The sequence below is a fragment of the Scyliorhinus torazame genome, chromosome 2 (assembly GCF_047496885.1).
Source record: "Scyliorhinus torazame isolate Kashiwa2021f chromosome 2, sScyTor2.1, whole genome shotgun sequence".
NCBI lineage: Eukaryota > Metazoa > Chordata > Chondrichthyes > Carcharhiniformes > Scyliorhinidae > Scyliorhinus > Scyliorhinus torazame.
Window position 1 is genome coordinate 365,769,822 of NC_092708.1, and position 144,179 is coordinate 365,914,000.

Genomic DNA, 144,179 nt, shown 5'->3' on the forward strand with positions numbered 1-144,179 from the left:
CCAGGTATTATTTTGATTAATTCATGTTGAACTCCCTCCTTCCTGAAATGTTGGGCCCGGTACTGCGCACAGTAACTCTGGATGTGGTCTCATGCAAGATAACATAACTGTGTAAAACACCCCTTAGGCCATGGCTAGAGTACTGTGTGAAGATCTGAAGGTCATTATAGGAAGGAAGTGATTGCACGAGAAAGGGTGCAGAGGAGATTCATCGGGATGTTGCCTGGGCTGGAGTATTTCTGAAGAGAGTCTGGCTAGGCTGGAGTTGTTCTCCTTGGAGCAGAGAAGGCTGAAGGGGGGACTTCATCGAGGTGGACATAGGTGGACATAGGTAGGAAGAAACGTTTCCCCTTACTGGAGGGGTCAATAACCAGGGGGCATAAGTTTGATGTAAGTGGCAGGAGATTTTAGAGGGGATTTGAGGAAAACCTTCTTCAACCAGAACGTGGTGGGGATCTGGAACTCACTGCCTGAAAGATGACAGAGGCAGGAACCCTCACAACATTTAAGCAGCATTTTAATTAGCACTTGAAACACAAGAGCATACAAAGCTTTGGACCAAGCGTTGGAAAATAGGATTAGAATTAGATGTTTGATGACTGGTGAAGACACGATGGGTCAATGGCCTTTTTCTGTGCTGTAAAACTCTCTAACTCTACGACTTTAACTTCTGTCCGTTGTATTCTAGTCCTCTGGGTATAGCGTCTAGCATTCCATTCACATGTCTGATCATTTTCTGTACCTCTTCATGCCAGTTTGATGATCAATGAACCTGGTACTCACAAATCTCTTACCTGTCAGATGTTCAGCCCTCTTAAATCCCGCGAACCTCTCTCCTTGATTTCCTTGGAGAGTTCCACACAGCATGAGAAATCTGTGCACACACACGGTGAATGTTCAAATCTTGAGTAATAACTATTCTTAGTGAACATTTTGCTTGCAATAATCGGCAACCTGACAAATGCACATGCAGTAGATTGTGCTGAGGTTAAAGGCGGAAGTTGGTGGGTTGCTGCCAAACCCCCGACATGCAAGCATTTTCAACCCTGTTACGATCCTTGGCCGGACGCCCAAGTTGTTGGACACCTCGTTTGGGACCAGTAAAGTTTTGTTTAAAGTAGATAAGTACATTAAAGCCACAAGATTTCATGGGTTTTAAACAAACAAAAATAAATTTTACTACACAAGGTGAGAAAGATAAAACAACTTACAGTATCTACCTAACAGTCTAACATTTAGAGTTAATATGAGGTACATGTGAAATAAAAGACAAACTGTGGTCGAACACACCACACTGCACAATAAATGTCAAATAAGACCAAAACAGATTCCATGGATTTCTGAACAACCCACCCGGACGTCAGTGACATTGTGAGTCTACCAATCTCACTGAATCTCTGTCTCTCTCAGAAGGGATTTCAATCTGCACCTTTGATGATCTTGCCTTGGAATTCCCTCCTATGGTCCTGCCAACTGGTACGGCTTCAACAATAACTCATCTCTCAATGCTTCAAACTTGCCTCGTGAGAGTTGTCCCACTGGATTCCCGAGTACTCACTCAAGCACAATTCACAAGAACAATTTCAGATCTTCGCCCATGCTGAGCAGAACGTTACTGCGCTAAAAGTACCTTTGCCCCAATGGTCTGCAGAACCGACCTTCAGTGGCCTTATTGATTTGGAGTCTGCCCTTTTCCTGTTTAGAGCCTGTTTCCTCTGCTCCTCTTTCTCCTTAACTAGTACTCTCTCCTACCTGGGGTTTCATTTTGGGATTTCTCCCTGTCCCCTTCCTGGAGCAGTAATCTTCCATGATCCTGTGCCCCCTATCCCCTCACTCTGGCTTTCATCTTTAATGCTGGTCCAGCCCTGGGCCCAAAGGCCTTACAGATGTAGAACTAGTGAATTACACACAGTAAGTTCGAGGTTTGTTGGGACTTGGAGTAAATTCCCAACCTATGCACTCAGCATTAAGGTAATGTTGGGTTTCATTAAAGCCCATTTAACCAACCACCTGCTCATAAACTCATCCACTTTGTCCAGTCAACATTCTTATCATGTTACTTTGATCTAATTGACCACAAATAGTCATGGAAGTGCAACTACTGAACTCATTTGCATCAGTTATGAGTATCACCCTCAATATATCTTCCAGTATCGATCCAGGCAACTTTTCTGAAACGTATATTAAACTGCATTATAGGTGGTGGAACAGAGTAGAAGGTCATTGATTAGTGAGAACAGTACCTCACCTTCCAATTGGACATGTTGGAGCCCTCAGGACTCAGCATTGAGTTCAACAGTTTTAGACTGTGGTCCTTCTCCTCCATCTTAACAATGTTAAAACATATCCCGAACATTTTTTGTCCCAATGCAAAAACTCTCCCTCCCCTCCCCCACCCATCTATCATTTGTTCTTACGTTTTGCCACATCTTTGTTGCAATTTTTCCTAACTCCCACTAATCACTGACCTACTCGGTTCCAGCTGTTCCAGCCCCTCTTATACATTATATAATCCAACACATTTCCACATTTCTCCCTCCCTTTAACTCTGAAGAAGAGTCACACGCATTGCTCCAATCACAGCATTGACTGCGGTCACTCTACTAATGTTTGCCTTGGTCAATGCAAATTCTGCTACAGAGGACCCTACCCTCTGGCAGTCTGAATCTTAATGCAGGTTCTCTAAAGTCTGTCTTTCTAGGGTCAGTAGCATAAGCAGCCTCAAACTGGCTCTCCTGTTGTATGTAGCAGGATATTGAAACGTGGTGACGGATGAGGTGTATGACGCAGTAAGTGTGTGACTGAATAAGGATATAAAGGCTGAAAAACAAAGCATCCAGTCCCACCCTCGGGGATGCCTACAGTTTCAGCTCCCTCCTGTTCCTCTAATGCCTTCGAGCCCATAATATTAATGGCCTTAAATCTTTAAAGGTTGCAGAACTGGTAACATGATTGCATATTCACAATTGCTTACTATTGGTCAAAGTCAAAATAATCAAGCTACCAAACTTGCAAGTTATATTTAACACGACTACAAATGTAATCGACACCAAATTCTGCTAATTTGTGGTGAAATTTAAATGGGGAAGGAAATTGGTGGTTCCAGATTCCACCCCAAATTGTTCCCATCCCATTGACAGACTTTACATTCCCCTCAGCCTCCAATAGTTTGGGATATATGTGGGCACGTTTATGGATCTAAGCCAAGAAAAGGCCGAGAGACACAAACGTGCTCACAGTCATCCAGAGATTTTAGCCCGATGCACCAACAATCATCAAGAAAATTAACCTCGATAAAAATACTGCTGCGCGATTTAATGTTTTTTTTCTGAGGGTGGACACTGTTTTGCAAATACAAAACCTTTGTGTTGGTGAAAAAAAAGATTTTGTATGCATGGTCTTTGTTATAACCTGCCTGCTTACCATTGGCTGGGGACTAATGACAATCCCACAATCCTGTGGGAGTATGAGATTCCCCAATATGGGGGGTGGAGAAATCATTAGCAGACTCCCTGTATAAATAAAGCTGGCCAGTTTGGAACCAGCAGGAAGGAGTGAGCAGCAAGCGAAGTTGCTGCTGCTGTTGTATGTATATATTATTGTAAATAAATGTTATTTCTTTGTATCCTTAAAACTCGTGCTGGATTCTTCATGGCCCTCACAAAACTGGCGACGAGGGTTAAAGTGAATAGCTGTCTACACTGCTGAAGCCACCTCCCTGGATTTTGTTGGATACAGGTTGGAAGTTGTTTTCTATTATACCATGCCTCTGTATGGACGTTTGGATGTTTTTGATGCTGCGCTGGAAAGCTGGAACCAGTACGCACAACGGAAGCGTTACTATTTCCGGGCAAACAATATCACCGAAAACGAGCGCCAGGTGGTCATATTGCTCACCGCCTGCGGCCCGCATACGTTTGGGGTGATTAGGAGCCTTACGTACCCAGCTGCGCCGGACACCAAAACGTTTGATGAACTTGTGAATTTAGTGGGGCAACATTTTAACCCAACCCCATCCACGATAGTCCAACGTTACCAGTTTAATATCGCTGAGAGGACCCTAGGAGAATCCCTTGCCGACTTTCTATCCAGGCTACGCAGGATTGCGGAGTACTGTGACTATGGTGAGACCTTGTCAGAAATGTGACGCGACCGTTTGGTTTGCGGTATTAACAATGTGGCCACCCAGAGAAAGTTGTTAGCTGAGCCAACATTGACTTTTCAACAGGCCATTCAAATAGTATTGTCCCGTGAGAGCGCGGAACAAGGCGTGCAGGAGCTACAGGGAATGGAGGTGCCTGCCTTGGGGCGCAACCCCTTCCATCCGAAAACGTCCCCCCGCACTCCTGCGTTACCTTGGGCGAGGCGAGGCGACATCCGGATCGACGCCAGTGGTCGTCGGACATTCCTCCCCGAAGGGAGCCTTCACCAGAACCAATGGATGAGGAGCCATGTCCGTGTCAGACTTGTAGGCGCCGACCCCGTCGCGGACACCGGTCCTGGGGGCACCAGATGTGCCGTCGTTCCGACCAAAAGTGGGACGAGCCCAGGGGCTGTAACTGGGACCAGCCCAGGGGCTGTATCTTCCATGTGGATGAACCTGCGACGACTACTCCTGAGGACGTGGAGACGGAGGATGACTGCCTGCAGCTGCATTGTGTGGCAGCTCCCCGTGTGGCCCCATTAAAGTGACAGTACGGGTCAATGGTCACCCGCTTGAGATGGAGTTGGACACTGGCGCAGCGGTCTCCGTGATCGCCCAGAGGACATTCGACCGCATCAAGCAGGGTATACAGACCCTTACATTAACCGACACACAGGCCAGGTTGGCCACCTACATGGGGGAACCATTGGACATTGCAGGAACTACAATGACCCCTGTTGTTTATGGACGCCAGGAGGGGCGTTTCCCACTTATCGTGGTGCGCGGCCATGGGCCCAGCCTGTTGGGTCGGGACTGGTTGCACCATTTGCGATTGCAGTGGCAGCACATCCTCCAAACAGTTTCTGGAGGGTTGACTGAGGTGCTAGGATGATACCCAGATGTATTCCAGCCCGGTTTGGGGAAAATAAAAGGAGCCATAGCCCATATCCAAGTCGAACCAGGAGCCATGCCACGCTATTTCCATGCGCGCTCGGTGCCTTACGCCTTGCTCGAGAAGGTAGAAGGGGAGCTCATGCATTTGGAGACTTTGGGTATTATCAGGCCCGTCCATTTCGCTGACTGGGCAGCACCAATTGTACCTGTAACAAAGCCAGATGCCACAGTTCGCTTGTGCAGTGACTATAAACTTACAGTCGAGTCGGCTTCCCGACTCGACCGATATCCAATGCCTCGCATCGAGGATCTCTACGCGAAGCTTGCAGGTGGACTCTCATTCACAAAATTAGATATGAGTCACGCCTACATACAGTTGGAGCTGGACCCTGCCTCCCGACCATATGTAACGATTAATACACACCGGGGCCTGTATGAATATGCACGTTTGCCTGCGCTATTATTCAACGCGTTATGGAGGGCGTTTTGAAAGTTGTACCGCGTGTCGCTGTCTACTTAGATGACGTTTTGATCACAGGGACGTCGGAGCAGGAACATTTTGAAAACCTGGAAGCTGTCCTTAGACGCTTTTCGGAGGCTGTAGTCCGTTTATGTCGCACAAAGTGCGTCTTTCAGGCAAAGGAATTAGTCTACCTGGGTTATCGGGTGGACCGCGAAGGTTTGCACCCCGTCGCAGAGAAGGTGCGTGCGATTCAACAGGCCCCCGCCCCGACTGACACTTCGCATCTTCGTTCTTTTCTCGGCCTCGTAAACTATTACGGGAAGTTCCTCCCCAATCTGGCAACTACGTTGGCCCCGTTGCACCTTCTGCTAAAAAAAAATCACACCTGGGTTTGGGGTCAGCCGCAAGAAACCACTTTCCAGCGGGTAAAACAACAATTGTAGTCGTCTGGGTTACTAACCCACTATGATCCTCGAAAGCCTTTGCTCGTCACATGTGATGCATCCCTGTATGGTATTGGGGCCGTCCTGTCCCACAAGATAGAGAACGGGGCCGAGCGGCCGATAGCTTTCGCCTCCCGCACATTGACAGCAGCGGAAAAAAAGTACGCGCAGATCGAGAAGGAGGGCCTAGCAGTGGTTTTTGCGGTAAAACGTTTCCACCAGTACGTGTATGGCCGCCACTTCACTATCGTGACTGATCATAAGCCTCTGTTGGGAGGATAAGCCAATACCGCCCATTGCTTCCTCACGGATCCAGCACTGGGCTTTGTTGCTCGCTGCATACGAGTATTCTCTGGAGCACAAACCAGGAACGCAGATAGCGAATGCCGACATACTGAGCCGATTGCCTTTATCGACCGGCCCCATGTTGACCCCCACGACGGTGAGGTGGTTGCAACCCTAAATTTTATGGACACCTTGCCTGTCACGGCACCACAGATCCGTGAGTGGATCCAGACGGAGCCAGTCCTGTCAAAGGTTCGACACATAGTCCTGTATGGTGGGCAGCATAGACAGCTCCCAGGCGAGTTGCGGGCATTTTCCTCCAAGTTGTCAGAATTCAGCGTGGAAGATGGCATCCTCTTGTGGGGGACGCGTGTGATTGTCCCGGAAAAAGGACAGGAGCTGATACTAAGAGACTTGCACAATGGGCATCCAAGTGTGACCAAAATGAAAATGTTAGCCCGGGGTTATATCTGGTGGCCAGGCCTCGACACCGACATTGAGAAGGTGGCCCAAAACTGCTCCATTTGCCAGGAGCATCAGAAGCTTCCCTACAACACTGGGAATGGCCAGGGCGGCCTTGGGCATGCTTGCATGCGGATTTCGTCAGCCCTTTTCAAGGATCCATGTTCCTTTTATCAATCGACGCCCAGTCTAAATGGCTAGAGGTGCATAAGATTCTAGGCACAACGTCCTGCGCAACAATTGAGAACATGCGTTTGTCTTTTCGTACGCATGGCCTCCCCGAGGTGCTGGTCACGGATAACAGCACTCCATTCACAAGTGAGGAGTTTGCGAGGTTGATGAAGATGAACGGCATACGCCATATCCGCACTGCCCCTTACCACCCGGCTTCAAATGGGTTGGCGGAGCGCGCAGTGCAGACATTCAAACGAGGCCTAAAGAAGCAGTCTTCCGGGTCAATGGACTCGAGACTGGCTCGCTTTTTGTTTTCGTATAGGACCACCCCCCATGTGGTGACTGGGGTAGCTCCCGCAGAACCCCTAATGGGCCAGAGACTTTGCACCCGCCTTAGCATGGTTTTCCCGGACATTGGTGCAAAAGTACGCCGCACACAAGAACGGCAGGGACATGTTTTTTCTCAGCATCGGCCGATTCGGCAGTTTGCGCCCGGTGACCCAGTGTTCGTTCGGAATTTTGCTGGTGATGCCCAGTGGGTCCCTGGCGTAATCTTTCACCAAACGAGCCCTTTATCTTATCAAGTGGAAGCCCAGGGTCGTCTCTAGCGCAAACATGTAGACCACGTTCGGTCCAGAAGACTATCCCTTCCAAAGATTCCCCACCCCCGGAGCTCATTTCTACAGCCACAGAGACCAGAGACAATGGAAAGTAGTCCTCACAATCTTCCTCTGGTGCCTCACTCAAAGCCTGCGCAGGTCGTTACAGAACCGCGTGGAGATATAGACACCGAGATGACAGAGGCAGCAGACTCTGACTCCGAGATGGAGACATAAGACGCATCAGAGGAGGAATCCTCGGGCCCATGGGCCGTGGATGTACAACCGTTACGCCGTTCATCACGGAAGCGCCGGTCTCCGTCTCGTTACACACCGCCCGATCCAGCGCCTCGTGCAAATGGTGTCCGACCTGTGGCAAAACGAGTCCGATGCCCTCCTTCGCCATGGTCTTCGGTGGATTCCTTGGACTTTGGGGGGGGGAGGGATGTTATAACCTGCCTGCTTACCATTGGCTGGGGACTAATGACAATCCCACAATCCTGTGGGAGTATGAGCTTCCCCAATGAGGGGGGCAGAGAAATAATTAGCAGACTCCCTGTCTCAATAAAGCTGGCTGGTTTGGAACCAGCAGGAAGGAGTGAGCAGCAAGCGAAATTGCTGCTGCTGTTGTGTATATATATGTTATTGTAAATAAATGTTATTTCTTTGTATCCTTAACTCATGCTGGATTCTTCGTGGCCCTCACAAAAGTCTTCCCTCAGCATTTTCAAAAATTCAAACCCTGCTTTCTGCTCATGTTAGGTTTGTCACTTAGGGCACTGGTTATACAGCACATTAACCACGGAAGCTGCTTTTTTCCCATACAAGACTAAGAGACACACAACTCCCCTGTGGCAGTACATGGAAAGTCCATCAATGCTTTGTCGTCATTGAAGCTTTAAGTCCTGTTACTTTTACAGTAAAGGCAGGGCACACCTGCATAAATGGGAGTTTGTCTTCCTGATGAGTCACATATCATGTATCACTAAAGCAATAACCTGGGAAATTTCTTCATACCGACAGGCTTCGAAACAAGGGTGGCTTGTCATGTAGCCTGAGATATTTTGCAAACCTTTGCTTTTATGTCAACGTAAACATCTGCATTTTGTTAGCAGGTTATTCATGGGATTCAGCAATCAGTAAGAATAATGCTAGCGAGTCGCTCATTGGGGAAGCCGAAGGTTCAACCGTCTATATGCAATGCCGGGCAATAGAAAGGCATAAATCATGTCTAGGTCTGACATTCTTGGCAGACACAAAGATATTACAGGATATTATGGGACATTGTTCAGGAAAAATACATCAACAGGTTCTCATGTACAAATGGTTTTGAGTTCCATCGCTGGTGCTGCATTGCCTTGAAGAGGAAACACAGTTGATTGTTAAATATGCATTTTCAAATCCCAGAATTTTATTGGAATGCATTCCTAAAATCCCTGAATGCGCCTGTCCTATTGTGTGGATGCATTCTTATTTTCTTAAGAGAAGAGTATTATTGAACATGTAGCTATTTGCCACGATAAAAATATTTTCCAAAGCACAATCGTTTTGTGCTGTAGGAACCTATTTCAGCATATCTCATCTCCCATTCTACCGGTTTATGGCACGGGTTGGCGCATGCGCAGAACCGTCGGCATGGTTCCACGCATGCGCAGAACCGCCTGCGTGTTCCTGCGCATGCGCAGGGAGTTCTTCTCCGCGCCGGCCATGACGGAGCCTTACAGAGGCCTGTGCGGAGGGAAAGAGTGTCCCCACGGCACAGGCCCGCCTGCTGACCGGTGGGCCCTGATCACGGGTCAGGCTACCGTGGGGGCCTCCCACAGGGCCGTATCCCCCTGCTTCCCCCCCCCCCCCTCCCAGGACTCCGCTAGCCGCCCTCCAAGCCAGGTCCAGGCGGGATGGACCATGTCCAATCCACGCCGGCGGGACTGGCCAGGAACGCGCGGCCGCTCAGCCCATCGGGGCCCAGAGAATTGCGGGGGAGCCACTGCCAACGGTCCCCAACCGGTGCGGCGTGATCCCCACCCCCGCCCGAAAGCCGGCGCCGGGGAATACGGCAGCCGGCGTCGGAGCGGCAGGGCAGGATTCACGCCGCCCCTGGGGATTCTCTGACCCGGCGGGAGAATCCCACCACCTGTCTCTCAGAATCCTTTCCAGTGCTTTGCTCACCACAGACGTAAGACTGACTGGTCTGTAATTCACAGGGATTTCCCTATTTCCTTTCTTGAACATGTTTATAAACTTTTAAACCATTGTCCACCATATGAACCTTGCTTTCAATTTTTAATCTGTACTTCATTAGAGAATCACAATTTTAATCTCATGATTCTGTATTTCTCGCTGGATACCTTTACACTTTGATGTGGTTTTTGATCTCACCAGGAATATTACGGTAAACTCAGGAATACAATTTGAATATTCATGTTTTCCTTGTCTCTAAAATAAACATTAGAAGGTGGGATTTAAATGTGACCAAACCCTTTGATGAAGACAACTGGAATGTCATGTCTCAACTTCACAAGGTCGGTAACTGTTGACTGCTCCCATCTTGGTTGACCGAGCTCCCAGTCATTCTGTTGACCCTCTCCTGGTCCATCCGTCCTTCACCCAATCACCTCCTCTCCTAAACGTTTCCACTATCCCCGTTAAGCTTTCTTCAAGACCCACCTATGGTCCACAGCCATGGTCCAGTAAGTTGCCTGGAGATGTCAACAGATGCCTGTACTTTGCTGGTGTGAAGTTTCTGAGACCTCTGACCCAACATCAGACATGCCTTAGGCCTATTTGTTTCAGCGTGAGGATCGTTTCCTATGTCATGGAGAGTCCAGTATATCTGAACACATTTCTGAACCAGTATGAATTTTCCTCTTTACTTCATTTTACATCAACATCAACCTGTTTGCTTCCAATTTGCACACATGAAAGGTTTGTGATACATTGTGGACTCAGACTGGAATTTTGTAACCCCGCCCACCAGCGTGATCTTCCAATCCGACCAAACTGAATAGGTTTGAATAGTTTGCCATTTCGCCCAATAGCTGAGATTTACCGTCCCCATTTTTCAAAGGGCGGGAATAACAGAGGGATCGGAGAGTCGAGTGGCAGACCCACTTTTATGTTCAGAGTCCGCCCCGCCAGCATGACGTAGAGTTCTCGGCTGGAATTCTCCGATTGTTGGGATTCTCTGTTCCCGCTGGCAGCGCACCCCTGTCCGCGGGTTTCCTGGCAGCGTGGAGAGGCTTCAGTGAAAAATCCAATTGGCAAGCGGTGGGAAGAAAGGATCCCACCGCCAGCAAATGGTCCGCCACCGAGAAACTCATGGCTGGGGATTCGGTGAATCCCACCTCCCCCCAGAGTGCCTGCTCTCCAGTCAACGCAGGAGGGTGACGATGACTCCTAGTGAGTAAAATTCTGTGATTCTCTTCAGAGATACTGGTAATGCCTAACTCCTGTCTGTCTGATGCCAACACGCTGTCTCCCCAGCTCATGTCTTTGTCCTTGTGCTCTAGAGGGGATTAGAGACCAGGTTTAGGGTCCCTGCATCATGCCTGAATCATGTGACTGCGAATAAAACATTGTTTGTAGGGCATGAACGCCCAGTCAGAACAACTGTGTCCCAAATGTTACACACGCCATGCCATTAGGAAGAGGCTTGAAAATGGTGAGCAGCAATAATATTTAATACAGTGACATCTCAAAATTGCATGATTGACAGTGTCCCCGAGTTACTCGAGTCTAATGTCTCTCACACCCATGCTGTGCACTTATGGTTCATTCCCCTTTCTAGATATGTCCCCAGGATGTACATCTGAGGTGGAAGTGGCCTGCTGCCTTCCACGCCCTGTTGCCTGAATGCCCTTGGTGGGGGTCCTCTGGAGGGCCAAGACGTAGAGGGCACTGCCTTACTTTTGGGTGGCACTGGTGTTTTAATTCCACCCTGTTCTGTCTGACTGAGGTGCGCATTTTTTCCCTGCGCTGCACCCCCGTCCTCTTGTGGACAGTGCTGGCACTCATCAGTGAGACCATCGTTTCCCAGGCGGGATCTGTGACATTATTGGAGGGTCCCCTGCCAGCCTGAGGATGGTTGCCCTTCTCTCCTCCACAGCATCGAGCATTCATGTGAGTGCCCCCTTGGTGAATGGTGGAGCTGGCTTCTTGGCTGCCATCTTCCTGACTTGATTGTGAGCAAGTGATGTGGAGCCAGTTAAAATGCATGACTCATGGAGCGGCCGAGTCAGTGTGCTGTTTTTCCCTTGGGGAATTTTTTTTTAAAAATTGTGAAGTCCGAATCAGGCCACCGGTGCCAGCGGGATTCACATCTGTTTTCGTGTCGAAACTGACGCCTTGCAAAATTTTGGGAAAATTCTCCCCAATATTGCTTCACAACCCTTTGCGTATCTAAATTTTTTTTCCAATTAAGTGGCAATCTAGCATGGCCACTCGCCTCCCAAGAGGATGGGCGTGCAGTGCAGGAAAAAAATGCTCATCTCAGTCACAGCAGACAGAACAGGGTCGAATTAAAATGCCACCTGAAAGTAGGCCAGGGCCCTCTATGTCTTGGCCCTCCAGAGGACGCCCACCAAGGGCATTCAGGCAACGGCATGGAAAGCAGCAGGCCACTCCTACCTCAGATGTTCATCCTGGGGATATATCTAGAAAGGGTAAGGGGTTGTAAGTGCTCATCATGGGTACGAGAGACATTAAGCTCTCGTAATCGGAGCCACTATCAATCATGCACATCTTTGGGGTGTGTGGGTGAGACCCAAACAGACTCGGGGAGAATGTGCAAACTCCACACGGAGAGTGACCCTGGGCCAGATCGAACCCGTGTCCTCGACGGCGTGAGCCAGCAGTGCTAACCACTGTGCCACCCCACCCTTTGCGTTTATGTGCCACCTAGCCCTTGTTGATATTCATCTTTTTTAAGGAATCATACTAATCTCTAAACAGAGAATTATTTTGTTGGTCACATGTGATGGAAAACAAAAAAATAAAGTGGCATGAAACTCGCCGCACTTTGAAATGGAAGTGGCAGCGAAATAGTAACCAAGAGACTGATTTTACAATTCAAAGGCTCCTTAGATAGATACAGATGTGGATCGTAACTGATCAAACGTGCTGCTCTACACATCCATTTGTTGAATAACTTCATGGTTTTAAATCATGTAGTTATGAAGTCAGTAAGTTGGCATTAAATTTTCATCTTTAAATCCCATTTTCAAGTCAAATAGGATCACATAGATAAAAATTGTTCTGTTTTAAATAGGTTTTTGCATCTCTGTGTAGATCCTACTCAAAAATTAATTTTGTTTCCAAAGGAAAATTGAAACTTGAGGAAAATGACACAACAATGTCCTTTTTATTCCATTCTTTCAGCATCATTTTATAACATTTCAATCAATATTCCACCCTGGAAACCTCAGCATAAAATCTAGGCTGGCATCCTGTACAGTGCTGAGGGAGTGCTCCACTGCTGGAGATATTCTTTTGGATGAGATGTCAAGCCAAAACACTGTCTACTCTCTCGGGTGTATATAAAAGATCCCATGGCACTATCTCTAAGGTGAACAGGGGAGCTTTCCCAGGTTACAATTTATCACACAACCATTATTTAAAAACAGATTATTTGGTCATTGTTGGTCAATTGCTGTGTTCAAGTTCAGTGCAATGTTTCCTTCATAACACCAGGGTCTACAATTCAAGAGCACTTAGAATCATAGAATCCCTGCAGCGCAGTCGGTGCAGACTTAATTCGGCCCATTGAGTCTGCACCGACCCTCCGAAAGAGCACCCGACCCAGACCCATGTAATTCTACCTGCACATCGAGGGGCAATTTAGCAAGTCCAATCAGCCTAACCTGCCTATCTTTGAGCACCTGGAGGAAACCCACGCAGACACGGAGAGAATGGGCAAACTCCGCACAGACAGTCACCCTAGGCAGGAATCGAACCCCGGTCCCTGATGCTGGAGGCAGCAGGGTTAACCATTGTGTCGCTGTACCGCCCTTGATTGACTTTGGAGCATTTTGGAAGTCCCAAAGTCATGAAAGGTGCTTCCTAAATGCAAAATCTTTATTCATGTGATATTGGAATTAACAATTCAACCAAATCATTGTTCTGTGAGTATGTCTACAGAATACTGTTCTCCATCATGTAGGATTGTACAAGCAACATTGCAGGACTTCAACCCTTTGTATCTCAGACATTATCAGCGATGTTACAGCAGTGATAAAATCTCAGCCACAAAAGCTCTATTGTTGCTGCCTGCTGGAACAGCAATCAAGTTGTTCGTAGGAGTTTGGTGAAGAGACATATAATCATCACCGAGATCTCTGAAGGGAACAGAGAAGGAACAGTTAGTTACTTGAGAGAAGGGAATAACATTTTAGGAATGCAACAGCTTTAGAAGAAAGTTGGAACAGACATCAATCAAAACTGAAAATAATAATTCAAGATCTTTACATCATTGACATTAATATCCATTTTGCTCAAGATATTGTGCAGAGAAAGAAGTATATTCAGACTTTTACTGGAGTGATTTGATTTTACACATTAGGGTAAACTTTAATTTTGTGTTAATGTTGGGTGTGAAGCCTTCTATTGTCAAAAAGCCCATTGCCATATGAGAAATAGATATATCACACCGCTATTTGAGATCCACATGGAAAATAGGCTCAAGTGCTGCATATCATAATAGAAGATGGGAAAAAGCACAAGAGTTAATTTTCAGATAAAACAAGGGCTTTCACTGGAGCATGGTTTAGTTTGATTATATTGTAAACAGTTATAAATTCATAACCTGCTGCTGGGATGTCCGTGACATGGCTTGTTGTGACGTTAGCAGAGGGTTTCCTTGGGTTTTCAGTTCTCCATCTTGTACAGTAAGAGAAGCATCTCCTAATTAACCCTGCACCGTATTGTCAAGGAACCTCGAGCATGGTTAGGGCAGCACGGTAGCACACGTGGCTAGCACTGTGGCGTCACAGCACCAGGGTCCCAGGTTTGATTCCCCGCTGGGTCACTGTCTGTGCAGAGTCTGCACGTTCTCCCCGTGTCTGCGTGGGTTTCCTCCGGGCGCTCTGGTTTCCTCCCACAGTCCAAAGACGTGCAGGTTAGGTGGAGTGGCCATGCTAAATTGCCCTTAGTGTCCAAAAAGGTTAGCATAGATTATCATTGAATTTACAGTGCAGTAGGAGGCCATTCAGCCCATCGAATCTGCACCAGCTCTTGGAAAGAGCACCCGACCCAAGGTCAACACCTCCACCCTATCCCCATAACCCAGTAACCCCACCCAACATTAAGGGCAATTTTGGACACTAAGGGCAATTTATCATGGCCAATCCACCTAACTTGCACATCTTTGGACTGTGGGAGGAAACCAGAGCACGCGGAGGAAACCCACGCACACACCGGGAGGATGTGCAGACTCCGCACAGACAGTGACCCAAGCCGGAATCGAACCTGGAACCCTGGAGCTGTGAAGCAATTGTGCTATCCACAATGCTACCGTGCTGCGGTTACTGGGTTGTGGGGATGGGGTGGAAGTGGGGCTTAAGTGGGTCGATGCAGACTCGATGGGCCGAATGGCCTTCTTCTGCACTGTATGTTCTATGTATCTATGGTTCCTTTATTCTTTTCTCTATGCAGCAACGAGAGAAATCTAACATAAACTAATTGTTGGACTTGAGCTGCTGTCGCTATTTGTCAATCAAGAGAGGAACGCAATATTTAGCTCACCACCTGTAAACCTAGGTTCCTGTTCATTGTTTGGCTTCAGTACAACCCCTTTGTCTGCATGAGTTAATCTGTAGATAACATCTCTTCCATAACCTGTTTTTATTTCTGCAGAGTTCGTGCCGATCAGAAGAAAATCCAAAACATTTCATTGAAATGTTCCTTATGCTTTTGAATCTTGTTTTAGATTTCAACATACCCAAGTGCTTTTGCTAATTTTCGATTCTCATCCTGTTTCTTTTCTGATGCTTTAATGAAAAACACAACAATGTGACTGATAATTAAGATCTGTCAGATCCAAGCCTTTATTCTCATTCCCGTGAAGCCTGTGGTTTTTCGCAGTGTATTTGTCTCCATGTTAAAAAGCTGATTTTCACTTAGATATTTGTAAAATTAACAAAAAATTAATAAGAGCTATAATAGGAACAGACATGATCTAAAAGGCTTTTATTTTTGATTGAAGAATCTATTTTCACTTTGGGTCCCATGAAAAAAAGGGTGTGCATTGTCTTAATATGAGAGATCACTTTTTCAGAGAACTCCTGGGTTAAATCCATTTCCTGCACTTTCAATGCTGATTATATCATGCATCATGTAGTAACTCTTCCAGCGCTGTGCTGCTTTGCTTTCCCAGTGCAAGTACTTCCCAATAGATTCCCTCCAGAACTACTTTGCTGGTGCTCTTGTCGCTGGTGTCAATTGAGCAATTTCCTGATCTGAAGGGGATACAGATAGCTCGACCCCACCTTGACCCATTTGTTTTCATCCCATTTCATTTTAACTGTCTTTTGCCATTTCTTTATTTCTTGTCTTTCTTAATATATATTTAACTCCCCCCTCCCCCATCTTATCCACCTGTCCTTTACTTTCTCCCCTTTGCTTCCCCCTTCCCCTCCCTCCACATCTACATCTGTCACAGTTTACCCTCTGGTGTTAGTTTCTCTGCTGTTTGGCCTTTCACACCTTTTGTTCTCTCTGGGGACTGCCAGTAGCACTCTTTCCCCTTGGTTTCTGTGGTTATTAGCACCCTGTTTCTCTGGGTTTCTGTGGCTATGACTCATCTTTCATTCTTACTCCACAGTATAAATATTTCCCACTTACTCTGTCTGTTAGATTGGACTCGAAACCAGACCTGCTGAGATTTTCCAGCATTTCTTCTTTCGCAACTTGGCTGGTTATGTCTACACCAGCTTTTTGAAACTAATCCCCTGCTCTTTCCCACATAGGCTTCTAAAATGTTCCTCTTCATGTACACACCAAATTCTGAATATGAAGGGCGGCCCTGTGGCACAATGGTTAGCACTGCTGCCTCATGGCACTGAATACCTGGGTATCATCCCAGCCCTGGGCCGCTAATGTGTGGAGTTTGCACATTCTCCCCGTGTCTGCGTGGGTCTCACACCCACAACCCAAAGATGTGCATGGTAGGTGAATTGGCCATGCTAAATTGCCACTTAATTGGATTTTTAAAAAATTCTGAATATGATACATTTGTTTTAATAAAGGAGAGACAATTAGGCTTTGGAAACATTTAAATAAGTACGCCATTGAGCATACAAAAATTCATCACAGAATATATTATAAAATTTCTTTAGGTATCTAATAAAACACCCATATACATCTAAACCAAGTTGAACCAAGATGATGAAGAACTACAGAGTAGTGATATAGTTATAATTTAGACTGAGATGGTGACGATGGAAAAGGGAAAGTGATGGAGGAATTCCTGAAATTTGTAAAACAAAAGACCTACTCTGACCAGTATGTTTCGAGCCTAAAGAGAAAGAAAGCAGTCAAGGATCAAATTCTGGGGAATGACATGCGGCAAGTGGAGCTTGTGTCAATGGGAGAGCATTTGGACAACAGTGATCATAATATCAGCAGGTTTAGAATAATTATGGAAACGGACAAGGAACAATTCAACATGAAAACATTTAACCAGAAGAGGGCTAACTATGGTAAATTGAGATGGGATCTGGCCCAGATGGATTAGGTCGGCAAACAGCAGGTAAACAATGGGAGGTTTTCATTCGTTCCAACACTTTGTGCTGAAAGATGTTTCACTGGATAGAAAGAGAGTAAAGAACAAAGCTGCGGGTCTTTGCAGAAAGAGCAAAACTAACTGTTAGTTCTTTCCAAGAACTAGCAGAGACAAGGGCCAAATGGCCTTCTTCTGTGCTGAAAGACCGTGTGATTCACAGGGTGAACACAGAACGCTCAATTTTGGCAAGGGCATAAACACTGGTGGTATTGCATCGACTCAAAGGAAATCAGATGAGATATATAACTGCTGGTGATACATCCCTGTTGAGGTTGCCCTCAGGGTGCAGTCTATGCCATTATAGTAGATCTACCAGTTTTTAGCAACATAAAGCTGATAGATCTGCTAGCTTTTGATCAGAACGTGGGCCTAACCATTTCAGATGGCATTAAGAGTCAATTAAGTAGTGTGGAGCAAAGTTACTTACAGGTCAGTCCATGTAGGGTGGGAAAAAGCTTTCGTTGAAAAGAAATGGAGAACTTTATATAACATTCTGACAGCTTTCATTGCTTGGGATGAGATACTGAACTGTGCCTGTCTCCATTTTCCCCAATAGATGGACGGACCTATTTGAAGAAGACTAGAAATTAATAGATTAATGAATTCAATTTCACAACTTGCCTTGATGGGTTGTTGGTTCCGTACAAGAACCGATAGACTATTCTTCAATAACTCTCTTGGCAACTGAATGCCGCCATCTAAATTTTGGTTACATTTTAATATCAACGAAAAGTTCAAAAAGATCTCAAAGCGTTTGTCTTGACCCTATAGGAACTTATTTTAAATGTTGCTATCATCAATGATGCAGAGCTGAAGTGATGTGAGTTGACTTTCTTCAGTTGGTTTCACACTGTTCTCTTCAATTATTTCAGGCACTTTTGAACTTAACTTGCATTGCACATTTCATCATTGTGAAGCCAAGGATGCTTTGGCTTGATATAAACTATGTGGCATATCTAGACTGTAATACACACTTGTACTTTTGGGTCATACATTGTGAAATCTCCCTACACATGAATATGAGTGCAGGATCAGGCATGCCATGCTTTACTCTATCTCTTCTGCTTCCATTTCTTACACAACCTTAGGATGTCTGAGGGCCACTGACAATGAAATTTCATCACTGTTCTAATAATAATAATCGCTTATTGTCACAAGTAGACTTCAATGAAGTTACTGTGGAAAGCCCCTGGTCGCCACATTCCAGCGCCTGTTCGGGGAGGCCGGTACGGGAAAGAAATAGAGAGGCCAATATGCACACAGCAAGTTCTCAAAATTGGCAATGCGACAATGACTTGGTAATCTCTTTTAGTTGTTGATCGTGGGATAACAATTGGGCAGAATGCTGAGAGAACTCTCCTGCTCTTCTTCAAATAGTACCATGCAAACTTTTAAGTCCATCTAGTGGGGAAAATGGAGCCAGCCACAGTTCAATATTTCATCCAAATGACAGTGTCTCCAACAATATAGCACTCTCAGTCCCACACTGAAATGTCAGCCTTGATTCTGCGCTCAAATGTTTGGAGTGGAACTTGAACAAACAACCTTCTGACTCAAAGGCTAGAGTCCTGCCAATTAAACCATGGGAAGGGTTGCACTCTTTGCAGCCCTGAAATTTCTGTCCTATATTGCTTTTAGATGCAAGTGATTGATGGACCAGTGCAGGGAGTTGACAGAGTGATTTTTGCCTCTGATTTCCCATTCATTGAACTGCCAATGCTGTCTTGGACATCAATGAGAGCTGCTGAATAGTACCTGAGAGGAGTCACTCCCAGAAGATCTGAGGATAAGAATGGGTAGCACTACAGGGATTGCAGTTGGACATCATCTAGTGTGCGATAGAGCTGGCATTCACCTACGCATTTGAAGAATGGCACATAATGACCTGAAGGAAAAAGATAATCAGTAACCCATTGTGAACCAACAGTCTTTTTACCATCACTGGATTATTAAACTGATTAATATTTTGAAAAATTTTTTTTTAGAGTACCCAATTCGTTTTTTGCAATTAAGGGGCAATTTAGCGTGTTCAATCCACCTACCCTGCATATCTTTGGGTTGTGGGGGCGAAACCCACGCAGGCACGGGGAGAATATGCAAACTCCACACAGACAGTGATCCAGAGCCGGGATCGAACCTGGGACCTCGGCGTCGTGAGGCAGCAGGGCTAACCACTGTGCCACCGTGCTACCCGTAAACTGATTAATATTAGCCACTGCCCTTATCTATTGTCCTGAGACTTGTGTCCTTATCCTCCAACACAACATATCATTGCTGCCACCCTTGATTACAAGGTCAACACTGTATATAAACCTCAGGGTGTCTGCTTAAGAATTAAAAGATTTTAATCCATCTAAACTGAAAACAGTAGACAGGTTTGTTTTAATTTATATTCTATTTAGTGATTTGTTAGTATAACTGGGAATCAGTGAGAGATGAATTGACAAGGAATGGATTGATATCACCAATCAGAGCATTAGCTTTTCACAGGTCATGTTCAGCATGGATTAGATGTGTTAGATAGCCAAATTGATAGCAGTTTGTAGAGGGTTATGAGATGCACAAATGCTTACAGAAAAATGGATTTACATTAGAAGAGTGTTTGTTTTCTTTTTGTATTTCCTTCTACCTTTTCATTTGCCACATTCTTTTCACGATTTCACAGATGAAGCAAAGAGCAGAAGGTTTTGACATTGCCTCCGTCAGTATCACAGAGTGAAAATACTGGCGGTGGCATGTCGTCTCATTTTCCCCTTTTCCCGTTATTGAGATCACTTTATTTCTGTTTGTCACTTCACCAAATGGAATGGTCGAAGGTGGCCAAATGGTTAAGTGAAGCACCCAAGAGAGTACAGAATGATTGCCTCACTACTGATCGCTGTCTATTGATAGCCGATGGAAAGTGAGGTGTAGATATTGGGCAAAATCCATCCACCCCATGCCACTGGTAGCGGTGTTCCTGGTGAGGCGGAGAATCCTCGTGAGGGGAGAAAGCGGGATTGCATCAGGCATCGATGCGTTTCCGATGCTCCAGCCCCCCAGTGACAACGCCCGCGTGCCAGCAGCCCAGGCACCATATTCTCCGTGCCTGCATGATTCACTGGTCGTCTGGGCCAGGAATTATGTGGCCGAGGATTACTACAGGTATGGACAATCGTAGCCCTGATGTTGTGGACCTTGCGGTGGGCCAAGGGGTAACCCCTTAAAGGGGTTGCCCCCAAGTCCATCCGAGCGCCACCCTCCCCCTGCCCACAATGCAAGACCTATCCAATCCACCCCACCAGGCCGCCCATCGTTTCTCCCCCCCCCCGCCCAGAGTCCCTAAATAAAGAGTTCCCCCACAGACCCACTAAATAAAGAGATCCCCTGGAGTCCTCCTAAATAAAGAAAACCCTCAAAGATCCCATAAAAAAAGCCCCACTCTGAGACCCCCTAAATAAAGAGATGCCTTGGAGACTCCCTAAATAAGGAGACTCTCCCCTGAGATCCATAAATAAAGAGACCCCCCCAAAGAGCCCCCCCCCCCCCTGCCAGAATAGAGACCCTTGTCAGGAAGCCCCACAGAAAAGAGGTCCCTGTCAGGAAGCTCGAGAGCAGTCCAGACAGAGACAGTGAAAAAATTACGGTTGTAATACTCACCTGGGCAATACACCTGCTGTCTCAGTCACAGGAAGCAGCACCTGTCGATTCCTGGAAAGAGAAAACTGGTTAGTTGTGTTTAGAACCCCTCAGATCCTTGAGCTGCAAGACAATTCATTTCCCTTATTAGGCTGTGATTGACAGCTTCCACACACATACAGCTGTCAGCTTCGCTCCATTCATCTTACTTCACCATTGAGTGATTTTGAAGTGGTCAGCCTGAAATTGACAGCACTTAATTCTGTTTGATATGAGCCAGGACCTGTCAAACAAAGGTTGATTGTAAACATTGCAGGTAGAGCATTGTGGGGGGAGGGGTGTGGCCCTCGGATGGACTTTGGGGGTTACTCGCTTAAGGAGCTACCTCCTTGGCCAATCGTGGGTCCAGCGAATATGGTGTCCAGCCCGCTAATTCGATGCAAATGGGTCTTAATGACCCACTCGCATTCTCCCGCTGGCGCGCGGGTGTGGCCTCGATCCCGACGCCAGCGGGGACTGGAGCTTCAGGGGCGCCAATCCCGTTTTCTCCCCGCGTTGGATTTTCTGCTTCACTGGGGACTCTAGTACCAGCAATGCGAGGTGGAGAATTTCACCCATTGTGTGTATACATCGATAGATATACACATTGGATAGCGTTTGACAATCTTCACGCACTCAATGTTTGGGCTCACACATGAATGTTATCCATTTCAATGCAAACACAGAGGGCTACCTTCAACTTCAACCATATCCCAGCGAGAAAGAAGGATGTTTGAGGGAGCTTGCTACGTAGAAGCTAATTGTTATGCTTCCTCCATTACAACAGTGACTAACCTTCAAAAGGGGATTTAAACAGTGCAACTCACATCATGAGGTCATGAATGACACCAGGTGCATACACAAGCCTTTTTTAAATGTTCCTGGCAAACATTTTAAAAGGAGAAACTGCAAATCCCCAAGGTAATTTCTTTTTATCTTCATCACCTGATTTCAATGGAATGAATTTCCTGTGGGTCCTCCACCAATTGCGTCCCTCTGTGTGTGAAGTCAGGGAGGTGCAAGGCTTTATGCCGTGTACGACCACAATACGATAAAGTATATTCTTTTTGATTCAAATTTCATTGTATTGGCTTTCAAAAGGTAAAGTTCAATTTATTCTACCAATAGAAATTCAAAAATAACAATTGAACAAGGGTTATCCATATTCAGCTATCTTTCCAATGGTAAAGGCTGATAAAAAGGAACATTTGTTTCGGCATTCAGAAGGTTCAGTGGAGCTGGCAGCCTAGCTGTAGTCATAATGCTTTGGTTGAGTGCTTTTGGAGGTAATATTTTCTTTTTTTAAAGATTTGTTTATATTAAAAATTTTTAAATAATTTTTACAAACCACGATAAAAAGAAAAACAACGAATAGAAAACATAGCAATAAAACAGAAAACAACTTAGCCATTTAACAATTGAACAATTGAACAAAACAAGGTGGGGTATCTGCCCTTTACAAATGAAATCCATCCACTGCCCAAACCACCCCCACCCCCCCCGGTTTGCTGCTGCTGCTGACCTCCACCTAACGTTCCGCGAGAAAGTCAAGGAACGGTTGCCACCGCCTGGAGAACCCCTGCAAGGACTCTCGCAAGCCAAACTTTATCCTCTCTAACCTGAGAAATCCCACCATGCTACTGACCCATCGAAGAGCCTTCTTCGGGCTACCAAGGAGGCAAAGGCCAGAACCCCGGAGTCTTTCAACTCCTGCACTCCCAAATCGTCTGATGCCCCAAATATCGCTATCCCCAGCTCGGTTTTACCCGAGTATCCAAGACCTTGGACATAGCCTTTGCGAAGCCTTTCCAAAATCCTGTAAGTGCCGGGCATGCCCAGAACATATGGACATGATTTGCTGGGCTCCCTGAGCACCTCACACACCTGTCCTCCGCCCCAAAGAACTTATTCATTCTCGCCACTGTCATATGCACCCAGTGCACCACCTTAAACAGAATTAGGTTAAGCCTGGCGCAAGTTGAGGAGGAATTGACCCTGCCCAGGGTGTTAGCCCACAGGTTCCTCCTTCCACTTTCCCTTCAGCTCCACCACCGAGGCCTCCTCCGCCTCCTGCAGCTCCTGATATATTTCCGATATCTTGCCATCCCCTACCCACGTGCCCAAGACCACCCTGTCCTGTATCCTCCGGGCAGGCAGCAGCGGGAATTCTGCTTTCTCACGAACGCCCGAACCTGCATGTACCTGAAGGCATTCCCCGGGGGTAGCCCAAATTAGGTGGAGCCCTCAGACTAGCAAAAGTCCCATCAATGAACAAGTCCTCAATCCTTTTGATACCCGCCCTGGACCAACTTAGGAACCCCCCGTCAATTCTACCCGGAACGAACCTGTGATTGTTCCGTATCGGGGCCCAGACTGAAGCTCTTGCCTCCCCCCTGTGCGTCTGCACTGCCCCCGATCCTCAATGTCGGCGCCACCACTGGGCACGTGGTATACCGCGTCGGCGGAAGCGGCAACGGTGCCGTTATCAGTGCCCCCAAGCTAGTATCTTTACAGGACGCCACTTCCAAGCGTTTCCATGCCGCCCCCTCTCCATCATTTCCGAATCATGGATATATTCGCTGCCCAGTAATAGCTGCAAAAGTTTGGCAGCGCCAACTCCCCCCCCCCTCCCCCCCCCCCCCCCCCGCCCCCCCCCCCCCCCCCCACCCCCCCCACCGACTGCGCTCCAAGATCTGTTTCTTAACACGCGGGGTCCTGTTTGCCCACACAAATCCCGTAATAATCCTATTTACCCGCTTGAAAAAGGACTTGGGGGAGAGAATGGGAAGGCACTGAAAGACGAACAAGAACCTGGGGAGGACCGTCATCTTTACGGACTGCATCCTGCCCGCCAAGGAAAGCGGCAGCATGTCCCACCTCTTAAAGTCCCCCTCCATCTGATCCACCAGTTGCGCTAAATTGAGCTTGTGCAGGACACCCCAGCTCTTAGCCACCTGAATGCCCAAGTAGCGCAAGCTCCTCTCCACCATCTTAAGCGGTAGCTCTCCCAGTCTCGTTTCCTGGCCCCTCTCATGTATCACAAAAAGCTCGCTTTTTCCAACATTTAGCTTATACCCCGAAAAGTCTCCAAGAATCTGCATGACCTCCCCCATCCCCTCCACCGGATCCGCAATGTACAGGAGCAGGTCATCCGCATACAGTGAAACACGATGCTCCTCCCCCCCCGAACCAACCTCCTCCAGTTTCTGGACTCCTTCAACGCCATGGCCAGCGGCTCGATCACCAGGGCAAACAGCAGGGGTGACAGGGGGCACCCCTGCCTCGTCCCTCGATGTAATCTAAAGTACCCCGACTCAGCCAGTTCGTCGACGCACTCGCTACCGGGGCATGGTACAACAATTTGACCCACCCTATAAATTCCTCTCCAAACCCAAATCTGCCTAACACTTCCCACAGGTACTCCCACTCCACCCGGTCAAAGGCCTTCTCTGCATCCATTGCCGCTACCACTTCTGCATCCCCCCTTCCGAGGGCATCAGGATCACATTCAGGAGCCTCGCACATTCGTATTCAACTGCTTGCCCTTCACAAACCCCGTCTGATCCTCATTGATCACTCCCAGGATACAGTCCTCAATCCTCGTGGCCAAAATCTTGGCCAACAGCATGGCATCCACATTAAGGAGCGAAATCCATCTATAGGAGCCACATTGCAACGGGTCCTTATCTCGCTTGAGGATAAGCGATTTCAGAGCCGGCAACATCGTCGGGGGAAGGGTTCCTTTTCCTTAGCCTCATTGCAAGTCCTCAACAACAGCGGACCTAGCTTCGAGAATTTCCGATAAAACACTACGGGATACCCATCCGGTCCCGGGGCCTTGCTCGCCTGCATACCCCCTAACCCCTTAACCAGTTCCTCCATCTCAATCGGGGCCCCCAATGTCTCTACTCGCCCCTCCTCCTCCTGTGGAAACCTCAGTTGGTCCAGGAACTGCCTCATCCCCTCCGACCCCCCCTCCGGGGGTTCTGACTCGTACAATTTGCCATAAAAGTCCTTGAAGACCTCGTTAATCCTTGCCGAGCTCAGCACCGTGTTACCCCCCCATCTCTAATTCCCCCAATCTCCCTGGCCATCTCTCTCTTCCGCAGCTGATGCACTAGCATCCTACTTGCCTTCTCTCCATACTCGTACACTGCTCCTTGTACCTTCCTCAACTGAGCCTCAGCCTTCCCCGTGGTAAGCAAGTCAAACTCCGCATGCAGGCTCCGGCGCTCCTTCAACAACCCCTCCTCGGCGGATTCCGCATACCTCCTGTCCACCCTACGTATCTCCCCACCAATCTCTCCCTCTCCATCCTATCCCTCTTCTCTCTGTGGGCCCGAACTGAAATTAGCTCCCCTCTGACAACTGCCTTTAGCGCCTCCCAGACCACTTCCCCATTATCATTGGTCTCCACAGAGCTTTGGATACACCTCCGAACCCACCCACAGGCCTCCTTGTCCTCCAGTAGTCCCACATCCATTCTCCACAGATGGCCTTGGCCTCTCTCCTCCCCCATCCCCAGCTCCACCATGCGGGGCATGGTCCGAGATCGCAACGGCCAAGTACTCCGCCCCCTCCACTCTCGGGATTAGCGCCCTACTTGCCATGAAAAAAATCAATCCGCGAGTAAGCCTTGTGTACATGGGAGAAGAAGGAAAACTCCTTCGGCCTTGGCCTGGCAAATCTCCATGGATCCACTCCCCCCATCTGGTCCATGAACCCCCTCAGGACCTTGGCGGCTGCCGGCCTCGATCTCGATCTAGACCGATCCAGTGCCGGGTCCAGGACCGTGTTAAAGTCCCCCCCCATTACCAAACTGCATGACTCCAGATCCGGGATCCTACTCAACATCTGCTTCATGAACCCTGCATTGTCCCAGTTTGGAGCATACACATTCACTAGCACCACCGGGCCCCCTGCAACCTGCCACTCACCATAACATATCGACCCCCTTTATCCAACACAATACCCGCCGCCTCAAATGTCACCCGCTTACTCACCAAGATTGCGACCCCCCTGTTCTTCGCATCCAGCCCTGAGTGGAAAACCTGCCCCACCCAACCCTTCCTCAGCCTAGTTTGAGCCGCGATCTCCAGGTGTGTTTCTTGTAGCATGGCTACGTCTGCCTTTAGCCCCTTGAAGTGCGAAAACACACGTGCCCTCTTGACCGACCTGTTCAGGCCTCTCACGTTCCACATGATCAGCCTAGTCGGGGGGCTACCCACGCCCCCCCCTGCAGACTAGCCATCTCCTTTTTTAGGCCAGCCACGTGCCCGCGTCTCCCGCACCCTCAAGCCCCCCCAGGCGGAGACTCCCTGTCCCGACTCTCCATTTTAACATCGATTCCTCCTCAGTCAGCACAGCAGCATCCCAGCTCCCCCGACTTAACCCCCCCAGTCAAGCATCCGCTTAACTCCCCTACCTGGGCCCACGCTGCCTGATCCCCGCCAGCTGCCGTCTTGCTTTTTCACGCCCGTTCTCCTCTCTTCTCCAAAGCCGCTTTTTTGACCGCCCCACTCCTGGTCCACTCCATACAGCGCTGGGGGACCCTCACTGTTTCCTTCCCACACCGGGAATCGTCATCAAAGTGCCGCTGGATCTCCTTAAAAGGGGCCAAAAGTCCGTTATCAGCGGGAGCTGCCGACCGTGCGACCTACCTAGGCATAGCCGCAACTGGAAGTCCCAGGAGGTAATATTTTCACTGCTACTTTACGGGAGAGGATTTGTATTATCCACTGCAAATTTTAACAAACACACACTTTAAATTGATGCTTTCACTGTGTCTCCGAAGCACAATTAAACATACAGACTGTTTCTGAAAAATGATTTTGTAGGTTTGGGATAGAATCAAGTTGCACTGATATATGCGAATGTGTTTTTGCAAATCTATGAGTATATATTTATGTGCGGAAAGTCATGCAGTCACACATGGGAATGCCTAAAAAATGATCTTGTGCATTTATTTAGTTTCAAAAATGTCTTTAGAAACATCTTGCAAGACAAATCACGACTCATGTCTGAAAATATTTTGCAGTAAAAGACAACTTGACTAGTTTGTTTATTCATAATTCATTAAAAAGTTCAAATATTTGCCAATCCAGAAAAAATAAATGTCTGTGCATGTCAGTATAGCGGCATACGTCCTTGCTGTACTACTAGGAGCTGCGGGCCAATCCGACTGGCCAACACCTCCAGCAGAGCTGGCATTGCCAAAAGTGCATTAATGGGCACTGCCTGGGCTGCAAAGCAGGTTCAAGCAGGGGCTCCATGGATCCCATAGCCAGATAAGTCTAAGGTCTTGCCTGGGGAGGATTTAGGCAGTCGGCAAGAGGGGCAGTGTAGTGGTGTGTGTTTTAAAGAGCAGACAGGTAGGAAGAATCTTAGGGCACCCCCCCCATCCACCCCGAAGATTATAAGCCCCCAGATTTTTTTTTTCAAACAGCGTGCCCATCCACACTTGACAGCCTATGCCGACTGTATTACGGTGTGGGTAGCATATTGTCATGGTCAGTTAAGTTGTTAACAAGCTCAATTGACCCATGATTATTTATTTAAGTATGGCGGGTGGGCTGCCGATTTCAGTGCCCACCTCTGCCCTTTTTACAGCGGTGGGCGCAAAGGTTGAGTTGCCACCTGCCCTATTATATGTGCCCCCATCCAGTGAAAACACCCAGTGGGAACACAGCAAATCTAGCCCCGTATCCCGAGACATGTCCACAGTCTCACCTGGGGGTATCAGAAAGATACTGAACAGAGTTCAGGCATTTCAGCAAAGGGTACAGCAGGAGACTAAAAGGTGCATTAATATATGCTAATTTTGTCTGCTATACACTTGTATATTAAAACGGTCCCAGCAAAGACCTGTGGGAGTGGAGGGTGGGACCTCCTTTCCAGCGATATTGACAGGGTTGGAACATTACAACGAGGAAAAAAGATAATAATGAGAATCGTTATTAGTGTCACAAGAAGGATTATATTAACACTGCAATGAAGTTACTGTGAAAAGCCCCAAGTCACCACGCTATAGCGCCTGTTCAGGTACACTGAGGGAGAATTCAAAATGTCCAATTTACCTAACAAGCACGTCTTTCGGGCCTTGTCGGAGAAAACCGGAGCAATGACCTATATTTTCATTTTCAGTGGATCACATCTCAGAGTTTTCAGTGATTATTTAGTATACATTACCATTCTGCACCAACAAGGACCAACACAAAATAAGAAGGTGATGAAGCAGTTATCTTGGCTGAGAAAGAAATATTAGCCAAAACACTTGGAGATATTGGCGGGATTCTGCGGGAATTGGCAGGACGGGCAACTCCGGCGGGAAGGAGTGGCGTGAACCACTCCGGCGTCGGGCCGCCCCAAAGGTGTGGAATCCTCCGCACCTTCAGGGGCTAGGCCGGTGCCACAGTGGTTTGCGGCATGCCAGCCGGCGGGGAAGGGGCTTGGCGCCACACCTACCGGCACCGAAGGGCCTCAGCCGGCCGGCGCAAGTTGGCACATGCGCGGGAGCGTCAGCGTGTGCTGGCGTCATCCCAGCGCATGCGCAGGGGGGGGATCTTCACTGCATCGGCCATCGCGGAGGACCACAGCAGCCGACGCAGAGGAATAGAGTGCCCACACGGCACAGGCCCCAATCGTGGGCCAGGCCACCGTGGGGGCACCTCCCAGGGCCAGATCCCCCCACGCCCCCCGAGGACCCCGGAGGCCGCCCACGCTGCCAGGTCCCGCCGGTAAGTACCGACTCTAATTTACGCCGGCGGGACCGGCCGAAACCGGGCGGCCACTCAGCCCATCGTGGGCTGGACAATCGCCGGGGAGGCCGCCTTAGTTTAAAGACTCATCTGACAAAGAGGAAGGGCAGATATAATGAGGAAAAAATAGACACAAATAAAACTGAATACATATTGTACATTCTTGTTATTTTTTTATTCATCGGTTGCAACCAGCATTTGTTACCCATCTCTAATGGCCCTTAAACTGAGTGGCCATGCAGTGAAAGGTCAACCATGTTGCTGTGGGTCTGGATTCACAAGTAGGCCAGACTGGGTAACAACAGCAGATTTCCTCCTCAAAGAGCATCAGTGAACCAGATAGGTTTTTATGACAATCAGTGATAGTTTGAGGTCACCATGACAGAAACCTGCTTTCAACAATGTTTTTTTTTTCAAACAATAATTAAATTTAAACCCGACCAACTCTGCTAATGGGATTTGAACCCATGTTCCAACAGCATGAGCCTGTATCTTGAGATTACTAATCCCGAGTGATTACTGCCAAACCACCATCTTCCCCATATGCCAGAAAGAAGCAGCAGATTTGATAATAACAGAGAGAGGAAACTGTGCAAAGGGGCTTGGGTGTGTGTTTATGGTGTAAATAGTTAGATCTGGTCTTCCTTACGAGAAATACATCTGTGATTTATCACATATTTTTCAATACTTAAGGAAATATTAAATATCATAAATTATTTGCCTTTTTGTTACTAACAGTTTAATGAAGCAGACAGATATTTTAGTAGACACTATTCCTGTATAATTACTCAGAAATACAAACTTATCATCCTGAGGCATATACTTTTAATTAAATTGTTTCAGGTAAGATTTCATTTCGGATATTGATATTTATAGTGAAATTGTATCCAGTGAGGAGTTTAGTATTTCGGTGCAGATTCTGCAATTGTATTGTTGTGAAACCCTATTACAAATTACGGCAGCATGGTAGCATTGTGGATAGCACAATTGCTTCACAGCTCCAGGGTCCCAGGTTCGATACCAGCTTGGGTCACTGTCTGTGCGGAGTCTGCACATCCTCCCCGTGTGTGCGTGGGTTTCCTCCGGGTGCTCCGGTTTCCTCCCACAGCCCAAAGATGTGCAGGTTAGGTGGATTGGCCATGATAAATTGCCCTTAGTGTCCAAAATTGCCCTTAGTGTTTGGTGGGGTTAGTGTGTTATGGGGATAGGGTGGAGGTGTTGACCTTGGGTATGGTGCTCTTTCCAAGAGCCGGTGCAGACTCGATGGGCCGAATGGCCTCCTTCTGCACTGTAAATTCTATGATAATCTATGATATGAAAATCACAAAAGATGCGGTTTGACGGACTCGAGTTAAAGTCCGCTGAATGACGTAGTTGGCAGGTGTTTCTTGGTGGCTGCAGCGCCGAGAAACATCCTGTTATCCACCAGTGTTTGCCGTTACTTTTGGCTTCGGGAGTTTCTCCCTGTCGAGAGCGCACTTTGTGAGATGAAAGGCCCCTCGCTGATCAGGGTGCCATTTTACAAGGCTGCTCTGATCTCCACCCACCTCCCCCCACTGTTTCAGCATCCCTACCTTTTCTGACACCTTGGGAGGCCCCCAGGTTCCCCCTGACCACTCCCTCTACCTGACAAAGTCACACACCCTCCTGGCCCCAACCCTGCCAGTGCCAATCTGGCACCTGGGCATCCTGGCACTTCCAGGGTGCCTAGGTGTAATTGCCAGGGTGCTAGGCTGGCAGTGCCAAGGAGCCCAGGTGCCCAGGTGCCAGGGGAGAGCCAGGCTACCACCCTGCCCTGTCCCTGCACTGTCCCTGACCACCCGGGGATCTCCAATAGCCGGGAACAACCCCCCAGTTGCCATTAGGACTGCTCCACATTGGTGCACCCAGGTGAAGTCTCCCAGGCGCAGCTGGTCAGCCTCTGCTGCCAGGAGAACCCGGTGTCCGAGTATTTAAATAAGCCGCAAATTCCCAGTGAGGCAAGATCCAGATTGCGCCGGGCGGAGCGAGTCGGGTAACTCACACAATGTTTCGCGCCGGGCGTGGAGCCTGATTTAGAGCTCATGCGCAATCGACCCGTTGCACCCAGTCGGCTACCCTTAAATGCATCACTTTTCTTTCGAGCATGCTAATTGGTAACTAGATTATTGCCACACAATACATGTCAAGTAGGTTACTTAGTGGCAATGCAAAAAGTGATTAAAACCTTCTACATTATCTGTTAACCAAATGGTGGAGCATATTGCAATGGTTTGCAGATAGCAAAGCAGCAGCACTATAAAAGGAAACTGATGATTTAGAGCCGTATGTGAAACAGAGAGGCCATTACAACAAAAAAACTGTTGGATACATAATCTGATCAAATGCCAAAGACATAATTATATAGCATGTCTTTTCTAATAAAATCTGATATCAAAAGTTGCCTTGGACAGAGTGAGAGGGGAGTATTTTGAAAGTATTGCTTTACTCCGAGGATAGCATCATTAGTCAGTGAGCATTATGGCAGGAAAATTGATGTTCAGATACTGTTTTGATCATTAAGTTATTTTGAGCTTTCAAGGGAAGTGTGCAGCTAAGAAGATCATAATGCTGCCGACAAAACAGATAGACGATAAATATAGAACAGCCCATGGATTTTCGATGGTTGAAATAGAAAGGTCGGCTAATAGGATAAATTCAGAAGGGCAGACTGTAAAGTTTCAGAAATAAGGGGTCAAATTTTTACTATTGATGTGGGTGGACCCACCCCTGTGGAAAGGCCACCCAGTGTTGCAGTCTTCGCTCTGGGGAGGTGGGTGATGGGATAGAGTGAGACCCGACAAGCATGGAAGCAGAGTGTTGCTGGCCGAACTGCAAAATTTGCAATTCTGCACCTTCATTTTTATCATGCCCATTGTTCACCTTCTCATGCAGTGTTTTTTTTTCTTTTTTATAACCAGACTACAAGGTAAGAAACACAGAACAGCTACAACATTGTCAAGAATCAGCACAAGGGTTGTCCAGGCAAGATAACATTTTACATAACTTGATACAAATTGTATAGAAGTGCATCAAAACAAAAGACCATCTACAGGTAGTGTGTAACTGTACAGAGATCAGTTACACACTACTAAAACGGTTTATTTTCCTCTCTCTTTCAATCACGTGTCTGCAGTTGTCTCTTTCTTGCGTACAGAGTTTTCCTCTGGATTGATAAAGGTAAGTAACAGAGGATTGAACCAATCCAGATTCGAGGTGTGAAAGTACGTGTGGGCGCAGGGAGGGGAGGATAACGGGAGTTGGGGAAAAGATATACAATCCTCGCAATCTGCAACCCACTGCATAAATCATCGTTCAGCTACACAGGTATGGAACAAGCCATTGATTAACACCTTGCAACTGGAGGGGAGGCCTCACAGAAGCAAGAAAAAATAATCTGCGCCACCAAAAAAAAGGGTCTTCGAAAGTAAACCACATTGTGTAAACGTCCCAGATAAAATGGCTACAATATGGACAACATCGGATCTTATACCTAGACTAGCGTCTTATTCAGTTCAGCACAAAAATACACGGGTTCAAAGGATGAAGCAGAGGTGGTCTGTTCGGGTGCTAGAAGCGTTTACATTTTTTCTTTGCTTCAAAAAGATGCGATGTGTAATGTACAGTTCTTCCAGGAGAAGGGTTTTATGTCTTGAATTTTTTTTATTGTCCTTCATGTTTATAGAATAAAAGAAGTTCAGCCTTTTTATTGCGTGAAACTCAAAATTGGGGCTTTGCCCCCAGTGTTAAAGGTTGCTCTCTAGTTTCTGAGTGAGTAGAATGGGTAAGAGCAGGTAAATTGGTACGCACTGTTCTGCCAGTGATGAAATAGCTGCGTTTAAATGCGTCACCGTCAGATGCAACATCAAAATGTGTTAATCTTAATGGATCTGTCTACACTTGAGAATTAGGAATGTCACTCTGCAAATCATTCATTCAGCTAGGCTGTTAGATCCCGGATAATGCGGAGAAGAAGTAGTGCGATCCATGTTCTCTCACATATCCTGAAGCTTATTGATAAATTGTGGACTGTTATCCTTAATGATCTCTCTCCAGATAAACTGAAAATTGCACTTTGTGTGTGTGCAACAGTTGTGTACTTGTCAAATAAGGATTACTGTGGTAATGGTCAACTGTTCCCCAGTTTATGTTGCCAGCCGGACCTTGGTAGCCTTCAAACCCAGGTAGAGGATACCTATGCGGAGCCTATGGAAAGGTTTTGTCTGATAATAAATACAGCCGCCCCCATGTCAATTTCCATGTCCAAAGGGTGAACGTTGACCCAGAATCTTTTCTAATCAGAGCTACTTTGAGGGCCGTGGTGTAATTTAACTGCATTTGGTCTTCTTCTTCAGGTGGAACAATGTGTAAATCCTTGGCTCAGGGCACTTATCTCATCCGGCCAGGGCAATATGTTCACTGTCGATTCTGGTAGCCTAGACCACCGTGGTTCCTGTGGCCGCAGCACTGTTGTATGTACTCCTCATCGTCCTCCGGGGAGATGTCCTGTTGACCTGTGGTGGCCCTTGGCCGTCGGAATTGCCCATGACGCTCTTCCAATGATGACTAGGTTACGTGAGTCATATCCTGAGGGGGCGTCGCCTTTTTGAATGGGGGCGAGCCAACGCTGAGTACGCCATAATCCTTGGAACCCTGGTGCTTTAGGACCCCCTTTTCTGCTTTCTCGCGGGTGAGTGACAGCTCTCTGGCCCTTTTCCGGTCCAAGACTGACTCCGCTAATAGCTTCCTTTAAGTTGCCATATTGTCGAGGCTACACATCACACGATCTCTTATCATCTCAGGGAGGGAAGCGGCAAAATCGCAATGTTTGGCTAACTTGCCAATACGCTTCAGTAAATTCCGTAATAAATTCCCTTGGGGCTCGCCCAGCAATATTGAATCGGTACCTCTGCATAATCACTGTCAGTTTAGCATTGTAATGATTCGTGACAAGTTCCATGAGTTTTCTAAAGGTTCTCGAGTCCGGGGCCACTGCATAGCAGAGGCTCTTGATTATACGAATGTCTGAGTCCAGCAGGCGTTCAGAAGTATTACTTTCTGTTGGTCATCTTCACAAATACCATTTGGCCAGGTGAAATAGCACATCCATTCGGTATTCTGGGCCCAGTCTTCTACGCCTGCATCAAAAGCTTCTAACCTTCCAAAAAGTGGCATTTTCCATCACCCGCTGACCTCACTCCCCTGTGACATTAAGGCCTGCGTTCAGTCAGTGAGGGTATCATCTTAGAGATAGTACGATTGTGATAAATCAGGACATATATCACAGGCGGCCATATCTGTTTCGTATACACTCCTGGGTGTTGGAAAGAGAAAAAAAATCACTGTGCTTTCAAGGCTGAGAAGGACAGGTTTTCTGAAGTGCTTTGTTCACTTAAAAGCTTTTCTTTAAACATGCCCTTTAACAAATAATGACGAGAAATAAAATGGGCGAGTTATAACGGTGGATTGTAAGTGCAAGTAACTTCAAATCCAGGGGTGGGGGATGGGGGGGGCGGGGGAGGTGCTTGAACAAATTTCAGAAAGATGAGATTTAACAAAGTATTAAGGATGAGACGGCATGGTGGCACAGTGGTTAGCACTGCTGCCTCACAGCTCCAGGTTCAATTCTGGCCTCAGGTGACTGTGTGGAGTTTGCACTTTCTCCCCGTGTCTGCGCAGGTTTCCTCCGGGTGCTCCAGTTTCCTCCCACAATCCAAAGATGTGCAGGTTAGGTGGATTGGCCACGATAAATTGCCACTTAGTGTTCAAATGGTTAGGCGGGGTTACAGGGATAGGGTGGAGGCGTGAGCTTAGATGGGTGCTCTTTCCAAGGGCCAGTGTAGACTCGATAGGCCAAATGGCCTCTTTCTCCACTGTAAATTCAATGATTTTATGAACTTCAAGTAAAAAGTTGAAGTCGGAAGAACAACTTTTGCCAAGCAAAGGAGGTCACAGTAAGAGAGGGACAAATAAAACATGAGTAATAAATAAAGACAAAAGGGTGAGTGTGTACATGTCACCTTCAGTCCCACGATGCACATTTACTCACGCTCATCCATGGTGAGCGTGCCGGTTGGTGTGGGTGGGGTGTGGGCAGGTGTGAGTGAATGAGAACTGCAAGATTAGGAGTGAGCCAGACACACAGTCGCCCCTCCCTTTCTTTTTCTCTCACTCTCACATACACACACATACACACACACACACACACATACCCACACCAATGCACACTGGCCCACAACATGTCCACACAAATGCACACAAACCCCAACCTCCAATCCAATGCACAACTACACACCCCTCCACACACACACACACACAAACCCCACACATTCTCAATGTTCATGCACACACAAACAGTTTATGCAGTGAGAGGATTGATTAAGCAATTAAAAGACCTGCAAAGTGAAGGGATAAACAATTCTTGAAGGCTGGAGTCGGGCTGACCTCTGTTGCCTTCTGGGTTAACGTAAAGGTGGTTTAAAGGTTCAGAAGAGTGATTGATCTGCTCTTTAGAAAATAACAGCTGCGGCAGTGAGTTCTTTTTAAAATCTCTGCCTGTGGCACATCGATAGTCAAAATCTGCAGGCATGGTTCAAAACTTGCAGTTTGGACAGAGGGAGAGAGCAAGAGACAGACCGAACCCACTCACAGTTCTGCTTCTTCAGCACCTCACTCACTTAGCCTCGCCTGCAGAGAAAACAGGTGCTTAAACCCACAAAGCGTTGCCTTGTCGTACGACCTTTTCCCTCAACTGCCCCATAACCCAAATATTGTCAAGGCTAGTGCATTGCAGTTGAAACCTAATTAGATCATGACTGGATATTCCAACTCTGCCAGGGTCCTATTGTCCAACTAATTATGCCTCCATCCATTTGAGTCCTCCAGTGATTTTTTGGATGCTTTGCTAATAGGATAGAAGATGGCCCCCATTCCTACTCCTTCATGGCAATTGATCCTGGTTTGGCTTTGCAAACACGTTGCCTCCATCTCAATGGATTTGGAATGTAGTATGTACAGTGATGCAAAAGGGCAATGATCTTTGACCCTGATCTCAAGTCACCGGAATGTGGCTACAGACTTAAAAAAAAAATAAACCAGTGGTTTCCATCCAGTAAATTCAAAATCATTTTAATACGTAGCATGGTTTCAGAACCATTTAAATGTAAAATCTGCACCCAAATACTAAACTCTTAATTAGATGTTATTATCACTGTAAACATCTGAAATAAGGGGCGTCATTCTCCGACCCCCCCGCCGGGTCGGAGAATGGCCGTTGGCCGCCGTGAATCCCGCCCCCGCCGAAGTCTCCTCTACCGGAGATTGGGCGGGGGCGGGAATCGGGCCGCGCCGGTTGGCGGGACCCCCCGCTCAATTCTCCGGCCCGGATGGGCCGAAGTCCCGCCCAGAAATTGCCTGTCCCGCCGGCGTAAATTAAACCTGGTATTTACCGGCGGGACCAGGCGGCGTGGGCGGGCTCCGGGGTCCTGGGGGGGGCGCGGGGCGATCTGACCCCGGGGGGAGCCCACACGGTGGCCTGGCCCGCGATCGGGGCCCACCGATCCGCGGGCGGGCCTGTGCCATGGGGGCACTCTTTCCCTTCCGCCTCCGCCTACGGCCTCCACCATGGCGGAGGCGGAAGTGACTCTCCCCACTGCGCATGCGCGGGAAACTGACAGCGGACGCTGACGCTCCCGCGCATGCGTCGCATTTCCGCGCCAGCTGGCGGGGCAACAAACGCCATTTCCGCCAGCTGGCGGGGCAACAAACGCCATTTCCGCCAGCTGGCGGGGCGGAAATCCCTCCGGCGCCGGCCTAGCTCCTCAATGTTGGGGCTCGGCCCCCAAAGATGCCGAGCATTCCGCACCTTTGGGCCGGCGCGATGCCCATCTGATTGGCGCCGTTTTTGGCGCCAGTCGGCGGACATCGCGCCATTGGGGGAGAATTTCGCCCATGATCTCAGCTGAGGTGATTTAATTAAAAGTTTGTGCCTAAGGACAGTAAGTTTGTATTTTTGAGTAATTGTACAGAAATAGTGTCTGCTAAAATATCTGTCTGCTTCATTAAACGGTTAGTAATAAAAGACAAATAGTTAATGTTATTTAATATCTTCTTCGGTATTCTCATGGAGTTGAAAGATATCTGTGATAAAAGCCAGATGTATTTCTGGCAAGTATACCAGATCTAACTATTTACACCATAAACACACACCCAGGCCTGTTTGCTTTTCCCCCTCTCTTTTGTTATTAGCAAATCTGCTGCTTTTGGGGAAGATGGTGGTGTTGCATTAATCTCAATGGTTATTATCTCTCAACAATCTAGAGATACAGGTTCATGCTGTTGGAACATAGATTTATATCCCATCAGCATAGTTGGTGGGGTTTAAATTTAATTATTGTTTCAAAAAATCCATTGTTGAAAGCAGGGGCGAAATTCTCCGTTATCGGCGGAAAGTCCGCCGATCAGCGCAAAAAGCGGCGCAAATCCGACTTGCGTCACGTCGGAAAAATGGGTTGAAAGTCTCCGGCCCGAAATGGGCTAGCAGCGACGTAACGGGATCCGCGCTTGCGCAGTGGTTCACGCCGTGCAGCGTCATACGCGCCGCACGGCGTGACGGCTCATAAGGCCGCGCTGCTCCCCCCACCCGACCAGAACACCCGACCGCAACACCCGACTGGATGGCTGGACGCCGCTCAGCCCCGAGGTTCGAGTCACGGGATGTGGAGGCGCTCCTGGACGCGGTGGAGCAGAGGAGGGACGCCCTGTATCCCGGGCATGGCCGCAGAGTTGCCCCACGCCACAGCAGGCGTCTGTGGAGGGAAGTGGCAAAGGCCATCACCGCTGCGGCCCTGACACCACGGACAGGCACCCAGTGCCACAAGAAGGTGAACGACCTCGTCAGAGCAGGCAGGGAGAGCCTCCCCCATATCCCCCCCTCCCCCATATCCCCCCCTCCCCCATATCCCCCCTCCCCCATATCCCCCCTCCCCCATATCCCCCCTCCCTCATATCCCCCATATCCCCCCTCCCCATATCCCCCTCCCCATATCCCCCCCTCCCCCATATCCCCCCTCCCCCATATCCCCCCTCCCCCATATCCCCCTCCCTCATATCCCCCATATCCCCCCTCCCCATATCCCCCTCCCCCATATCCCCCATATCCCCCCTCCCCCATATCCCCCCTCCCCCATAGCCCCCATATCCCCCCTCCCCCATATCCCCCCTCCCCCATATCCCTCCTCCCCATATCCCCCCTCCCCCATATCCCCCTCCCCATATCCCCCCTCCCCCATATCCCCCCTCCCCCATATCCCCCTCTCCCATATCCCCCCCATATCCCCCCTCCCCCATATCCCCCTCCCCCATATCCCCTCCCCATATCCCCATATCCCCCCTCCCCCATATCCCCTCTCCCCCATATCCCCCCTCCCCCATATCCCCCTCCCCATATCCCCCCCCCCATATCCCCCTCCCCCATATCCACCATATCCCCCCTCCCCCATATCCCACATAGCCCCCTCCCCCATATCCCCCATATCCACCCCTCCCCATATCCCCCATATCCCCCCCATATCCCCCTCCCCATATCCCCCCTCCCCCATATCCCCCATATCTCCCTCCCCATATCCCCCCTCCGCCATTTCCCCCCTCCCCCATATCCCCCATATCCCCCCTCCCCCATATCCCCCCTCCCCCATATCCCCCCTCCCCCATATCCCCCATATCCCCAAGTGAATCCAGCCCTAACCTTAACCTCTGCAATGCACATGCAACCGATGGCATGCATTCATATACCTGCCTAACAGTGCTGCCTTTTACCCCTGCCACCCCCCCCCCCCACAGGATAAGCACGCACACAACAATAGGGAGCATGTGAGGACTGGAGGAGGCCCCGCTGATGAGAGGCCACTGACCGAACACGAGGAAAGGGCCCTGGAACTGGCTGGCGGACCTGAGGACCGGGAGGTTGCTGATGCAGAGGTCGGGGGCGTAGTAGCAAGTGAGCCACCGACAGCCCGTCCCCATATCCCCCCTCCCCTATATCCCCCTACCCCATATCACCTGATCACTGCCTGATGTCTAACCATGCATGCTTCATTGTGTATCGCAGGACCAAACGTCCAGGCACCCATCCCCGCAGATGCAGACCGCCCGCAGGATGCCCCTCGGAGGCCACGGGAGACGGAGAGACCCGGACCCTCCAGCATGCGACGCCCGCAGGATGCCCCTCGCACACCACGGGAGACGGAGAGACCCGCACCCTCCAGCATGCGACGCCCGCAGGATGCCCCTCGCACACCACGGGAGACGGAGAGACCCGCACCCTCCAGCATGCGACGCCCGCAGGATGCCCCTCGCACACCACGGGAGACGGAGAGACCCGCACCCTCCAGCATGCGACGCCCGCAGGATGCCCCTCGCACACCACGGGAGACGGAGAGACCCGCACCCTCCAGCATGCGACGCCCGCAGGATGCCCCTCGCACACCACGGGAGACGGAGAGACCCGCACCCTCCAGCATGCGACGCCCGCAGGATGCCCCTCGCACACCACGGGAGACGGAGAGACCCGCACCCTCCAGCATGCGATGCCCGCAGGATGCCCCTCGCACACCACGGGAGACGGAGAGACCCGCACCCTCCAGCATGCGACGCCCGCAGGATGCACCTCAGAGGCCACGGGAGACGGAGAGACCTGGAGCAACAGGGAGACGACACCCCCGTCACGTGCAGGAGCGACCACCCAGTGACGAGGGGGGCAGCCACAGGCCCCCGTCACATCCGAGCCAGGACACCACTACCCAGGACACCACTACCCAGGACACCACTACCCAGGACACCACTAGCCAGGACACCACTACCCGGGACACCACTACTTGGGACAGCACTGCCCAGGAAGACAAAATACCGGACAGTGACTCAGAGTGGATGGGTGGAGACGAACCCCCACCCCAAAGTGCCATGGACTCAGAGTGGGACGAAGAGCACGACACAACGCCACTGCTGTCACCAACACCCTCCACCATCGCAGAAACACTCACCTCGGTTGGGCACTTTAGTGATGAGGCGTCTGGTACACTCACTGGTGCGCACAACACAGCCGTCCCGGTACAGCAGGTGGAGGTAGGAGCAGCAGAGGGGCCGGGCGGTCGGAGGGCAGCCCAGCCAAGCGAACATCTGCCGCCCAGATGGATCCCGGGTTCCTGGAGTTACCACACCCACACATAGATCTGATGCAACCACTGACCCGGAGACGAGCGAAGAGGGTGACGGGCGGCTTGCGGCGGCTGCAGTCGCAGGTGGAGGAGTCCACCCGCGTCCAGGAGCTGGGAGTGGTGCCGGTCATGCGTGCCACCCAAGCTGACACCGCACGGGTGGCGTCCGCGGTGGAGGCAATGGGTGCGACGGTGTCAGACATGGGGAACGGTTTGTGAGGCCTGGGGCTTTCCGTGCAGGCGGCGTCTGTGGCCCAGGAAATGGCTGCCCTCTCACAGGAGGCCATGAGCCAGTGCCAGCGCCAGATGGCAGAGGCGCTCAACACCATAGCCCAGTCTCAGCAGGCCATGGCCCAGTCTCAGCAGGCCATGGCCCAGTCTCTGCAGGCCATCGCTGAGGGCATCGGCGCCAGTGGCCATGTGCGAGCCGGCGTCGCACTGACACAGACAGGGTTTGCCAACCCCCTGGGCTCCATGGCTGCAAACCTGCAGACCCCTGTCGATACCAGCAAGGGTCTCCAGGACTGGCAGCGCCAGATGTCGGGGGGGCGTCGGATGGCCAGTCCGTTCGCATCCCCCACCTATGTAGAGGCCTGGGGGCCATCGGGCACCCCGAGGGAGGAGGAGGTGGTGTGGTCCGTCCCGGCTCCCCCTGTAGGGGAGGTCCCGGTACACCGCGACACCTCGGACTCCCCCCCCTTCCGTCCCAGATGCATCGGGTGGGCAACGGGCAGGACAGGCTGGCAGCTCGCCATCCCAGTCGCCCGGGCCGCAGCCTGGCCCATCTAGGCCAGGACGCCCCAGGAAACGGCCGCCAAAGGGATCCAGTGTCAGAGGGCAGGAATCACAGGAGTCCACCTCCAGTTCTGCTGTACCGTCTGGGTAACCACGTAGACGTAGTCAAAGGGCCCGTAAGGCCAAACAATTAGACACTGAGTAAGTTGGCACGGGTGCAGGGCACAGATGAGTTTTAGGGGCCAGGGCACGTGCATGAACTCCTTTGGTTATTAAAGTCAATGTTACACCTACAGAAGCTGCCTTTGTGCTCTGGCCAAAGCGTGCGGGGGTGTCATGTACGTTGAGCGCAAGTGTGTGTGTGAGGGGTGGTCTTACCTCAGCCCAAAGTGAGTCTGCCCCGTTCCCCCTGGGCCGCCATCAACATCCCCCCGGGCAGAGGACGGGAGCGTGCGCTGCAGTGTCACAGCCGCATGCAGGGATGGTCCGGGTGGATGGTGGTACTGTGGCCATGGGTCAGACATAGTCCAACAATGTAGAGCCAGGAGCTCACCGCAGGGCGGGTTGTCATCATCCTCCATGGCCTGCAATAGACACGCGTCCACCCGCAACTGTGTGAGCCTGGCCCGTTGTGCCGCAGGTGGATCGGCAATGGGGGGGGGGTGGTGTGCATGCGGGTGGGGTTTGTGGGGTTGGGGAGGGGGGTGAGGGTGCTGGGTGGGTGGATGGGTGGGGGGTGTGGGTGGTCGGCTGTTGCCATGGTGTGCGGTCTGTGGCCATACTACCCGATTCCCACGCCCATCTAGTCAGTGAAGCGGGCGGCTATCAGTCTGTCCCGTGCCCGCTGGGCCAGCCGGTAACGGTGGACAGCCACCCGCCTGTGTCTACCCCGTCTGCCCTGACCATTACCCCCATCCCCCTCATCTGGGGAAGACTGCGCCTCTTCCTGCTGCTCCTCCAGTCCGCCCTCCTCTGCCTGCGGCACATCGCCCCTCTGCTGGGCTATGTTGTGCAGGACGCAGCACACCACAATGATGCGGCCGACCCTATCTGACCAATACTGGAGGGCGCCCCCAGAGAGGTCCATGCACCTGAAACGCATCTTCAGCATGCCAAAGCACCTCTCTATCACTCCCCTTGTCGCTACATGGGCATCATTGTAGTGGATCTCCGCCTCATTGCGTGGCCTCCGTATAGGCGTCATCAGCCACGATCGCAATGGGTAGCCCCTGTCGCCCAGCAACCAGCCCCTCAGCCGGGGATGGCGTCCCTTGTACATGCCGGGAATGGATGACCGCGACAACACGTATGAGTCGTGTACACTGCCTGGGTAACGGGCGCAGACGTACAGGATCATCATGCGGTGGTCGCAGACCACCTGTATGTTCATCGAATAGGTCCCCTTCCTATTGGTGAACACGGCCCTGTTATCTGCAGGTGGCCGCACGGTGACGTGCATCCCATTGATCGCGCCCTGGACCATGGGGAACCCGGCCACGGCAGAGAAGCCCACGGCCCGGGCATCTTGGCTGGCCCGGTCCACGGGGAAGCGGATGTAGCGATGCGCCATGGCATATAGGGCATCTGTCACTGCCCGGATGCACCGATGCACCGATGTCTGTGATATGCCGGACAGGTCCCCACTCGGTGCCTGGAATGACCCCGTTGCATAAAAGTTCAGGGCCACCGTAACCTTGACAGACACGGGGAGAGGATGTCCCCCGCCAGTGCCACGCGGTGACAGGTGTGCCAGCAGGTGGCAGATGTGTGCCACGGTTTCCCGCCTCATCTGGAGTCTCCTCCTGCATTCCCGGTCCGTGAGGTCCTGGTATGACTGCCGGGGCCGGTACACACGGGGCGCCCTCGGGTGCCTCCGTTGCCGTGGGGCCGCGACGTCCTCCTCCCCCTCCTCGTCCTGTCGGTCAGGTGTCCCTCCAGCCTGGGCGGCTGCCGCCTGTCCCTCTGCGGCAGCCTGCGCCGCCTCTCTGGCACGCTCCTCCTACTCCTCCTCCTCCTCATCCAGGGCAACATAGACATGAGCGGCTGCCGCCACGGCGGCCAACATCGCTGGATGATCGGAAAACATGACGGCCTGGTGGGGGGGAGGGGAACGACGACATGTCATCATTGCCCATGTCCCCTCCTCCCCCCAGCCAGGTGGCATGGACCGCATGGGTCCAACTGTTGGACGCTGGCACCTGGCCAGGTGGACCAACTCACTTTCCCTCGCATCCCCCTCCCTGGCACAGACCCCCCCCCCAACCTCCACCCCGGCACGGACCCCCCCCCAACCTCCACCCCGGCACGGACCCCCCCCCCCCGCAACCTGCACTCCGGCACGGACCCCCCATCCCCCTCCATGGCACGGATCCCCCCCCCAACCTCCACCCCGGCACGGACCCCCCCCCCAACCTCCACCCCGGCACGGAACCCCCCCAACCTCCACCCCGGCACGCACCCCCCCAACCTCCACCCCGGCACGGACCCCCCCCAAACTCCACCCCGGCACGGACCCCCCCCCAACCTCCACCCCGGCACGGACCCCCCCCCCAACCTCCACCCCGGCACGGAACCCCCATCCCCCTCCCCGGCACGGACCCCCCCCAACCTCCACCCCGGCATGGACCCCCCATCCCCCTCCCTGGCACGGACCACCCCCCCAACCTCCACCCCGGCACGGACCCCCCCCAACCTCCACCCCGGCACGGACCCCCCCCCCAACCTCCACCCCGGCACGGACCACCCCCCCCAACCTCCACCCCGGCACAGACCCCCCCCACCCAACCTCCACCCCGGCACGGACCCACCCCCCAACCTCCACCCCGGCACGGACCCCCCCCCAACCTCCACCCTGGCACGGACCCCCCCCCCCAACCTCCACCCCGGCACGGACCCCCCATTCCCCTCCCTGGCACGGACCCCCCCCCCTCAACCTCCACCCCGGCACGGACCCCCCAATATCCTCCCCGGAACGGACCCCCCCCCATCCCCCTCCCCGGCACGGACCCCCCTCCCGGCACTCCCCCGGAGCCCAGCCTACTCTAACCACCCCCCCCCCCCCCCGCCGCACACACACACACACAACCCGAGACACACCTCTCCTCACGCATTCAGACTGTGGCCACGCCATCGCCTGCCCAGAGCCAACCCCCCAGGCCGTCACTCACCTCCACGCTGGTCGGCGTGAGCCTGGAGCACCGGGTCACGCCGATGAAAAGGAGGTTTAATTTACGTCGACGTGAACGGTCATCACGTCGACGGGACTTCGGCCCATCCGGAAGTGAGAATATCGGCAAGCCGAAAATCGGCTGCCTTGCGCAGACCCGTGCCATTCTCCGACGGCAGCGGCGACATTAACGCCCCGCCGACTTTTCTCCCTTCGGAGACTTCGGCAACCGGCGGGAGCGGGATTCACGGCGGCCAACAACCATTCTCCCACCCTCTGGGGGGTCGGAGAATGACGCCCCAGGTTTCAGTCATAGTGACCATCAAACTATCACTGATTGACACAAAAACCCATCTTGTTCAGTGATGCTCTTTGAGGAGGAACTCTGCTGTTGTTAACCAGTCTGGCCTACTTGTGAATCCAAACCCATAGTGTTGACTTCTTTATTTCTATGTGAACCACAAGCTGTTTCTTATATTGATCGAATGACCACACAACCAGCATATTAGTTCAAAAGACAGTTTATTAACTAACACAAGACTTATTTCTATATGCAATGATGCACGCGGCTACGCACTAAACTAGACCTAAAAACTAAAATGACCTTTACTTAACTTCGGGGTGACCAGCTCTGTGTGGGAGATACAGGGGGCGATTCTCCGAGCGCCGCGCCGGAGAATCGGAGCAACCGCGCCACGACACCCCGACGCCAGCGCGCGATTCTCCGAGGTGCGGAGAATCGGCGCCATTTGCGCCGGTGCGTTGCCGGCCGCGGGCTGGTGTAATTGGCGGGGCTGCCAATTCTCCGGCCCGGATGGGCTGATCGGCTGCTCCGACACGACAGAGTCCTGCCGGCGCCATTCACCCCTGGTCGCTGCCGGCTGGAACTGCGGGAACGCTCGTGGGGCGGCCTGTGGGGGGGGGGGGGGGAGGGGTGCTCCTTCACCAGGGGGGCCTCCGAAGGGGTCTGGCCCACGATTGGGACCCGCCGATCGGCGGGCCGACCTCTCTGTCGGCAGGCCTCCTTTCCTCCGACGGCAATGTTATAAACCTGCGCCATTGTTGTGCGGGGCGGCCTGGGGGAGGACGGCCACTGCGCATGCGCTAGTTGGCGCCTACCCAACTGCACATGCGCGGGACACAAGGAGCCGCATCTTTTACGCGGCGCCTGGTCTCCGACGCTGCGCCGAGGCCCCGCCCCTGCAAATCACGCCACGCCCCTGCCAGCCCCACGGAGGCCCCGGAATAGGGGTCTGGGAACGGGTGTCGACGCCGGAGTAAAACACTCCGGTTTTTACTCCGGCGTCGGCACTTAAACTCCCATTGGGAGAATCCCGCCCATGGCCTTTATCTGTGTCCACGTGGGTCGGTTGGAAGTCATCAGGTTCGTCTCGGCTGGGCTCATCCTTCAGGTAGCAATCGCGAGTCCTTGAACTTGGCTGGTTGATATGCTGCAATTGGTCGATCCATCAGAGGCCGATCCCTAGTGCTGAGGGCTTCTTATCCTTTTTCTCTTTTGCGCCCTTTTGGGCAGTCCTAGCTTCAGATCCAATGGATCGATAGGGTTTTGATCACCCTCATTGATCCTGGCCAATTAGGGGGCGGATACCTCGGTGGCTGGGCGGGTCCTAGCTATCATTGTCCTAAGCTCGTAGGCCTTTCCAAATAAGGGGAGGTGGCGCCGGTTAGTGTGCTATTGTTGCCATTCTTTGATTTGAGTTCTATTGTCCTGGGGGAAATGGTGAATGACCTTTAATGGGTGGAACACACTGTCCTGACTAGCAGGCTGCCTCAGCTTCAGTCCACTGCTTAAAGGCACATTCTGATTATGGCCGGTATTGACCGATCCCACAGCCATTTTCTGACGTGGCTCGATCCACTCCATCGTCAACGAGCCTCCAGGCCTAGGTATTCACCCCTTCCCACGGGGCCAGTACAGCGCCAGAGTGCTGTCCTCTACTCCGGTGCTTGGAGGCCGGCACGCCAGGGCTGGTGCGGGTCCGCGCATGTGTGCCACGGCCGGCACGAGTTCACGCACGCGCGTGGGTTCCCGTCTCCGCGCCAGCCCCTGGGCAATATGGCGTAGCCCTACAGGGGCCCGGATCGCGGTCGGCCCTGATCGCGGGCCAGGCCACTGTGGATGCCCCCCCCCCCCCTCCCCCCCGGAGTTGGATCCTCGTGCCCCCATACCAGGACGGCCCCCGCAGCCAAAGTGTGTTTGGGCGGGGCCCCTTCCAAAGTGTGTTCGGGCTGGGGGGGCAGTCGGGATCATTTCAGTGGTCTCGGAGATCAGGACACCATTTTTAAATGACGACCCGATCTTTCGCTACACTGGGGAGTCGGCGAGCGGAGCTCCCCACAGTACAAAACGGGGTATTTCACGTTGAATATCCATGTGTTTCTTGGTAGTACAAGCACCGGGAAACACGTGGGTAAACATGCTCACGAAGGGACTTTGTTTCCTTTTGGCAGAATCGCGCCCAATGCCTTCAAAAGCCCATCCTCACAGATGCTGTCTCCCACGCTCTCTCGCTTCTCCTCCAATCAAACACTGCATTATTTTCCCACTCTCGGCAAGACTTTTGTGTCTGCAATTGACCCGGCTTGGATCATGGAGGAGCCATATGTTTTACAACCTGAGCCTTTCCTTAATTTTTCACCCCTCGTCCTTACTTTTTGTGAGCTAATTGTGACGTTTTGTCGGCAAATTCACTTGCTGTCCTCATGTATTTCAAACCCTGCCTGACAATATCTGGGTAGCAGTACTGAAGACTGTACTCCAGTACTAGCCATGCCCCTCGCCAAGCTGTAGCAGTACAGTTACAATTGGTAGGAAAACTAAGGTAGTTTTAAGGGATTTATATTTGCATTGGTAAAGATTAGAAATAAGGTATAGTTTTTAGTGGGTTTAATTTAATGTTCCTGTGCCTGGAAGGGTAACACCTATAGTTAGATTCATGCTGGACAAAGGAGTTTGTATGTATGGAGGTTGGTTTCAATTCCAACTGTGATTCTATTGTGCTTAGAGAGAGTTCCGGCATGAAGAGTATATCGACCAGCACTGGTTGCTTAGCAACTGGGGCCTTGTAAGGTAGAGAAGCTTTTAAGTTTTAGTTTAGCTAATTTTATTGCAGCTGGAGATAGGGTCATGAGAGAGAAGGCAGTTCCTACAGCTCCGTTAGAACCAGTTGGTTTTAGCCGGCTGAAGATGGAACATCTCTCCCAGCCTTGCCTTGCTAGAAGACAAAGCCATACTATGGAGGAATGGTGACGAAAACAGATGCCTGATTCCTGAAGTCCAGCTAATTAAAGAAACTAGAGTAATGAAGGGAAACTTCCTTTGGAGTTAATAGAACAGAGGAAACTAGGACCCAGAACAGATTACGGTTCAGTAAAGTCTCAGAGTGTTGAAAATGCATTAGATTATGAGAGGCCAGAAAGATATCTGCAGGAATGTGCTAAATGTTTGTGAGTATTTCCTACAGTTTGGGAGATATTATTTGAAATGATTGTAAAAATCAGTGGTTGGACCTCAGAGTTTGTGCTAAAGCCTTTAAGACAAAGGCAACCTGAAGGAGAGTTGTAAAACCTGAAAGAAGCAGAGGGAAATCATGATTTTAAAGAAGGTTTGAAAGTACGACTTTTATCAGTGGAATTTGAAATCACTCATGGAAGCTGGAGTTAAGTGAGACAAGGTGGCTCACAGTATAAGAAGCATCTGGGGGGAATTTGAGGAGAAATCCACAGACATTCACTTGGGTTCAGAGCAAAGTGTGTCTTGCTACAGTCATCTTGTGTGCTTAAAAGGGACTTTGTGTGTTAATGAGGCCATTGTAGTTTAAAATGTACTTTGTAATCCGTGCTAATCTTAAAATCCATGTGTAATTGTCAAGCAAAGGGGGGAGTAAAGGAATATTGTATTCTAATCCAATGTTTTCCTGTTTAATTTTTAAAAATGTTGTCAAAAAGAATGATAATTATTTTCATCTTTATTAGTGTCACAAGTAGGATTACATTGACACTGCAATGAAGTTACTGTGAAAACTCAATCGGTGGGATGAGGGTGAGTGCCCTTGACATCAAGCCAACATTTAACTTATTGTGACATCAAGGAACCCGAGAAAAATTGAGTCAGTGGGAATCAGGCAGAGAATTCTCCATGAGTAGGAGTCATATCTCCCACAAAGCAAGATGGTGTGGTTGTTGGAGGCCAATCATCTCAGTCCGAGGGCATCGCTGCAGGAGCTCCTCAGGGAAGTGTCTGAAGGCCAACTATCTTCAGCCGCTTCATCAATTGACATTCCCAACATCATATGGTGAAAAATGGGAATGTTCATTGATGATTTCGCAGTGATCAGAACCAGTTACGACTCATCAGATAATGAAGCAGTCCACTTCTGTATGCTGAAAGCCCTGGACAACATTCAGGCTTGGGGTGATAAGTAGCCACAAAATTACCAGGCAATGACTATCTCCCAAAAGAGAGTATCTAACCACCTCCCCTTCACTTTCAATGGCATTACCAGGGAATGAAAACCCCAATGGATTTGGAGGGGTTACCATTGACTTCTAGGTAAACAGGACAACCATATAAATGCTGTGGCGACTCACTTCCTTACTCCTGGTTAGGTGAATTGGCCATGATAAATTGCCCTGAGCGTCCAAAATTGCCCTTAGTGTTGGGTGGGGTTACTGGGTTATGGGGATGGGGTGGAGGTGTTGACCTTGGGTGGGGTGCTCTTTCCAGGAGCCGGTGCAAACTCGATGGGCTGAATGGCCTCCTTCTGCACTGTAAATTCTATGATAATCTATGACTCCCCAAAGCCTGTCCACCATCAACAAGGCACAGTGGAGAGTGTGATGAAATATTCTCAACTTGCCTGGATGAATGCAGCTCCAGTGAACTCAACAAGCTCCAGCATTCAAGATAAAGCAGTCCACTTGATCGGCATCCCATTAACCACCTTAAGCATTCACTCCCTTCACCGGTGTACAGTGACAACAGTATGTACTATATATAAGATACACTGCGGTAACTCTCCAAGGTTCCTTTATCAGCACCTTCCAAACCCGTGACCTCTACCACCTCGATATATAAGGATAGCAGATACATGGAGAGGCAACCACCTACAAGTTCTCCCCCAAGCCATACACCATCCTGACTTAGAAATATATCACCGCTGCTTCTTCAACATTGCTGTGGTGCTCTTTGTGATTCTTGTTCTCACGATGGATGTTGTAGTGATCACAAAGACCACATCACTCATTAACAAAGCTAACATTTCTTTACACTACTTAATTAATAATAATAATAACCTTTTATTGTCACAAGTATGAAGTTACTGTGAAAAGCCCCGAGTCGCCACATTCCGGCGCCTGTTCGGGTAAGCTGGTACGGGAATTGAACCCGTGCTGCTGGCCTTGTTCTGCATCACAAACCAGCTCTCTGGCTCACTAAACTCGACCACTTACTCCTCTAGTAAACAATAGGTGCGATTCTCCGATATGGAGGCCAAGTGTTCGCACCTTCGTGAACGCCGTCGCGTTTCACGACGGCGTGAACAGAGCCCGGGCACGACCTATTCTGGCCCCCACAGAGGGCCAGCACGGTGCTGGAGCGGTTCACGCCGCTCCAGCGTCCTTACGCGGTGCCAAATGGGCGCCGCGCCAACCCGCGCATGCGCAGTTGGGGCAGCCCAATCCTGCGACTGCGTGGGGAACGTCTTACGCACGTCGGCCCCTCACCAACATGGCGTCGGTGTTCTGAGGCCGCGCGCGGAAGGAGGTAGGCCGGGGGGGAGAGGCCGGCCCGCCGATCGGTGGGCCCCAATCGCGGGCCAGACCCCATCGGAGGCCACCCCGGTGAAGGAGCCCCCCTCCCTCTCCCACAGACCCCCCCCCCAGCGTTCCTGCAGAGTTCCCGCTGGCAGCGACCAGGGGTGGACGGCGCCGGCAGGAACCTGTCATGTCGTAGCGGCCGCTCGGCCCATCCGGGCCGGAGAATCTCCGCTCACCGGTTCTCTGAACGGCCCGGTGCGAATCGCGTGCTGCTGGTTTCCAGGGTGTGGTAAAATCGCGTGTGGGGGTTGGGGCGGCGTGGCGCGATTCGCGCGGTGCCCCAGCAATTCTCCCACCCGGTGTGGGGGGGGGGAGAATAGCGTCCCATATTCTAGGAATCTACAATCTACACTCAACTAAAACTAGTCTCTACACTCTATCTATAACTGTACTGTCCTCTCTATCTTTGCTCCCTCTAGCTCTCCTCCAGCTCTCTTCCAGAGTCTTTGAGTCAGTAGTTCTGCATCTAGCTCCATCTAGTGGTCAATTACGGTATGACATTAACCCTTTGTATTTGATCATTCCCATAATATCACAACTGCTCGGTCAAAAAACTTGGAATCGCCTCCCCAACAGCGCTGTGGATGCACTGTACCTGCTGCAGATGGACAGCTGTGTTCAATAAGGCAATCCACCACCATCTTTTCAAATGCGATTAGGGATAGGCAAGAAATGCTGGCCTGATGAGCGGAACTCACATTTCTTGAATGAGGGGAAAAAAATTGAAGACTCCTTGTGGATTAACTACTAATTATTGCCAACAATGAGAAAATATTTATACTTTCTCGATATTTTAATAGGACATTGGGATATCTAATGCTGACTCCTGTTCTGTATGACCTTGTTACCAGCCAGAGTTACTACATTGTCCCCAACATTACGAGACTAGGGGGTTGAAAATCAAGCCACCATTCCCATTCCTGATTGTGATGCTGAATCCTGAGCGACCCCCAATTATAATAAAGTCTTTGTCTGATGGACATCAGTCAGGACAGGGTTGGACTAACTAGAGTGCTCAACATGGTTGGTCAAGCCTTACTCACACATAACTATCACTTAAATGAGATAAATTGGAAAAGAAAATAGCTGGTTTCAAAATTTGTAACAACATTCCTGTATGGATGTTAAGAGCAAAACTCGCTGCTGTATAATTCCCAAATTAAATGGGAAACGTTTGTTATTTGGGCATAAGTACTCATTGGTTACAATATCACCAGGGAAGGGAGGAGAAAGGAGGTGAGCTTATTAGCAGGGGAAGAGAGGTAACCCAGGTAGATGTGGGATCTGGATGTCCTAATCAAATTTCATTACGGTCAGAAGTCGTATCAGCTGATCATGGGCCAGTTGTGGGAGGGTCTGGTTGACTATGGGGAAGAAAGGGGATTGTCAGATCACAAAGCAGGAAGGAGGATTGGGAAATAGGTTGGGCAGGAGACAGATTGTTATAATTGGGGGGGGGGGGAGGTGTAGTTGACAGATTGCAGGGCAGGAGGCCATATTGGTAGATTTTGGAGCAGCAGGGGAGATTGGCGGATGGAGGGACAGCAATTGTGATTGCCAAATCACTTCATTGAAGGCTCAGTGTAAGCACTTGTAGTCCTCCTGAATGCCAAGGAGTTTCCCAAAACATACTTCAGCAGTCTCCTGCTTCCATTCAATTATCAAGTTTCCTGAACTCTGGGAATGCCTGCCAGCCACCATTAAATTTAAATCAGGCTCTCAACAGCACTCTGGGAACCTAATTTAAATGTAATGAAGTGCTCTCCAAGCCTCTCCAAGACGGGACACAGGCAGTCCATGCCTCCCACCACTGTAAAAGTAGCAGCATGTATGTACACGGCAGGACTGGGGTTGCGTGTCACAATTTTAGATATTCCAGGGGTGGGGTAATGTCAACCCCAGTGGGTCATTTCACATTTCCATAACTTAATCTGCAATGCTCTTTGTCAGTTATGTACTCTTGTGAAAAATGTGTGTCAGATGCAAATTAAAAGAAACATGCTTTAAAGATTTGAATAACAAATCTTTAATTTACCAGCTGTCTTTCTCAGAGAATACTTCATTGTTACTTTATTTATTATTGTGCACCTTGAACCATGGCCTGACCGTAAGATGTTATTTGACGAAGATAAATTAATCAACAGTCCGTGACTGTTAAGTCTACAGTCAGTAGATCCAAATGGGACTTTTCACACCAATCTTGCCGCCGCATTTGCGCATTTAGTTTGTGGTCTCCCTTTTCGTGAGTTAGATACCTGAGACGTCCATGTATACTTCAAACAAAACATTCAAGCTTTCTGTTAAAAAGTAATGTATTGACATCTGAGGCAGATAGAGTGCAATAGAATCGATCTGAACACACTCATGGGCATTCAAGCTGAACAATGGCTGTGTAAACATTTAGGATGGTGTCTCTCCTTTCTTTGCAGGTTAAAGGTTGTGGATGATATATCCACAAGGCCATATTGATTGTCCATCACTGGTTGTCCTGTGAACATGGACCTTATTCTAACTGGATGGCTTGCGAGGGCACTTCGGAAGACATTAAAGATAAGCTGCATAGTTGCATTTGAGTCATATGTCGGCCAAACTGAAATTACAGATTTCCTTTCCTAAAGGACATTAGGAAGTCAGTGTAGGTTTACACCTGACAGCTTTGGGGTCAGTTTATTGTCTGCCTCCAGTTGCTGGTGATCTGACTTGTTGAACTTGGCTTCTGTGTTGAGGAGCTATTTTGTATTTAAATTACCAGACAGAAGGCATTTAAGTTTAGAATCAGAGAATTCTTTGCATAGAAGGAGGGCATTCAGCCTGTGTCTGTGCTGGTCCTCTGCTGGAGCAATTTACCTCTGCTGCTCCTCTCATTGTCTTTTCCTCATAGGCCTGCGAAAATGTTCTTTTTCAGATCACGGCCCAATTCCCTTTCGAAAGCCTCAACTTATCCTGCACCACACTCTCAGGATGGGAATTCCAGATCCTAACGAGTTACTGCATGAAAATGTTATTGTGCATGTTGGCCACTGCTTCTTTCACCAATTACCTTAAAATTCTGCCCTCTGGTTCTTGATCTGTCCACCGATGGAAACAATTTCTCCCAATCTACCCTTCCCAAATCCCTCTCTCAAATCTCCTCTCAACCTTCTCTTCTGCAGAAGAAGAGTCGCAACTTTCATTCTCTTTCTCCATAACTAAAGTTTCTTGTCACTGGAACCATTCTCACAAACCTTTTCTGCACTCACTTTAATGCCTCGACGTCCTTCTATTTATTATGTAATGATGCAAGTCTGTGCTCTTAGGGTGAGGATTATTGCTTAATCCTAAACTCAATATTAGTAATGTGATGTCTCCATCCTCAAGAGCACAGAATCATAGAATCTCTATAGTGCAAAAGGAGGCCATTTGGCCCATCGGGCCTGCACTGATCCTCCAAAAGGCGTATTGCCCCATTCTATCCCCATAACCCTTAACCCTATCTAACCTTTGGACACTAAGGGACAATTTTAGAATAGCCAATTCACCTACCTGCACATCTTTGGATTGTGGGAGGAAACCGGAGCACCCAGAAGAAACACATGCAGACACGGGGAGAATTTGCAAACTCCACACAGTCACCCAAGGTCTGAATTGAACCCAGGCCCCTGGCGCCGTGAGGCAGCAGTGCTAACTACTGTGCCTCAGTGCTGCCCCTTTCTGTCCTTAAAGTGAATTTGCTTAATTAGAGAAATACTTTGTAAGTTATCAGAGGGATTTCGAGAGAGGCTTGCCATTCAGTGCATTATTTATCTAATTTCTTCCAGATGTAATGATTGAAGCATCTTCAAGACCATTTGTTTTGTTTGGTAGAATTACAATGGATTGGATTAAAAACCAATTCACTTGGAGTAATTGGATTTCTCAGAGAGGGACAGAGCATTCCAGCCATTTCGAGAGATGAGACAACAGTATGTCAACTCTGCTACTTAGTTTCCCAGAGCTCATATTGTCATTTGTTTATGGAAGGTTTTACGTCTTTGTGGTTTTAATTTACGAATCTGCTCACTTTTGTTTAAGACAGGATTAAGCTGCAAAGCCACAGCTGTTAGTGCCCCTTAGGAAAGGTAAGTATCCCTGAAGCAGTAACCATAATACCCACACTCTTAAAGAGAGAACTTGCTTTTGAAAAACACCTTTCATGACATCAAGATGTCCCAAAGTGCCACTGGAATCTGGGCAACACAATCACTACATTCTGCACAGCAAGCTCTCACCAATAACAATAGGTGTACAATTCTTACTGTTCAGATCAATTTGCCTTTTGTCTTTTAAAATGAGAAACAATGAGAAAGGACTGAACTGTTGACATCATTTTTCCATGGAAAGATCATTGTCACTAACATATTCTGATATAATCCAAAGTTGAAGATTCACAAATAAATAAAGCAATGAAAACTCACATGTAGGCCTGCACGGGTTTGAGGATGGGGACAGATGTCATCCCAGTGAGATAGTTTGTGGCTATGGTTAGATCCTATCAAATTGTTTCCTTTGGCTCGCCAGTCAAAGTTTATGCTCATCTCGTACCTTTTTAAAACTTTCTTTCTGTTCAGGTTAATTTGCAGGATTTAATAAAAAAACATACTGGCAGGCAGAGTGAAACGCTATAGGTTAGTGGAGTATGCCTGAAGCATGAGGGCACTCATACGTGTGATGTGCTAATTTATCGGGGTAACATTTCTACCGGGATTCTCCCAATTTTCCACTGTAATTTCAGCAGCTGGACTGGTCAAGACTGCGGAGAATCGGAATGTACAGCTGTTTCCGCCGTTCCTCCAAGTTTTCGTCTGATCTACCATCAAAACTACACAGGTTGTCGTGTTAGCCCCTGTAGAAATCCTACCCTATTATATTTTATCTGACCACGTATGACATTTCCTCGGTTATTCCACCCTTCACCTTCCTGCTTCGTAATCAGCAAGTTGGTGAATACAATTCCCAGGGTGTTAAGGGAATTCCTCGTGTCACTGATGCTAAGACTTCCTCCATATTGTGTTCGTATTTGCTATTGTTTCGCCAACTTCCTGAAGAAAATTGTTTTTACTTTTCTCTATAAGCTTCACACATGTCAAGGTGAAGCTGATTAGTGTCGGGGACTGGAAGGCGTTCACATTTTGGCCAAAGGATTTTGTTGAGCGAGATTGTAAGAAAATGAGGGGCACGTCCGTCCCCAGCTTCTCTCCCCTAACTCAGCACCGGCTTCCTCAGCTCAGGAATAGCTTGATTGTAGCTCAACACCAACCTCAAGAGAACATCTTTCCAATCCCCATATCACCCGTCCTGCATGCTTAACGTTGTTAGAGCTTCAGGTACTGGTTTGGGATGCAGACCTAACGCTTCACCTCCATCATCAGAAGGCTGTGAGTTCGAGTTTCCCCACAGAGGCCTCAACACACATTTAGTTTTGAATAAACTCGGTTTGTTCTCACTGGAACGAAGGAGGTTGAGGGGCGACCTGATAGAGGTATACAAAATTATGAGGGGCATAGACAGAGTGGATAGTCAGAGGCTTTTCCCCAGGGTAGAGGGGTCAATTACTAGGGGGCATAGGTTTAAGGTGAGAGGGGCAAGGTTTAGAGTAGATGTACGAGGCAAGTTTTTTACGCAGAGGGTAGTGGGTGCCTGGAACTCGCTACCGGAGGAGGTAGTGGAAGCAGGGACGATAGGGACATTTAAGGGGCATCTTGACAAATATATGAATAGGATGGGAATAGAAGGATACGGACCCAGGAAGTGTAGGAGATTGTAGTTTAGTCGGGCAGTATGGTTGGCACGGGCTTGGAGGGCCGAAGGGCCTGTTCCTGTGCTGTACATTTCTTTGTTCTTTGTTCTTTGTTCTTAGGCTGACAACCCGATGTGACACTGAGGGAGAGCTACGCTCTTGGAGGTGCTTGTCTTTCGGATGAAAATAAAACTATGATCCTATTTGCTGTCTCAGGTAGACATAATTGATCCCTTGTCGTTATTTCAAAGAAGAATAGGGTTGTGCTCCTAGTTGCTATCCTGTCCATATTTACCCCTCAAACAGAAACACTAAAATGGATTATATATCATTACCTACTTTCTATTTGTGAAACTTTACTGTTTATGTTACTGTTTATTTTACTTTTGACCACTGAAAATAATTTTTTAATTGATTTTTCGATTGCTTTTTTTTGGTTGAGAAAATACACTTTGATATTTTTTGCATTTTGTTAGGGAATGGACAGAATTAATTGTCTTTTTGTCATAAGAGTTGCCGAGGATGCACATCTAACCTTTTTCTCCTTTACCCTTACAGGGAAGTGGTTACCCCCAGGCCTGCCTCTCATTCAGACTCACACAGGGTCAGATTAACTCAGAATTTCAGGGGCTGCATGGAGGCTCAGTGGTTAGCACTGCTGCCTCACGACGCTGAGAACCCGGTTTCGATCCCTGCCCCGGGACACTGTCTGTGTGGAGTTTGCGCATTCTCACCATGTCTGCGTGGGTCTCACCCCCACAAACCTAAAGATGTGCAGCGTAGGTAGACTGGCCATGCTAAATTGCCCTTAATTAACAAAAAGATTAACTCAGAACTTAAAGAGACACGATCCTTTCAACGTCCTCAGACCATACTGATGTCTGAATGACTTTGAAGTTTTGCCCAGTTCACTGTTGTTATCTAGGCAATTTAAATGGAAGGAATTTCTCCCTGTATGTGCATAATTAGCTGGAGTGGAGTTTGAACCTCCAGCCTTTTGATAAAGTGAAAGAAGAAGAGAAAAACTTGCATTTATGAAGTGGCTTTCATGGCCTGCTGATGCCCCTAAGTGATTACAGCCAATTAACTATTCTTAAAAGGTAGTCATTGCTCTAATGCAGAAAATGCAGCAATCAGTTTGGGTACAGCACGCTTTGTGCCAATGATGTTGGTTGACGGGTAAACATTGGCTTTGAGAGAGCAGCATAGGGTCTTTTACATTCACCTTTGAGAGCAGAAGGGAAGGTAGCACCGAGAATCATAGAATCCCTACAGTGCAGACAGAGGCCATTGGGCCCATCGAGTCTGCACTGAACCTTGGAAAGGGCACCCTACCGAGGCCCATGCCCCCACCCCATCCCTATAGCCCAGTAAACCCACCTAACCTTTTGGACACTAAAGGGGAAATTTAGCATGGCCATTCCACCTAACCTGCACATTCTTAGACTGTGGGAGAAAACCGGACACCCGGAGGAAACCCACGCAGACACGGGGAGAAAGTGCAAACTCCACACAGTCACCTGAGGCCGAATTGAACCTGGGTACCTGGCGCTGTGAGGCAGCAGTGCTAACCACTAACCACTGTGCCTACATGCTTAAGTCTCTTGAGTGGGATTCTTATCAAAGGAACCTAATTGACACATTCACTAAAGCATCCCACCTGACCACTCAACAGCAACCTGCTTTGAGTGAAACTTTTTCAATTTACTTCAGGGTGATTTTTATGTTGGGAAAGGATGCACTATTCATTTTTATGAAACCAAAGTGACCAAACGGTTTTTTTTTGGTACGGTAGCTATGTTAAAGTTATAAGGGTGATGCACTGAACCTAATAAAGATATGAAAATGTTGCTGGTATATTTTTATAAAGTAGAAGTCATTTCCTGTGCTGTAAGTGCAGACAGTTAATATAAACAGAAAGAATTATTATGCGTCCATGTATAATTTTTTTAAAAATCAGTCATTCATAGATGAATTCCAGGGTCGACCGTGAAAAAAAATTATCATAGTTAAAAAAATGCATTTCATATTGTTTGAAACTTAACACCTGTAGTATAATTTGCCCCACAGTAAATAGCTCTAAAAACTGTATTATTGTGAAATTCTACAGAAATGTTTCTAAGTTTCAAATATTTGAGTCTGCAGCATTACAGAATTCCTCATTTAATCAAAAAAAGAGAGTGCTTATTTTTACTCTAGCTTTAAGCACCTGCTAATGATATTGAGCAGGTATTTAAGTAAAAATGTGTATCCTGGTGCACTGTTTATAACACTGGCTAGGAACCAAAATGTTGTGAGTTTAAACCCTACCAAAACTGAATTTAATAATTCCAGTGATCTGAGGGTGGTCATGGTAGCAGAAAAGGGTTACAAATATTGCTGGTATATTGCAACCATTCTTGTTCACTACGGCCCTCCTGAGAAAGAAAGTTGCTGTTTGTATCTGATCTGGCCGAATTGCGACGTTAGTCATAAAATGAGCGGTTGAACAGGGCTCATCGCCACCTTTTCAGAATGATTAGAAATGTACAGCCCATGGGGGTCACTCCAAAATTGCAACTTTACCCCCAAAGCTTTGTCACGGTCTGGCAAATCTAAGCTACTGCCTGTGATCGTCACTTTTAAGAGTTCCTGTATTAAATGTAGACAGCAAACAGAGGGCAGGTTCTTTCGATTGATAGAGAGAATGCAGAAATCATGAATTCACTGATGGATGTGAAGGCCAATGGCACAGGCTTGCCACAGTAGAACGGATGAATGTAAAAAGGAGGAATGGTAAAAGTATATTTTAAAATGAAGAATAAAAAGGATGAGATCGGTCTTTTTAAACTTTTTAGCATTAGTGTTAGGTGTTTCATATACAATTAGCATTTGTTAGATTGAAGCCTTCATTGGATTATGATGTTAGCTGGTCAGAGTCATTGGCTGCAATGTGAGATTGTCTGGGCTTTGGGTGGAGAGGTGCGTTGGTAGACTGGGGGAGAAATTATCCGGTCGTGTTTCATGGCGGTGCGCCGTTCGCTCACAGCGGGATTCTATTTTCTCGCCACTTGTTGATGGAATTTCTCATTGTAACCACCCCACGCCGCCGTGAAACCCATTGGTGGGGATGCGCTACAAGCAGGAAAAGTGAATCAGAACGACCGGAGAATTCCGGCCTCAGAAGCGTTGACTGGGTAAATTGATGGACGGCAGTAATGTCTGGACATGAATATTGACACGACAGAGACACTAATCAGTTTGATATTCTGTTCTGTCTCTTCTCAAAGAGTGCAGTCAGGGAAGTCTTCAACAAGGAACACAATTGGGTGCAGTAAATATTGTTAACCTGCCGTAAACCTTGAAAAAGGCAATATTTGTGCTTCTATGAATAAAAACTTAAAGCAAGCCCAGCACTCTAACAGTTAAAGATTACTCAGGCTGTTCACTGATGCCCAATTGTCTGCTATAGTGCTCCTGAATTGCAAGCTCAGGGTGATGCATGTGGGTTTTGCCTTTGTAAACTTAAGGTCCTTGTGTCTGTACTTTCCCCAGACATCAGGACTCCCACCCACATCTTGGCAGGAGAAGAAAGCCCCTGATGCAGATACTGCCGCTGATTTATGGAGCTGTCAATTTTTGAACTGCTTGGTTAATTGTGGTCCATTTCATCACATAAACTATCTCAAAAGTGCAAACAATGTTCTTATCTCAGGGTAATGTGATAGAAGGATACAATTTTATTAAGTTCTAGTTACAACGATGAACTGAAAACACAAAGGTCTGTTTTCATATTTTTATGGTATTTCCTGGTGCATTTTCCCAGGGTGATTTTGCATTTTAAATGCTTACTTTGTGCAAGACATGAAGCAAAGAGTAAGTATGGGGAAAGAAGTGCTATTGTTCAGCAACAGCTCGTCATATTCAAGTGTTTAACAATTACCATCTGCTCAATTAGTTGCAGATATCAGCTGCACTTGTATTTGAGACTCCTCCGCGTAGGCCGTCCATTTGGGATCGAGGATGACTTACTTCCTCACTGATTCGGTGGGTTCTGGTATGGCTGATAAATCCAACATAAGGGACGGGATTCTCCAATAATGGGGCCATGTCCCCACGCCCGCGAAAAACGTGTGCGAATCACTCTGGACTTACCTGGAGTGCTCCTCGCAGCTCCGGCTGGCGATACAGGGCCCTGCACTTCCGGCCGGGGGTCCGCGCATGTGCAAGGCGGCGGCCTGTGTCGGCCGCCCCGGGCGACATGGCCGACCCACACCGCGGAGCGACAGCAAGAAGATAGCCCCCCCCCCCAGATCGCGTGCGCCCGTGGATCGGTGGCCCCTGATCAATAGCCTGGCCGTCCTGGTGGCCCCCCCCTGGTGATGGATCCCCCCTACCTCTCCACCCAGACCTTAGTCCCTCGACAGCCCGCATCCAAGCTTCGGGCCTGCACCAACAACCCCTCCAACCCACTACTAGTTTTGGGCCTACACCTGCCTCCAAACCGTGGGCCTCCTGATGACCCTTGAAGCCTCTTGGCACTGCTATCGAATCTTGGGGCCACTTTGCCCTCTCTCCAACCCCATTCTCCAAGTTCCCAAAACTGAACAATCACCTTACTGCTGGCCCATGTAGTTGGAAAGCGGCAACAGAGGATTTCATCATCACTTCCGGTTCCATACACCCCCATGATCAGAGCATTCATGGGGCAGAGAAGTAGGAGAAAGGGGGAAGAGAGAGGAGGGGGAGTGTTTGAGGAATGTAGTGGGCCGGTTGAGAAGGCGGGACTTTCATGAATAACCTCAGCCGGTACGGAAATTGAATCCACGCTGTTCGCCTCCTTCCTCATCACGGAGCAGCTGTTCAGCCAACTGAGCTGAACCGACTCCCATTAAGAGTAGGATCCATTGGAAAAGAAAAGATGGAAAATTGGAGAAATGAGCGAGTGAACAGCCGGGATAATAAATACAAACTTTGCCTCAGCTTTTATGAAGGAGGTTGGTGCTGTAAATTGAATAAAAACCTTCATTTAATGCAAAGTGTAGGCCAATCACCATGAAAGAGTTTGGGAGATTATCCCATAGTTAGCAATGAAATCTAGCCACAAAATACAGTAGAAACAACTGGCGCAACATTGGATTCAACCAAGGTGGAGAGGGAAACAAAATTAATGGGGAATTTTAACACAATTTTTTTGAAGTGTCTTAATCATAGTATCATAGAATTTACAGTGCAGAAGGATGCCATTTAGCCCATGAGTCTGCACCGGCTCGTAGAAAGAGCACCCTACCCAAGCCCACACCTCCACCCTATCCCTGTAACCCAGTAACCCCACCTAAACTTTTTGGACGCTAAGGGCAATTTAGCATGGCCAATCCACCTGATCTGCACATCTTTGGACTGTGGGAGCAAACTGGAGCGCCTGAAGGAAACTCACACAGACACGGGGAGAACGTGCAGACTCCGCACAGACAGTGGCCCAAGCCAGGAATCGAACCTGGGACCCTAGATCTGCGAAGCAACTGTGAACACTAGAAGACTCAGATTATTTCTGCTTTGTGGGTTTATTTATGACAGTCCGGGTGTGCAGTGGCTCTCGCAATCTAGTAGCTCCAGCGAAGCGGGGACAGCATGGGGGAGTGCTCTTGGTGGGCCAAGTGGAACAGGATGCCTTCCTCCCGGACTGCCAGGCACTCCCTCCACCTACTTCGAAAACCCCTTCCAAAACAATTGGGATTGTGCCAACCACCACCACGACCATCCACGCATGTCATGTACGCTGCACTAATCAGGGATTGGACCAGAGGTTGCAGACTGAACAGAGGTGTTCTTCAAAGTTGGGGTCAATCTGCATTTGGTCTCGCCAAGGCAGAACAGACCACAATGTGAGTAATAAATTCAGTTAACTAAATGGAAAGACGTTTCCCTTGCAATGGAGTGTTTGGCATCCTTGACAGTGGAAACGGAGGAGGTAAGAAGGCAGGTGTTGTATCTCCTGCACTTGCACAGGGAGGGCAATTGCTCAGGAAGGGAAGTCAGGGGGGGTGACCAAGGAGTGGACCAGAGGACAGCAGAGGGAGCAAGTGAGCCGGAATTGTTATCCCTGAATGACATATGTGTTTCCCCAATGTCCAAATGTATTTAAGATGCACAAGATGTCTATGTGGGAAGATAGAACAGCAAAGATGCTGCATTTTCACCCCATATCGCTGTAAGGCCTGAGAATACATATCTCTGGCATGGTTTGCATTAGATTACAACAGTTCTTGGAAATTATAACATGGTTCTAGATATACCTGAATAAATTATGTGTCTGTTAGAAAGTCCAGCCAGGATCAGAAGGAGGAAAGTGGGTGTCCATTTTAAGTGAGAGCCTTTGTTATGGGTATCAACCATCCTTTTTTTCCTTTCAGGTTTGACTGGCATGCTATGCATTTCCAACATTATCTCTTTCCTTGCACAGTCTATTTATGCTGCTAATGGCAAGTGAACGAGGCATGTTTTAGCTCATTATCCCTTTGTGTTCAAGCCAGAGAATAAATGAGGTTTTGGTTTCATGTCTATTATGAACATTAAAGGCAATATCGCAGTCAACACTGGTTGGCACAATGGTCCAGCGCAGCACACTCTCCTTTATCCTTTTCATCCCCATGCATAGATTAAAATCCAACCTGACGCATAGGATTAAGGTCTTCCTCTGTCAACTGAATGAGGCTTAACTGGTAGTTCTGTAATAGAGATTTTATTAAACATTGATATTTCAAGTGCCGCAGTGCCAGTATTTTGGAGCCTGTAGAAAAGTAATTCATGCCAGCACTAAATTGAGTACCAGTACCTGCAGTGCCTGTACTTCAGTGCTGAAACCTTTTAAACACCCACGCTACTTTTAACACCATATTTTTGTTGTTTCTGTATTTCAGTGAGTACATATGTGCTGCGAGTGCCAGCAGGAACCTCAATGCCAACATGGCAATGTCTGTATTTCAAAAGCTTGACTAAACACTATAAATGCCAGCATTAACTTTAATAGCAACATTCGGAGTGTCTGCATTTCAGGCCCTGTACAAACATTATAAATGCAGCACTATTTACAATTGCGACGTGTAGTGTCTGTACTTGAGACCCTATGTAAACGTTATAAATACCAGCTCTAATTTTAATACCAACATGTGTCGTGTCTGCATTTCACACCATGTGTCAACATTATAAATGCCAGCATTAATTTTAATAACAGCTTCCAAGTCAGTATATTTCAGAGTGAAATAAGGTATAGGAACAACAAATACATACTTATTTTGCAGTATCCATCAATCAAGGAGCTAAAGGCTTTCAGTAGTGATCAAACAAGTTAGAAAAGCATCTCAGATTCAACCAGCATGAGTCACTCACGAAAATCTTTACAGAATCCCTAAGATTCAGAAAAGGGCATTAAGCTCTTGATAGATTGTGGAAATCAAAATTAAATTTAAATTAAGCCTATTTCAGAGCAGAAGTTCATAGACTTGTATGCAAATAACATTATTTTTTAAATTAGGGTTCTAACTTTCCCCTTCTATTTTTTCTATCTCGCCTAAGGTGGGCGGAAGACAGATGCCATTCTGAAAGCTGTTATTTGGAAAGATAACAGAAATAATGCGGTTACTATCCAGTAGAGTTCAGTTCTGATTAAATGGCAGCTCAGAGGACTAGCAAAAGTTAAGCAATAACTCCAAAATGCTATCCGAGCCCCAGTCAAAACTAATAACTCAGGTTGATCCTGACTTGTAAAAACAAGTACAGTAGTTATACTGGCATTGTAACCTGTGCTGCTGTTATATATCAAATTGCTTCATGAGTGCAGGAGCAGGAAAAATTGTACATGAAAAGCAGTTGGAGGAAATTCATAATGTTGGCACAGAATTGGGGTCGTATCGCTGGGGTAACCATGCTTCTTCAGAAAATGTTGATTTGTAAAAATGAAAGAGACTTCTGAAATTGCCAAAAGGCCAAAGAGATCTTAACTTATCGCCCCAAAATTCTCTACAGTCATTCCACTAAACACTGGTGATATCAGTTCACCCCCTCCAGATTATTCACACACAATCGCTGTATAACATCCACACCATTTCAGAGACCCTCTCTTCTACCTCATACAATTTTCTCCCAGTCCCTCCATTAACACTAACACTCATTTCCCCTCCAACCAACTTGGTGATCCCTATCTCGTTCCCCAGTTCAAGCTTACCACACCCAGAGATCATGCTAATAACCTCCTTATCCACTTCCTACATTCTTTCAGTGAATGCTGTTCCTCTCTTTTCTCCTCTACCCCAAAGCGTCACTTCCCAAAATACCATTTGCCTGTCTGCCTAATCCCTCTTCCTTCTGCAACCCTCTGGGTGTTTGGATTTCATGGCCTGAGTTTGTGATGGAGACAGAGATCCTAAACTCTTTTAAAAAGTACCTGGACCTGCATTTTAAGTGTGCTAAACTACAGGGCTATGGAACGGGTGCAGGAGGGTGGGATTAAAAAGGGCACCTGGGGATCCTCGGGCTGTCAAGGACAAGATGGGACAAATGGCCTCCTTCTGTGCTGCAACCTTTCTATGATTCAGTCCCAGTTCTTCCTTGCCATGCCCCCTTCAACTGCTCCCTGTAATTCCCATCCATTTCCTCCTCAATATTCAAACTTTTCTTCCTTTTATGAAAACACTTCATAGAATCTCTACAGTACAGAAAGGGGCCATTCAGCCCATCGAGTTTGCACCAACCCTCCAAAAGTTCACCCTACCTAGGCCCAATATCCCGCCCTATCCCCGTAACCCCAGCTAGCCTTTGGACACTAAGGGGCAATTCATCATGGCCTATCCACCTGACCCGTATATCTTTGGATTGTGAGAGGAAACCGGAGCACCCAGAGGGCATTCACGCAGGCATGGGGAGAACATGCAAACTCCACACGGGCAGTCACCCAAGACCAGAATTGTACCCGGTTCCCTAATGCTGTGAGGCAGTAATGCTAACCCCTGTGCCACCTATCCTATATATTCTCAGAAAGATTTAAGAACACAGTCAGAGAGTGACAACAGTGGTGCAAGAGACTGTGAGAGGGGTGTAGGAGAATGTATAATAGTATGGGGGTGAGGGCTCTGGGGGAGGTGTCGTATAAAGGGCTAATTCTAATGATAGCTACTGAGCATTTGCGTAAGAAGCTTGATCACAGTGATGTGATCCATTGAGAGGAGATGAGTATGAAGCAACTTGGAAAATAGCTCCAGCTATGTTTTGGTCTTATTTAAACTTTGTAAATGGTTTGCATGTAAATAAGGTCAGAATTTTCTGGCCCCTCCTACCCATGGGACCTTCGAGTCCCAGCAAAGGCAACAGACATTTGAACGGCTCACCACATCCACTGTGGGAGAAAGCACTATGGCGGGACTGGAAAATTCAGGCCAAAATGTTTTTGAACAACAGATTATTGCCTCCAGAAAGATCACTTCCAGAGTGAGAAGCCAAAAATATCCCGAGATAAACTCAGAACAACAGAGTGGCAAGTGGTGAATGTTTAATGTGTTGGATGAGGTGCCAATCGAGTGAACTGCTTTGTCATAGAATCATAGAATTTACAGTGCAGAAGGAGGCCATTCGGCCCATCGAGTCTGCGCCAGCTCTTGGAAAGAGCACCCTACCCAAGCACACATCTCCACCCTATCCCCATAAACCAGTAACCCCAACCAACACTAATGGCAATTTTGAACACCAAGGGCAATTTACAAAGAACAAAGAACAAAGAAATGTACAGCACAGGAACAGGCCCTTCGGCCCTCCAAGCCCGTGCCGACCATGTTGCCCGACTAAACTACAATCTTCTACACTTCCTGGGTCCGTATCCCTCTATTCCCATCCTATTCATGTATTTGTCAAGATGCCCCTTAAATGTCACTATCGTCCCTGCTTCCACCACCTCCTCTGGTAGCGAGTTCCAGGCACCCACTAACCTCTGCGTAAAAAACTTGCCTCGTACATCTCCTCTAAACCTTGCCCCTCTCACCTTAAACCTATGCCCCCTAGTAATTGACCCCTCTACCCTGGGGAAAAGCCTCTGACTATCCACTCTGTCTATGCCCCTCATAATTTTGTATACCTCTATCAGGTCTCCCATCAACCTCTTTCGTTCCAGTGAGAACAAACCGAGTTTATTCAACCGCTCCTCATAGCTAATGCCCTCCATACCAGGCAACATTCTGGTAAATCTCTTCTGCACCCTCTCTAAAGCCTCCACATCCTTCTGGTAGTGTGGCGACCAGAATTGAACACTATACTCCAAGTGTGGCCTAACTAAGGTTCTATACAGCTGCAACATGGCTTGCCAATTCTTATACTCCACGCCCCGGCCAATGAAGGCAAGCATGCTGTATGCCTTCTTGACTACCTTCTCCACCTGTGTTGCCCCTTTCAATGACCTGTGGACCTGTACTCCTAGATCTCTTTGACTTTCAATACTCTTGAGGGTTCTACCATTCACTGTATATTCCCTACCTGCATTAGACCTTCCAAAATGCATTACCTCACATTTGTCCGGATTAAACTCCATCTGCCATCTCTCCGCCCAAGTCTCCAAACAATCTAAATCCTGCTGTATCCTCCGACAGTCCTCATCGCTATCCGCAATTCCACCAACCTTTGTGTCGTCTGCAAACTTACTAATCAGACCAGTTACATTTTCCTCCAAATCATTTTCTATACTACAAAGAGCAAAGGTCCCAGCACTGATCCCTGTGGAACACCACTGGTCACAGCCCTCCAATGAGAAAAGCATCCTTCCATTGCTACTCTCTGCCTTCTATGGCCTAGCCAGTTCTGTATCCACCTTGCCAGCTCACCCCTGATCCCGTGTGACTTAACCTTTTGTACTAGTCTACCATGAGGGACCTTGTCAAAGGCCTTACTGAAGTCCATGGCCAATCCACCTATCCTGCACATCTTTGGACTGTGGGAGGAAACCGGAGCACCCGGAGGAAACCCACGCACACACGGGGAGAACGTGCAGACTCCGCACAGACAGTGAACCAAGCCGGGAATCGAACCTGGGACCCTGGAGCTGTGAAGCAATTGTGCTATCCACAATGCTACCGTGCTGTCCTCGACAGTGTTGCGGTTTTTGAGTGTTGTTGAAGCATTCATCCAGGCAAGTGGGGAGCATCCTATCACACTATTGACTTGTGCCAAGATGGTGGACAGTCTTCGGGGAATGAGGAGCTGAGTTACTCTCCACAGAATTCCTAGCCTCAGACCTGCACTTGTAGCCAGGTCCAGCTCAATTTCTAGTCAATGATAACCTAAAGGATGTTTATGTTTCGGCACTCAGTGATGATAATCTCATTGAATGTCAAAGGGCGATGGTTAGTGTTATGGGCCAGGGTTTAGAGAACCCCAAAGGGTATCATGGAGTTCACCTGACCCACAACTTTTAGTAGATTGTGGTATGGGGAACACACGGCCCACTCTATAGGTGTCGTACAGCAGAAATGGAAAAGTTTTTCTTTAAAGCAAACAATGTTTATCCTATGAACTCAAGTTAACCTTTTTGAAACATACAGTAAACATCTTAGCAACCATTAATTCAAATACAACCTCCAAAGAATGCAACACTAAGTAATCCTTAAGCTGTCCTTTTAACATCCATAAGGCTTAAAAAAGATATTTTAACAGAAGCACATCAGGTTAAAGTCACTACTGAGAGCAGTTATTAGTTTTAAATCACCAAAGGATCGATTTACAGTTTTTAGATTACAGAGAGAGAGACTAATACCCCTCCTGGCTGTGACTGCAGCTATCCAGCTCTGAAAACGAAACTAGAACGCACCCTGCAGCAAACAGCCTAAAACAAAAGTAAAAAGCTGACAGACAGCCCAGCTCCACCCACTCTCTGACATCACTGCAGTAATAAACATCCATTTCTTAAAGGTACTCTTACTACAGATATTTATATACACACCCATTTATAAACACCAATTTCTTAAAGGTATTCTCACTACAGATATTTATATACACACCCATTTATAAACGCCCATTTCTTAAAGGCACTCTCACATGACAGTTAGATTCTCTCTTGTTGGAGATACTCATTCCTGGCACTTGTTTGGCATAAAATGTTGCTTCCTATTGTAAGCCCTAGCCTGAATATTGTCCAGATCTTGCTGCATATGGATATGGACTGCTTCAGTATCTGAGGCGTCATGAATAGTTTTGAACATTATGCAATCATCCGCGAACATCCCCCTTCTGACCTTATGATCGAGGGAAGGTCATTGGTAGATTTAGGAGATAGTGTCCAGTCTTCTTGCTCTGCTATACATCTGCCTGCTCAGGCTGCTGTGAAAGATTCCAGCAGTTAATTAACAAGACCAGGGTCCCCACTCCTCTCAGCGGGCCAGATTGTCCGGCTTCTCAGTCGGGAGGTTCTTGGCAGTAGGAGGCAGCGCGCCGTTCGCAGGTGACGGGATTTTCTGGTCCCACTGCTGTCAATACGAATTCCCATTAAAGCCGCCCCAAGCTGCCAGGATACCTGCGGGTGGGGGTGCGCTGGCGGCGATACCAGAGAATCACGCGGCCAACGAATAGCCGAAGAATTCCGGCTAATATGTCAGGACCAACTTACAACAGTTCAAAGGCACTTCATTGGGAGTGAAATGTTTTGGTGTCTCCCAAGGTCGAGAAAGGTGTGATGTAATAAGTGTGAAATGCTGCTAGCTGGCTTTTGGAAACTTTTAATTTGAATGGATACTTAAATAATATGGCCTAAATGTTAGCCCTGAAGTTCCATGCAGGAAGTGGAACTTTTCTGAGATGGGAGGAATCGGTTTTTGGAAAATCCTTTAATTTTTTACTGTTGGTTTCCTGCACAGAGGCAGCCTGGTTGACAGGCCCACGGCCTGTCGGGCAGAGAAGCCTAAAGCACAAGGCCACACGAGAGGACAGCTGAGTTACGTCCAGTGGAGGGGTCCCGCTTGGTGGCGAGTGTTGGATGTGCGACTCACTTTGTTGGATGTTTGACTCTCATCACCGGAGGTGGAGGGTGTCCCATGGTGTTTGGAATATGCAATTGAAGATGGAAGGTGGGGTGTGGATACAATGGTGGCCAGGTGATCCCATTGCTGGGGGATGAGAGGGATGCAGAGCAGGGCTTCCAACGATAGCTGAGGTGGGGGGTGGGCAGATAGTGGAGGGGGTGGGGAAGGAGGTGGTGGTGCGTGTAGATTAACCATGTGGGAGCAGTGGTGCAGTTTTACTAGGTAGCTTGTTGGACTTGGTTCACAAGCAGCGCTGTTAAGACACTTAACTCATTGTTTCAGCCCTTCTCGCCCCCTTTCACCTGTTGAGTTGTTGAGACTTCCGAAACCCGACGATCATGAATCAAAAATTGAATGATTGTCAAAATGAGGGCAGCATCATTATAATACTTAAATAACAAAAACCGCCTCCCTAGAACCGATTGGTCAGCCACAGCTCATCCTGACTCCATTGAAACTGGAAGTACAAGGTTTAGGTTCAGAGGCGAAATTCTCCGACCCCCCGTCGGGTCGGAGAATCGCCGGGGGCTGGCGTGAATCCTGCCCCCGCCGGTTGCCGAAGTCTCCGGCACCGGATATTCGGCGGGGGCGGGAATCGCGCCGCGCCGGTTGGGGGGCCCCCCCGCGCGATTCTCCGGCCCGGATGGGCCGAAGTGCCGGCGCTAAAATGCCTGTCCCACCGGCATAGATTAAACCACCTACCTTACCGGCGGAACAAGGCGGCGCGGGCGGGCTCCGTGGTCCTGGGGGATGCGGGGTGATCTGGCCCGGGGGGTGCCCCCACGGTGGCCTGGCCCACGATCGGGGCCCACCGATCCGCGGGCGGGCCTGTGCCGTGGGGGCACTCTTTCCCTTCCGCCTCCGCCACGGTCTCCACCATGGCGGAGGCAGCAGAGACTCCCTCCACTGAGCATGCGTGGGAAGCTGTCAGCGGCCGCTGATGCTCCCGCGCATGCACCGCCCGGAGATGTCATTTCCGTGCCAGCTGGCGGGGCACCAAAGGCCTTTTCCGCCAGCTGGCGGGGCGGAAATTCGTCCGGCGCTGTCCTAGCCCCTCAAGGTTGGGGCTCGGCCCCCAAAGATGCGGAGCATTCCGCACCTTTGGGGCGGCGCGATGCCCGTCTGATTTGCGCTATTTTGGGCGCCAGTCGGAGGACATCGCGCCGTTTCCGGAGAATTTCGCCCCAGGTTTGTAATTTTTAAATTTTATCTTCTGACCTGATCCGTCTCATCCATTTCTGGGAGTTAAAATTCAGCCCGACTCGCCGTAATAGTAAAGCACATGTTGATTTCTTAGATATTATCGCCCAACATGAAGGATCTCAATAAATATATGATTGCATAAAAGCATAGATCGCATGCAACGTGGTTTTATCACAATTCGCTACCACAGAAAGTGGATGATGCTAAAATGTTATGTAATTTCAAGAAGGAATTAGATACAGTTTTTGGGGCTAAAGAGATCAAAGCATATGGGGGAGGCAGGATTAGGGTATTGAAATTGATGATCAGCCATGTTCATAATGAATGGTGGACAGGCTCGAAGGGCCGAATAGCCTCCTCCTGCCTCTATTTTCTATGTTTCTTTACCAGAATTGGAAATGTGTAGGGATAATGAGAGACACAAGGGGCGTCATTCTCCGACCCCCAGCCGGGTCGGAGAATGGCCGTTGGCCGCCGTGAATCCCGCCCCCGCCCCCGCCGAAGTCTCCGCTCCCGGAGATTGGGCGGGGGCGGGAATCCGGCCGCGCTGGTTGGCGGGATCCCCCGCTGGATTCTCCGGCCCGGATGGGCCGAAGTCCCGCCCAGGAATTGCCTGTCCCGCCAGCGTAAATCAAACCTGGTATATACCGGCGGGACCAGGCGGCGTGGGCGGGCTCCGGGGTCCTGGGGGGGGGGGGGCGCGGGGCGATCTGACCCCGGGGGGTGTCCCCACGGTGGCCTGGCCCGCGATCGGGGCCCACCGATCCGCGGGCGGGCCTGTGCCGTGGGGGCACTCTTTCCCTTCCGCCTCCGCTACGGCCTCCACCATGGCGGAGGCGGAAGAGACTCTCCCCACTGTGCATGCGCGGGAAACTGACAGCGGCCGCTGACGCTCCCGCGCATGCGCTGGGAAATTGTCAGCGGCCGCTGACGCTCCCGCGCATGCGCCGCATTTCCGCGCCAGCTGGCGGGGCAACAAACGCCATTTCCGCCAGCTGGCGGGGCGGAAATCCCTCCGACGTCGGCCTAGCCCCTCAATGTTGGGGCTAGGCCGCCAAAGATGCGGAGCCTTCCGCACCTTTGGGCCGGCGCGATTATCGTCTGATTGGCGCCGGCTTTGGCGCCAGTTGGCGGGCATCCCGCCGTTGGGGGAGAATTTCGCCCAAGTTATCAAAACTATTTCCACAGTAACTGTGAAGCCTAAAGAGAGATTTTAGTCTAGATTTATATTAAGTTGGGGCAGCACGGTGGCGCAGTGGTTAGCACTGCCGTCTCACGGCGCCGAGGTCCCAGGTTCGATCCCGGCTCTGGGTCACTGTCCATGTGGAGTTTGCACGTTCTCCCCATATTTGCGTGGGTTTTGCCCCCACAACCCAAAGATGAGCAGAGTAGGTGGATTGGCCACACTAAATTGCCCCTTAATTGGAGAAAAGGAATTGGGCACTCTAATTTTTTTTTAAAAGATGCATTTTAAGATTTATTTTAAGTTGTGAACGATTTTAATGGAATGAATATGAAAGGCTGTTTCTTGTCAGTGATGAGGAATCGTCAAATTAAAGTTTTTACTAAGGTACTGCAGAGACTAAAGAGAATTTGATGTGCAGACAGAAAGGACATGTACACACATTGAGCCTGTTTCAGCTAAACAAGCTAAGTGACAACCACTCACTGATTTATTCCTGAGAGCAACACCTCAACCCAGCAGAGTCAAGCTGCCTGATTGAAATTTTTACCAATACTTGGCAGATAGCTCTCAGTCACCATGAGCGAAATTCTCCCCCAACGGCAGGATGCCCGCCGACTGGCGCCAAAGCCGGCGCAAATCAGACGGGCATCGCGCCGGCAAAAAGGTGCGGAAGTCTCCGCATCTTTAGCGGCCTAGCCCCAACATTGAGGGGCTAGGCCGACGCCGGAGGGATTTCCGCCCCGCCAGCTGGCGGAAATGGCGTTTGTTGCCCCGCCAGCTGGCGCGGAAATGCGGCGCATGCGCGGGAGCGTCAGCGGCCGCTGTCAGTTTCCCAGCGCATGCGCGGGAGCGTCAGCCGCTGCTGTCAGTTTCCCGCGCATGCGCAGTGGGGAGAGTCACTTCCGCCTCCGCCATGGTGGAGGCCGTGGCGGAGGCGGAAGGGAAAGAGTGCCCCCACGGCACAGGCCCGCCCGCGGATCGGTGGGCCCCGATCGCGGGCCAGGCCACCGTGGGGGCACCCCCCGAGGTCAGATCGCCCCGCGCCCCCCCTAGGACCCCGGAGCCCGCCCACGCTGCCTGGTCCCGCCGGTAAATACCAGGTCTGATTTCCGTCGGCGGGACAGGCAATTCCTGGGCGGGACTTTGGCCCATCCGGGCGGAAGAATCCAGCGGGGGGTCCCGCCAACCGGCGCGGCCGGATTCCCGCCCCCGCCCAATCTAAGGGGGCGGAGACTTCGGCGGGGGCGGGATTCACGGAGGCCAACGGCCATTCTCCGACCCGGCGGGGGGTTGGAGAATGACGCCCCATATCTGATACATTCTCCATGACAACGCCTCTACAAATCTGAGTCCACTTGCCAACCAATCAACACTCTCTTCTCATACAGTATAAAGGTGTTGGGCTGGATTCTCCCAAAATGCGGCTATGTCCCCACGCCGGAGTAAAAACGCTGGCGTTGTACTCTTCACTTACCTTCAGGGGGTTAGCAGGGACCCGGAGTGATTCACGCAGCTTTAGCTGCGGATACAAACCCGCGTACATCCAGACTTGGACTGCGGAGGCAGCTCTGAAATGTCGGCCCCCCGATCGGCCGCGCGCCCTTGCATCGGACCGGCCCGATATGTCCCCCGGCTGCCCATAAGGCCCTCCCCCGATCCCCCCGACCCCCACCAGGGCAGCCGTGGAATGAGTCCGCTGCCGCCATGTGCAGTTCCCGAATGGCGCCGGGAACTCAGCTGGCTGGGAGCAGAGTATCGCTGGGCGGGCCTCTGGCAATGGCCCCCCAGCCACGCAGAGTAAATCACGGAATCGTCAATTCTTGGGTCCCGGAAAATCGCCGGAGTGGCGCCGGTCCCGATTTCGGCACGAAAGTTGATTCTCCGCCCCCACGGCAAACATGATTTCAGCTCGGGGCTGCGGAGAATCCAATCCATTGTTTCCCTTGATATTGGTATTCTTATGATTGTCCTGTGAGTCCAGAATGAAAAGCTTTGACAAGATGTCATTCTTCAGCTGGTGTCGCACTCATAAAAATTCCTGGACTGACAGTTCGCTTTTCCTCTTTGCTTCAGTCCATGATTCTGCCCCTGGGATCTCTTTTCAGCATCTTCTGTGTCTGTCAGGGAGTTCGCCTAGTGGCTATTTCACTCCAAAGACTATTTACTTTGCCTTCCTGCAGGCATTGTGGCTCAGAGGCACCTGGATCGACACATTCTATGAAATTCTATTCAGTGGCTTGAGCTTTCTTCATCACTTTGTAGCCATCTGGGATGGCCACGTCCCGGTTACAAAATGGACACTCGCAAAGAATGCAGGGAAAATTGGACAATACTATGAAACAAGCAGGTGCAAGCTCTGTCTGCTGATTAGAACCTTAAGCTCTCAGACAGGACAGAAACTGTCGCAATCTACATACAAATGAGCCATCTCCGGGGACAAAAGGGAGATATTTAGATACACAATGTGAAGGCAGACACCCCGGCGCCAGAAGAGACTAAAACAAAGCAACCAGCAGTCACCTAGGACACGGCCAGTGATCAGGGAACCACCCCTCTATTGGAGGAAGATCGATACGAATGATTGGGGAAAGACCCAATTAATTGAGGCCAAATTCAAGACCCGCCCAAAAGCGCACAAACCCCTTTTTAGTATAAAAGGTATTCCCCAAGGGAGAATCTTTCTTTTTTGGCTTTGGCTCTCAGCGAAGAGAGAGACCAGCCTAGCAGCTACATCAGACCAAGTAAGTTCCAAGTCAACGCACGCTACGAGATAGACGCTCCTAGTTCTACTCTGGCAACAGCTTAACCCAGCAGCCTCAGAACCGAGCAACGGCCATTGTTCCTCTGACTGAGTGGGCACCCGAAGCTAAGTATAGGCTTTAGTAATAGTGGTAGTTTAGTTTGTAGAGTTTATGCATGAGTAGGTTTGACTGTGTGTAAATAAATGAGCATTGCTTTTGAACTTACTAACTGGTGTATCGAATCATTGATCAGTATTCGGTTCTGAACCTTGTGGCGGTGTCGAAAGATACCTGGCGACTCTTGAGTAAACGTAATTAAATAGAGCCAAATTAAGGAACAGCCAAAGTTAGCAACATTTACTGGCGACATTTGACGGGACTCGATTTAGAAGTGGCCTAACCACTCAGAGAGAACCCAAAATTTGAAACGAGAATCCAATTGGAAACAGAAAAGCCACAAGCGTAAGAACAGTACTGATCAAGCCTCCGAGATTCGGAAGTGCGGTAATGCATGCGTACTAACAGGGATATAAGGTAAACCTGAGAGATTTTGTTGCATAAAACTGTCGGGAGTTTTGTTGGCCGGAAATTAGCGTCAGCCGTACCCGTGTTTACATCACCACTATATCACCCCCTGTTCCAAATTCGGTAGAGAACCTAGATAGAGAAAATGGCAATGAAGGCAATGGAACGCCTTATGAACCCCCAGGAATTCGAGGTCGCAGAGACCAGTAGAGTAGGACAGTGTCCCATTTGGGAAGATGAGATCAGGAAATATCTCAAAGGGAAAGGATGGCCCCTTTGGAGTGAATTCTGCAATATTGAGGAAACAGATCACGGGAGTATAGGACATACTTGGTGGGGGAACCTGTCAGAGATCCACAAGAAGAGCTTAGGGAAAGCTCGCAAGCCGATGGCAATCGTGTCCTGTTTGGCACAATTGCGAGGCAGAGAGGAGGTCATTAGGACGCTCCGTAGAGAGATAGAGGAGAGAAATAGAAGTAGTGAGGTAGACATGAGTGAGGTAGAGAAGGAGAATCGAGATTTAAAAGAGCAGTTAGCAGCAGGGGACAGAGAGGTGGATGATGCCAAGTGGGCACATCAGTCTTGTCTCGCGCATTTGAACAGTTTTCAGATGCAATACGATAAGGCCTACCAGGACACGCAACGTGTGGTCTTGGTAAGACAAGAGACAGAACAGCAAGTCGAGAAATTGCAGAAACAGTGCAGTGATTTAAAAGCAGCCCTATGAGCACTCCATACTTCCACAACGGAACAAAGGCAGAGCTCCGTAGACCACGCAAAGTGCCGGAAGCAAATTGCAGAATTGCAATCTCTGCTTTCCGTTCAAAACGGATTTCAAAGTACATTCGGATCCCAATGAGATCAGGAAAACGGCTCCGACTGGCAAGAATTGAACGAGACTGCCCATAGATACGTACATGGGACATGTATGCAGGAAAACCCCCAGAAAAGGAAAGCACCCCAACCCCCAACCAAAGAAGCAGAACACACCCCCATGAACCCTGTAACCACACACCGCAGGGCCACAGCAGAAGGAGAAGCAGATTTCCTTTACACAACCCCGTTAACCGTGACCCAATTACGGGACGCGTGTGGACAAATCCTTCCCACATCAGACCCCCACCAAATTTTTGCGAAAGTCAAACAGCAGGCAATCATGTTCGGCCTGGACGAAAAGGAGCAAGTGAAGCTCACAGTTTTAAGCCTCGACCCTTCAGTCGTAGCAGCACTTCCCGACCCACAGAACGTAGGAGGAGGCACACTCCAAGAGATGCATACAGCGATCCTTGATGCGATCAGCTTTAACAGAGGAGACCCCGTAGAAGGCCTCAATAAGTGTGGGCAAGAAGACAGAGCACGCCACAGCATTTGCTGTATGCTTGTGGATACACTTCACCGCAGTTTTTGGAGAGTTAGCCCGTGCCCATTTGTCCCCAGATAATATGGCCAAATGGACCTGAATTCTAGTCTCCAACGCCACAGAAGCAGGATGAAAAGCTTGCGCAAATTATGACCCCTCAGATGAGGCCCACAATGAAAAATGGGTTTTGAAGAGATTGTCCCGCGCTTGGGAACAATCAATTGCAGCCAAAACTGCATTTATAACACCCGATGAAGAGCAGGCAGAGATGAACCCAGTTAAAGCACACCAGAACCCCGCATGGGTAAATGAAGGGAGGAACAGCACACCCCAGCCCAAAGCTCAGGAATGTTACAACTGTGGACAGCTAGGACACTTTGCATGAGAGTGCAATGCACCCCAAAAGCAGCAGAGAAGCCAACAGACAGGCACCCGAAACAGGAATAGGGCAAAGCCGATCCATAGCGTTAGCGCCCGTTCAGAGAATGCAGACATGAACCAACTGATGGTGTTCGGGCTCCCCAACTTGGGTCTGCGACACCCTTTCGGACAAGTCTGGTAGACCGGTAGTGGCAGGCAAAGTCGGGGGACAACCTGTAGAATTTCTTTGGGACACAGGAGAGTCCCGCACCACACTCAATTCCTCCATGATGTTCCAGCGAGACACATGGCCCACAACAGACACCATCACACTCAGCGGTTTTACAGGCCATTTACAACAGGGACACATCACAGCCCCTGCAGCAATACAGATAGGGAACATCACAACTAAGCACCCCGTAGTTTTAGTTGATCTGCCCCAGACAGCAGAACATATCCTTGGGATCGATTTCATGAGCTCCCATAACCTTCCTTTTGACCCAGTTAACAAGTGTGTGTGGAAAATGGCAAAGGTAGCACAAGCCCCCGCCACGCTCACAGTAGGAGAATACGTGAACAGGATTAGCTCAGTAGGAGACTTCCAGTTCGACTCTCGAGCCATTAGTGCAGATAAACAGGTTAGGACAGTCCTGCAGGAACATAAAGCAGCATTTGCACAGCACAAGCACGACTGTGACAATTTGGCTGGCATTGTGAACATTACAGGTCCCGACCCTAAACCCCAGAAGCAGTACGGATTTCCCCAGGAAGCAGAGGGAGAAATCTCCAAAGTATTAGAGAGTTTGTTGGATCAAGACGTACTCAGATCAGTAGCCTCCACAAACAACGCACCAATTTGGCCCGTCAGGAAACCGGATGGATCATGGCGACTGATCATTGATTACCGGGAACTGAACAAAGTAACCCCAGCAGCAGCCCCCACCATAGCCACGAATCCTGAGACCATGCTCAAACAGGGACTCCAGTCAAATATTTTTTTCGGTTTTGGACATTAGTAATGGCTTTTGGTCCATTCCATTGGCTAAAGCGTGCCAGTACAAATTCGCCTTTACATTCCAAGGGCAACATTACATGTGGACGTGCCTTCCACAAGGCCTCCACAACTCCCCCTCAATTTTCCACCGTCAGCTGGCAAATGGATTAGCAAAATTTTCCCGCCCCGATCGTCTGGTCCAGTACGTAGACAACATGTTACTACAGACAGACACAAAGGTAGAGCACATTTCGTTTCTCGCTGAGCTCCTAGCACTCCTAAAAGAAATTGGTTGTAAAGTCCCAAGAAGGCCCAGATTTTGAAAGAAAAAGTGATTTACTTAGGAACAGTGATCACTCATGGTAAACGCGAGATCGAGCAAAAGAGAATTGACTCGACCGTCAAATTGCCCGTTCCCCACAATGTCTCAGCCCTCATGTCATTTTTAGGACTAGTTGGCTACTGCCACAACCATATTGACAGTTTCGCCACGAAAGCAGTGATCCTTTCCGAATTTCTCAAGAAGCAGGCACCTTGGGAATGGCTTCCACAGCATACGGATACCGTGTCTGCTTTAAAAAGAGCCCTCAGCACAGCCCCCGCACTACATGTCCCAGATCCACATTCCCCGTACACTATCGAGGTAGCAAGCACCGTCCGAACCCTTTCAGCCGTGCTCCTCCAGGAACGGCATGACCAATTACGCCCCGTAGCATATGCCTCCCGCGTGTTAGACCCCGTAGAGCAAGGATTTTCTGCCTGCGAAAGGCACTTGCTCGCAGTTTTTTGGGCAGTACAGTACTTTGCCTACATTACAGGACTCTACCCCATCACCATTCTCACTGAACACACCCCAACACAGCTATTGTTAGACGGCCGACTTAAAGATGGCACAGTCAGCCAAATCCGTGCAGCCCGTTGGACCCTTCTTTTGCAGGCACGGGACATCACGGTAAAGAGAACCAAAACCCACACCTTCCATGCTGATAATTTGCAGTATGCAGACGCCCCTCATGAATGTGAGATCATCACCATGAAACACAACACAGGCCCATTTATTCCCAAAACACCTCACAGGAAAACAGGTAGTACACCCAAGAGACCCCAGCCCACAGACACGTGCGCACCCCTGAAGATTTATGTGGATGGCTCATCCACAGTGTTAAATGGAAAGAGAATTACCGGTTGTGGTATATATGTAGAGGACGCGCCCCAGGTGAAATTTCATTAAAGTTGCCAGGACACTTAGGCTCGCAGGCAGCAGAGCTGGCAGCGAATGCATATATTGTAGACCACCCAGACTTGTTCCCGATCCCAGCAGACATCTATTCAGACAGCTTGTATGTATGTAATAGTTTGACAGAGTTCCTACCACTCTGGGAAACAAGAGGATTTGTTTCCGCGGACGGTAAATCCCTACCCTCAGCCCCATTACTCCGACATATCTTAGAGACAGACAGGCTAAGAAATACGGAATAATTAAGGTTCGCAGTCTTCACCGTTCTTCCCCCCCCGGTAATGTTAAAGCAGACGCCCTAGCGAAGGCAGGCTCCAGGCATGGTTATTTTTGGAACCCCCCCCCCCCCCCCACCGAAAGCACCCCAGTACACGCAGTTGAAATCTCACCGACCAACATTCAGGATTTAGCGAAGGCTCAGAAAGAGGACGTGAAACTCAGGGAAGTTTTAAAGGGAACCTTCTCAGCCCCGTACGACAAGTTTAAAAACTCAATCACCACATACGACGGTGTGATTTTAAAGGATGGCATTTATATAGTTCCCAGCCAGGTCAGGAACCAGATCATTTGTCAGTTCCATGACAATCATGGACACCAAGGAATTGAACCCACCCTTGCCCACCTCAGACAGCTCTGTTGGTGGCCTGATTTAAAAATCGATGTAATGCGCTACATTGAGAATTGCTTAATCTGTGCCCAGAACAATCCGGACAGATAGAAAAGCATCCGGAGGGATGCTTTTCTAATTGGAGGGCTGTGACCAGTGGTGTTCCACAGGGATCAGTGCTGGGACCTTTGCTCTTTGTAGTATATATAAATGATTTGGAGGAAAATGTCACTGGTCTGATTAGTAAGTTTGCAGACGACACAAAGGTTGGTGGAATTGCGGATAGCGATGAGGACTGTCTGAGGATACAGCAGGATTTAGATTGTCTGGAGACTTGGGCGGAGAGATGGCAGATGGAGTTTAACCTGGACAAATGTGAGGTAATGCATTTTGGAAGGGCTAATGCAGGTAGGGAATATACAGTGAATGGTAGAACCCTCAAGAGTATTGAAAGTCAAAGAGATCTAGGAGTACAGGTCCACAGATCACTGAAAGGGGCTACACAGGTGGAGAAGGTAGTCAAGAAGGCATACGGCATGCTTGCCTTCATTGGCCGGGGCATTGAGTATAAGAATTGGCAAGTCATGTTGCAGCTGTATAGAACCTTAGTTAGGCCACACTTGGAGTATAGTGTTCAATTCTGGTCGCCACACTACCAGAAGGATGTGGAGGCTTTAGAGAGGGTGCAGAAGAGATTTACCAGAATGTTGCCTGGTATGGAGAGCATAAGCTATGAGGAGCGATTGAATAAACTCGGTTTGTTCTCACTGGAACGAAGGAGGTTGAGGGGCGACCTGATAGAGGTATACAAAATTATGAGGGGCATAGACAGAGTGGATAGTCAGAGGCTTTTCCCCAGGGTAGAGGGGTCAATTACTAGGGGGCATAGGTTTAAGGTGAGAGGGGCAAAGTTTAGAGTAGATGTACGAGGCAAGTTTTTTACGCAGAGGGTAGTGGGTGCCTGGAACTCACTACCGGAGGAGGTAGTGGAGGCAGGGACGATAGGGACATTTAAGGGGCATCTTGACAAATATATGAATAGGATGGGAATAGAAGGATACGGACCCAGGAAGTGTAGAAGATTGTAGTTTAGTCGGGCAGTATGGTCGGCACGGGCTTGGAGGGCCGAAGGGCCTGTTCCTGTGCTGTACATTTCTTTGTTCTTTGTTCTTTGTTATATGCGAAAAAGGCTCAACTTAGTCATACCCGCCCCGTTAATGGACCCTGGACAAATCTCCAGGTAGATTATATAGGACCCCTACCCCGTGCAGAAATGGTTACAAGTATGTGTTGGTGGTCATAGACACCTTCACAAAATGGGTGAAAGCATTTCCATCACGAACTAATACGGCCAAGACAACGGCTAAAATATTAACACACCACATCTTTACAAGACGGGGCCTCCCACGCAATATAGAGTCCGATCAAGGCTCCCATTTCACAGGACGTGTAATGAAAAATGACCTCACGATTTTCGGCATTAGACAAAAGTTCCATATCGCATACCACCCCCAGTCAAGTGGTATTGTAGAACAAATGAATAGGACATTGAAAGCCACCCTCAGGAAAATGGTACAGCAGAATAACAGCACCTGGGATTCAGTACCCCCATTTGCTTTAATGTTTTTAAGAAACACGGTATCTACATCCACAGGATACACCCTCCACACCCTCATGACCGGACACCCCATGAAAGGCACTGAGTATTTATTAGGACTGGATTTGGCCAGCCCCGCAGTTACAGCCCTCATGCATGAAAATGCAGTTAAACAACTGATACAGAACATAAAGGCAGCCCAACTCGCCGCAGCAGTGAGACTTGGAACCAGGAAGAAACAGAGCAATGCTTGTTTCGATAAAACAGTACACGCCACTGAGTTTACAGAAGGGCAACAAGTTATGCTTTCCCTTTACAACCCTAGTTCATTCCTTTCCCCCAAATTTTCCAGACCGTACTCCATTTCGGATAAAGTCAGCCCCTCAGTATACAAAATAACCTGTTCCAATGGTAAGTCTGCGTGGTTTCATATAAACTAGCTCAAGGCTTACGGCTCACAGAATAACCACACACACCATATCCTGCTCGCAGCAGCAGATGATCACGCCCCGCCCACAGATGACATATTCCTACCCTCCCCCAACCACTCCAGCCCGCCCTCAGACACGACTTCAACTCCGCCCCCAGCACGACTCCGCCTCTCCCTTCCCTCAACCTGCAGCGACAGCGACAGTGATAGCAATCATGATGACGATAGCCACAGCACACCACGTTACGACTATACCCCTGCACCAGGCCCCACTCCCAGCGAATCCAAGCATGATTCTACTGACTCATTTGAGAACACTTATATCAAAGCCCCTGACCCAGACCCACCGCCCGGCGATTACGGATTGAAGCATAGTAGCTCCAACCTCGACACACGATTCTGGCACCGAGACAATTCGTTCAGGCCCATCCGGAATGAGATGGACCCCAATTCGCCCCAAGCAGCTTTAGCACGGTTACTACAGTCAAGAGTTTGGCAGCCGGGAGAAGATGATGACATAGAGTCTGACTCCCACCAAACAAATCCCTTTGCGACCCTGTTCACTATTGAGCAGTGAGGTGTCCAGATGATGGAGAAAAAAGGAACCGATGGAGAGATACGGTGTCCTTTCTGATGGAACCTGCACCATGTTTGATGTATGTTTGTTCGTTAGTGTTAACGTTAAGTGTTGTTTGAAACTCGAAAGTTTTCACGGCCCTCACTCCTTTAACGCCCCCTTGCTGTTAATGGAACAAGTTTGTCCCCAGACAAAAGTTCGGAGGAACTAGTTTGTCGACAGAACACGACTCATAGCTACTCTCCTAATTAGAGAGGCAGCCCCCCACAACGACCACATTCTTACCCGTTCTTGCCGGTTGCTCAGGCAGTGGAGAAACGTCATTGGTCCCTGCCCTGCCTGAGGACCCCCCCTCTGGTCAGCTACGCTCGGGTAGAGCACATACGGCATTGATCACCATCCTACCCGGAGATTCCACCCATTTCTTACCCACCGCGGCCCATACGTACCCCATTTTTGGCTCGTTACGTTCAAAATTTTTTGTTTGGTTTTGACAACCCTTAGGTTGCTTCCCTATGCTATTTACATCCTCAAACACTGGGATGGTAAATCACACAGGCTGCGAGACAGCTCGCAGTATGGCAGTAATTTTCCTAGATGTCTTGTCCCAATATTCGGTTTAAAAAAAAAATGAGGGAGTCACAGATTGTGACCAATTATAAAGGGAAATTTGCAATAAAGGACAGACAGACAGACATACGAGATCTTAAGCAAGATAATAACAGGAATTATGCTTGTGTTCACAGAACTCTGGAAACTCAGGAAACCCAGAGGAAGACAAAGAAGAGAACCGACAAAGATGAAGACAACCTTCGTGTTCATATGGATTTTAGCGGGATCCCTTCAGTTGCACGCGGACGCTACCCCCCTGACCCCTACCACACAAACCGTAAATTATTCCCACCCCTGCAATACACGGAACCCCGAGATAACTAGCCCAGTGACAGCTAGCAATACCCCGACCTGGTGTGATAAATTTAACACCTGGTACTCACTCTCATATGTAGTCGAAGCACTCTTAGTGCTGGCGATACTTTGCAGTGTCGTGCAAACGTTTAGAGTTAGGAAATGGCGAAAGAGAGCATATCGCTCTCGCACCCCGGTATACAGTTTTAGGTCCCCCATTTTCGGATTTCACCAGACCCCTGAACCCATTGGGATGGATTAAAATTCATCCATTTTCTTTAAGTATTCTGTGGAATAAAGAGATGTAAACCTCTGTGTCTGACTGCCAGGCCGGAGAAATTTGTGTGCTGCTATTTTGTACAGTTTAAGATGTATAGATTATTTTTGGATTGTTTGTATTTTTGGATTGTTTGAATGAGGATAGTTTATCGAGAATAGTTAAAGGTTCCAGTTTTTTAATTTTTCTGTAATGCATGTATTAATGTCATAGCGCCCCGTAGAGTTTTTATGATAATGAATGTATTTAAAATGGTTTAGGTAAAATTGTGTTGCATAGGATAGGACAGTGTAGAGCCTAAGTATGGGTGCCCCTTTTGGTCAGAGGATGAAGACGACGCACTAGTATGATCTTTCACGCTTCGCGTTGAGGATCACAAGGAGGGAATGTAGCCATCTGGGATGGCCATGTCCCAGTTACAAAATGGACACTCGCAAAGAATGCAGGGAAAATTGGGCAATACTAAGAAACAAGCAGTTGCAAGCACTGTCTGTTGATTAAAACCTTAAGCTCTCAGACAGGACAGAAACTGCTAAGCAATCTACATACTAATGAGCCATCTCCAGGGACAAAAGGGAAACATTTAGATACACAATGTTAAGGCAGACACCCTGGCGCCAGAAGAGACTAAAACAAAGCAACCAGCAGTCACCTAGGACACGGCCAGTAATCAGGGAACCACCCCTCTATTGGAGGAAGATCGATACGAATGATTGGGGAAAGACCCAATTAATTGAGGCCAAATTCAAGACCCGCCCAAAAGCGCACAAACCCCTTTTCAGTATAAAAGGTATTCCCCAAGGGAGAATCTTTCTTCTTTGGCTTTGGCTCTCAGCGAAGAGAGAGACCAGCTTAGCAGCTACATCAGACCAAGTAAATTCCAAGTCAACACATGCTACAGATAGACGCTCCTAGTTGCTACCCTGTAAACAGCTCAACCCAGCACCCTCAGAACCGAGCAACGGCCATTGTTCCTCTGACTGAGTGGGCACCCGAAGCTATGTATAGGCTTTAGTAATAGTGGTAGTTTAGTTTGTAGAGTTTATGCATGAGTAGATTTGACTGTGTGTAAATAAATGAGCATTGCTTTTGAACTTACTAACTGGTGTATCGAGTCATTGATCAGTATTCGGTTCTGAACCTTGTGGCGGTGTCGAAAGATACCTGGTGACTCTTGAGCAAACGTAATTAAACAAAGCCAAATTAAGGAACAACCAAAGTTAGCAACAACTTTATCCAGAGATATTTTCATTTGGGCTAACGATTTTCTTTGTACATTAACATTGTTGATGCCACAAACCAGACGGTTATGTAGCATGTCGCTTAACGATGAGCAAAGTTTGCAGTGTTCTGCCAATTGGTGAAGCCTGGCTAAGAAAGCTCAAATTGTCTCCCCTGGGCCCCTGACGCTCAAATTAAATTCATACCATTGTAGTTTAATGGAGGATTTGCGGTCAAAGAGCACTTTCACAAGCGTCACTGATGTTAAATTTCTAATGCAGTTATAAGTCTGGGGTCCACATATCGTAAGCAAAATGATCTATTTCTTGTCTTCCCCCAAGCTCTCATTGTGGTAAAAAAAAAGTACTGAAACCTCTTGATATATTGGCTCTAGCCTTCGTCCCCCTGGGCGAACAGATCAAGTTTCCCTGTCATTGACGTGGTGTTCTTTCTGTCAGCCTCGTCCTTTCCGTTTCTTGGACATTTCTGATGCAACCCTTTCCCCCACCTATTTTGAATCTTGTGATTGTTGTCCAATTTGGTCTCGTTGCCAATGTAATAGTGCAAGATATCATTGAGGAAGCTTATTGTATAACCAAAAGGTTTATTGGAAACAACAATGAGGTTTAACCATTTCCTTCTGGGTCACTGTCTGTGTGGAGTCTGCACGTTCTCCCCGTGTCTGCGTTGGTTTCCTCCGGGTGCTCCGGTTTCCTCCCACAATCCAAAGATGTGCAGGTTAGGTGGAATGGCCATGATAAATTGCCCTTTGTGTCCAAAAAAGATTAGGAGGGGGTACTGGATTAGGAGAATAGCGTGGAAGTGAGGGCTTAAGTGGGTCGGTGCAGACTTGATGGGCCGAATGACCTCCTTCTGTTCTATATTCTATTTACAGGCACGGAGGTATATCATACAGATCTTTACTCCTTGACTCCTGGGTCCACATCACTCTGGTCCCTGCTCACAGGATCCCATGCTTTTTCCCCAGTGGTAGGGGTTTGCGTGCTCCCACACGATAAGCCCCTAGCAGATCACGTGGCCCGTGAAAGATCGCCCCTTAAAGGGTCCACTCTACTACACCCACCATCCCAGAAATTAGTCTGGTAAATCTTCACTGCACTCCCTCGATAGCAAGAACATCCTTCCTCTGATAAGGAGACCAAACTGCACACAACTTTTCGAGTGTGGTCACACCAAGGCTGTGTATAACTACAGCAAGACATCCCTGCTCCTGTACTCGAATCCTCTCGCTACGAAGGCCAACATACCATTTGCCTTCTTTACCACCACCTGCTGCACCTGCGCATTTACTCATTATAAATGCTTTCATGTTGGGTTGGCAGCTCATGCCTTCAAACACTCCACAATCCGAGACGGAGATTATTCGTTGAGCCAGTATGCATGAAACACGGCTTGCCTATTTGATGCAGCTCTGATCCCTAATTCCATTGGTAAATAGCTAGGCATTACGGCAGCTGTGTAGCTGTCACTGCAGGCTCTGTCTTTCTCCCCATGTCCAAAAATTTGGGATTCATTTAATTCATTTCCGAAGGATAAAAGGCTGAATAAAATCTGCCTGGAATCAAATCTAAAGTCTTCTGGCCTCCAAGTTCAACACTCACCCAATTAAGCCAACTATGGTATTTTTCAGAATGCCCCAGGCAGGGTAGGACGGAACCAGAGTTCCCCTTTGGCTTCCTGTTTTCTCCCTTCTTAACTGCCAGTAACAGAATGATCGAGAAACACAGAATATGCCCATGGGCGTGATTTAACAAAGACCGACAGGACCTGCACTGAGCAGCTCAGCTAGTCCGTGCAGGAAGAGATCGGGAGACATTTTTAAATGGTGCCCCGATCTCTCGATCCCCCAATGTGACTCCCAGACCCTCCCAACACCCAAACGTACCTGCTGGGGGGACTTCGGGCCCTCCCCGCACCCTAACTCATAAGGGTAGGGCACCCCAGGCCCGATCTCTGACGCAGGCAAAATGATACCTTGGCTCGCCAGCTTGGCACCCTGGAAGTGCCCCTTCCAGCCTGACAATGCCATCTGGGCACCCTGACAGTGCAAGGCTGGCACCTGGATGGCACAGCCAGGGTGCGAGTCTGCAGTGTCAAGTTGCTCAGGTGGTATCAGCAGTGCCAGGGTGCCACATTGCCCAGAGGCCAAACACCCAGGGGCCTCTGGTCGCCTTGGAGTACCCCCCTCTGGGAGAATGGGAGAACCCCCCCCCACCACCACCACCATCACCACCACCCCCACCCCCCTTCACTGATCGCCTGGGAGACCCCTGATCCTTGACCTCCCCCCCACCCCCAAGAGCTGTTCTGCCTGGTCCCCGTTTGTGGAAACTAGTGCTAAACGATGCCTGGCTGGGGTTTCCTCAGCGAGGGGATTCGATCCCGGGCGTTGGTCAGATTTGGAAAGTACACATTCAAGTGTGCCTAACTGTGCACTTAAGAATGCAAATTTATGTCCCGCCCATTGTGGGTAGAATCCAGGTCACAACATCTCGCGAGATCCCGTGAAATCCCGCAAGGCGTGGCGAGCCGGGTAAATCTCGCGAGCGGCCTCTCGCAAGATATACTGGCCGCATCGAGCCCCAAGTTGGGCGCTGTGCGGCTGATAGATTTCGCTCCATATCAATAGGTACAACTGTGGCACCAGACTGACTCAAATGCTATATTAGAATATTGCATAACAACTGTGCTAATATTACAGAAATTCTGGAGATAATGTGCAAACAACAAGGTTACTTCATATTAATGAAGTTGTCAGCAGCAAAACTCTCATTAAAGAGGCTAGCCATCAAGCAGAATAATCACTGTCCATGCTCCCCATCAGCCTCCGCCCCTTCTCTTTATCTCCCCCATCAGCATATCCTTCTATTCCTCTTCCTTCATGTCATAAACTACTCCCTGTGGTAGAGAGTTCCATATTCTAAGCATTTTTGGGGTGAAGTTTCTCCTGAATTTCCTTTGGATTTATTAATGATCATCTATATTAATGGCCCTTAGATCTGCTCTTGTGTGTAAATGAAAATAGCTTCTCTCCATCTGCCTTACCAAACTCTTCCCGAACAGCATGTGAAGAGTTAGCAGTGTTCTGTGCTGACGATGTTACCCTATCACCAGTTGCTGCTTATGCAGTGCAGGCAGGTCAAATCCGTCTGGACCCCCGTGTGACACCCCTCTTCTTAAATGTCTGAATGACCCTGGCAGAAGTTTCCATTATTTACGGTAACATTTAATCCAGACATTCTTCAAAGGACACCTGCCATCCGTACTTTCTGGCTTCAGATGATTAAACTGGATTCGCTGTGACCTTTTGTTTTGAAGGTGCAGATCTTGAAAGTGTGGGGATTGTATAATTAGAAATTTGACGAATTTGGACCAGATAACCTAGGAATGCAAAGGGATAGTAGCAAGTCCAGATCATAGCACTGGGAAATATTCTTAATTTTAGAATTTCATATACCACAATTTTATAATTTTTACTCCAAGTGGTAAATGCTTATCTGCCAATAATGGATGGCCTTAACGTGATACTGATAAATTGTATGCATGTTTATGGTCTAATCAATCACAAATTGGAATTGGGAATTGAAAACCTAAAGTGGCACAATTTGCCGATGCATTGCTCACGAGTAAACTTTCACTTAATTTTGAAAATATTTCATCTTCTCACACTGAGTTAAAGATCCACATTTTTACCCTGTCAATTTCTTCCCTCTCACTTTCTTCTGAAGACAGAGAACTTGCCCTTAGACTTATCAAGCTCGTAAATAAGCCTTGACGGGCGTGCAGAAGCCTGGGTGGCATGGTGGCACAGTGGTTAGCACTGCTGCCTCACAGCTCCAGAGTCCCGGGTTCAATTCCAGCCTCGAGTGACTGTGTGGAGTTTGCACGTTTTCCCCGTGTCTGCGTGGGTTTCCTCCGGGTGCTCCGGTTCTCTCCCACAGTCCAAAGATGTGCAGGATAGATGGATTGGCGATGCTAAATTGCCCCATGGTGTCCAAAAGGTTAGGTTGGGTTACGGGGATAGGGTGACGGTGTGGACTTAAGTAGGGTGCTCTTTCCAAGGGCCGGTGCAGACTCGATGGGCCAAATGGCATCTTTCGGTACTGTAAATTCAATGATTGACTGTGTTATGCCAGCATGGGAGGCAGCATTGAGGTGGATCCTGCAGTCATCTGAAATGTGCACGTTTATCAAGGCTTTTTTGGACAGTGAGAGGGACAAGAAACCACAAGTTTCCACTCTCTAACCTAGAAAATTACTCAAAGCTAACATGCCTAAGATTAATTAATCCAACAGAGGTGAGGAACTGAGGCTTCCTGGTCTGTACAGCCCATACACAAGGAAAACCATGAGAGATCCCAGAGATCCTTCTTTGACCAGCAATTAATTCATTAATAACATATAAGAAAATAATACACTGCTGGCCAGATTTTAAGACCATAAGAAATATATAGGCCATCCACAGAATCACTACAGTGCAGAAGGAGTCCATTCGGCCCATCAAGTCTGCACCGACCCTCTGAAAGAGCACCCTAACTGGGCCCATGGCTCCACCCTATCCCCCTAACCCCGTAACCCAATAACCCCATCTAACCTTTTGGACACTAAAGGGCAATTTATCAAGGTCAATCCACCTAACCTGCACATCTTTGGATTGTAGGAGGAAACCGGAGCACTCGGAGGAAACGCACGCAGACAGGGGGAGAATCTACAAACTCCACACAGACAGAGACCCAAGGCTGGAATTGAACCCGGGTGCCTGACGCTGCGAGGCAGCAGTGGTAACCACTGTGCCACCGTGCCGCTCTATCGACCCATCGAGTCTGCTCCGCCATTTAATGAGGTCATGACTGATATAACATGATAATTCTCAACTCCACCTTCTCGCCTTATCCCCCTAACCCTTGATTCCCTTACTGACTAAAAATCTGTCTACCTCAACCTTGAAAATACACTGTCCCAACCTCTGCAGCCTCTTACATAGATATACATAGAACATACAGTGCAGAAGGAGGCCATTCGGCCCATCGAGTCTGCACTGACCCACTTAAGCCCTCGCTTCCACCTTATCCCTGTAACCCAATAACCCCGCCTATCCTTTTTGGTCATTAAGGGCAATTTAACATGGCCAATCCACCTAACCTGCACGTCTTTGGACTGTGGGAGGAAACCGGAGCACCCGGAGGAAACCCACACAGATACGGGGAGAACATGCAGACTCCGCACAGACAGTGGCCCAGCGGGGAATTGAACCTGGGACCCTCGCGCTGTGAAGCCACAGTGCTAGCCACTTGTGCTACCGTGCTGCCCTTGTGGTAAAGAATTCCAGAGATTCACTACCCTCCGAGAGAAGAGGTTTCTGCTCATCTCTGTCTTAAATGGGAGACTTCTTACTCTGAGATTATGCCCTCTGGCCTTTGTAGATGTAATTACAGTGAACCTATCAATGTTTGCTGTAATTTTTCAGTGTAGCCGTGGCTGGTGTCCACGCATATGCAATTAAACATCGAAATCTAGATGTTGCTATGAGTGATTTTACACTTCTCCATAGGGTGTGCTGCTGAAGGACCTGGAACAGCAAACAATTAGAAATCACTGATCAGATTAGTCACAGCGTTAGGGTCTCAAGTTCGATTCCCAGCTTGGGTCGCTGTCTGTGCGGAGTCTGTACATTCTCCCTGCATCTGCGTGAGTTTCCTCCAGGTGATCCGGTTTCCTCCCACAAGTCCGGAAAGACGTACTTGTCAGGTAATTTGGACATTCTGAATTGTCCCTCTGTACCCAAACAGGCACCCGAGTGTGGCGACTAAGGGATTTTCACAGTAACTTCATTGCAGTGTTAATGTAAGCCTACTTCTGACAATAGTAAAGATTATTTTTAAAAAGACAACAGCTTGCCCTTTTACACTATTAGTCGCACTGTAAAAGCCATTGAAAAATGTTGCTCTTTGTTGAATGAGGTGAAAGTTAGATTTTTAACAGTGCACTTACTTCATACTTACTGCTAAACATCCCATTGACCATGAAAAGGCAACGATATATTTCCAGAATGTCCATTATGATTTTAAAAGATCATCAATTTCAAAGCACATCTTCTTAAAGTTTGTTGGTGAAATTTCTGATTCTACCGTATAGAATCACAGAATCTTTACTGTGCAGAAGGAGGCCATTTGGCCCAGCTTGCCACCTCACCTCTGATCCCGTGTGACTTCGCTTTTTGAACTAGTCTGCCATGAGGCACCTTGTCAAAGGCTTTACTGAAGTCTATGTTAGCAACATCCACCACCCTCCCCTCATCAATCACCTTTGTCACCTCCTCAAAATACTTGGTCAAATTAGTGAGGCACGGCCTCCCCCCTCACAATACCATGCTGTCTATCGCTAATGAGTTCATTTGTTTCAAAATGGGTATAAATCCTGCCCCTGAAAATACTCTCCAATAATTTACCTATTACCGACATGAGGCTCACCGGCCGATAGATTCCAGGATTATCCCTGCTACCTTCCTTAAACAGCGGTATCATATTAGCTATTCTCCAGTCCTTTGTGATCTCACCTGTAGCCAATGAGAATACAATGTCAGTCAAGGCCCCAGCAATTTTGTCCCGTGCTTCCCTCAGTATTCTGGATAAATCCCATCCAGCCCAGGAGACTTATCTACCTTCATATCTTTCAAAACACCAAATACCTCCTCCTTTTTGATGTCAATATGACCCAGACTATCCACACATCCTACCCAAGAATCATCTTCCACAAAACCCTTTTCTTTGGTGAACACTGATGCAAAGTACCCATCTAGTATCTCACCCATTTACTCTGGCTCAACACATAGATTGCCCCCACTGTTCTTCAGTGGTCCAATCCTTTCCCTGGCCACCCTCTTGCATTTTACATATGAATAAAAAGCTTTGGGATTCACCTTAATCCTATTTGCCAAGGACTTTTCATGACCCGTCCTACCCCACCTAATTTCTCACTTTCGTACCTTCCCACTTTCTTTATACTCCTCAAGGGGAAGCCATGGAAAACACTGGGCCGGTGTTGTTAAAGTATGTTTGTGCTGGTAATGCTGAAGCCATCCGAGGCAACTTGGGGTGAAGTGCATCCCCCAGAAAGACATTGGCAGCATCAGCAAGTGAAGAGGGCACAGGCCCAAGCAGTTCCTCACTGGTGGGAAGTCCATCCAGCGGGGCGCAGTAAGAGATCCAGTGATCGAGAGACTTGTCCTGGAGCTTTGTCGCTGCCAGTGAGTTCAGAATTCAGATGGACTGTATTTGATGCCCTGCCACCTTTGGCTTATTTTTGTAATTAGTTATTTAAATGTTGTTGTGCATATAGTTCAACTCAAAAAGGGGGAGGGATGTGGTGTCGCCGCCCTTTAAAGGGCAGTTCCAGAAAGGGTCATGTAACACGCTGGTCCAATGGGAAGCCAATTTGGAGACTCACTCAGACTTCCCTGCACTTGTCCGGGCAATTAGAGTTTTGGGCCTGTGGAGTACAATCGCTTGTATCTTGCTCTGTAATGTGCATAGTTGCTTTGTTAATAAACCTTTGTTAGTTCACCGACCTGAGTTTGAACCTTACCTCACTACACTACAGGCAGCTTCCTTTTAGGTTGATGGTGACACCTTGGCTTCACTGCTAACTGAAATCCAGGCCTGTGATCCTCTCAAATTAGTTCCTGGATTCATAGAATTCCTACAGTGCAGAAGGAGGCCTATCGGCCTATTGAGTCTGCACTGATCCTCTGAAAGAGCATCCTACCTAGGCCCACTCCCCCCGCCCTACTCACGTAACCCCACAACTCCACCTAACCTGAACCTGGATACTTGGATACTAAGGGGCAATTTAGCATGGCCAACCCAACTAACCTGTCCACCTAACCTGCACATCTTTGGACTGTTGGAGGAAACCGGAGCACCCAGAGGAAAACCACACAGCCACAGGGAGAAAGCACAAACTCCACACAGACAGTGATCAAAGGCCGGAATTGAACCCGCGTCCCTGGCGCAGTGAGGCAGCAGTGCTAACCACTGTGCCACCGTGCCACCCTGTGTTGAAAGATTTGTTGGATTCCTTTACAAAATGTCAATTCACGCCACGATATCTTCTTGAATTGCGCGCAATTAACGTCTTCGGTGAATTCTGGGCCAGGCGTGACCTTTTCTGGCCATTGTAGAATTGCTCACCCCCCAGAACAGAAACAGTAGAATGGAAACAGGAAGCGAATCTTTTATTAAGTGCAAAGAATATAATTTTGTTTAATGTATGTTGGTTGGTTTCTGACTGTTTAAGAACTGTCTAGACGGAACATCTGTATTTTAGTTAGTGTGCAACCAAGTTTTTCAACTCCTGGACAGCCATCCATTGCGGGAAAAAAAAATAATTCCCAGGTTGTAAAATAACAGCTGGTGTCGTTTGTCAAGTGGAGTAACTCCTGTTACTACTTACGGTTCATGAACGGAATGTATTGCCAACTGTCAGCCTATCCAATGTCTTGCAGTGCTGGCAGCAACGTTTTCCGGCGATTAGTTTTTAATTAAAAAAAAGCTCAGATGTGTATGGAGGATATTTTATTTGACGATTCGGGCTTTCTTCAGACTCAACTTCTGTTTGATAAAGTTCAGAATTTCCTGCATTTGTGTTCTTTCAGTTAGAGTGTTATCTGTCAGCAGTGTTGCTTGAGTTCAGAACGTGGGAATATTGATCCTGTTCAGCCAGGCAAAATAGATTCACAAGGGCAGAGGCAGAAAGACGCACTCCTTTCGAATCACTGTTTACCTCACGTCGCTGTTTCGCGCTGTCATTCCATGAAGCCAAAAATAGCTTTGCATGCATGAAATTCTTGTCACATGTGTTGCGACCAGAGCCTTGCAGCTCTGAAGTGACACCACACAATCACAACAAAAAGCATATCTCACGCTCAACAGTCGGCCTCACAAGCTGTTGCTGTTAGGATCTAAGGTTTCAGCGCTGTACACTGTTACATACATGGAATACTTCTCATAATCTCACAGTGTGGGGTAAGTCTTTTCGTCCCACTGATGTTGGGCAGACAGAGACATGAAGTAATAAACTATTCGCAGCCAGTGCCTGAGTATGTGCCGGGTGAGTAGCTCACTCCTGAGAATTTGCTTTCTCTCACTATGCGCCTTTTACCTCATCTGCACCATCTTTCAGGTTCAATTATGATTCATCTAGCAGCTTTTACTTGAAAGAGGGAATGCAGTTTGGGTTAATGTCATGTTAAGCCCATCATATAAAGTCAGGGTTACCTAAGTAGCCATGAGCATAATTGAAGCAGCAAGCCAATTTAGAGAGATAGAGATTGAAGGATACGGAAAACATAGAAAACCAGTTGATTTAATTTCTTTATAGAGATCAAGCTTGTCATCTTTGATCAGAAATAAGAAGGATAACTGTGCAATAAATCATTGAAGGACTGAAAATAGTGAGTGATTTGGGATAGAGGATGATGAATGAATATGAATCAACAGGCATTTTATTTTTAAATTCTTGTTATTCATACTCCAGAGAATAAGTTTTATTTATTTCAATCAAGCTATATATGACCCAAGAATGGTAGCAACATAAAATGTCAAAATGGAGAACTGTGACCAGTAGTGTTCCACAGGGATCCGTGCTGGGACCACTGTTGTTTGTGATATACATAAATGATCTGGAGGAAGGTATAGGTGGTCTGATTAGCAAGTTTGCAGATGACACTAAGATTGGTGGAGTAGCAGATAGTGAAGGGGCCTGTCAGAGAATACAGCAGAATATAGGTAGATTGGAGAGTTGGGCGGAGAAATGACAGATGGAGTTCAATCCGGGCAAATGCGAGGTGATGCATTTTGGAAGATCCAATTCAAGAGCGAACTATACGGTAAATGAAAAAGCCCTGGGGAAAATTGATGTACAGAGAGATCTGGGTGTTCAGGTCTATTTTACCCTGAAGGTAGTTGCGCTGGTCGATAGAGTGGTCAAGAAGGCATATGGCATGCTTTCCTTCATCGGACGGGGTATTGAGTACAAGAGTTGGCAGGTCATGTTACAGTTGTATGAGACTTTGTTTCGGCCACATTTGGAATACTGCGTACAGTTCTGGTCGCCACATTACCAAAAGGATGCGGATGCTTTGGAGAAGGTGCAGAGGAGGTTCACCAGGATGTTGCCTGGTATGGAGGGTGCTAGCTATGAAGAGAGGTTGAGTAAATTAGGATTATGTTCATTCGAAAGACGGAGGTTGAGGGGGGACCTCATTGAGGTCTACAAAATCATGAGAGGTATAGACAGGGTGGATAGCAAGAAGCTTTTTCCCAGAGTGGGGGACTCAATTACTAGGGGTCACGATTTCAAGGTGAGAGGGGGAAAGTTTAAGGGAGATATGCATGGAAAGTTCTTTACGCAGAGGGTGGTGGGTGCATGGAACGCATTGCCAGTGGAGGTAGTAGGGGTGGACATGATAGAGTCATTTAAGATGTATCTAGACGGATACAAGAATGGGCAGGGAGCAGAGGGAAGTAGATCCTTAGAAAATAGGTGACAGTTTTAGATAGAGGATCTGGATCGGCGCAGGCTTGGAGGGCCGAAGGGCCTGTTCCTGCGCTGTAATTTTTCTTTGTTCTTCATTTGGAAATTATAGTATTTTGGTCGGAACTTATCAGGATGTCGGTCTTTCTGGAAACAAGGATTTTTGACAGGTTGAGTTAGTAAAACCCCACCCCCATTAAAGTCTGAAAATCTAAGTTCATCCATAGAAACATCTAGGGTGCGATTCAGTGACTGCATTGAGCCAGGGGCAATGGGTGAATAGCAGGAGCTGGCAAAATCGTGATTCACGTTGGGCATGAACGATTTTGCGATTCACCTGACCCTCTCCCGATGGTGAGTTTTGGATCCCACCCAAAAACGGCAGGAATCTAGTTAAGGCTAATTTGCATTCATTTCAATCTCATTAACAGGATTGCAGTCGAGTGCAGCGGCATCCCGGAATTACCTGAATCCACAGCGAGAAATCACACGGGCGTCGTATAGTACTCCTTTTCAAAAATGTGAAGCTGCCGCAATGGCTACAGAGGGGAAGTCAGGATCTGAGTAGCTCTTTCCATTTACCAGCATGTACTCAAGGGCACCGGAGCTCTCTTCCGCCATGCTCGGAGTGGGGGGGTGGGGGAGTGTGGTGTCGGGGGATGGCATCAGGAGGTTGGGGTTGTTCGGGGGGCTGGAGGGGTCCAGTTGGGGGTGGCTCTGGGCTGGGGAGGGGGAGGGGTGAGGAGCTTTGCGTCAGTGAGGTCTTCAAGCCATCTTTAAATATTGTGGCAATCCATACCAAATACAGCTGCAGTTTGTCTGTCCTACCAAACTCTCCCAGTACAGAGCCCTGCTGCAGCTTCTCTCCTGAAAGTCAATTTCACTCCTTTCGACAGTGAGCAGCCTCTAGCCTCACAGCTGGATGCTATTTCAAATGAGGAATTAGCCTTGTTAGTTGTGAGAGTTCTTCCTGCTCTTGAACTCTCAAGTGCCTCCTCGAAGGCATAGGTGCCTTGCCTCAGAGGATAATGTCCAGCAACCTTTGATGCCTGAACAGTGTGCCTGTACTTTAGGAGCATCAGCACTACAGAGACAGCTGCCAACAATCAAACACTAAAGAGCAGGGCTTCGCCACTGAGGATCCTCTCATGGCCATGGGGTAAGCGTGGAGGGAAGCAGAGCACGGCCACTTTAATGTTGCTGGCTAAGGTCTGGGGCCTAGGGGTTCCTGACCTAGCCGGGAGTGAGTGTACAGAGCGAGGTTTGCCGGCACAACTGGCCTGCTGGATGACACTCTGAGAAAGGCGGGATGGTCTTGTTAAGGGCGGGAGAGGCATGAGATTTGAGCGTCCCGGGATGGAAGCCCTAAATGATTGTTGGTTTCTCTCCTTCGCCAATTCCTTCCAGGTAAAAAAGTTTTGATGGCATCGATCCTGTGGCATTTGCCCTCGCTGTGCCAGTGGCAGCTGAGGCGAGCAGACGCTGTAGAAGGAAGCAACGTCATCTCAGGCTGGAGGTAGCACTTAATGTGCAGGGGTTCCGCACACCCTGAAGGCCCAGCCCACCCATCAGGCTGAGGAGGGACCCAGAAGGGGAGGCCAGCCGGGACCAAGGCATTGTTGGTCCTTCTGGGTGCTGACGGGCAGAATATGTCACAGAAGACTCCATCTCAACAGGAAGACAGTGCAGCATCTGTGCCACGTCCTCGAGGACATGGCACCCCATGGAGGAGGAGGACATCCACTCCCGGTAGCCATGAAGGTGACTGCAGTCTAAAGTTCCAGACCTCGAGGGAGGACCTTTGTAGCATTTCCCAATCTTTAGTCCACAGTTGCATCCGGGAGGTGATAGATGCTCTATATGTCCAGGTACGAGACTCGATCACCTTCAACCAGGTCCACCAAGATACCCGGGCTGCAGGTTTTGCCAACATCGTCAAGATGCTCCAGGTTCAGGGGGCAATCGATGGTAGGCATCTTAGCAAGCACAGGGGCATCAGGGAGTACATTATATTAACAGGAAGGGGTTCCACTGGCTGAGTGTTTAAATCATATGTGACCGCCGCCTCCGGATCATACACATATATGTCCTCTGTCCTGGGAACGTGTACAACAGCTTCATCCTTTGGCATTCAGAGATCTCCGGTGTCTTCAAGGACCACCCCAGGATGGCGGGTTGACTTGTGGGGGACAAGTTGATACACTCAGAGGACATGGCTGATGATGCTGAGGCCCGAGGACGAGGTGGAGACCCAATATAATGAGGCCCATATTCCCACCCATTGAGCAGTGCATCAGGCTGCTCAAAATGTGGTTGCAATGCTTGGACCACTCTGGCGGTGCTGTACAGTACCCCCCCCACCCCCCACCCCCACAACCACAGAGGGTCTCCCATTTTGTGGTGGTCTGCTGTGCCCTACACAATCGGGTACAGCAGCAGGACGACATGCTGGAGGAGGAGGAGGCAGAGGGATATGCGGCCTCATTTGAGGAGGAGGCGGACCAGGAGGGTCTTCGAGACAACCTAAAGGAGGGGCCGGAAGATGGAGTAGAGGCTGCGGTGAGGGCCCAACATCCCAGGAGGATGAGGGAGGCCCTCATCATCTCCAGATTCTCCAAAGGCGAGGCTGTGTGCATCAGGTCAACAACACCCCGCTTTACCCACCACCCCACCATTTTCCTGTCCTTCCCCACCTCATTCTCCCCCCTCACCCCAACCCCTTCACACCGACCTCTCCCAGAACATTCAGTTACCCTTGCACCAGTCTGTGTAACATCACTGCAGGGAGATAGGCCTGTGCTGGCACTGACAGCAGGTTACTATCCAAGGCAGCAGAGTGATGATCACTCAATGTGAGGAAAGCTCTGGTGCTCCTCAGGATCTGCTAAAGTCTGATTCCTGACTTTCTGCTGACACCCATCCTCTGAGAGGGTGGGGGGTGGGGGTGCAGAAAGGCCCCTGTGAAGATTAATATGACAAAGCCTTCACTTGTTTCAGGTGTGAAATGGTTTAATAGTGAACATTTCAATGTGACAGATTTGCATCCCCTGAGCTATAGATAGTGAGCTCACCAGTGCCCCCTCAGTGGTCCTCACTCTTCATGATCTTCCGTGGTTGTTCCACCCTGTTCTGCCTGCTGCCAGTGTCAGGAGGCGGGAATTCAGAAGGACGGGAGAGTGCCGTAGTCTCCTTGTTGGCTGACCAGGGGTTGGGCATCAGAGCTTCCTCCTGCCTGGGTGACTCCATGGGATGGAGCGGCAGCTGGATTGAGCTCCAGAAGCCTCTGAGTGGTCTGGTTCTGCTCATCCTGGAGGCTCCCCATTGTCTGCACTATGATGTTGATACCCTCAGCGATGCTCCTCAGTGACTCTGCCAAGCTCTGCAGTGCCTCGGCAATGCCCTACTGCATCTGGAACATGTCCATCAGCAACTGGGACATGATGTTGAGGCCGTCAGACACGGTTGTCACAGACTTAACCGTGCCTTGGACACCACCACTCAAGGCCCGAATATTGTGCTTTAGGTTTTCCACTGCGGTGCCACCTGCAGCTGTGCTGACTTCAGTACCACGCATGTTGGCATCATCTCCTGCACCTGAAGGCTTTGGGACTCCTCAAATCGGCCTTGCAGTTGACAGCCCCTTCTGCTTCTCACAGCTCTGGCCAATCATCTGCATCAGCTCTGGGAGACCCATGTCCAGAGGCTCAACATCTGTCTGGGACCCAGTTGTGTCCTGGGATCCAGCAGACCTCCGACTGCCTGCTCCCTTGGATGTTAATGCCTCCACCTGATGTGCATCCGCAGCTGTGTGGTGCTCACCAGATTGTGCCCCCGAAGTCTATCCACTAATGTCACTGACCAACGTGTGTGTCTCTGCGGGTGATAGCTGTGACGCATCACCAGTGTGCTCCTCAGAACTCTCCTCTGAGGTGTTATCTTGGGTAACGGGGGGGGGGGGGGGGGGGGGGGGGGGGGAGAGAACGACTCCGGATGGCCCAGCCTCATCAGATGGTGATCCGGCAAGACAATGGACATGTGGTCTGTGTAAGGGAAAGATCATTTAGTCAGGCACCAACTGCTCACTTGAGACAGGTCATCTGGATGAAGGCGCAGATCTTCACCTCTCTGACACAGGCTGACCTCACCGTCGGTCACTACTCTCTCCCGGATAACCTCACGATCTCCAGGGCTTGTTCCCCATAGGAGGTGAAGACCAAATCTCTGAGACACCTCCCCACGTCTTTGCCCTTTCCCTCTTATTATTGGCTATTTTCTCCTGCGGGGACCAAGAAAGGTAATTGTAAGCTGCACGTTTGATGGGCCAGGGGGTTATACAGCAGGTGGCACGTGTTGGCACTGCATCCAGACATCAAGGCATTGTGCTGGTGGGTGCCAGGGGGTTCTGAGGAACAAGCTTGAAGATCGAATGTTGGGGGTTGCAAGGTGTCAGCCTGAAAGATTGGGGGGATGGGGAGGTGGTGGCTTGGGAATTGAGGGGCGGCAGGTAGAACTGATGTCAGGAGAGAGGTTGTAACTTACCCTTGCAGCTTGTTGGAAGTTGTTCGTCTTCTTCCAACATTGGACAGCGGTCCTCGTCATGCGGCCCGCACTCACCGCTACCTCTCGAGAAGCCTGGTTAGGTTGGCATTCCCAAAGCGAGAAGCAGATCTCCCTGCTACCATCCTTGTTCGTTGACTCGGAGTAAATGGTGAGGGAGCGTTTAAAAGCAGCCGTCCCTTGTTAGCGGTCAGCAATCAAGGCACAAGTTAGATGAATCAGACGGTGAGGGAGCCAGGCATGTCGACATTCACGCGGGGGTTCATATTTGGGATGAAGTGCGGTTGAATACAAGCCACAATCTCACCAATGTGATCATCGCGAATCCCCCCCCCCCCCCCCCCCCCGGCGCAAATGCAGCCGAAACCTGATTTACTTTCAAGTCCGCTGAATCGCGTCCCTGGAGTATCTGTCACTAGTTCATACAAGTCTGAATTATGAATGGTCCAAAAGCACTGAGCCTCACCTATTCTGGTCCTCATCGGAGACTGAGCCAGTTCATTTCCAGCTTTCACCATCCTAAATGACTCTGAGCTGTGCTACTGACTCTACTGCCAAATGCACTCGCTTCCACCTCAGTAACATTAACTATAGCCACACTCCCTCAATTAATCCACTGTTGAAATCCTCTTCTCCACTTTTGGTCCTTCTAATCCTCTCCTCTTTGGCTTCACATTTCTTGCGCTCCCCGTGAAGTTGAATGCATCCAAAAATGTATTTCCATTTACCCATCACCCCTGTGCTCACTGACATATATTGGCTCCCTGGTTTTAAAATTCTCACCCTTGTTTTCACTCCCTGCATGGTCTTTCGCCCCTGAAACTCTATAACCTCCTCCATGCCTACTGTGGTGATATACATCACTGTAAGTACACAAAGGGTTAATGTACATACACTACACCTAGTTAGACACTAGAGGGAACACCAGAGACATGACACACAGACATTCAACCAATAGGTCAGTAAGATAGGACACGACCAATGGGCAATCACGATACACACAGAGGTGACACTACCACAGGAGGGCATTACACCAACCCATGTAAAAGGACACATCACACATGCTCAGTCTCTTTCCAGTGGAGACTCTCAGTGAGTACAGACACAGGGTTGATTGAACATCACACCCACCACGTGGATTGTAGCAGACTGATTCATCAGCCTGAGTAGCTATAGAAGGATTAACAGTAGCGTCGAATCCAAGTAGGAGAATTGTTAATAGTTTAATAAACGTGTTGAAGCTATCTCCAAGTCTGAACCTTTCTTTGTCAGAGTGCACTTCAAGGAAGCAGCTTATGCTACGTCAAGAGCACAACAAAACACCTACAACCTTTTAAGGGGCTAAATTCTCCACCTCATGCCGCTGGTATTATGATAGGGCATCGGTCCATTTCCGATGCTCCCCACACCAGCAGGAAGACACAAATGGTTCATTAAGATCCTTTTGCATCCACTTAACGGACCGGGTACCATATTCTCTGGGCCCGCGATATTCTCCAGTCCTCTGGGTCGGGAATCACGTGGGCAAAAATTATTACTGGTCCTGACAAACATGGCCCTGACTCAATGGACCTCACGATGGGCCAAAGGGGTAACTCTTTCAGGGAGATGTCCCCAAAGTCCATAGGATGGCCATCCTCTCCTCCACAATGGACAACCTGACCACTCCACCCCCACTAGGCTCCCACACTGCCCCCCCCCCTCACCAGAGACACCTTAAGTAAAGAGACACCTGCAGAGACCCCCTAGATTAGGAGACCTCCCAGAGACCTCAGAAATAAAGAGCCCCCCCCAACAGACCCTGTCAGAAAGCTAACCAGAAGAAAGACCCCTGACAAAAAGCACCCCAAAAGCAAAACCCCTATCTGGAGGTTCGAGAGCAGTGCAGACAGAGGCACTGAAAAAATATCAGTGCTATTGCACTCAGCTGGGCAATACACCTCCTGGCTCGAACACAAGAAGCACCACCTGTCAATTCCGAGAACGAGAAAACCACCAACCAGTTGGGTTTAAAAACCCTCAGATCTTTCATTCATTTCTCTTTAATATTGATTTCACTAGGCCCTGATTGACAGCTTCCCCACACCCCAGCTGTCGTATTGTTCCATTCATCTCCCTTCTCGGTCGAGTAACTTTGACGTGCTCTAGCCACAATGTTTATAAACATCAAGCTTTGATTGACCACTTCAAACAGACTTAAGTGCTATCATTTTCCCGCTGATAACTTCAAATTCATTCAACCAGGTGACTCTGGCAGGAGAACACAGTCACGCAAAAGGAGAATCTTGCCCAAGTTCTCCATTCTCCTTTTGCTTCTTCAGCATTGCCAAACTTGACCCATGGGAGGCCATGCTTTTAGTTGCTGAGACTCAAAGTTATGAAATTCCCTTCCTAAATCTCTATAGTCCTTGACCTTTCTCCCCTTATTTAACATGCTCCTCAAGCATCTTTGATCAAGCTTTTGATGAACCATCCTGATATTTCCTTATGTAGCTCAGTGTTAAGTTTTGCTCGAGAACTAAAGCTCGAGGGAAGTGTTATTATGGTACTCTATCAATTCAAGTTGCTGCACTTCACTGATATCTGGCTAAAATTTGTCAAATATATCCCCAGAGTAAATGGTGATCTGTACAAATATGTGGTAATCTGATATGTTTGAATATTTGCATTTTAGTTTCACCCTTAAACTATATTTTTTATTCATTCATGAGATGTGGACATTATGGGCTGGGACTGGGTTTATTTAACTGAGTGACTGGGCCAATTCAGAGGACATTTAAGAGTCAACCACATTGTAGTCAGCCAGATCAAGTAAAGACAGCACACTCCCTTCCCTAAAGGGCATTAGTGAACCAGATGGACAATGAACAATGGTTTCATCGACACCGTTAGACTTTTAATTCCTAATTCTTTTAAAATTGAATTCAAATTTCACCATCTTCTGTGGTTGGTGTTGTGTTTGGCCCATTGTACTGCATGAAGTAACTCACCAAACACTTCAATATGTCTAAACCAGGATCCCTTTATTGTGTCTCGTGTGGTAAGATGGTAATCTGATACAGAGCACATTATCATGGAGTCTTGCTACTCCTCTGGAACTTACACCTAGCACTGACCAATTACATGTCCTCTCAATCTACTTCTGAAGATGGCCGGATATGTCTCCCTTTATATCCGGGGTCGAAATGGTTGTGATCGCTGCTATTTTAGACCTTGGTCTGGAAACCCCATGGGGTGTCTGTACCGCCACCTGATGGTTGGAGGTCGCACACCATCCAATTATGATATAACCCATAGGCATATCACTACAGCTTGATCTCTGGATTACTAGTCCAATTACAATACCACTATGCCATTGCCCTGTGTAAATAAGTCTAATTGAATCAGAAAATCTGATAGTTGTAACCTTCTTTGCACCAGCATTGACGATTAAATTGTGCTCCTCCATCTCACGCACCCAACCTATTCCATATTGCTAAGGAATAGAACATACAGTGCAGCAGGAGGCCATTCGGCCCATTGAGTCTGCACCGACCCACTTAAGCCCTCACTTCCACCCTATCCCCGTAACCTGATAACCCCTCCTAACCTTTTGGACCCTCAGGGCAATTTAGCATGGCCAATCCACCTAACCTGCACATCTTTGGACTGAATTGAAAGAAACAGAATTACATTCACAGTGGCTGCAAATACTGAAAGGAAACTATCACACCCCAGACATCGGAAGATGTTTACATTGATGCTTAGTAACAGGCAGAATTATGATTCATCTGCGGCAATTCTAAAAGTACACTTAACACCTAGAAATAATTTTAAAGTTGTGACATGCTAAGGCTGAAGTGCTGTCAAACTTCAAAATTCCGACGCAAATGTTTATTTTTAAACAGCTTTTTTGATATGGTTTCAGCTAGACAACAGCTGCTTCCCCTCCACCCAGTTGGATGCTTGGAAACTTCAGCAGATGAGAAATGACAGAATATTATTTCAGATGGATCCCGGTTCATATCAATTTGGGCGGTGTCTTTTTAAATGGCGGTTTTTCAAAGGCAGAGGGGCCCTCTTAACTTGAAATGGCACAACCTGCGACAGTTTATATTGTACGGCTGCTACATCTATTCTCTTGTGTTCAGAGACAGGAAGGAAAGTGCAAAAGAAAGAACGTTTGTGTATCGCCTTCGTGACTTCAGGACATTCTAAAGCAGTGAAGTAATTCTGAAACGTGCTCACTGTTCTATTGCAGGGAAAGACAGCAGCGCATTAGTGCATGGCAAGCATCAAGAAGCAATAATGAAATAAATGAGCAGATCACACATTTTTAGCTGTTGCTTTAAGGGTTAATCGATATTACTGGTCCAGAAATCAGAGGGAAATAAATGCTGCCTCTCTTTGATCGTGCGATCCTTCATGTCTGACTTGTCTTCATTCCCAGTTAGTTTAAGAGACACATGTGTGCTGCCTACTATTGTTTGGATTGGTTGTGATCGCTGCTATTTTAGCAATGGAAGTGAAAGCAAGTCTACAGGACTTTTGTGCTAATTTTATTCTGCTGTGCAGCATTTAATATTCCTTTAACACAGTGAGTGTTTTACAACGTGACAATGGATTGTTTCTGGTGGTTGGCAGTTAGTTTCTTAAAAAGCAACCCTCCACCCAAGTTTGCAAATTGAAAGCAAAAACTACCCACACTCTTTCAAGGTCCTTGCTCATTACGGTAGGGTAAGTAAAATTGGTGAAGTGCTCTCTGCCTATTAATGACTGTAACTGATATTCAAAGTTGTTTATGACCAGAACATCCCCTGATACCTCTATTAAAAACATTCAGTAGTACCCTGTGTTCGAATCAGTTCTCAAACCTTCATTCCATTAAACAAATGCATTGACCACGATAATGATACAGACTACAAGGCACTTAGCGTCTCAACAAATTATTCTCACACTGCAGCTGGAACCACAGACATGGTTACAAGAAAAACAGCTTACTGCTTATTTTCCTTTTTTGAACTGTGTTTTTATTCGAAAAGTTTTCCTTCTACATGTAGATAGATACAGACCATATCACAACACTTTAATGGTGTCAAAACAGCAGGCTTTGTAAAAATATAATTTAGAGCCTTTTTGGCTAATGCGATTTGCAGCTATCGGAAAAGTCTCTTCAGAGATAGTGTGAGGAGCAGCAACTCATGGCTCCATTAAGTGAGTCAGGATATTTTGTCAAGTGATGCAAATTTTTTCCATGGAATTGCTCATCCAAATTTAATGAGTTATGTCAAAGCATTTTTATAGGTTTATGCAGATTCACAGGCAAGTTTTATTTTACATTTATAATCTTTATTGTCATAAGTAGGCTTACATTAATACTATAATGAAGTTACTGTGAAAAGCCCCGAGTCGCCACATTCCGGCACCTGTTCAGGTACACGGAGGGAGAATTCAGAATGTCCAAATTACCTAACAGCACGTCTTTCGGGATTGTGGGAGGAAACCGGAGCACCCGGAGGAAACCCACGCAGACACGGGGAGAACGTGCAGACTCCGCACAGACAGTGACCCAAGCCGGGAATCGAACTTGGGACCCTGTGAATCAACAGTGCTAACCACTGTACTAAGTTATTCAACCAGCTGACTTCATGAAGCTTTAAGAATTCCAGGGGCACTCTGTGCACAGTGGAGGGACTCAGCCAACAACTAACACATACAATTAACATCACTGCCTGGTGGTTGACCCCGCCTGCATTAGGCAAATGGCTCAAAGGCTTCTGCCAATCTCATGCCGGCCAATTTTGGATAAGTTGACAGTGACCAGGTGCCAGTCAGATGCCAGCACACTCAGCCAATGGTGGGTGGCCTTGGGAATTTCAGAGTCATGGAGAGACAAAAGGAGGATGTTAAAATGCGTAAAAGGTGAAAAGTTGATTCTGGTGATTCTACACACCTCAACGGAAGTTCCATTTAAAAAGAGGAACAATGCCAACTTGTTGGAATTGTTGTATTTCAGAAATTAATGGGGTAAAACCATGACCAAATGTGGTTTCATTTCCTTTTGTAGTGCACTGGGGCATAGAAGTTGCATCTCTTTTCTCCCCCTCTGCGCTGTAACTCCGTTTTGATGCTGTCTGCTAGCAGGGCAAAGGAAAATCAGCTCTCACCATGCCTTAAAGAGGAACTTCCTGAATTTCAAAAAACATTAGAGCTAAATAAAAGGCCTTGTTGAATTACATCGAGTCCAGCCAATTGCTGAACATTTACTGAGCCCCAGAGGGGGGTCTGAAGAATTCAAAGTAACATCAACACTGAGAAAGGTGAACTCAGGTTGCTACAATTGGCAGTGCATTAAGTGTGTGTGTGGGGGTGGGGGCGGAGGGGGTGGGGGGGGGGGGGGGGGGGGGTTGCGGGGGGGGGGGGGGGTAGGTAGGCAGCATTCCTGCTCTAGATGACTATCCGGAGATGTTTGTTGAAGAGTGTAAATGTATGGGTATCAGTGAGAGAACAATAGCTCAGATGTTTCCAGACAAGGTAGCGTTCAGCATCTCTAAGCTCAGATGTGAAGAATGGCAGGTGCCTTTTTAGTGTGGATCTCTCTACCTAACGCCATCAAGAAATTCAATGATTTAAGGAGAAGGCCCAATAGCACCTTCTAGGGGCAACAGGGTACAGGCAGTAAGTTTCCTTTTTCCAGGGTCACCCACGTCCATAAGAGCAAATAAAAGGAAAAGCCACTTGAGTTAAGAACGAACAAGACCTGCGGAATGGTACACTGATAAGATTCACCAAAAGACTGGCAGTTTTAAAACTAAAAGGGATTCAACAGGGTCAATGCAGATCACGGGTTAAATTGGATAATCCTTGAAAATGGGCAGAAGGGACCACGATACATTCTCTGTTGATTGAAAGGTGGGCGGGATGCCAACTTTGTGCTACTTGCACCATACCCTGATCTCCCTACGCTGACCATGCATTCCTAATTCATTGTCTGCATATATCAGCAGGTGGTCCGATATCGTGAGTGCCTGGCACCATTTAAATTACTTAAAGCATAGATTGCATCCCTTAAAGGGGAGCCATAGTTTGGTTTCGGGGGTGCCATTACCACGGAGAATTGTTTATGGTGCAATGATTAACAATGCTGATCACAAGAGGTACCAAAGGGTTTGGACACTGTGCTGCAAGGTTCCTCCAGAACGACCAAGGGACAGAATCATTGCTTCAGGATGTCAGTGGTCTACTGTATGAACTTTTTTTCTGGTAGCACCACTCTTCTTGTATGCCTGTTATGTGCATGTGTTGCGGACCAGAGTCACACTAGTCACCCAGTAGCCACCTTCTGCTTGGTGGTTGAGGTTGGAATTCAGCTGGCACAGAGGAAGTTACTAAAAAAGCTATAAAGAAGAGTAAGATAGATTATGAGAGTAAACTTGCTCAGAATATAAAAACAGATAGTAAAAGTTTCTACAAATACATAAAACAAAAAAGAGTGGCTAAGGTAAATATTGGTCCTTTAGAGGATGAGAAGGGAGATTTAATAATGGGAGATGAGGAAATGGCTGAGGAACTGAACAGGTTTTTTGGGTCGGTCTTCACAGTGGAAGACACAAATAACATGCCAGTGACTGATGGAAATGAGGCTATGACAGGTGAGGACCTTGAGAGGATTGATATCACCAAGGAGGTAGTGATGGGCAAGCTAATGGGGCTAAAGGTAGACAAGTCTCCTGGCCCTGATGGAATGCATCCCAGAGTGCTAAAAGAGATGGCTAGGGAAATTGCAAATGCACTAGTGATAATTTACCAAAATTCACTAGACTCTGGGGTGGTCCCGGCGGATTGGAAATTAGCAAACGTGACACCACTGTTTAAAAAAGGAGGTAGGCAGAAAGTGGGTAATTATAGGCCAGTGAGCTTAACTTCGGTAGTAGGGAAGATGCTGGAATCTATCATCAAGGAAGAAATAGCGAGGCATCTGGATGGAAATTATCCCATTGGACAGACGCAGCATGGGTTCATAAAAGGGCAGGTCGTGCCTAACAAATTTAGTGGAATTTTTTGAGGACATTAACAGTGCGGTAGATAACGGGGAGCCAATGGATGTGGTATATCTGGATTTCCAGAAAGCCTTTGACAAGGTGCCACACAAAAGGTTGTTGCATAAGATAAAGGTGCATGGCATTAAGGGGAAAGTAGGAGCATGGATAGAGGATTGGTTAATTAATAGAAAGCAAAGAATGGGGATTAATGGGTGTTTCTCTGGTTGGCAATCAGTAGCTAGTGGTGTCCCTCAGGGATCAGTGTTGGGCCCACAACTGTTCACAATTTACATAGATGATTTGGAGTTGGGGACCAAGGGCAATGTGTCCAAGTTTGCAGACGACACCAAGATAAGTGGTAAAGCAAAAAGTGCAGAGGATACTGGAAGTCTGCAGAGGGATTTGGACAGGCTAAGTGAATGGGCTAGGGTCTGGCAGATGGAATACAATGTTGACAAATGTGAGGTTATCCATTTTGGTAAGAATAACGGCAAAAGGGATTATTATTTAAATGATAAAAAATTAAAACATGCTGCTGTGCAGAGAGATCTGGGTGTGCTAGTGCATGAGTCGCAGAAAGTTGGTTTTCAGGTGCAACAGGTGATTAAGAAGGCAAATGGAATTTTGTCCTTCATTGCTAGAGGGATGGAGTTTAAGACTAGGGAGGTTATGCTGCAATTGTATAAGGTGTTAGTGAGGTCACACCTGGAGTATTGTGTTCAGTTTTGGTCTTCTTACTTGAGAAAGGACGTACTGGCACTGGAGGGTGTGCAGAGGAGATTCACTAAGTTAATCCCAGAGCTGAAGGGGTTGGATTATAAGGAGAGGTTGAGTAGACTGGGACTGTACTCGTTGGAATTTAGAAGGATGAGGGGGGATCTTATAGAAACATATAAGATTATGAAGGGAATAGATAGGATAGATGCGGGCAGGTTGTTTCCACTGGCGGGTGAAAGCAGAACTAGGGGGCATAGCCTCAAAATAAGGGGAAGTAGACTTAGGACTGAGTTTAGGAGGAACTTCTTCACCCAAAGGGTTGTGAATCTATGGAATTCCTTGCCCAGTGAAGCAGTAGAGGCTCCTTCATTAAATGTTTTTAAGATAAAGGTAGATAGTTTTTTGAAGAATAAAGGGATTAAGGGTTATGGTGTTCGGGCCGGAAAGTGGAGCTGAGTCCACAAAAGATCAGCCATGATCTCATTGAATGGTGGAGCAGGCTCGAGGGGCCAGATGGCCTACCCTGCTCCTAGTTCTTATGTTCGTATGAATACCACAGAATGAATGCCTTTTAATTGCTGCCGGGGCACCAGACATTCAACTGCATGTTGTGCTGCCTGTGCTCACACATCAGTTGCACGTTGAGGGAATTCAGTTCTGGTCCATGGTGGAGTTGACGTGGGGTGCATGCAGCCACTGGCCAACTGCACCATGGGGGAACCCACAACCCCTACAAACTCATATAATCGCTGCATCTGTTCCTCTCTGGTATGATGGAATGAAGTGAAAAAAAATCTTTCTTGAAAAGAGAGTCACAGTGCACTGCAATTTGAGAAATGTTTGTACTTTCCGCCGCAGCAGCTTAGCTCCCAGGGCCCCACGCTTTTTCCCTAGTGATCGGTATTTGGACTCTCCCAAGCGATTGCTCCCGAGCCAGTCATGTGGATCGCAAAGCCCACCCACTTAAAAGGGCCATGCCACCACATCCATTCCCCCCCACCCCCCCTAAAGTCCATCATTACATTTTACAAAGTAAGCTCTTTACAAGGCCAAGAGACAGAAGAGGAAAAGTTCAACACAGAGTTAGTCTGTCCAGGTACCTTTGAGTCATTGCGGATCTTCTTAGTCCCCTATCTGGCTTCACCATCTCCAAATAGTCTTGTTTTCTGCAAAAGATAATGGTTCCGGAGACTCCAACTTATAGGCCTGCTCACCTAGCCAGCTCCCACCTGGACCGCTGTCGTGGTTGACTCTGACGTTCCCGGCTCCCTTCACTCTGGAACAGCCACAGAAGTGCCGACGGCACTAGTTGGATCTATCTGTTCTCGAATGGGGGATACTGTGCCCCAGCTCCTCAAGTAGTCTCCACAGTCCTGCCATTGACAATTAACACACACGATACAGATCCAGACTGCTAGGTCCAGCCAACCAGAGTGGGTCTGGGAAACTTCAAACCAGATTCTTCTGGGCAGCCTGAAGTACCTCCACCGTCCCTGCCAAATTTGGAAACATCAAGTCAAAAAAAGTTCTGATGTGATGTCCCACAAGCAATTCAGCCAGCTTGACCCCATGGTGGCATGGGGTGGCGTGTTGTAGGACAAGAAGAAGTTGGCAAACCTATCTCTTGTATGGATAGCCATTTGAAATGAGCATCTACTAAGTCAAGGAACATCCTGCCCAAAAAAGAGCTGCATATTCGACATGCACTGTGGTCCATAGGCGACCCGTCCAATCCCAGGGGTGGAAATTTGATCGAAGGAGGTAAATGCTGTTGATTCTGGCAGGGGATGCATTACCGTACCACTTCTCAACAGCGTTATCGATTCCCAGCCACCAGACATGACTGCAAGCCAGCGTCTTCAGTTTTGTTTGACCCGGATGGATGCTGTGTGTAATTCTTGTAAGAGGGGTTCCCATGCTGGGGATGGAACTACGATTTGAGAGCCCCAAAGTATTATGCCATCCTCACAGGTGAGTTCATCCCTGTGGTTCAAGTAGGGCCTCAACTGTTTTACTTCTCGCGGTGCCAACCTGTTTGCATCATCCGTTTCACCGTGGATAATATCGGATTCTGCTGAGTCTAATTTCATATGTGTCTAGACGACACTGGCGAGATGGCCAAGAAGCTCAGCGGCAAGATGATTTCTTGAGTATTTTGGGTAGCGCCAAGTTCTTTGGCAATTGGAGTCAACTCGATGCGTCTACATTGGAGATGTGGGTGCCAGGCCTGTGCTCAAATTACTGTTGTAGGCCGCTAGCAGCAAGGCCCAGTGTTGCATCTTAGCTGGCGAAGGTAATTGGGGATATTGGTTTTGCCTCTCTCAAAAGAGCCAGGCGTGACTAATAGTCAGTTATTATTACGAATCGCCGTCCGTAAATGTACTGGTGGAGCCTTTTAACACCATAGATGACGACTAGTCCTTTTGTTTTGATTTGGGAGTAATTCCATTCAGCTTCTGATAGAGTCCTTGAAGCAAAGGCAATTGGCTGTTCTGACCCATCCTCCATCTTGTGGGATAGAACTGCCCGTATCCTGTATGGTGAGGGGTCGCATGTGAGAACAATTGGCTTCCCTGGGTAGAAATGAACTAAAGGATTTGAAGATTGCAGAGCTTGTTTTACCAAGTGGAAAGCTTCCTCATGCTGCGCCTTCCATTGCCAACATTGGTCTTTCCTTAACAACCAATGTAGTGGCGCCAATGTCATGGCCAGATTTGAAATAAACCTGCTATAATAGTCGACCATTCCCAGGAAGGATTTCAGCTCGGCTACATTCCTGGGACCTCTTGCACGACCTTGACTTCTTTTCGAGTGGGTGTAGACCTGTGGCATCCATTTGAAACCCCAAGTCCGTGATTTCTGTGGCCTGGAAGGTGCACTTCTCACGTTTAAGGCGGTCTCCTGCGTATCTGAATCTCTTTCATACCTCTTTCAATTCTGGTATGTGCTCTTCGTGTTTGGCTTTAGTGACTAAAATATCGTTGAGGTAGAGCATCATTTTTGGGATAACCTGAAGAAGTTTTCCATGGTACCCTGAAAAATAGCACAGACTGAGGAAATGCCAAAAGGTAGCCTTGTTTATTGATTGTGGCGTACATTTGGGATTCCTCGTCTAGTTCCAACCAAAGGTACACATGGCTGAGGTCGCGTTTGGAGCCGCTGAGACCTCCTACCAGCTTGGCATAGAAGTCCTCGATTGAGGGGATCAGCTACTTATCCAGCTGGGAAGCCAGGTTGATTGTTAGCTTCTAGTCCCCACATATTTTTACTGGCTTCAGCACGGGGATTATGGGGACTGCCCAGTCGGAAGGTTGCACCAGTTTAATTATTCCCAGTTCCTCTAATCGTCTTCGCTTAGCTTCGACCTTTTGATGCAGGGCATGATGTGGTCCTAAAAAACTTGGAGGTCGAGTCTGGATTGACAAATTTTGACCTCCACATGCTTGATCCGGCCTAACCCATTGTGGCACACGAATCTATCCAAAACATCGTGAGGTAAGCTGTACGAAATTTTAAAGATTTCCAGCCAATTTAGTTTAATTCACTGTAACCAGTCCCTTCCCATCAGGCGTGGTCGGTGCCCCTCAATGACAATCAAAGGCAGCTGGGCCTCTTGTTCCTTGTTGAATACTGGCGTACTGGTGGATACAAGCATTTTCAGGGTTCCCCTGTATAGGTTGACATCTTGGCCATTGTGCTACCCAAATTCAAGGTCTGAGCCCCTTCTCGGAAGTACAGAGAACATAGAACATACAGTGCAGAAGGAGGCCTTTCGGCCCATCGAGTCTGCACAGACTCACTAAAGCCCTCACTTCCACCCTATCCCCGTAACCCAATAATTCCTCCTAACCTTTTCGGTCACTAAGGCAATTTATCATGGCTAATCCACCTAACCTGCACGTCTTTGGACTGTGGGAGGAAACCGGAGCACCCGGAGGAAACCCATGCAGACACGGGGAGAACGTGCAGACTCCGCACAGACTGTGACCAAGTGGGGAATCGAACCTGGGACCCTGGTGCTGTGAAGCCACAGTGCTATCCACTTGTTGCCCATGCAGTAATTAAATGTCTTCTCCCCATAACCATAACAAATGCCCCAGGATCAACTTCCATCTTCAGGGGTCTTCCATCCACTTGCAGGATTATTTCGGTTGGGGCTGTCTTATTCTCTTTGATGCCATTCAGACAGTACATTTTGTGCTCCTCCTCAGAGCTCTTCTCCACTTGGTTCAGTGGTGTTGTGGATTGCTGCTGATGTTGTTTCTTTCCTTGGCGGTAATGTGCCTGGATATGGCCTCATCAATTGCAAGAAACTCACGAAAATGTTAGGTTTCCTGGGGCAGTCTGCCCCCATATCGAGAGCAATCCACTTTTGGGCTGATGGCCCAATACTTTTCCTGGTTCCCTGACTTCGATCTGGTCCCAAGGACCATGTGTAGTTCTCTACAGTGCCTGTTGATCTCTCCGCATGACTCACGGCCATACTGCCCCACAACTAATTCACTTCCCCTCCTGGCAGACTTTGGAGCTCAGATGCACTCCTTCACCTGAGCGATCTCGATGACTTTGTCTAATGTAATTTTAGTGTCAGCCAGGAATTTCTTTTGGATGCTGAGGTTTTTAATTCCGCACATTAAACTGTAGCCAAACATATCACTGTGCATTGCACTAAGCTTACAATGCTCAGTTATTTGGCAAAACCTGGCTATGAAGGCAGAGAGGAACTCTTCTGGGTCCCTAACAGCAGAGTCAAATTTGCACCACTATAGGATGATTGATGGCTTGGGGGTAAAATATTCCCAGACGAACGTGACTAACTGGTCAAAGGTTTTGAATCGTGAGCCTGTGGGGAGGTAAGATTTCTTACCAGATTGTAGGTTTGAGGCCAACAAACTGTCAAAAAAAATCACCTTCAGCTTGTCTTCCCCGCTATTTCATTCACTGTGAAGGAACAGCGGAGCTGTTCGATGTACTGCCTCCAGCCTTCGGCTCCCTGGTTGAATGGGTCTAACTTTCCGATCATTGGCATTTACAATCACCTTTTGGGTGTTCTGTTGATGGTTCCCCATTCTTGTCTGTGCTCCGGGATCGACATGCCTAGGCCCCTGCTCCCAGGGCCCCATGCTTTCTCCCTATTGGTCAGGGTTTGTGCGCTCCCATATGATTGGTCCTCAATCGGTCACGTGGACCACAAGGTCCACCCTTTCAAGGGGATGTGCTACCACAGTGAATAATAGATATATTTAAAAGAACACTGGCTAAGTACATGAGAGTGAAGAAGCTGAAGCGTATGTTGGTAGGGTGGGATGATAAGGCAGGAAGAGGTTCATGTGCTGTTTAAACACTGGCCCAGACTAGTTGTATTGAATAGTGTGTTTCTGTACAGTAAAGTCTGCAATTCAGGGTAGCAGAGGATAATAACATTAAAGACGAAAAAGATGCTCCGGAGAAAATCAATTAAAATGATACATTTTTGGCGACAAAAGGGTGTATGTGTCAGCCACTCTCCACAGACTATGTTATAGATGGGACAAGCCTCTCCACTCACTCGGCACTCAACCAGTTAGGAATCTGAATCAAGCACAGAGTACGGATTAATTTACTTACCTTGCAGGTCAGCTGTTGAGTTCGAGAGTGAGAGCTGGGACCTTAGAATCAGCGCGGGAATTTGAAAAAGCGCGGGAGCTGCGAGGCAGAGGGGACCGTTTAAAAGGTCGCTGCCTGTGGTGAGGTAAGTACAGATTAACTTACTTACCTTGCAGGTCAGCTGTTGAGTTCGGGAGTGAGAGCTGGGACCTTAGAATCAGCGCGGGAATTTGAAAAAGTGCGGGAGCTGCGAGGCAGAGGGGACCGTTTAAAAGGTCGCTGCCTGGGGTGAGGTAAGTACAGATTAACTTACTTACCTTGCAGGTCAGCTGTTGAGTTCGGGAGTGAGAGCTGGGACCTTAGAATCAGCGCGGGAATTTGAAAAAGCGCGGGAGCTGCGAGGCAGAGGGGACCGTTTAAAAGGTCACTGCCTGGGGTGAGGTAAGTACTGATTAACAACTTACTTACTTTGCAGGCCAAGTCGATTTCAGCAGGAGCGGAGCAGGCAAGTCCATTTCAGCGGGGGCAGTGCGGAAGTGATTTCTGGGAGGTAAGTTTCTCCTTTTAATTTTTTTTTAAAATTCTCGTGTTTAAGGTGGGAACAGGAATTCGACCCGCGGACTTCTGGGAAGACCCTCACCAATAAATTCTGGTGGAGAGGAAACCCGAGACACTACACGTTGAGTGTCTCCCACCCGCCCTCCTCCTCTAACCTAATAATTAAACCCATTGGTGTGAGGTAAGTACCATATTTTATTATTGTTATTAATATTTTTTTTTATATAAAAAATTTAATTTAGTTGTTAGCCAGATCTTGGTAGAAAGTTAGAGGAATGGCAGGGAAGGGAGTGCAATGTTCCTCCTGCAGGATGTTTGAGGTGAGGGATGCCGTTAGTGTCCCTGCTGATTTTACCTGCAGGAAGTGCTGCCATCTCCAGCTCCTCCAAGACCGAGTTAGGGAACTGGAGCTGGAGTTGGAAGAACTTCGGATCATTCGGGAGGCAAAGGGGGTCATAGATAGCAGCTTCAGGGAATTAGTTACACCAAAGATTGGAGATAGATGGGTAACTGTAAGAGGGACTGGGAAAAAACAGTCAGTGCAGGGATCCCCTGCGGTCGTTCCCCTGAGAAACAAGTATACCGCTTTGGATACTTGTGGGGGGGACGACTTACCACGGGTAAGCCATGGGGTACGGGCCTCTGGTACGGAGTCTGTCCCTGTTGCTCAGAAGGGAAGGGGGGAGAGGAGCAGAGCATTAGTAATTGGGGACTCTATAGTCAGGGGCACAGATAGGAGATTTTGTGGGAGCGTGAGAGACTCACGTTTGGTATGTTGCCTCCCAGGTGCAAGGGTACGTGATGTCTCGGATTGTGTTTTCCGGGTCCTTAAGGGGGAGGGGGAGCAGCCCCAAGTCGTGGTCCACATTGGCACTAACGACATAGGTAGGAAAGGGGATAAGGATGTCAGGAAGGCTTTCAGGGAGCTAGGATGGAAGCTCAGAACTAGAACAAACAGAGTTGTTATCTCTGGGTTGTTGCCCGTGCCACGTGATAGTGAGATGAGGAATAGGGAGAGAGAGCAATTAAACACGTGGCTACAGGGATGGTGCAGGCGGGAGGGATTCAGATTTCTGGATAACTGGGGCTCTTTCTGGGGAAGGTGGGACCTCTACAGACAGGGTGGTCTACATCTGAACCTGCGGGGCACAAATATCCTGGGGGGGAGATTTGTTAGTGCTCTTTGGGGGGGTTTAAACTAATGCAGCAGGGCATGGGAACCTGGATTGTAGTTTTAGGGTAAGGGAGAATGAGAGTATAGAGGTCAGGAGCTCAGATTTGACGTCGCAGGAGGGGGCCAGTGTTCAGGTAGGTGGTTTGAAGTGTGTCTACTTCAATGCCAGGAGTATACGAAATAAGGTAGGGGAACTGGCAGCATGGGTTGGTACCTGGGACTTCGATGTTGTGGCCATTTCGGAGACATGGATAGAGCAGGGACAGGAATGGATGTTGCAGGTTCCGGGGTTTAGGTGTTTTAGCAAGCTCAGAGAAGGAGGCAAAAGAGGGGGAGGTGTGGCGCTGCTAGTCAAGAGCAGTATTACGGTGGCGGAGAGGATGCTAGATGGGGACTCATCTTCCGAGGTAGTATGGGCTGAGGTTAGAAACATGAAAGGAGAGGTCACACTGTTGGGAGTCTTCTATCGGCCTCCAAATAGTTCTAGGGATGTAGAGGAAAGGATGGCGAGGATGATCCTGGATAAGAGCGAAAGTAACAGGGTAGTTATTATGGGAGACTTTAACTTTCCAAATATTGACTGGAAAAGATATAGTTCGAGTACATTGGATGGGTCGTTTCTTGTACAGTGTGTGCAGGAGGGTTTCCTGACACAGTTTGTTGACAGGCAAACAAGAGGCGAGGCCACATTGGATTTGGTTTTGGGTAATGAACCAGGCCAGGTGTTGGATTTGGAGGTAGGTGAGCACTTTGGGGACAGTGACCACAATTCGGTGACGTTTACGTTAAGGATGGAAAGGGATAAGTATACACCGCAGGGCAAGAGTTATAGCTGGGGGAAGGGAAATTATGATGCCATTAGACGTGACTTAGGGGGGATAAGGTGGAGAAGTAGGCTGCAAGTGTTGGACACACTGGATAAGTGGAGCTTGTTCAAGGATCAGCTACTGCGTGTTCTTGATAAGTATGTACCGATCAGGCAGGGAGGAAGGTGCCGAGCGAGGGAACCGTGGTTTACCAAAGAAGTGGAATCTCTTGTTAAGAGGAAGAAGGAGGCCTATGTGAAGATGAGGTGTGAAGTTTCAGTTGGGGCCATGGATAGTTACAAGGTAGCGAGGAAGGATCTAAAGAGAGAGCGAAGACGAGCAAGGAGGGGACATGAGAAGTATTTGGCAGGAAGGATCAAGGAAAACCCAAAAGCTTTCTATAGGTATGTCAGGAATAAGCGAATGACTAGGGAAAGAATAGGACCAGTCAAGGACAGGGATGGGAAGTTGTGTGTAGAGTCTGAAGAGATAGGCGAGATACTAAATGAATATTTTTCGTCAGTATTCACTCAGGAAAAAGATAATGTTGTGGAGGAGAATGCTGAGCTCCAGGTAAATAGATTAGATGGCATTGAGGTACGTAGGGAAGAGGTGTTGGCAATTCTGGACAGGCTGAAAATAGATAAGTCACCGGGACCTGATGGGATTTATCCTAGGATTCTCTGGGAGGCCAGGGAAGAGATTGCTGGACCATTGGCTTTGATTTTTATGTCATCATTGGCTACAGGAATAGTGCCAGAGGACTGGAGGATAGTAAATGTGGTCCCTTTGTTCAAAAAGGGGAGCAGAGACAACCCCGGCAACTATAGACCGGTGAGCCTCACGTCTGTAGTGGGTAAAGTCTTGGAGGGGATTATAAGAGACAAGATTTATAATCATCTAAATAGGAATAATATGATTAGGGATAGTCAGCATGGCTTTGTGAAGGGTAGGTCATGCCTCACAAACCTTATCGAGTTCTTTGAGAAGGTGACTGAACAGGTAGACGATGGTAGAGCAGTTGATGTGGTGTATATGGATTTCAGTAAAGCGTTTGATAAGGTTCCCCACGGTAGGCTATTGCAGAAAATACGGAGGCTGGGGATTGAGAGTGATTTAGAGATGTGGATCAGAAATTGGCTAGCTGAAAGAAGACAGAGGGTGGTGGTTGATGGGAAATGTTCAGAATGGAGTTCAGTCACAAGTGGAGTACCACAAGGATCTGTTCTGGGGCCGTTGCTGTTTGTCATTTTTATCAATGACCTAGAGGAAGGCGCGGAAGGGTGGGTGAGTAAATTTGCAGACGATACTAAAGTCGGTGGTGTTGTCGATAGTGTGGAAGGAAGTAGCAGGTTACAGACGGATATAGATAAGCTGCAGTGCTGGGCTGAGAGGTGGCAAATGGAGTTTAATGTAGAGAAGTGTGAGGTGATTCACTTTGGAAGGAATAACAGGAATGTGGAATATTTGGCTAATGGAAAAGTTCTTGAAAGTGTGGATGAGCAGAGGGATCTAGGTATCCATGTACATAGATCCCTGAAAGTTGCCACCCAGGTTGATAGGGTGGTGAAGAAGGCCTATGGAGTGTTGGCCTTTATTGGTAGAGGGATTGAGTTCCGGAGTCAGGAGGTCATGTTGCAGCTGTACAGAACTCTGGTACGGCCGCATTTGGAGTATTGCGTACAGTTCTGGTCACCGCATTATAGGAAGGACGTGGAGGCTTTGGAACGGGTGCAGAGGAGATTTACCAGGATGTTGCCTGGTATGGAGGGAAAATCTTATGAGGAAAGGCTGATGGACTTGAGGTTGTTTTCGTTGGAGAGAAGAAGGTTAAGAGGAGACTTAATAGAGGCATACAAAATGATCAGAGGGTTAGATAGGGTGGACAGTGAGAGCCTTCTCCCGCGGATGGAAATTGCTAGCACGAGGGGACATAGCCTTAAACTGAGGGGTAATAGATATAGGACAGAGGTCAGAGGTAGGTTCTTTACGCAAAGAGTAGTGAGGCCGTGGAATGCCCTACCTGCTACAGTAGTGAACTCGCCAACATTGAGGGCATTTAAAAGTTTATTGGATAAACATATGGATGATAATGGTATAGTGTAGGTTAGATGGCTTTTGTTTCGGTGCAACATCGTGGGCCGAAGGGCCTGTACTGCGCTGTATTGTTCTATGTTCTATGTACATAAGTAAAAGAGAATTGACAAAGTAGCATTCTGCAGAAAAACGATCACCTCAAATTCCTCTGTGTTTGCTTGAGTAATGATCTACAAAGAGTGGTGAAGCAAAGTTTCTTTCCCCAATGCCAACATATAAATAACACTTAACATAATAGCTTGTGGTCTCCTCATAATGTAAATTAAACATCGAACCAATTCTACGAAGTTAATCAGGCACAGTCTTCTATCAGGAATTAAACTGTATTTCTAGTCGACTTTTCAGAACTCAAATGCAGTTGGAAGATCATAAGTCATCATCTTCCAACATCTGAATAAGGCATTCGCACTAATGTGTATTCTGGATCAGGGAATAGAATCATAGAATTTACAGTGCAGAAGGAGGTCATTCGGCCCATCGAGTCTGCACCGGCCCTTGGAAAGAGCACCATACACAAGCCCACACCTCCACCCTATCCCCGTAACCCAACCCAACCCAACCTTTTTTTGGACACTAAGGGCAATTTAGTATGGCTGATCCACCTAACCTGCACATTTTGCGGCTTTGGGAGGAAACCAGAGCGCCAAGAGGAAACCCGCACATGAACGGAGAGACCGTGCAGACCCTGCACAGTCAGTGAGCCAAGCCGGGAATCAAGCCTGGGAAATGAAATTAAATGAAATGAAAATCGCTTATTGTCACAAGTAGGCTTCAAATGAAGTTACTGTGAAAAGCCCCTAGTCGCCACATTCCGGCGCCTGTTTGGGGAGGCTGGTATGGAAATTGAACCGTGCTGCTGGCCTGCCTTGGTCTGCTTTCAAAGCCAGCTCTTTAGCTCAGTGCTGGAGCTGTGAAGCAACTGTGCTAACCACTGTGCTACCGTGCTGCCCACAAATAGAATCAGGTAATACGCATCACGAAAATTTTAAAAATCTAGGAACGTGGTGTGATGAACTCGTCTGACCGTTCGCCACCGACGGCTACCTCCGCCACTGCTGACCAGCCCGGGAGCTCCCAGCATCTTCCGCAGCCCGCCTCTATCACCTTGGATCAGTCTCGGCCCCGGAACCTCGTGACCGCCGCGACAACGGTGAAGATCAATGGGCACGAGACAAACTGCCTCTTTGACTCCGGGAGCACGGAGAGCTTCATCCACCCTGCTACAGTAAGGTGCTGCTCCCTCCCAGTACACCCCGCCACCCAGAAAATCTCCCTGGCCTCCGGATCCCATTCCGTTGAAATCCGGGGGTACTGTGTCGCGACCCTCTCCATTCAGGGCATAGAGTACAGCAACTTCAGGCTCAACGTCCTCCCCCACCTCTACACTGCCCTGTTGCTCGGCCTGGATTTTTAGTGCCATCTCCAAAGCCTGACTTTAAAATTCGGCGGACCCCTACCCCCCCTCAATGTCTGCGGCCTCACGACCCTTAAGGTCGACCCACCCTCCATGTTTGCAAACCTCACCCTGGACTGCAAACCCGTCGCCACCAGGAGCAGACGGTACAGTGCCCAGGACAGGACCTTCATCAGTTCGGAGCTCCAACGGCTTTTGCGGGAGGGGGTCATTGAGGCCAGCAACAGCCCCTGGAGAGCTCAAGTTGTGGTAGTGAAGACCGGGGAGAAGCACAGGATGGTCATTGACTACAGTCAGACCATCAATCGGTACACGCAGCTCGACGCGTACCCCCTCTTGCGCATATCTGACATGGTCAATCAGATTGCGCAGTATCGAGTCTTTTCCACAGGAGACATGATGCCCGCCTACCACCAGCTCCCCATCCGCCCGGAGGACCGCCAATACACTGTGTTCGAAGCAGATGGCTGCCTCTATCACTTCCTTAGCGTTCCCTTCGGCGTCACTAATGGGGTATCGGTCTTCCAGCGAGAGATGGACCGAATGGTTGACCGGTACGGACTGCGGGTCACCATCTGCGGCCACGATCAGCAGGACCACGACGCAAACTTCCAAAAATTCCTCCATACCGCCAACCTTCTTAACCTCGCATACAATAAGGAGAAATGCGTGTTCCACACCAACCGCTTAGCCATCCTTGGCTATGTCGCGGAAAATTGAGTCCTAGGGCCCGACCCCGACCGCATGCGCCCCCTCCTGGAACTCCCTCTCCCCCACTGCCCCAAGACCCTGAAACGATGCCTGGGGTTTTTCTCCCATTACACCCAGTGGGTTCCTAATTATGCGGACAAGGCCCACGCACTTATTCAGTCCACAGTTTTTGCCCTGACGGCTGAGGCCCGCCAGGCCTTCAACCGCATCAAGGCGGATTTTGCCAAGGCCACGATGCACGCGTTCGACGAGTCCCTCCCTTTTCAGGTGGAGAGTGATGCATCGGACGTAGCTCTGGCCGCCACCCTCAACCCGGCGGGCAGGCCCGTGGCCTTCTTTTACCGCACCCTCCATGCCTCCTCTGTCGAAAAGGAGGCCCAAACCATTGTGGAAGCTATGCGACACTGGAGGCATTATCTGGCTGGCAGGAGATTCACTCTCCTCACTGACCAACGGTCGGTTGCCTTTATGTTTAATAATACACAGCGGGGCAAGATCAAAAATGACAAGATCTTGAGGTGGAGGATCGAGCTCTCCACCTATAATTATGAGATCTTGTATCGCCCGGGGAAGCTCAACGAGCCTCCTGATGCCCTAGCCCGCGGTACATGTGCCAGTGCACAAGTGGACCGACTCCGGGCTCTCCACTGTGACCTCTGCCACCCGGGGGTCACCCGGTTCTTCCAAGGCCCGCAACTTGCCCTACTCCATTGAGGAGGTCAGGATCGTCACCAGAGACTGCCAAGTCTACGCAGAGTGCAAGCCGCACTTCTACCGACCAAAGAGAGCGCACCTGGTGAAGGCCTCCCGCCCCTTTGAACGCCTCAGCGTGGACTTCAAAGGGCCCCTCCCCGCCACCGACTGCAACGCGTACTTCCTGAACATGATTAATGAGTACTCCCGGTTCCCTTTCACCATCCCATGCCCCCGATATGACTGCTGCCACGGTAATCAAAGCCCTGCACAGCATCTTCACTCTGTTCGGTTTCCCCACCTATATCCACAGCGATCGGGGATCCTCTTTCATGAGCGAGGGCAAGGGCATCGCCTCGAGCAGGACAACCAGTTACAACCCCTGGGTAAATGGGCAGATGGAGAGGGAGAACAGGATGGTCTGGAAGGCCGTCCTACTGGCCCTGCGGTCTAAAAATCTCCTGATCTCCTGCTGGCAGGAGGTCCTCCCCGACGCACTCCATTCCATCCGGTCACTCCTCTGCACCGCGACTAATGAGACCCCTTACGAATGTATGTTTGCCTTCCCCAGGAAGTCCACCTCCGGGGTCTCGCTCCCAACAAAAGTCCACCTACTACACGCAAACCCACAGTATGCCTACGTGGCACACCCCGACGGGCGCCAAGACACAATCTCCCTCCGGGACCTGGCACCCCCTGGGTCCCCACCCACGACCCCCGATCTGACACCCCCCCCCCCCCCGGTTGCCTCTTTCACCCCTGCGCCACTCACCCTTCCTCCAGCAAACCTCACCGCAGCAGGATCCGTCCTCCCACTGGATCCACTCAGGAGTGCACGAAGACGAGGACAACACGCTCCTGGAGTCACAGGTGACCAAGTCAGCGCCCACATCACCACCAGGACTGAGGCGATCACGGAGGAGGGTCAAGGCCCCCGACAGACTTAATTTGTAATGTTGCCACCACCCCCGCCGGACTCTTTTTTAACAGGGGGTGAATGTGGTGAACACCACTAGTGGTATATTATATGTATTACGGCACTGCCCGTATATTAGAGGTACGATGGTAAATCCCTGCCTGCTGGCTCCGCCCAGCAGACGGCGTATAAAAGTGTGCGCTCTCCTGTGCTGCAGCCATTCTGGTTCCAGCTACAGGAGGCACAACATCTTGTTCAATAAAGCCTCGATTGTTCCACCATTCTCGTCTCGTGGTAATTGACGGTTCATCATGTGGATAATCCCCTTCAGAAAAAGATACTTAGTTTGATCATTGGGAATCAAGGATTTATATCTGAAAATGTAGGGTTCTGAGCCTGCAAAGTCAAACATTTAGTGCTTTAACTCCAATTCCAGGTCCTCCATCCACCCAATATAAGACCAATGGTTAAGGGCAAGTGTTTCTAGCTGTTACATTGGTGTTCTGGGGGACCAAAAGGAGTGGAGACCCTCCAGCAGCCTCTGACTGGATTGAGAACTGTTTTGCCGTGGTTCGCAACCTCCGGTGGAAAGCAAGAACCCAGGATAGTCGCTAATGATTTTGATGACACCAGGGTCATGTAGGCCAAGGGACCTCCCCCCAATTCCAGACACCCTGGTGAGAGCAGTGGGCGGAGGCTCCAGAAGGGTGCATCATGACTTAAACTGGTGAATGTCTTCCTGTGGATTCTCAGCCAGTGTAATGGGTAGAGAACGGTTCCATTCTTCAAAATGATATCCTTCACCTCATTGAGTGGAAAAATCCACCATCAAGAAACACTTCAAAGAAATAAAACCATTGGGTTAATTCTATTGTATGCAGCTTGACCTTCTGTTGCATTGCATTCAGAGGCTGGAATTGGATCAGAAGCAGATTGCACAATCTGTTTGAAGTGACTAGGAAATAATATTTGCTTAAAACTTCTTTGAGAGCTCCTGTTACTGCACATATCCAATAAATCTGCTGCGTGCAGTATACAGTTTTCAAACCAAGGAAGCAAAGGTTTTTTAAAATGAAAGATTTATGCGACGTTCTAACAATCGCTCCAAACTGGAGAGTTATGAGCGAAAAATTATACAAACGGCAAATATTCCATGAAAACGATTCCTGTTTATTGAAACCTAATCATTTGATTGGAAGTCCTCCAACATTGTGGTCATGGGATAAAGCAAATTATAGACTTCTACGCTGGTTAAATATGAGATGAACAAACTAACCAAAATTATACAAAACTGTAATTTGTGCCAAACCGTCTGCATTATGAGTTGAAAGTCATTTAATCCTCCATTTCTGCAGTAATTAATTTAACAAAATTATTTTTCCAAATAAAATAAGTAATACAATTAATGATTTATTTGGAGTCATGCAGAAAAAATTGATGTTAGCAGTAGAGAGCAAATAATCCTTAATTAGCCATCATATCAATTTTAAGGAAATAGTTCTGGGAGTTCAGGACAGGGATAACAAAAAATCCTTTTGTCTACTGTGTTGCAAGCAAGAGTTGGCCTTCTACCCAAAAGTATGCCTGACAGTAGATATCTGTAGCTTTCATAAGCATAGAACATACAGTGCAGAAGGAGGCTATTCGGCCCATCGAGTCTGCACCGGCTCTTGGAAAGAGCACCCCACTTAAGCCCATGCCTCCACCCTATCCCCTTAACCCAGTAACCCCACCTAACCTTCATTTGGACGCTAAGGGGCAATTTATCATGGCCAATCCACCTAACCTGCACATCTTTGGAATGTGGGAGGAAACCGGAGCACCCGGAGGAAACCCACGCAGACACAAGGAGAATGTGCAGACTCCGCACAGACAGAGACCCAAGCCAGGAATTGAACCTGGGAACCTGGAGCTGTAAAGCAACTGTGCTAACCACTATGCTACTGTGCTGCCCAGAATGGAATCTCCGTAACAGGGCAATACCTGAAGATAGAAAAATGTTTACTTGGCACAGTGAACCCAACCAAAGGGTACTTGAGGGTACCAGGACTTGTAAAAACTGTGGATGGATCCATAATATGGTTGGAGTTGACTGGACTATACGATGGAGCAGAGCAACAAATTACATTTGCACCACGCAAGTTACAGGGAACAAAGTCTCCGAGCGAGCGTGTTTAGCCGCGTGGTTCCTGGCGCTCGCAGTGCCAACAAACGCGTGGCTAGTCAACGGGGACTTGCGTTGAATAAGGGGCCTGAACAGGAAATGCACCATTTTTAAATGGCGTCCTGATTTCCGAGTTCCCCAAAACATTCCCTGACCTTCCCCCCCCCCCAGCCCAAATGCACTATGGGAGGTCTCTGAGGCGAAGGGGTTGAATCCCAAAGCCTCAGGTACCTTGGGAATATGCACATTAGAGTAAGGCTTATTGCCTCGCTCTAATATCCAGATTTGCCAAAATGTGATCCCACCCATTGTGGGCGGAATTCACATCGCAGCGTCTCACGAGATCAAGTTGAATCTCGCAGGCGCCAATTAGTACTCCTTTTTAAAAACGTGAACCTGATGGAACCTGTGTGGAGCCGAGGAGGGGCGTCCCCCAGCTTTCAATGGCCATGCTGCGCCGCGGCAAGCTGCTCATCTGCTATATAATCCATCACATCTACACCCGGTTTAGCTCAGTTGGCTGGTTTGAGATGCAGAGCTGGCGTCAACAGTGTGGGTTCAATTCCTGTACCAGCTGAATTTATTCATGTCGGCTCTCTCAACCATACCACTTTCCTGAGGTGTGGTGATCCTCAGGTTAAATCACCACCAGTCAGCTCTCCCCCTCAAAGGGGAAAGCAGCCTATGTGGTGCTGTTACCTTTAGGGACATACATTTCCTTTCATTATATTTCACACAATCCATTGGTTTTGGAAAATACGATGAATAATGGCTCTTGTGATAGGTCTTTCACTTTGAATGAAAAGTTTGGTATCATCTGCTAATTGTCTGATTTTAATGTAGCACCTCCAAGAATGTCTGCGTTCCAATTATATATGACAGAAATACAATAGTGACACTTCAGTCTCCACTGAAAATGATTCATGAAACAAAGTTTGAATTCCTCTTTGCGAAGTCAAAGTGAATTCTTCTCCAAAAGTCAATGTGTGTGTAAGTCAATGGGCGTAATCTTCCGGCTTTGTTACACTTGCGCTCCAGCATAATGAGGCCGGTGAATAGCGGGAGAGGACAAAAACAGGAACCGCGCCAGGCGCCAAACAATTTGCGATGCAACTGGCCTGCTTCCATAGGTGAATTCGGGATTTCGCCATAGCGTGCCGAGAAACCAGTTATCACCACTTGAGCCCCATTTCCATCCAATTAACGAGAGCCAGCTGTCATCCAATGGCCTCCTGTCATTTTCCGGCCTCCCCAGCAAGTGCTCACGCTGGTGCCAATCTGTACTCCTTTTTAACAACGTAAACCTGATGGAAGGGCTTCTGTGGGGATCCGAGGAGGTGAATAGCAATTTTTTCTCACAGGCAAAGAGACCGGGGAGCGCTGGCTTGCCATCCCTGAGCTCGGCGGGGAGGTGGGGGCCATCAGCAGGGGTGGGCCGCCATGGGAGGGTGGGAGGGGTGGCGCTAGGGAGGCCAACTGGGGGGGCAATCACTCATGGCACCACGGTACCAACCCTGCGATCCCAACCCCATTCCGGGGGCAACCCCTGTCCCTGCCCGTCTGCCCCACTGATCACCCATAACCCCCACCGACTGCTGAGTCCTCTGACTGCGCGGCTGTAGGAAATCGCTGTTAGAGAATTGGCAATCGTTGTTCAGTGAGCAGTTGACACATGCCAAGTGAGTTACCGTGGGTAGGCGGGCCATGTAACATGTGGGAGTCATGCCTAGCATTCCGATCGCATCGTGATGCCTGGGCACTATGTGGGAGTCAACACCACACTCGCAGCAGCCAACATCCGAACATCCAGGGGATGGGACACAGCTCCCGGGACTTGGCCACGGCTGGGGGATGTGTGCCATGGAGAGGGGGAGTTGTCTGGAGAGACAGGCAAAGGGTCCAGGGGTCAGCCTGCATTGCGGAAGAAAATGAGAGAGGCATCAGAATGGTTGTGAAAAAAGTTGGTTAATGTTTAAGTTGTTAATACCCCATTTCCAAGAGTGCCGTCACCCGAACCCCCCCTCCCATCTCCACTGGCCCACAACCCCACCCCCTCCCTATCTCACTTGTCGATGGCACAGCTGTAATGCCCTGTCCCATGTACTGACCCTGAGACACGGCCTCATCAGAGGCGTGGAACCCGGGAGTGCCGGTGGTCACCGTCATCACCCCATGGGGCGGGTTTGGGTTGGCATTTATCGATCCTTCCTCCTGGTCAGTGTCCATTGGGCCCTGGGGTACACCTTGGGACGGAGGGGCAGCTGGTTCGGGCCCCAGCTACCCCTGCATCATTTGGCTCTGCCTGCCTTGGTGTATCCTCATGGTCCGCACCATCACGTTAATACCCTCGGCGATGCTCCTAAGTGACTGGGAACATCCCCCAGTGACCGGGCCATGTTCTGCAGTGCCTCAGCCATGCCCAACTGCGACAAGCTCCGCAGCGCCTAGGCCATTCCCATCTGTGAACAGGACCCATCAAGGTCGGCCTGGTGGTGGGTGACAACCCCTAGTGAGGCAGACATACTGCCGAGACCCTCAGCCATGGCCGTCACTGACTGCGCAATGCCTTCACTCATGGTGCCAACGTCGTGCACCAGGCTCTCCGCTGTGGTCGCCACCCTAGCAGTGTTGGCCTCGGTGCCACTCATTGGAAGTGCCATCTCCTGCACCCATAGCCTCTGGAACTCCTCCAAATGGCTATGGATCTGCTGGAGTGTCGCTGACATCTCCCTCTGAACATCCTGGCCGCTCCCTATCATCTCCAACAGCTCCGGGTAACCCTGTACCAGAGACTCAGCATCAGGTACGGACCCAGCTGGGTCCAGGGATCTAGCAGACCTCTGACTGCTGTCTCGCCTGGGGGTTCCTGTCGCCACCTGATGTACGTCAGCAGCAGTGTGGTGCTCAGAAGATTGTGCCCCAGAAGCCTGACCACGAACATGTCCCACCAAAGTGCGTGTATCTGCGCTGGTGGAGGGTGGGGATGACAGATGTGCCGCGACAATAAGTTGCATCCTCGGAACTCTCCTCCGAGGTGTTCTCCCTGGAGTCAGGGGAGGGGGCCGCCGGGGTGGGCCGGTGCCGTTGGCTGGAGGACCTGCAGGTGAATGGACCTGTGGGGCTGGATTCTCCGCAGCCCCGTGCCGAAATCGCGTTTGGCGCAGGGACGGAGAATCAACTTTCCCGGCGGATTCGGGCTGGTGCCGCTCCAGTGATTCTCCGGGCCCCGAATATCCACTCGTTCGCGAATTACTCCGCGCGGCTGGGGGCCCATTGCCAGATGCCCGCCCAGCGATACTCCATTCCAGACCGGCTGAGTTCCCGATGGCGTGGAACTAACATAGTATGGCTGGTCAGGATGCTCGCATGGCGGCTGCGGACTCAGTCCGCGGCTGCCCTGGTGGGGAGCGGGGGGAATCAGGCACGGGGACGGGGGGCCTTATGGGCGGCCGGGGGAGAGATCGGGCCGGATCCTCGGGCGCGCAGCATATCTTCCAGATGCCTCCGCGGCCCAAGTCCGCCACGGCGCTCGGCGCGGCCGCCGGAGGCCGTGCGCATGCGCGGACTCGAAACCGAAAGTACAGGGGCCCGTATCCGCAGCCAAAGCATGAAGCACTCCGGCTCCCTGCTAGCCCCTGAAGGTAACTGAATCAGCTTGTATTTTGTTCAGGAAACTCGGGAGTGCAACGCTTGCGTTTTTACGCCGGCGTGGGAACATTGCCCCATTTTGGGAGATCCAGCCCGTGGACAGTGCGAGGGATGGGTCAGTCAGTAAGGCAATATCAACTCACGTTTGACAGGTGGGGCCTGGTGGTCCCTCAGCTCCCACCAGCCTCCGCATTGGTGACCGCCCTGTCCTTGGCCACACTAGGGCCGCTCCTCGAAGGAGGTAAGGATTCTCAAGTCTGGCACACCACTGCCAGTCTGGGCCCTCACCCACCTATTGTGGGAGAGCTATTCCTGAGGGGACCCAGAGAGGCCAGCGTTAGCCACACGCTTGGTTCACAGTTGTGGGGGGGGTGGGGTGAAGGGAGTGTTGGGGTGGAGGGAGGTATGAAGGAGTGGATGGAGGGAGTGCTGAAGGGGGAGCGGGATGGAGGGGGGGTTGGGGCTCGCCTGGGGGATGATTGATTGGGGGGTTGGGGAGTGGGATGCTGGTGTCTACTCACTCTGGCTGCCCGGTGTAGGTCGTTGACCTTTTTCCAACACTGAAAGCCAGTCCTCCTGGTCACACTGCCCGAGCTGACTGCTGCCGCCACCTCGTCCCAGGCAGCATTGGCTGCCCTGTGGCTCACCTTCTGGGACCCTCGGCGGAACAGGACATCCCTCCTGACCTCCACCACAGCCAGGAGCCTCCCCAGGTCAGCAACCCCGAATCTTGGGGGCGGTCTCCTGGGCACCATTGCTGTGAGCTGGATGGGATTGGCTGAGCAAGTGCAGCTTGACGCTAGAAGTTGTTAGTAGGGGGGGGGGGGGGCTGGCGAGTGCCGTGCCGGCAAATCAGCTAGTGGGCCGGCATTTGGGGCGAGAAGCCCGTGAGACCTCATTAAATGCACCTTTAACTTTTGTCTATATATATGTTTCTGGAACATACCTCTTCATTCACCTGAGGAAGGAGCAGCGCTGCGAAAGCTGGTGATATCGAAACAAACCTGTTGGACTTTAACCTGGTGTTGTAAGACTTCAAAAAGGAAACTTTGAGCCGTGTGTTTGCTCCCTCGTGCGATAGAACAAAGAACAAAGAAATGTACAGCACAGGAACAGGCCCTTCAGCCCTCCAAGCCCGTGCCGACCATGCTGCCCGACTAAACTACAATCTTCTACACTTCCTGGGTCCGTATCCCTCTATTCCCATCCTATTCATTTATTTGTCAAGATGCCCCTTAAATGTCACTATCGTCCCTGCTTCCACCACCTCCTCCGGTAGCGAGTTCCAGGCACCCACTACCCTCTGCGTAAAAAACTTGCCTTGTACATCTACTCTAAATCTTGCCCCTCTCACCTTAAACCTATGCCCCCTAGTAATTGACCCCTCTACCCTGGGGAAAAGCCTCTGACTATCCACTCTGTCTATGCCCCTCATAATTTTGTAGACCTCTATCAGGTCTCCTCTCAACCTCCTTTGTTCCAGTGAGAACAAACCGAGTTTATTCAACCGCTCCTCATAGCTAATGCCCTCCATACCAGGCAACATTCTGGTAAATCTCTTCTGCACCCTCTCTAAAGCCTCCACATCCTTCTGGTAGTGTGGCGACCAGAATTGAACACTATACACCAAGTGTGGCCTAACTAAGGTTCTATACAGCTGCAACATGACTTGCCAATTCTTATACTCAATGCCCCGGCCAATGAAGGCAAACATGCCGTATGCCTTCTTGACTACCTTCTCCACCTATGTTGCCCCTTTCAATGACCTGTGGACCTGTACTCCTAGATCTCTTTGTCTTTCAATACCCTTGAGGGTTCTACCATTCACTGTATATTCCCTACCTGCATTAGACCATCCAAAATGCATTACCTCACATTTGTCCAGATTAAACTCCATCTGCCATCTCTCCGCCCAAGTCTCCAAACAATCTAAATCCTGCTGTATCTTCCGACAGTCCTCATCGCTATCCGCAATTCCACCAACCTTTGTGTCGTCTGCAAACTTACTAATCAGACCAGTAACATTTTCCTCCAAATCATTTATATATACTACAAAGAGCAAAGGTCCCAGCACTGATCCAGCACTGATCCCTGTGGAACACCACTGGTCACAGCCCTCCAATTAGAAAAGCATCCTTCCATTGCTACTCTCTGCCTTCTATGACCTAGCCAGTTCTGTATCCACATTGCCAGCTCACCCCTGATCCCGTGTGACTTCACCTTTTGTACTAGTCTACCATGAGGGACCTTGTCAAAGGCCTTACTGAAGTCCATATAGACAACATCCACTGCCCTACCTGCATCAATCATCTTAGTGACCTCCTCGAAAAACTCTATCAAGTTAGTGAGACACGACCTTCCCTTCACAAAACCGTGCTGCCTCTCACTAATACGTCCATTTGCTTCCAAATGGGAGTAGATCCTGTCTCGAAGAATTCCCTCCAGTAATTTCCCTACCACTGAAGTAAGGCTCACCGGCCTGTAGTTCCCTGGATTATCCTTGCTACCCTTCTTAAACAGAGGAACAACATTGGCTATTCTCCAGTCCTCCGGGACATCCCTGAAGACAGCGAGGATCCAAAGATTTCTGTCAAGGCCTCAGCAATTTCCTCTCCAGCCTCCTTCAGTATTCTGGGGTAGATCCCATCAGGCCCTGGGGACTTATCTACCTTAATATTTTTTAAGACACCCAACACCTCGTCTTTTTGGATCTCAATGTGACCCAGGCTATCTACACACCCTTCTCCAGACTCAACATCTACCAATTTCTTCTCTTTGGTGAATACTGATGCAAAGTATTCATTTAGTACCTCGTCCATTTCCTCTGGCTCCACACATAGATTCCCTTGCCTATCCTTCAGTGGGCCAACCCTTTCCCTGGCTACCCTCTTGCTTTTTATGTACGTGTAAAAAGCCTTGGGATTTTCCTTAACCCTATTTGCCAATTAATTTTCGTGACCCCTTCTAGCCCTCCTGACCTCTTGCTTAAGTTCCTTCCTACTTTCCTTATATTCCACGCAGGCTTCGTCTGTTCCCACCCTTTTAGCCCTGACAAATGCCTCCTTTTTCTTTTTGACGAGGCCTACAATATCTCTCGTCATCCAAGGTTCCCGAAAATTGCCGTATTTATCCTTCTTCCTCACAGGAACATGCCGGTCCTGAATTCCTTTCAACTGCCACTTGAAAGCCTCCCACATGTCAGACGTTGATTTGCCCTCAAACATCCACCCCCAATCTATGTTCTTCAGTTCCCGCCTAATATTGTTATAATTAGCCTTCCCCCAATTTAGCACTTTCATCCTAGGACCACTCTTATCCTTGTCCACCAGTACTTTAAAACTTACTGAATTGTGGTCACTGTTACCGAAATGCTCCCCTACTGAATCATCTACCACCTGGCCGGGCTCATTCCCCAACACCAGGTCCAGTACCGCCCCTTCCCTAGTTGGACTGTCTACATATTGTTTTAAGAAGCCCTCCTGGATGCTCCTTACAAACTCCGCCCCGTTTAAGCCCCTGGCACTAAGTGAGTCCCAGTCAATATTGGGGAAGTTGAGGTCTCCCATCACCACAACCCTGTTGTTTTTACTCTTTTCCAAAATCTGTCTACCTATCTGCTCCTCTATCTCCCGCTGGCTGTTGGGAGGCCTGTAGTAAACCCCCAACATTGTGACTGCACCCTTCTTATTCCTGATCTCTACCCATATAGCCTCACTGCCCTCTGAGGTGTCCTCCCGCAGTACAGCTGTGATATTCTCCCGAACCAGTAGCGCAACTCCGCCTCCCCTTTTACATCCCCCTCTATCCTGCCTGAAACATCTAAATCCTGGAACGTTTAGCTGCCAATCCTGCCCTTCCCTAAACCAGGTCTCTGTAATGGCAACAACATCATAGTTCCAAGTACTAATCCAAGCTCTAAGTTCATCTGCCTTACCTGTAATACTTCTTGCATTAAAACATATGCACTTCAGGCCACCAGACCCGCTGTGTTCAGCAACTTCTCTCTGTCTGCTCTGCCTCAGAGCCACACTGTCCCTATTCCCTAGTTCTCCCTCAATGCTCTCACCTTCTGACCTATTGCTCCCGTGCCCACCCCCCTGCCATACTAGTTTAAACCCTCCCATGTGACACTAGCAAACCTCACGGCCAGGATATTTATGCCTCTCCAGTTTAGATGCAACCCATCCTTCTTATACAGGTCACACCTGCCCCGGAAGAGCTCCCAGTGGTCCAGATAACGGAAACCCTCCCTCCTACACCAGCTGTTTAGCCACGTGTTTAGCTGCTCTATCTTCCTATTTCTAGCCTCACTGGCATGTGGCACCGGGAGTAATCCCGAGATTACAACCCTTGAGGTCCTGTCTTTTAACTTTCTGCCTAGCTCCCTGAACTCCTGCTGCAGGACCTCATGCCCCTTCCTGCCTATGTTGTTAGTACCAATATGTACAACGACCTCTGCCTGTTTGCCCTCCCCCTTCAGGATGCCCTCCACCCGTTCGGAGACATCCTGGACCCTGGCACCAGGGAGGCAACATACCATCCTGGAGTCTCTTTCACGTCCACAGAAGCGCCTATCTGTGCCCCTGACTATAGAGTCCCCTATTACTATTACTCTTCTGCGCTTTGACCCTCCCTTCTGAACATCAGAGCCAGCCGTGGTGCCACTGCTCTGGCTGCTGCTGTTTTCCCCGATAGGCTACCCCCCCCCCCCGACAGTATCCAAAGGGGTATACCTGTTCGAGAGGGGGACAACCACAGAGCATTCCTGCACTGACTGCCTGCCCTTTCTGGTGGTCACCCATTTCTCTGCCTGCACCTTGGGTGTGACCACATTTACATAACTGTGATCTATGACGCTTTCCGCCACCTGCATGCTCCTAAGTGCATCCAATTGCTGCTCCAACCGAACCATGCAGTCTGTGAGGAGCTCCAGTTGGGTGCACTTTCTGCAGATGAAGCCATCCGGGACGCTGGAAGCCTCCCGGACCTGCCACATCTCACAGTCAGAGCACTGCACCCCTCTAACTGACATTGTGTCAATTAATTAAAATTAAAATTAAAATTTATATTTTTAAAATATTTTTTTTTAAATTTCAAAGTTACTGTTAACTATCTGTTTCCTAGCACTAGATTTCTAATAGAAATGCGAAAGCTAAATATAGTACTCTCCGATCTCTGGCTTAGATATCCCACTCAATTATAATTAAGTAATTATGTTTAATTAGTTACCAATGCTTAATTTTTTTAATTTAGTGTAGATTCCCAACCAGCCACTCAGGCCACAGCTTTTCTGTGATGTCACTTCAGTTTCCCCCCGACACACACAATTTGAAAAAGGTATAAAAGTAAAAATGAGTAAAAATCACTTACTTACCTTCTTACCCTCTGAGTGTCTTAGATGTTCTCAGGTTCTCTCCCTGACAGAGACTGCTCCTCCTCCTCCGAACGGCTCCCAAAACTAGGCCGCGATCTTTTAAAATCTCCGCTCCGACTCGCAGCTCCCGCGCTTTTTAAATCGCCTGCGCTGTTTTCACTGTCCCGGCTCACTCAGCTCCCGCGCTGTTTTCAAAGTCCCGGCTCACTCAGCTCCCGCGCTGTTTTCACTGTCCCGGCTCACTCACCTCTCGCGCTGTTTTCACTGTCCCGGCTCACTCACCTCCCGCGCTGTTTTCAAAGTCCCGGCTCACTCAGCTCTCGCGCTGTTTTCACTGTCCCGGCTCACTCACCTCCCGCGCTGTTTTCAAAGTCCCGGCTCACTCACCTCCCGCGCTGTTTTCACTGTCCCGGTTCACTCACCTCCCGCGTTGTTTTCACTGTCCTGGCTCACTCACCTCTCGCGCTGTTTTCACTGTCCCAGCTCCCTCTCCTCCCGCGCTGTTTTCAGAGTCCTGGCTCCCTCAGCTCCCGCGCTGTTTTCAAAGTCCCAGCTCCCTCACCTCCTGCGCTGTTTTCACTGTCTTGGCTCACTCAGCTCGGGTTGGGTTCTGGGTTGCTGCTTGGTTGCATACCCGCAGGGCTTAAAGGGAACATTGTGTGTGACTTTTGTTCCATTTCCCTCCGTACCTTTGCTTAACAGAAATTCCATCTCAATCTCCGGTTTAAAATTAACAAACGAAGCAAACATTGATTACTGTTTGTAGAAGAATTCCAAATTAGACCAACATTTATGTGTCGATGTGCTTCCTAATTTCTAAGTTCTAAGTTTTACATTATGTACCCTAGTCCCAGCCACTCCCCCGCCACCCCATGCCTTTTAAAAAAGGCTTGCGCAGGTGACAGAAAATTATTGACAAATGAAACCAATGAGTATTCATGAAAGTAACGCTCTGCAAAATGCCATTGCTTGTTCGATAGTTCAGAAAGTCAGGAATTTAAGGAGCAATTGCTTTGGACTTCTGTCATTTTTGACTCTTTTCCCAGGGTTAATTACCCGCAATGTGGAAATTAACATAAAGTTATGATGGATGCAGTTTGTTTTGTTTCGAAAACCTCGCGCAACCCTAATGCACTCATGATAATGAAAGAAAGCCACACACCTCATGAGATCAATTTGTAGTTAAATGCTACAAGCAGATATAGGAGCATGACAAATAGAGGCAGTAACCCGAATGGAAAAGTTAAATATTGCTGACGATGGAAACTTGAAAAAAAAATTGCTACTTCACCGAAATGAAAATTTATTCTCGCTTCACCACAAGGAATTCTAACTCTGACTGTTGAATGAATCAACTTAGAATAAACCATTGCGAACATCTGGGAGCAGGCGAGCAAGAAGTTTTATGATTTAAAAAGAAACATCAAAACAAGGGAAAATGACACTGTTGTGATATAGATATCAAAGCATGTAGCTTTTAAATGCACATATTCCCTCCTTTTTTCAACAGTTCATGAGGAGATGGTTTCCAAGACCATAAGAGCTGGGAGTGATAGTCATATCAACAGTGGTTCTGAGTAAGTAATTAGTCTTTTACAAGTGGTTATGCCACAAACCAAAAAGATTCCGAGACATCTATAGCACTGGGAACAAGATAAAACAGTGGGATGAATTTCACAGCCACCTGCCAGTGTCTTTGAAGCCAATAGTGGGGGAAACTAATGAAATAAAACTAATGGCCTGTCTCCTATCTTCCCACTCACCCACCCACCTTCAAGCTGTCTCCCATATTACTGAGGACGGGCAAGGCACAGGCAACCTGCATCAGAAGAACTGTAGTGATTCAAGAAGATAAAAAATAGCTTTTAATTTTCGGTATGCAGGAATATGAACTTACCAACAACTTTAACCCATGAGCAGCATTAACTGACTGGAAAACATTAGGCAACTGTGAATGGTAACCAACCAGCAACTTAATCCAACCAACAGTGTGAACTCATGGCCTCAGCCAATTATCTAAATTTTGAACTTATTAACTATATAGTTAGCATCTCAATGGTTGCATATAATTTTTACTCCAGATACATTCTAATTGCTTCTTCGATGTTGGGACACATACTTAATGAAAACCTGACATTTTAACTGCTTAATGACATTATTAATTTGCCTGTTGGCATTCAATAATTGGAGATTAATGAGAATTTATTATGAACAAACTAAAGATACTCATTGAGGGGAGGCAGTGACTCAGTGGTATTGTCACTGGACGAGTAATCCAGAGATATGGGGTAATGCTGGGGACCGGGTTTGAATACCACCACAGCACGATGATGAAATTTGAATTCAATAAAAAGCTGGAATTACAAGTCTAATGATAACCATGAAACTGTCTGATTGCTGTAAGAACCCATTTGGTTCACTAATTTCCTTTAGGGAAGGAAATCTGCCATCCTTCCCTGACTTGGCCTACATGTGACTCTTAACTGTCACTCAGTTCAAGGGCAAAGAAAAGAGGGATGGGCAACAAATGCTGTCCTTGTCAGTCACGCCAGCATCCCATGAAAGAATGAAGGGGAAAAAAATCATTATGGATTTGTTGGAGGCAATCTGTGCTTGACAATTCAATAGCGCTTTTAGAAAAATGAGCAATTGAGCAGGTAATTGGAATGCAGTCGATGTGGTGCTGACAGATTGTCACAAACCATACGATTTGAGATATAGAACATAGAACATCTGGTGCAGAAGGAGGCCATTCGGCCCATCAAGTTTGCACCAACCCACTTAAGCCCTCATTTCCACCCTATCCCCGTAACCCAATAACCCCTCCTAATCTTTTTGGATACTAAGGGCAATTTAGCATGGCCAATCCACCTAACCTGCCCATCTTTGGACTGTGGGAGGAAACCGGAGCACCCGGAGGAAGCACACACAGCCACAGGGAGAACGTGCAAACTCCGCACAGACAGTGACCCAGTGGGGAATCGAACTTGGGACCCTGGCGCTGTGAAGCCACAGATATCTCACAAGGGACCGGCGAGAAAAATTCAGGTTTGAGAGGAAATGTGTCAGCAAGGGCAGCAAGTTGGACTGTAAATAAATTATGTTGATGTGGACAAGAGTTGGAAGTGTTGTACTCCAGGGAGGGTGCTGAGTCCACATTTGTTCTTATTACATGCAAATGATTTGACCTTTGGCATCCGGGCACTCATTCTTGAAATGTACTGATAACACAAAAGTAGTTAGGTTTCTAAACAGTGATGGAGGATTGTAAAAGCTTTCACGATAACATACACGTGGAATGGGTGCCAAGCACAATTTGACGTGCAAAATGGATGCTAATAGATTTCAGGAGAGAAGCCAAGGGAAAGGGGGTAACATCACTTAATCGAAAGATACTGAAGTATGTGAATTAACAGAGGGCTCCAATGATTCGCATGTATGATTTCTTGAAAGCGTGATAAATAAATAAATAAAACATTTGAGGTTTACAAAACCAGGGGATTGAGTACAGTAGTAAAGACGTAATGAAGAATTTGTATAAAATTGTACAATTTTCCATGATACAAAGGGCATTGAAGCTATAATGATAATGTGGAGGGCGTGATGCTCTGGCCTTGTTGTGCACTCGCTGAAGCGAAAAGAGGCCGGTGAATAGTGGAAGAGGCCAAAACGAGGACCGCGCCAAGCGCCAAACAGTTTGCGATGCAACCGTTCCAATCACATAGGCGAAATCGGGAGCTCGCCGTAGGGTGGCGTGAAACCAATTATCACCACTTAAGCCCTATTTCCATACAATTAATGAGAGCCACCCCATATCCAACGGCTTCCTGTGATTCAGCAGCCTCCCCAACAAGTGCTCACACTGGCGCCGATTAGAACTCCTTTTGAAAAACCTGAACCTGGCAGAAGGGCTTCTGCAGGGAGCCGAGGTGGTAAGTAGCCATCTTTGCTCGCAGGCAAAGAGCCTGGGGACATTGAGCTTGCCTCCCCAGTGCTCAGCGGGCGTGAGCACCCTCGGCTGGGGGTCTCAGCAGGAGTGGGCCGCCATGGAAGGGTGGGGGGTGGCGCTGGGGGAGGGAAACTGCACGAGGCTCTACCATGGAGCATACAGTGCAGCTTTCATTGCCTATCCCTGGATCATGTGTACCCGTTCTGGTGGCAACCCTAGCCCTGCCCGGTCTGCCCTACCGCCCACTCATAACCACCACCGACTGCCGAGACCTCTGTCCGTGCGGCTGAAGGCTATTACTAATGGGGAATTGGCATCATAGTTAAGTGAGCACTTCACACAACCCAAGGAGATTCTTGTGGGTGGCTGGGTCATGTAGCCTGTGGGAGTCATTTCCTAGCATTCCAATCAGACCGTGATGCTTGGACACTGTGCCTGACCACCATGGGAGGCAACACCACACAAGCAGCAACCAACATCTGAACACCCAGGGGATGGGACACAGCTCCGGGGACATGTCCATGGCCGGAGGATGGGTGAGAGCCACGGGGAGGGGACAAGTGCCCAGTAAATATGAAGCTATGTGCGGGTGTTTGGGGTACAAGGGCGGGTGTCTGTTAAGGGAGCCCGCTGCTGTCCGAGTGCATGGGCAGGGAATTCCAGGTATGGGAGAGCAGGGCGGCGGGGGGAATCAATGGGGGAATGGAGGGTCCTGGGGTGGCACACAGCTCTTTGTCAGTCTAACATCCTCTCCCAAACCCTTACAGATACTGAACAGCATGGACGGTATTTTGGACCCGGCAGAACAGGCCCCAAGCATCTGCAGAGGCTCCAGGCGGTGGCCATGGGCTGGGATTCGCCTCACACCCTTGTTAGCAGGGGGCTGGCGAGCATGGCCCCGGCTAATGGGTTGACGAGTCTCCATTTGCAGCGTGAAGCCCTTGGGGCCTTGTTGAGTGGACCGATTAAAATTGAATAGCAATGCCGGCCTTGCCAGGCCGAGCACCGTGAAGCTCGCAATAGTTCCTGCTCGCTACCACACTGAGAAATCTTTCCAGAAAATCACACCCAGAGACTTAATACGTGCCTTTAAATTATAAAGAATTTTGTTGAAGCCAATAAAGATTACTCCCTGTGATTGTGCAGCTGATACTGTGGAGTCACAAATTAAAATTGCCACTGAGGGAGCATGATTAGAAAAGGTTTGTTTATACATTAAATTGCCAGAGCTAGAAATGCTTTATCAGAGTGGTTGGGAATGAGGCCAGTGCTTATTTTAATGGAAATTTGGATAAATACTTAATTACAGAACAATACACAGTTCTGGGGAATGACAGGGAGAGTGGGATTGGTTTTGCCTAGGTCTCGCAATGAGCCAGCATAGACCACATGGTCTGCATGTCATCCCTTTATGCCGTAAGCCTTTGTGTCTCTCTGGTTTATTTCATTAGTAACTGATGGAAGCACTCCTGTCCAAAGACTAACTGATAGCTATTTCCTATTCCTCTCCAACATTTTGGAAGCTGAATTATATCCGATTACACATTTCTTTTATTATTGGCTTTTTTAAACAGTATCTGCTCTGCCAAGTCATGTTAAGATCCGATTTTCAGCTTGAATATATCAGTGAGTGGGGTGTGTACTTAAGGTTTGAGATTTGTTTTGATCCGCGGGAGTGAACCTGGCTGCTGAGCACAGATAAGAGTGGGTTGACGCCAGGTCTGATATGAACAGGTGTTTACTTCATGCTTGACAAAGCCCAATTGAATATGATCACTGCCAAAATTTAGGGAAAAAATGGTTTGATGAACAGAACGGGGATAACTGCCAGGACTAGATTCTTGTCCACCCTCAAAACAAAGGCAAAGTTTGATTTCAAAATCGACTACTGACTCAGACTCCATGCGACCAGCTGAATCTAGGGCCTGGGTGGGTGTGGGGATGCAGGGAAAATCTCAGGTAATTTGAATGGAAGGAATGAAGAGTGTTTATATTGCGGCATTCGTCATCTCCAGCTGTCCCAAAGTGCTTCAAACTCTTTTAAATGCACCAGCAGGAGCATGCCGTAAGGCCTGCAGTGCTTCAATTCCATTTCCCGCCCTCTCCCCGTATCCCTTCATTTCGCGAGAGCCCAACGTTCTGCCTATCCCAGCCTTAACTGTATTCATCGACGGAGCATCCACAACCTCTGGAGTGAGAAATTCTAAATGTTCACCACCCTTTGAGTGGAGTCATTTCTCCTCATGTCGGTCCCTCAACCTGAGTCAGGGCCCCTGTGTTTTAGACTTCCTAACAAGTGGGAACAACCTCTCAGCATTTACCCTCTCAGCATTTACAGCGGGCAGCACGGTAGCACAAGTAGTTAGCACTGTGGCTTCACAGCGCCAGGGTTCCAGGTTCAATTCTCCACTGGGTCACTGTCTGTGCGGAGTCTGCACGTCCTCCCCGTGTCTGTGTGGGTTTCCTCCGGGTGCTCCAGTTTCCTTCCACAGTCCAAAGACGTGCAGGTTAGGTGAATTGGCCATGATAAATTGCCCTTAGTGACCAAAAAGGTTAGGAGAAGTTATTGGGTTACGGGGATAGGGTGGAAGTGAGGGCTTAAGTGGGTCGGTGCAGACTCGATGGGCCAAATGGCCTCCTTCTGCACTGTATGTTCTATGTTCTATCAAGCCCCTCCAGAACTTTATTGGCTTCAATTAGATTGCTGAATTTAATCAGCTCCAATGCCCAGAGAGACACCAGGCACACGGGAGCACCAATACCTCTAACTTCACCCCCAAATGGGGAGGGAGAGTCTGTGGGGGGGTTTTGGTCTGGAGAAGATATCAGCTGTTCCTGCATCGTTGCTGGGTCTAAGTCCCAGAACCACCCTGACAGTACAGTGGCTGCACCTAATCTACATGGGCTGCAATGTTTCAAGAAACTGGCTGATCACTACCTACTGAAGGGCAATTAGAAGTAGGCAATGAAAGCTGACCTTGTCAGCAATGTCCACATCCCATAACTGAATTTATAAGAGCCAATCTATGCACCGCAACGTCCCGCACTCAGCATTGAGATAATAATCAGTTTTTTTCATTGATGTACTGAAACGTCAGTCTAGATTTTGTGCTCGGGTCTCTGGAGTGGAACTTGAATCCACACATTTTGACTCAAAAGTGCGAATGTGACCATTCCGTGACAACTATGGATACATCGTAGGTGTCTGTTGAAAGGGAAGTGGAAGATATTCGGCGTGATATTTAAACATAATAACATAAGAACTAGGAGCAGGATTAGGCCATCTGGCCCCTCGGGCCTGCTCCGCCATTCAATCAGATCATGGCTGATCTTTTGTGGACTCAGCTCCACTTTCTGGCCCGAACACCATAACCCTTAATCCCTTTATTCTTCAAAAAACTATCTGCCTTTATCTTAAAAACATTTAATGAAGGAGCCTCTACTGCTTCACTGGGAAAGGAATTCCATAGATTCATAACCCTTTGGGTGAAAAAGTTCCTTCGCAGCTCAGTCCTAAATCTACTTCCCCTTATTTTGAGGCTATGCTCCCTAGTTCTGCTTTCACCCACCAGTGGAAAGAACCTGCCCGCTTCTATCCTATCTATTCCCTTCATAATTTTATATGTTTCTATAAGATCCCCCCCGCATCCTTCGAAATTCCAACGAGTACAGTCCCAGTCTACTCAACCTCTCCTCGTAATCCCACCCCTTCAGCTCTGGGATTAACCTAGTGAATCTCCTCTGCACACCCTCCAGTGCCAGTACATCCTTTCTCAAGTAAGGAGACCAAAATTGAACACAATACTCCAGGTGTGGCCTCACTAACACCTTATACCATTGCAGCATTATCTCCCTAGTCGTAAACTCCATCCCTCTAGCAATGAAGGACAAACTCCATTTGCCTTCATAATCACCTGTTGCACCTGAAAACCAGATTTTGCGACTCATGCACTAGCACACCCAGGTCTCTCTTCACAGCAGCATGTTTTAATATTTTATCATTTAAATAGTAATCCCTTTTGCTGTTATTCCTACCAAAATAGATAACCTCACATTTGTCAACATTGTATTCCATCTGCCAGACCCTAGCCCATTCACTTAACCTATCCAAATCCCTCTGCAGACTTCCGGTATCCTCTATCCATGCTACTACTTTACCCTTAATGCCATGCATCTTTATCTTATGCAGCAACCTCTTGTGTGGCACCTTATCAAAATGGAAAAGCTTTCTGGAAATCCAGATATACCACATCCATTGGCTCCCCATTATCTATCGCACTGGTAATGTCCTCAAAAAATTCCACTAAATTAGTTAGGCACAACCTGCCCTTTAAGAACCCATGCTGCTTCTGCCCAATAGGACAATTTCCATCTAGATGCCTTGCTATTTCTTCCTTGATGATAGATTCCAGCATCTTCCCTACTCCCAAAATTAGGCTAACTGGCCTGTAATTACCCGCTTTCTGCCTACCTCCTTTTTTAAACAGTGGTGTCACGTTTGCTAATTTCCAATCCGCCGATCCACCCCAGAGTCTAGTGAACTTTGGTAAATTATCATTAATGCATTTGCAATTTCCCTAGCCATCTCTTTTAGCACTCTGGGATGCATTCCATCGGGGCCAGGAGATTTGTCTACCTTTAGCCCCATTAGCTTGCCCATCACTACCTCCTTAGTGATAACAATCATCTCAAGGTCCTCACCTGTCATAGCCTCATTTCCATCAGTCACTGGCATGTTATTTGTGTCTTCCACTGTGAAGACCGACCCAAAAACCCTGTTCAGCTCCTCAGCCATTTCCTCAACTCCCATTATTAAATCTCCCTTCTCATCCTCTGAAGGACCAATATTTACCTTCGCCACTCCTTTTGTTTTAGATATTTGTGGAAACTTTTACTATCTGTTTTTATATTCTGAGCACGTTTACGCTCATAATCTATCTTACTCTTCTTTATAGCTTTTTTAGTAGCTTTCTGTTGCCCCCTAAAGATTTCCCAGTCCTCTAGTCTCCCACTAATCTTTGCCACTTTGTATGCTTTTTCCTTCAATTTGATACTCTCCCTTATTTCCTTCGATATCCATGGTCGATTTTCCCTCTTTCTACCGTCCTTCCTTTTTGTTGGTGTTAACCTTTGCTGAGCACTGTGAAAAATCGCTTGGAAGGTTCTCCACTGTTCCTCAACTGTTTCACCATCAAGTCTTTGCTCCCAGTCTACCTTAGCTAGCTCTTCTCTCATCACATTGTAATCTCCTTTGTTTAAGCACAAAACACGAGTGTTTGATTTTACCTTCTCACCCTCCATCTGTATTTTAAATTCCACCATATTGTGATCGCTCCTTCCGAGAGGATCCCTAACTATGAGATCATTAATCAATCCTGTCTCATTACACAGGACCAGATCTAGGACCGCTTGTTCCCTCGTAGGTTCCATTACATACTGTTCTAGAAAACTATCGCGGATACATTCTATAAACTCCTCCTCAAGGCTACCTTGACTGACCTGGTTAAACCAATCGACATGTAGATTAAAATCCCCCATGATCACTGCTGTAACATTTCTACATGCATCAGTTATTTCTTTGTTTATTGCCTGCCGCAGCATAATGTTAATGCAATTTGGTGGCCTATAGGTTACTCCTATCAGTGACTTTTTCACCTTACTATTCCTGATTTCCACCCAAATGGATTCAACCTTATCCTCCATAGCACCAATGTCATCCCTTACAATTGCCCGGATGTCATCCTTAAATAACAGAGCTACACCACCTCCCTTACCATCCACTCTGTCCTTCCGAATAGTTTGATACCCTTGGATATTGAACTCCCAGTCGTGACCATCCTTTAACCATGTTTCAGTAATGGACACTAAATCATAGTCATTCACGATGATTTGTGCCATCAACTCATTTACCTTATTCTAATACTATGAGCATTCAGGTAAAGTACACTTATATTGGCTTTTATACATCTGTTTTGAATCTTAACATCTTGATCAGTAACCTCTCCTAAGTTATTTTTCCTCTTAACTTTTCTCCTAATTTTCCTTGTCGTTGAACCCATATCTTCAGGTAACAACCTGCGCTTCGCTTTCCATTTATGTTTTTACTTCCCATTTTATTCCTTTTTGTATTACTGGGCCTATTCCCTGAGCTCCCCTCAGTCACTGTACCTTGTTCTGTCGCCCTTTTTGATTTTTGACGATGGCTTCTCTGCCTTACACTTTCCCCCTTACTGCCTTTTGTTTCTGTCCCTGTTTTACTACCTTCCGACTTCCTGCATCGGTTCCCACCCCCCTGCCACATTAGTTTAAACACTCCCCAACCGCTCTAGCAAATAGCCCCCCTAGGACATCAATTCCAGTCCTGCCCAGGTGTAACCCATCCAGTTTGTACAGGTCCCACCTCCCCCAGAACCGGTCCCAATGCCCCAGGAATCTGAACCCCGCCCCCTGACGCCATCCCTTCAGCCAGGTATTCATCCTATATATCCTGTCATTTCTACTCTGGCTAGCACGTGGCACCGGTATTAATCCTGAGATCACCCTCCAGGCTGTTCATCCTCCCCCTCCAGAATGTCCTGTACCCGCTCCGAGACATCCTTGACACTAGCACCAGGGAGGCAACATACCATCCTGGAGTCTCGTTTGCGGCCACAGAAACGTCTGTCTTTTCCCCTTCCAATTGAATGCACTATAACTATTGCACTGCCACACTTATCACCCCTCCCCTCTGCAGCAGAACAAACCGTGGTGCCACGAGTTTGGCTGTTTTCCCCTGAGAGGCCATTCCCCTCAACAGTATCCAAAGCGGTATATCTGTTCTGCAGGGGAATGGCCACAGGAGATTCCTGCACTACCTGCCTCGCTCTCTTGCTCTGTCTGGTGGTCACCCATTCCGTTCCTGCCTGCAGAGTCTGAGCCTGCGGTGTGACCACCTCTCGATACGTGCTATCCACGATGCTCTCCGACTCGCGGATGCTCCACAGTGTCTCCAGCCGCTGCTCTAGCTCTGAAACACGAGCTTCCATGCTGACCCTGGGGACTGGAACTGACCCCAGCCTGCCACATGGAGCAAGAGGAGCAGACCACGCCTTTGAGCTGTCCTGCCGTGATTTATTCCTTTAAATTAAACTTTTGAAATTAAACTTTAGAAAGATGTTTTTGTGTCGGATTATATCCAATCTCCTGTATACTATTTAATTAGCTTTATCTCTGAGTATTTATCTTGCTACACCTGACAACAAATTAAATAGTTATTTGATTGAAATTAAAAAGTTATTTAATTAACATTAAAAAAGTTATTTAATTAACATTAAAAAAGTTATTTAAATCAACTTAAAAATAGTAATTTAAATCAAATAAAAACTAGTAACTCCACAAATATTCAAATTTAGCCGAGTCTACCTTTCAGCCAATCAGGTCACAGTCTCCTGTAATGTCACTTTACTGGGTTTTTTCAATTTTGAAATAAACAAACAGACAAGCAGCTGTCCTACCTGCAGCAGTGTCCCTCGCAGGTCCGCTCCTCTCTGCTCCCGGAAGCTAAGTGAAGGCCTCGAGCCTGACGCTGCCTTTATCCTCTTCCCTGCAGCAGTGTCCCTCGCAGGTCAGCT